Source organism: Pelobates fuscus, chromosome 4, assembly GCF_036172605.1.
Source record: "Pelobates fuscus isolate aPelFus1 chromosome 4, aPelFus1.pri, whole genome shotgun sequence".
NCBI classification, from domain to species: domain Eukaryota; kingdom Metazoa; phylum Chordata; class Amphibia; order Anura; family Pelobatidae; genus Pelobates; species Pelobates fuscus.
In genome coordinates, this window is record NC_086320.1 from 316,063,376 (window position 1) to 316,207,554 (window position 144,179).

Genomic DNA, 144,179 nt, shown 5'->3' on the forward strand with positions numbered 1-144,179 from the left:
GATGGTTGTTGTGCAGTTATGGTTGCAGTGCAGTGATGGTTGTTGTGCAGTTATGGTTGCAGTGCAGTGATGGTTGCTGTGCAGGGATGGATGCTGTGCAGGGATGTGTGATGTGCAGTGACGGTTGCTGTGCAGGGATCGTTGCAGTGCAGTGACGGTTGTTGTGCAGGGATGGTTGGTGTGCAGGGATGGATGCCGTGCATGGATGGTTACAGTGCAGTGACGGTTGTTGTGCAGTGACGGTTGTTGTGCAGTGACGGTTGTTGTGCAGTGATGGTTGCTGTGCAGGGATGGATGCCGTGCAGGGATGTGTGATGTGCAGTGAGGGATGCTGTGCAGGGATGGTTGCAGTGCAGGGATGGTTGCAGTGCAGTGATGGTTGTTGTGCAGTGATGGTTGTTGTGCAGTGATGGTTGCAGTGCAGTGATGGATACCTTGCAGGGATGGATGCCGTGCAGGGATGGATGCTGTGCAGGGATGGATGCTGTGCAGGGATGGATGCTGTGCAGGGATGGATGCTGTGCAGGGATGGTTGTTGTGCAGTGATGGATGCTGTGCAGGGATATATTGTGCAGTGATGTTTGCTTTGCAGTGTAGTGATGGTTGCCGTGCAGGGATATATGCAGTGCATAGCGCAGGCCCTGGCAGGCAGAGGACAGAGGGAGGTACCAGCAGGCGGGCGGAACGGAGGCAGAGTCCCAGTGTCCGTGTCATTCAGATCCGGGGAGCAGGGCCGGGCGGCGGGTGAGTGTGTGAGCTCCGGGGAGATGGTGATGGCTGCAGCATCATCTAGTCCAGGCATAGGCAACCTTCAGCGCGGGGGTCTGCCATCAAACGTCCTAATCTGCCTTTAATTAATTACAATGTATCATCTGTAGGATACCTGTAGACAGACCCTGTATGTAGGATACATATAGACAGATCCTGTATGTCGGATGCATGTAGACAGATCATGCGTGTAGGATGCATCATGCATGTAGACAGATCCTGTGTGTAGGATGTATGTAGACATGACATGCGCACAGTCGATTATTCGGCAGGTGCGCTGTTTACCCCAAACCCCCCAATAACTTACAGACACCGTATTTCTGTTGGAATAAAAAAGTCCACAGCTTTATTTATTATTATAAACAAGATAACAAATTGGGGTCATTGCCACAAAAGTAAATATACCTCCACCCCCCACCGTACATAAATTACCCCCGGCAATGACCCCGCCAATAACAATAAATAACATTATAAATAACCAATTAACACATAACATATGGCCTACCAAAGAGGCCCCATATCCATAACTTTTTAAACTGTAGGGGTGTACCGAGACCCCCCTACACCACCTGGTTCGGAGCCACCGATGAGCTCGAACCCACAAACCATTTCACACTCCAGTTTAATCCAGCCTAACCAATTTATACTCCTCCTACCTTCCAATTACCCAAGCCCTATCCCGCCGCTGTGACCAAACGGGAACTCCAAATAAATAGGGAGGGTGGGAGGGACAATTACCAGGTAAGTGTCAGTTTAGTTAAAATGTCCCTTGGACATAAAATGGCCGCTTAATATACTCCTATAGTCCAACCCCCATTTACCAATAACCACACCCCTTTAACTGGTTACTCCCCTGCCTACTCCTGGCTCTGTCAAGGCCCACTCCCCTGACTGCGCTGTTCCATGGGCTACATGACATGCGCACAGTCGATTATTCGGCAGGTGCGCTGTTTACCCCAAACCCCCCAATAACTTACAGACACCGTATTTCTGTTGGAATAAAAAAGTCCACAGCTTTATTTATTATTATAAACAAGATAACAAATTGGGGTCATTGCCACAAAAGTAAATATACCTCCACCCCCCACCGTACATAAATTACCCCCGGCAATGACCCCGCCAATAACAATAAATAACATTATAAATAACCAATTAACACATAACATATGGCCTACCAAAGAGGCCCCATATCCATAACTTTTTAAACTGTAGGGGTGTACCGAGACCCCCCTACACCACCTGGTTCGGAGCCACCGATGAGCTCGAACCCACAAACCATTTCACACTCCAGTTTAATCCAGCCTAACCAATTTATACTCCTCCTACCTTCCAATTACCCAAGCCCTATCCCGCCATAGCAAGAGACTTGACCCCTTAATGTCTCGAGCGACCCCCACCACACATAAATAGGGCTTTGGAAATACCCTCCTGGAATCCTAAGTTTAGTAGATCACACCCCACATCAGACAGGTGCACACCATCCCTCCTAAAATAACCGGGCAACCCGCCCTCCAATTCCAAGTGCCTCACTGGGACCCCCCCTAGTCTCCTAATATAGACAGACATGGCCTTATTTACTTTACCACGGCAACGTGCCACAGCCGCCGGGTCCCTGGCATGCCTCCAGTTCAACCGCGGCACCATTTCAGACCAAACTATTGTAACTCCAGGGACCAGAGCCCTCACCCTGTCCAGGTCCCTCTTCATTCTCCTGACCAACACCTTCTGGGGGACCAAACCTAAGTCATTGCCCCCACCGTGAATCAACAATATATCCGGGGCAAACCCCTTGGACAACATCCCAAAAATTTCACCACTTATACTCTGCCAGCTGAAACCCCTAAAACCAAACCACCGCAGGTCCACTGTGTCCAGAAGAAAACCCAGTTGTGTGCCTTGTCTCCGAACTGCGGCCCTCTTCTCCGCCCAGTAGACAAACGAGTGACCCACCAGCCAAGCGACCAAGCCTGAAAGGAAACAAATTCAGTTAACCGGCAGAGCACCCTTTTCCCACATCCACAACATTCCATTCACATCAACCTTTCCGGCCTTACATATGCACGGAACCTGATGGATTCCCATCTCCCAATCTGCTTTATCCGCTCCTCCCCCAGCCCAAGCCGCGCCGCCTCAGTCGCAGCCCCGATACGGAAGGAGTGCGTACCAAATTGTCCGGGCTGCAAGCCCAAACTCGTCAACCCCATGCGGAAGACTCGCAAGAACTGAAAGCGTGACAGCGCCTTCCCATCCTCATGAATCAGGAAGCAACCACCAACCTGCGGGCGAACCCGTAAAAACACGTCCCCACACGCAACCGGGCACACCGGGGACCCTGGAAGCGAGGACAGGACAACATTCTTACCTTTTCCGAAGACGTCCGTCTTCGAGCGCCGGAGCCAAATCACAACCTTGTCCTGCTCTATAGCCACATCCTCATACTGGAGGCCCGATGCCCCCGACCTATTGGCGCTCACCAATTCGCCAATACGAAAAGCCCCAAAGAAAGCCCACACGAAAGCCACAGAGAACAAAGTTACTTCAAATGCCGAACTACACAATTCGTTCAACAACCCCACCAACCCTTGAAGGGTGGCAAAGGACACAGGCCTCCTCGTATCCACAGACCTCCTGCCCTTCTTGAAACCCTTCAAAGTTTGCTTTACCAAGAAATGTTTGGTCAGGTCTTCCCACCCGTTAAACTTGAACAGGAAGGCTAACGCAGACATGTAGCGTTCCACCCTAGAAGGGGATGACCCACCTGCCACCAACCTGCAAAGAAGCCACAACAGTGTGTCCAACCTACCCGCTGCAGAATCGCCTGCTCCCGCCTGGGACAACATTTCCTCCCATTCACACCAAACCTTAGTATAAGCGGTCCAAGTCCCCGGCGCCAGTGAGCTCCTTATGTATCGCCCAAGCACAACGTCCCGAGCCGCCACATCTCCTCCGGGCATGCTTGCCCTGTTGCTTGTGCGTCCGGCGCTGCCTCCCGGAACCGCACCCACTGTGAACGAGACAGAGCGTCAGCGACCACATTCAGCAGGCCCGGCACGTGCCGCGCCCGGAAGACAATGTTCCAAGACATACACAATAGCACTAGCTGCCGTAACAACCTAACCACTGGCAGGGACGAAGCCGATAGACTGTTAATTACCTGTACCACTGCCATATTATCAGAGTGAAAGATAACTTTCTTGTCCCTGAGCTCCTCGCCCCATAGTGACACCGCTACTACAACTGGAAAAAGCTCCAAAAAGGCGAGGTTCCGAATCAAGGGGCTCTCGGACCAAGCCTCAGGCCAAACCTCGGCACACCACTTGCCCCCAAGGTAAGCCCCAAAGCCAATGCTCCCCGAGGCGTCCGTAAACAGCCCGGCTTCGCCAGATGCCTTCATCACATCCCTGAAAAACACCCGTCCGTTAAACTCAGTGAGGAAGCGGTCCCATATGTCCAAGTCCTCTCTCATACCTACCGACACCCTGATGTAATGACCCGGCAGACGGACCCCACAGGTGGCCCTAGCCAGCAATCTACAAAAAACTCTTCCCATAGGGATCACCTTACAAGCGAAATTAAGGCTGCCGAGCAAGGACTGCAGTCCCCGCAGCGTAACTTTCCTAGCGCCCTTTATCGCGTGCACCTGCTGGCGGAGCGCCCTCAACTTCTCTTCCGGCAGCCTACATTCCCCCACGACCGAGTCGATTTCCAGCCCTAAAAAACTCAGACACTCGGACGGGCCCACTGTCTTGTCCTCGGCCAGAGGAATCCCAAACTGTTGGGCTAACCTCTGGAACACCCGCAGTATTTGGGCACATCTGTCTGACCCAGCCGGGCCCACACACCGAAAGTCGTCCAAGTAATGGACCACCGTACCCCCGCCCGATTCCCTGCGCACTACCCACTCCAGGAACGTGCTAAACTTTTCAAAATACGCACACGAGATGGAGCAACCCATGGGTAGGCACAGGTCCACGAAAAACTTACCCTCAAAAAGGCACCCTAACAAATGGTGACAGTCTGGGTGGATAGGAAGGAGCCGAAATGCTGCCTCCACATCCACCTTCGCCATCAAAGCCCCTCGCCCTGCTCTCCGAACCAACTCGACAGCATGGTCGAATGATGCATACGATACGGAGCACAGGGCCTCATCGATATCATCATTTACCGACGCCCCTTTCGGGAATGATAAATGATGAATCAACCTAAACTTACCCGCCTCCTTCTTGGGGACTACCCCCAGCGGGGATACCCTCAAGTCAGGCAGCGGCGGAGCCTCGAACGGCCCAGCCATCCTACCCAGTTGCACCTCCTTCAGCAACTTGTCCCTCACAACTCCCGGGTGTTCACCCACCGACTTGAGATTACTGCATAACCTCCCCACATCCCTACTCTGAAACGGTATTGAAAAACCCTCCGTAAAGCCGTGCCATAAGAATTCAGCGTCCTGACGGTTACCGTACTGTTTTAGCCACGGCAGCATCTCGCCTACTTTCACCGGGGTTGCCCCCCGCGGCAGCGGAGGGGGCCGACGCTCCAACGGCTCCCGCTCCTGGTGCAGACTTACCTCGCTTAAAACACCGGCTGGCTCCGTGTGCACCCCCACAACCTGAGCACTCGTGCTTAAACCGGCACGACGCACCCCACTTACATTGGCCCTCGTTAAAGAGCCAACAGAAGCCTTTCTTTTGCCCGGCCGATGCAGGTCCCCCAGGGGCCGCACCGGCCGTCCCTTGAAAGGGCGCAGCCTTTTGCGCCATCATGAGCCGCATCCAGAGGGGAAGGTCCATTTGATCCCACCGCATGCTGGGATTCGCCGCTAACCTCTGGCGAAACTGCTCGTCGTACCGCCACCAGGCGACCCCGCCATAGGTCCGGTACGCTTCCCCAATCCCATCTAGGTAGCAAAACAATTGGGAGCATTTATCCGGCGACTTCTCCCCTATCACACTGGCCAGGACACAGAAGGCCCGCAGCCAGTTCCCAAACGTTTTAGGAATCTTCCGATACCTACGCTTTTTCTCCTCCTCCTCTTTCTTTGCGTCCTTCTTGTCCTCCTCCTTCATGTCTAAGAACTCCTCCAGCGGGAGCAAGGAAAAAACCTCCACAAACTCACCCTTCCAAATTTTTTCCTTGATGTCCATTTTCAGATGACAACCTAATGGGCCCGAAAAAGACACGTGCACGTTTTGCCGCGCAGCGTCGGTAATTTCGCCCCCAATACCTACCTTGTCCCCCGACTCCTTACTAGTTTCAGACCCCGATAACCCCACTTCGCTATCCAGCGTTGGGCCCACGGCCCTACCTTGTAACCCCTGGCCTTTCTCACACGTCCACACTCTCCCAAACTGAGGTGAAGCCATTTCCCCACCCGCCCATGAATCTAAGAAAGATTTTAAGCAATTCAATAGTGTTCCTGCGTGTGGTGTAACAGTCGACTCACCGCCTGAGCCCGAAGCCGCAGAAGGCTGTGGGTTCGTTTCCCTTCCGTCCGCCATGCTTGGCTCCGGAGCATCCAATTGGCGCCGACTCCCGTCCGCCTGGCCCTGCCTCAGGACCGCGGGTGTAGTGCTGCGAGACCTGCAAGGAGAACGACACCTGGGTAGTGTGTCCACATGATCACATACCCGCCCAACATCCTTATGTTCATGCCTGTAGTTCCGCCCTATCTCCCGACTCCCTGCCTGGCCCTCCCGGCCGTAAGCACTGCGCCGCTGACCTGGCGAGCTCCTGCCTGAGGACCCAGACGCACTGCGCCGCTGCCTCCACCTCCGGTCCCTTGAGGCCGATCTCCTTCTGCTTAACCTGCTTGCAGACCTGCTCCTCTCTCTACCCCTCCACCCGTCAGCCTGCCTCCTGTCATGCCTGGCACTGACGCCGTGCTGCTCCCTGCTGCGATGCGGCCTAGGGCTCCGCGAGAGACCCCTCGGTCCCCGGGAGCCGCCCCTGCGGCCCTCCCGCTCTCTCCCAGCCCGTCCTGTCTCCATGCCCTGAGCTGAGTCCTGGGAGCTATCCCGACCTGCTGAACCTGGCCCCTTTTGGGCCGCCTTGCGAACTGGGGATTCCGCCTGTCTATCCTGGCGTTTTCTGTCTGCTAAAGCCGCGGGCCCTGCTGGCCCCAATGTACCTGGCTGAGCGGACCCGCCGTCTGCGTCCCTTGTGCTGAACCTGGCCCCACTAGAGGCCGCCCCCAATGTGTCCCGTTGCCCAGGGGCTCCCCCTGCCATCAGGGGGACCGCCTGATCACTAGAGGCCTCCGCTCTGCCCCCCGCCCGCTGCCCAGCCCCAGCGCCATTCCCTGACTCACCGGGCCGCAACCGCTCACTGCTTCCACCATCCGATCTGCTCTGGGTCCTGGCTCCAGCCGCAACCGTCCCGCCTGCCGCCTCCCGGCGGGGCGCACACCGCGTGGTAGGCCTCGGCCTAGCTGCTGCCCGCGCCCGGCCAGCACCGCGTCGGACCGACGATGCCGGCCGCGGTACATCCACTCCGCTGGGGCCCGCTACCTCATCCAGGGCCCCAACAGACTCCGCTGACGGGCTCCTCCGTCTGCCGACTTCAGGCTCCATGCCCGGGCTCAGCCGCTGGGGCGGTCTCGCCCTCCTCATGGAACGCCGTGCAGCCGCCGCAGGGGTTGTAGGGGGGGGACCCTGAGCCCCCAGTTGCTCGTGAAGCCAGGCCAATCCTCTATCCCGCACAGCAGCTCTCACTCCCTCCAGGATTTCTTCCATTGATGCCATGATCTGCAAGACAAAAGAAAAAACCAACACAGACCTGCCAAAAACAATTACCAGGTAAGTGTCAGTTTAGTTAAAATGTCCCTTGGACATAAAATGGCCGCTTAATATACTCCTATAGTCCAACCCCCATTTACCAATAACCACACCCCTTTAACTGGTTACTCCCCTGCCTACTCCTGGCTCTGTCAAGGCCCACTCCCCTGACTGCGCTGTTCCATGGGCTACATATCCTGTGTGTAGGATGTATGTAGACAGATCCTGTGTGTAGGATGCATGTAGACAGATCATGTATGTAGGATGCATGTAGACAGATCCCGTGTGTAGGATGCATGTAGATAGATCATAAATGTAGGATACATGTAGACAGATCCCGTGTGTAGAATGCATGTAGGCAGATCATGAGTGTAGGATACATGTAGATAGATCCTGTGTGTAGAATGCATGTAGACTGATCCTGCATGTAGGATGCATGTGGATAGATCATGTATATAGGATACATGTAGACAGATCCTGTATGTAGGATGCATGTAGACAGATCCTGAATGTAGGATACATGTAGACAGTTCCTGTATGTAGGATGCATTTAGCTAGATCATGTGTGTAGGATGCATGTAGCACATTCGTGTGTAGAATGTATGTAGACTGATCCTGCATGTAGGATGCATGTGGATAGATCATGTATATAGGATACATGTAGGCAGTTCCTGTATGTAGGATACATGTAGACAGTTCCTGTATATAGGATACATGTAGACAGTACAGTTCCTGTATGTAGGATTCATGTAGACAGATGCTCGGTAATAACTGCTTAACAGATGTGTCCTAAACCCTCGTAACATGTTATTTGTAAATAAAATGAAATAATTGTTCTGTATTTAGTTCCTTCCTGTGACTAGGTTTCATACTATCCCAATGCAGAAGCCACTGCTATCTTACTACAGATTAAAAAAAAAAAAAAAAACACATTACTTTGTAAGTTTGCTACTCCATATATGCAGTAATGGTTGTCAAGTAATATTTTGATACGTATGGTGTCTTCAAGGGTAACCAGTAGACTTTAACATTATTAGGTATATTCATGTGCAACTGGCTTTACATCAAACTGTCCCTTCGACGTGTCACCCAAAACTATAATTATGCAGTGAACGACAAAAGTCAATAGCTGAGGGGGTGAACAAGTAACTGGTTAAAGAAGAAGGGTGAGACACAATTTTTTTTTATTTTTATTAATATTTCAAATATCTTCTCATCTAGAGATGAGGCTTTTAGTGTGCCTCACGAAATTAAACACACCCCAGTACATAGTGAGATTATTTTACATATGTGTATTATATAAATCTTATTAGTTTCCACCACATTCGTTCCAAACTGTAGCTCAAAGCAGAAGGGGGTACTTCCCATAGATAAGAATTGGTTTCGCTTGTGACGACTGCCATGTATGCGATATGTGTCTATGAGAAGCATCTGATTGGACGCAAGTCATCAGTATTGATGACCAAATAGGAGGAGGAGCTGAGCTGCAACAAGGAGCTGGAATAAAGGTACGTTTTATTGATTGTTAGCCCTTTTGATGTGAAACTGACGTCTCAGTATTCTAAATACATTAAGAATCACGTACAATTAAAATATATATATAAAGAACAATATTAAGAAAATGTATCAATCATTTTTAATTGGAGTGTTCCTTTCCGTAAAGCTTATCCAAGCATAAAAACTAAAATTCATATAGTTTATTTTTTGTAACGTTTGTTTTATTCCGGTTGTTGTTTGTTGTTTTTTTTGTAAAAATGTAAAGGAAAAATAAGGGTTTATTCAGTAAACATTAAATTGTGGAGATGGTTCAACCCAGTTGCAATATATAGGAAAAAATAGCAGCACTACTAACATTTTCCATCTCACACCAGGAAAATATAATAGCATTCTTCCATGCAATATTTGGCTGTATTGATTGCATAGACACAGTTGGTAGGAGGTGTTTTGTTCCTTTTCTCTTAAAGGTGCAAAGAAAGTAAATGTTTAAGTGTCTTTTGAATGTATAGCTCTTATAATTGCCAGCACTTTTTTCACAATATTTATTTTTATCAAATTGAGTTGTAGCTGAGGTTGAAACAATAATGTAACATTGGGAAAATGTAAAAGTTTGAAATTATAACGAGGAAGATAAATTCCTTATTATTTCATTGGCAGCAGAGGGGCCAGGTCATGGGTTCTAGGAAACTCCACTTTTTGTCAGATGTCTTGAAAACATTTTTACTGGAGGTACCCAACTATGAAGATCTTTAAAGGAACACTATATGGTCAGGAACACAGACATGTATTCCTGACACTATAGTTTTAAAACCGCCATCTAGCACCTCTAACCCCTTCCCAACCCCCCAAACTTGCTTCCCTAAATGTAGTAAAATCTTACTTGTATTCCAATCTACAGATGCTGTCTCTGCCCTGATCTGCCTGGTTGACTGACATCATCAGAACTGATTCTCTGAGCCAATCACAATGCTTTCCCATAAGATTGTCCGAGACTGTCAAGGAGGCAAATCAGAGGCAGAGCCAGCATAAGCCAAACGCAGCCTTGGCCAATCAGAATCTCATCATAGAGATGCATTAAATCAAGGTATCTCTATAAGGAAAGTTCAGTGTCTGCATGCAGAGGGTGGAGACACTGGATGGCAGTGCTACACAATGTGCAGCACTGCCCCAGGAAGCACCTCTAGCAGCCATCTGAGGAGTGGCCAGTGGAGTTATTACTAGGCTGTAATGTAAACACTGCATTTTCTTTGAAAATACAGCGTTTACTGCAAAAAACCTCAAGAGAATGATTCTACTCACCAGCACAAATACAATAAGCTGTAGTTGTTCTGGTGACTATAGTGTCTCTTTAACGTTTGAACCATAATCATTTTAATAAAAACACTAGTGGTAATGGTGCCTAAAGTGTCCTTTTAAGAAAAGAAAAAACAACAAGATCCACCTGAAAAATTCATGAAATAACAAAAGCTGCCATTATGTAAGAGCTGAATTTCACATTGGTTAACATTTTTTATCAACATATTGTGCTGGTTATGTTTTCATTGAGATCCTGGAGAGTATCCGCAGGACGCTGTTCATGGGTAGAGAGGAGGGAACATAACACAGAGAGGCAGAGACAGGCCATAACATCCGCACCTTACCTGTTACTGCAGAAGGTTTTCTGGAACCTAGCAACTCTGGTCCTAGAACTTCCAAGATCCAGAAACCTGCAGCTACTAGCTTCAATTAAATTTAAAATCCATCCACACCTGCTTGCTAAGGCTTAAAGGGTTACTCCAACCCTCTTTAACTAAGTTCTTAAAAAATAATAATGCCCTATTGAGCATTAAATTAATTGAGAATCTTTCTTAATTCACACTCTTTGCCTTCATTTTGCGGTTCAGTTTTCAATCCACTGCAATTTGTTGTTTAGTGATTATACCCCGTGGTTAACCCCCCCCCCCCCCCCCATCTCCATGACATAATATACATAATGACACTTGTTTGCCAATCCCCGCGCTGTGTATTGACGTGAAGAGTACGCCTAACACACAAATCAAAATTTTTCATGTTGGATTGGCTATTGTGGCCCAGATTGTTCAATTACGGTATATCACAAATCTTTAGTTTAGTGAGCATTTAAATCTATACCCTGTATTTTTTTTATAATCATGTATGTTATTTTTTATTCTTTTTTTTTGTTGTGCCGTTAATTACATGTTATCAGCATTCGCCACAACAGCGTGTTTGAAGATGCACTTAGATTTGATAGTGGCATGAGACAGTGCTCGTTTTTTTTTATAGTTATAACAAACTTGGCTAAACATCGAAATCTTTAGAGTAAAATAAGGTGATCAACGCTTAAAATTGCTAGGTTAACTTTGCTAGTGTAGTTGTAGTGTGGTAGTATAACTAGCAGTATCACAATAGCTGGGTTATGTGTGATGTATATTCAAATTGCGCTACTCTTGTATAGGCTATGATGCAGTATGGAAAGAAAAACACATTACAACGCTAAGGCTTGCCTATCGTACATATGTTAACCTCACTACACAGTCTAACCGTTAATATAAACAGTTATGTTGATGAGTAACTGTACATTGAGCCGTGCTGTGCCGATGAATTGCTGGACATGGGGCCTTTGGGGAGCGCTTTGCGGTATACCCAATGTTGTCACATCGAGTCCGAAATGGCATGGGGGCATAGTCCACAATTGGCCTGTGTTAGACGCCTGAGTCCGGGTATTCCGCTGTAGCGAGAGTTCGTAACAGTCCAGGCCAGAAATACCTGTGAGGCAGCATGGTGGGCAGTTCAGCCTATGCCCAGCGTTGGTAGGTTCTGTCCACTGTGACAGATAGCTTGGTGACTCTGCTTTGTGGGTGGCTCCTGTCGCGCTCCGTGGGGTGAGCGGCCGCTCAGCCACCAGTTTTGCAGCATTGGCTGTAAAGCGTTGGGTCGTGCTGTTAGCGAATGTTGTGCCCATTCACAAGAAAGGTAATAGGGAGGAGTCGGGCAACTATAGGCCAGTAAGCCTTACTTCAGTAGTGGGGAAAGTGATGGAAACCATGTTAAAGGATAGGATTGTTGAACATCTAAAAACACATGGATTTCAAGATCAGAGACAACATGGGTTTACTTCAGGGAGATCATGCCAAACTAATCTTATTGATTTTTTTGATTGGGTAACTAAAATTATAGATCAGGGTGGTGCAGTAGACATTGCTTACCTAGATTTCAGTAAGGCTTTTGACACTGTTGCACATAGAAGGCTTATCAATAAACTACAATCTTTGAGTTTGGATTCCAATATTGTTGAATGGGTAAGGCAGTGGCTGAGTGACAGGCAACAGAGGGTTGTAGTCAATGGAGTATATTCGAAGCTTGGGCTTGTCACCAGTGGGGTACCTCAGGGATCTGTACTTGGACCCATTCTCTTTAATATTTTTATTAGTGATATTGCAGAAGGTCTTGATGGTAAGGTGTGTCTTTTTGCGGATGATACTAAGATATGTAACAGGGTTGATGTTCCAGGAGGGATAAGCCAAATGGAAAACGATTTAGGTAAACTAGAAAAATGGTCAGAGTTGTGGCAACTGACATTTAATGTGGATAAGTGCAAGATAATGCATCTTGGACGTAAAAACCCAAGGGTAGAGTACAAAATATTTGATAGAGTCCTAACCTCAACATCTGAGGAAAGGGATTTAGGGGTGATTATTTCTGATGACTTAAAGGTAGGCAGACAATGTAATAGAGCAGCAGGAAATGCTAGCAGAATGCTTGGTTGTATAGGGAGAGGTATTAGCAGTAGAAAGAGGGAAGTGCTCATGCCATTGTACAGAACACTGGTGAGACCTCACTTGGAGTACTGTACACAGTACTGGAGACCCTATCTTCAGAAGGATATTGATACCTTAGAGAGAGTTCAAAGAAGGGCTACTAAACTGGTTCATGGATTGCAGGATAAAACTTACCAGGAAAGGTTAAAGGATCTTAACATGTATAGCTTGGAGGAAAGACGAGACAGGGGGGATATGATAGAAACATTTAAATACATAAAGGGAATCAACACAGTAAAGGAGGAGACTATATTTAAAAGAAGAAAAACTACCACAACAAGAGGACATAGTCTTAAATTAGAGGGACAAAGGTTTAAAAATAATATCAGGAAGTATTACTTTACTGAGAGGGTAGTGGATGCATGGAATAGCCTTCCAGCTGAAGTGGTAGAGGTTAACACAGTAAAGGAGTTTAAGCATGCGTGGGATAGACATAAGGCTATCCTAACTATAAGATAAGGCCAGGGACTAATGAAAATATTTAGAAAACTGGGCAGACTAGATGGGCCGAATGGTTCTTATCTGCCGTCACATTCTATGTTTCTATGTTTCTGTACTGAATGGTGCAGTTTTGGTCGGGTGAGGTGCTTGTGTGCGTCGCTTGTTTGGTTCCGCTTTTGTTTGTCAGCGAGTGGAAGCGTGCGCCCGGAAAACATGGCGCCCGTTCCCGCCTTGAGGATCTCAGGTACCTGCTCCGCCGCGTGGCCCCCTTGGATGCTTGAGGTACGTGCCTGTGGTATCGGCATCGTGCCGTGGGTCTGATCCATGAGGCCACCGTCCGTTCAGCCTGGAGGTATGTTGCCCCTCTGCTAAGTAATGCATCCCTGAGGTTTGCACACAGCCGGTCAAAAAACCCCAAAGGTGTCGTGGGTGGTTGGATGCGGGCGCTCTGCTTATTAGGACCACGCTGGGCGGCCATATTGGTTTTGAGCTGGTGTCCTGGAGCCCCTGTATGCCTTGCAGCTGGCAAATCTGCTCTTTGGTCGGATCTATGTGTCCAGTGGGGACCGGGATACCCCCCGGTCGGGGGGGGGGTATGCCAAGTTGAAGTCGATTGAGGGCCCTTGCGCCGAGGAGAGCGGCCGCCTCCCCCCGGCTCCAGTCCCAGTAGGCCGCATGTGGTTTTCAGCGCTCCCGGCTCCGACGGGCCCCCGGGTGGTGTCTTTTGGTTCTGGGGGGCACCCCCGACGTGGGTGGTGCACCCCCGAAGGACCTTGGGCTATATAGCCGTCGTTTTTGTCCTGGGTTCCACTCGCCAGGCAGGAGCTCGTGCCAGACATAATAATGTATGTTTTAATGAAGAATAATCCCTTTATATGCAATAGGATTTTTTTTTTATTCCACTTTTATTGATTGATTATACATCAATGCCTGCATTTATTTGTTTTTATAATTATAAGTATTTGTTCTAATGTTTTGAAATCCATTTTTGTTTACATTATCTGGATTTAAAGAAAGAAAAAGTGTGTGCCATTTAGATTTTATATTGCATTCAATTACGTCCAGTTAGCGTCCTTCTGTATTCTGCTCTGGTACATTCCTGACCCATTTCATCTTCCCCACACTGCACACAGGCCTATTGTGGTAGACACAAACACTGTACTGTATGCCTACTTCAGATGTGCCTCTCTTTTTGCAAAATCATGAGAATTTTATATTCAAAGAATACTCAGCGGAATTGCAAAAAGGATGCTGGCAACAATTATATATCCACTAATATTATTTATACGTTATGCATGTGATACTTTATGTTGATATCAGTATCAAAAATAGGCCCTGCACAAGTTGTAAACCTTGCAATTTTGTCAGTCTTCCATATAAGGCATGCCACTTTTATATTCCTTGCCCAATATTCAGTTAGTACTTTTATTTGGTAATACTTGCAGAACCCCTGCCAACTGCCCTGGGACTGGAAGGACAGTCCTGATTGAGAGCTATATGTTTTAACCCCTTAAGGACCAAACTTCTGGAATAAAAGGGAATCATGACATGTCACACATGTCATGTGTCCTTAAGGGGTTAAGGAGAAGTAATAAGTACTGTAATCATGTAACATGTAACATGGAAGTGTGGATACTTGGCAAAGGAATTGCACATTTTCAAGCAAATTATCCAAGATGCAAAAATAATTGAGAATTTGTCTAGTTCACATGTAATTTGCATTTTCTTTATCAATTCTCTACAAATCTCAATTTAGTGAATAAATCCTGTAGTCTAATACATTCACCATTAGTCTTTTTTAAAATGCACAAATATTACTGCATCACTTATTTCTTCTACAATGGGAGATGCAAGTTTATTTCCATTAATCAATTTGTATGGAATATTTTCTGTTAGGTCAATAATCGGAGCTAATGTGAGGGTCTCTAGTTGTAAGATCAGTGGGTGGGAGTGTAGCGCTGGATTTCGCAACTGCTTTGAGGATTAATGGGATGTGGTCCAGTCTGGGGAGAAAGCAGCTTATATGCTTATGAAATGCTTTTCCCAAAATAAACATGAGTTTAAATCAGTGTATCAGGAATTGTGGAGAAGTGACAAGTGAATTGCAAATTTTAGGCAAAAAAAAAAAAAAAAGAACGTTGTACCCCTTTTCATGTGGCACATCAGGGTCAGAAAGAAGGTGAGAGAGATCTGGATTCCAAAAAGTGACATCCATCCTAAATAAGGGCCTGATGGAGTCACGTAAGTGTGGAAGACAGAATTTTCTCCTAGAGCTTAGAGCCAATAGTGATACACAGAAATAGTGTTGTCGCGAACCCGAAATTTTCGGTTCGCGAACGGCGAACGCGAACTTCCGCAAATGTTCGCGAACCGCGCGAACCGCCATTGACTTCAATGGGCAGGCGAATTTTAACAGGGACTCTTTCTGGCCACAAAAGTGATGGAAAAGTTGTTTCAAGGGGACTAACACCTGGACTGTGGCATGCCGGAGGGGGATCCATGGCAAAACTCCCATGGAAAATTGCACAGTTGATGCAGAGTCTGCTTTTAATCCATAAAGGGCAGAAATCACCTAACATTGACACCTGTCCTCAAAGCCCTGCCCTGATACACACTGACACAGAGCAGAATAGAGACTGTTCCCCGTCCTCAGAGACAGGGCCGTCTTTAGCGCGGGGCAAACGGGGCAGCTGCCCCGGGCCCAGTTGCTCCTGGGGGGCCCCAGAGCAGCTGCCCCGTGGGCCCCGCGATTTGAGCAGCCCCCATGTACCCAGCGGTGCGGCTGCACAGAGCCGCACCGGCCCGCCAACTAAGGAGGCCCTCCGGGTGGCCCATGCACTAAGGGCCACCCGGTAAGCATGTTTGAGCAGGGGCCCGGTCGGGCGCTGTGACGCTTAAACAGCGCGACCGGGCCCCTTCCTGTACCGGCTGGGAGGAAGTGAGTGCCGCACGTCACTTCCTCCCACCGGAGAGCACAGCCGCGCGGGAGGAGAATAGCCAGAGGAGAACTCCCATCTGCCTCAGCCTGCCACTGGACCCCAGGGAAACCACCCTCCAGGAAAAGGTAAGAACCTGGAGGGTGGCTAAATGTGTGTGTGTGTGTCAGTATGTTTGTATGTCAGTATGTCTGTGTGTGTATGTCAGTATGTCTGTGTGTGTGTGTGTGTATGTCAGTGTCTATGTGTGTGTGTGTATGTCAGTATGTTTGTGTGTGTGTCAGTATGTCTGTGTGTGTGTGTGTGTGTGTGTGTGTGTGTGTGTGTGTGTGTGTGTGTGAGTATGTCTGTGTGTGTGTCAGTATGTCTGTGTGTGTGTGTCAGTATGTCTGTGTGTGTATGTCAGTATATCTGTGTGTGTGTCAGTATGTCTGTGTATGTCAGTATGTCTGTGTATGTCAGTGTCTGTGTGTGTATGTCAGTATGTCTGTGTGTGTGTGTGTGTCAGTATGTCTGTGTATGTCAGTGTCTGTGTGTGTATGTCAGTATGTCTGTGTGTGTGTGTCATTATGTCTGTGTATGTCAGTGTCTGTGTGTGTATGTCAGTATGTCTGTGTGTGTGTGTCAGTATGTTTGTGTGTGTGTGTGTGTGTGTGTGTGTGTATGTCAGTGTGCGTGTGTGTCAGCATGCTTGTCGGTGTGTATGTTGGTATGCCTGTGTGTGTCAGTATCCCTGTGTGTGTGTCAGAATGTCTGTGTGTGTCAATACATCTGTCAGTGTATGTGTCTTTGTGTGTTTCAGTATATCTGTCAGTGTATGTGTCTGTGTGTGTTTGTATGTATGTGTGTGTGTCAGTATGTCTGAATGTATATATTTGTGTGTCAGTGTATGTGAGTCAGTATGTATCTGCGAATGTTTTAATATATCTTTCTGTGTGTGTATGTGTCAGAAGGTCTGTCAGTGTGATTGGGGGTTGGGCGTAATTGGGGCGGGCGGAAGGGGCAGGGCCTAGGGGGCCCAAGAAAATGCTTTGCCCAGGGTCCTATTCATATTATAGACGGCCCTGCTCAGAGACCATGATACACACTGACACAGAGCAGAATAGAGACTGTTACCCCTACATAGGGTCACTTGGCAGATATGGCGGGGTCGTGGGAGGGGGAGGATGACTTTCACCTCTTCCCCTGTTACATTCCCGTTGTGCTGTGACATCACCCTTATACGCTGTGTAAAGCATACTATTTAATTTGATCAGCATGGCCACTTGAGTTTTTATAGTTTTCACGCTGCTTGTAGTTTATATATGGTTCACAAAAATCAAACAAACGATAAAGTAAACGTGTAAGGATTCAGAATATTCTTTCAAACCCTTACACATTGTGTGTACGTATTTTTTGTCTTAAGTTTGTGGCTTTAAAGAGGTTTACGTTGTTTCTATGATGTGCATAACATGTTCTTGTAAATGTTTGTTAAATTTTTCCTGGAATTGTAATTTTTCAATCTGAATAAAGATAGTCAAATCCCTGATACACACTGACACAGAGCAGAATAGGGACTGTTCCCCCTACATAGGGTCACTTGGCAGATATGGATTGACACCTATCCTAATGATCCCTGATACACACTGACACAGAGCAGAATAGAGACTGTTCCCCCTACATAGGGTCACTTGGCAGATATGGATTGACACCTGTCCTCAAAACCCCTGATACACACTGACACAGAGCAGAATAGGGACTGTTCCCCCTACATAGGGTCACTTGGCAGATATGGATTGACACCTATCCTAATGATCCCTGATACACACTGACACAGAGCAGAATAGAGACTGTTGCCCCTACATAGGGTCACTTGGCAGATATGGATTGACACCTGTCCTCAAAACCCCTGATACACACTGACACAGAGCAGAATAGAGACTGTTCCCTGTCCACAGAGACCATGATACACACTGACACAGAGCAGAATAGAGACTGTTCACCGTCCACAGAGACCATGATACACACTGACACAGAGCAGAATAGGGACTGTTCCCCCTACATAGGGTCACTTGGCAGATATGGATTGACACCTGTCCTCAAAACCCCTGATACACACTGACACAGAGCAGAATAGGGACTGTTCCCCCTACATAGGGTCACTTGGCAGATATGGATTGACACCTATCCTAATGATCCCTGATACACACTGACACAGAGCAGAATAGAGACTGTTCCCCCTACATAGGGTCACTTGGCAGATATGGATTGACACCTGTCCTCAAAACCCCTGATACACACTGACACAGAGCAGAATAGGGACTGTTCCCCCTACATAGGGTCACTTGGCAGATATGGATTGACACCTGTCCTCAAAACCCCTGATACACACTGACACAGAGCAGAATAGGGACTGTTCCCCCTACATAGGGTCACTTGGCAGATATGGATTGACACCTGTCCTCAAAACCCCTGATACACACTGACACAGAGCAGAATAGAGACTGTTCCCTGTCCACAGAGACCATGATACAGACTGACACAGAGCAGAATAGGGACTGTTCCCCCTACATAGGGTCACTTGGAAGATATGGATTGACACCTGTCCTCAAAACCCCTGATACACACTGACACAGAGCAGAATAGAGACTGTTCCCTGTCCACAGAGACCATGATACACACTGACACAGAGCAGAATAGAGACTGTTCACCGTCCACAGAGACCATGATACACACTGACACAGAGCAGAATAGAGACTGTTCACCGTCCACAGAGACCATGATACACACTGACACAGAGCAGAATAGGGACTGTTCCCCCTACATAGGGTCACTTGGCAGATATGGATTGACACCTGTCCTCAAAACCCCTGATACACACTGACACAGAGCAGAATAGAGACTGTTCCCTGTCCACAGAGACCATGATGCACACTGACACAGAACAGAATAGAGACTGTTCACCGTCCACAGAGACCATGATACACACTGACACAGAGCAGAATAGGGACTGTTCCCCCTACATAGGGTCACTTGGCAGATATGGATTGACACCTGTCCTCAAAACCCCTGATACACACTGACACAGAGCAAAATAGGGACTGTTCCCCCTACATAGGGTCACTTGGCAGATATGGATTGACACCTGTCCTCAAAACCCCTGATACACACTGACACAGAGCAGAATAGAGACTGTTCCCTGTCCACAGAGACCATGATACAGACTGACACAGAGCAGAATAGGGACTGTTCCCCCTACATAGGGTCACTTGGAAGATATGGATTGACACCTGTCCTCAAAACCCCTGATACACACTGACACAGAGCAGAATAGAGACTGTTCCCTGTCCACAGAGACCATGATACACACTGACACAGAGCAGAATAGAGACTGTTCACCGTCCACAGAGACCATGATACACACTGACACAGAGCAGAATAGAGACTGTTCACCGTCCACAGAGACCATGATACACACTGACACAGAGCAGAATAGGGACTGTTCCCCCTACATAGGGTCACTTGGCAGATATGGATTGACACCTGTCCTCAAAACCCCTGATACACACTGACACAGAGCAGAATAGAGACTGTTCCCTGTCCACAGAGACCATGATGCACACTGACACAGAACAGAATAGAGACTGTTCACCGTCCACAGAGACCATGATACACACTGACACAGAGCAGAATAGGGACTGTTCCCCCTACATAGGGTCACTTGGCAGATATGGATTGACACCTGTCCTCAAAACCCCTGATACACACTGACACAGAGCAGAATAGGGACTGTTCCTCCTACATAGGGTCACTTGGCAGATATGGATTGACACCTGTCCTCAAAACCCCTGATACACACTGACACAGAGCAGAATAGGGACTGTTCCCCCTACATAGGGTCACTTGGCAGATATGGATTGACACCTGTCCTCAAAACCCCTGATACACACTGACACAGAGACGAATAGGGACTGTTCCCCCTACATAGGGTCACTTGGCAGATATGGATTGACACCTGTCCTCAAAACCCCTGATACACACTGACACAGAGCAGAATAGAGACTGTTCCCTGTCCACAGAGACCATGATACACACTGACACAGAGCAGAATAGAGACTGTTCACCGTCCACAGAGACCATGATACACACTGACACAGAGCAGAATAGGGACTGTTCCCCCTACATAGGGTCACTTGGCAGATATGGATTGACACCTGTCCTCAAAACCCCTGATACACACTGACACAGAGCAGAATAGGGACTGTTCCCCCTACATAGGGTCACTTGGCAGATATGGATTGACACCTGTCCTCAAAACCCCTGATACACACTGACACAGAGCAGAATAGGGACTGTTCCCTGTCCACAGAGTCCATGATACACACTGACACAGAGCAGAATAGAGACTGTTCCCCGTCCACAGAGACCATGATACACACTGACACAGAGCAGAATAGGGACTGTTACCCCTACATAGGGTCACTTGGCAGATATGGATTGACACCTGTCCTCAAAGCCCATGATACACACTGGGGGGGAGCTACTGTCCTCCCCAACCCCTGCGCGGTGGGTGGGGGCCATAAATCACAATGGGGGGGCCTACTTTCCTCCCCCCCGGCCCCCATCCCTGCGCGGTGGGTGGGGGGCATAAATCACAATGGGACGGACCTACTGATAGGAGTGGAGTATTGTTCATATCAGTTTAATACCTTCCGCGTCTATTATCAGTGGACGTGTAAATGGCAGAGATTTTTAATTGTTGAATCACCTCCCCTTTTTAGGCCAAGGTGGGAAGATGCTTAGACCACTGGTATATTGGTGCCATCTTGGAGGATTTTTTTTTGTTTGGTTTTTGAAGCCACAGTGCTGCACCAGTGGGCCTAAAAATTAGGCATGTACACATGCCTGAAAAATTTGGGATTGTAGCAGCGGCCAGAAAAATTGATGTTTGTTTCACAGGCAGAAAGTGCCCTAAAACATGGCGGCTTGAACCCTAGTTGGTGGCGGATAAGTCACGCAAGTCAAACGTCATTCAGAGCTAAAATACAGCAGCGTGTGGACCATTTTTAGCCCAAGGCAGCTCATCTCATCAGGCCTTTTTTAAGCGAATGTATCGCCCAGTGTCAGTCCCTTCGGGATCCATCCCTCATTCATCTTAATAAAGGTGAGGTAATCTAGACTTTTTTGACCTAGGCGACTTCTCTTCTCAGTGACAATACCTCCTGCTGCACTGAAGGTCCTTTCTGACAGGACACTTGAAGCGGGGCAGGCCAGAAGTTCTATCACAAATTGGGATAGCTCAGGCCACAGGTCAAGCCTGCACACCCAGTAGTCAAGGGGTTCATCGCTCCTCAGATTGTCGATATCTGCAGTTAAGGCGAGGTAGTCTGCTACCTGTCGGTCGAGTCGCTCTCTGAGGGTGGATCCCGAAGGGCTGTGGCGATGCATAGGACTTAAAAAGGTCCGCATGTCCTCCATCAACAACACGTCTTTAAAGCGTCCTGTCCTTGCCGGCGTGGTCATGGGAGGAGGAGGATGACTTCCACCTCTCCCCCTGTTAGATTCCCGTTGTGCTGTGACATCACCCTTATACGCTGTGTAAAGCATACTTTTTAATTTATTTTGCAAATGCTGCATCCTTTCCGACTTGTTGTAATTCAGTAACATTTCCGCCACTTTCTGCTTATACCGGGGGTCTAGTAGCGTGGACACCCAGTACAGGTCGTTCTCCTTCAGCCTTTTTATACGAGGGTCCCTCAACAGGCAGGACAGCACGAAAGACCCCATTTGCACAAGGTTGGATGCCGAGCTACTCATTTCCCGTTCCTCCTCCTCACTGATGTCATTGAAGGTATGTTCTTCCCCCCAGCCACGTACAACACCACGGGTACCAGATAGGTGACAACGAGCACCCTGGGATGCCTGTTGTGTTTGGTCTTGCTCCTCCTCCTCCTCCTCCTCAAAGCTACATTCCTTCTCTGACTCCTCTTCCTCACAATCCTCTTCCAGCGTTGCCGCAGGTCCAGCAAGCGATGCTGATAAGGCTGTTTCTGGTGGTGATGGTGACCACAACTCTTCCTCTTCCTCTTCACGCTCATCTACAGCCTGATCCAGCACTCTTCGCAGGGCACGCTCCAGGAAGAAAACAAATGGTATGATGTCGCTGATGGTGCCTTCGTTGCGACTGACTAGGTTTGTCACCTCCTCAAAAGGACGCATGAGCACTTGAGGCGGGATGTGGACTGGGGACAGGGAGCACGTGGCGTCGTTTTGAAAGGGCGCCGTCCTCCGCGTGAAATAGGGCCGTGAGTAATGACGTCACGGGTAGCCTGCCCATAGTATCGCATAGGGTGGAAGAGCTGATAGGACATCTGAAACGTATTGGGATGGAGATGCTTAATTGTTCTCCAAAATGCTTGACACCACCCCATAGTGAATCTCTGCAAACTTTAATACCATCAGAGGAGGAAGAATGTGGCAGCCCACTGGGATTATTCGAAAAATTTCAAATTGATGATTTTCCAGACCCTGGGGTTGACATTAGTCTGATTGACATCTAGTGACCCATGAGGATGTTCCAGGCACTACTTGTGAAATAAAGACAGATAATAAAGTGAATAATCCTTCTCCTTGGGACTTGCACCCTGTCGTTGAAGGTGGAGTAGGCAATGGCAAGAGCATGCTGTGGGTAGTCAGTGCAAACACTCTCTTCCCGGTGAATAATGAGGAGACTAACTATGATGACGTTATTTGCGTTGAAAGTAATGATGCCAGAGATCTTTTGAAACCATATGGAAGGAACGAATTGGTTAAAAGAAAGGCAAGAGACCACCTGCATATAGACAAGAATACGCATAAGAGAAAGAAGAGAACAGGTGAAAAAGAGAAGCTGCAGACTGCCTATCTGCAAATAGTTGAGTTATGTCCTGAAGATGTCCGTGTTACCACAGTGCAGACTCTGTTTGATACACTACTGAGGAGAGTCAGAGAAACCCCAGATCTTCACGTATTGGATGAGTCGGTGCGTGGAGTTGCAGAGAACGTAGAACAAGAAATATTTAAACTTTTCCTGTGTACTGACAGCAGATATAAGAATAAATACCGGATCCTTTTCAATTTGAAGGACCCTAAAAATCAGATCCTGTTCCGTCGTGTGGTCCTTGGTGAAATCACCCCACAGTGTTTGGTTCTAATGAGTGCAACGTAAATGGCTGCACAGGAGCTGGCCAACTGGAGAATTCAAAAGAGAAAACATGCACTGGAACTAATCGAGAAAGAGGAAAGACAGCCATACCAGATTCAGATGACAAAGCTGACACACAAGGGGTTAATTGAAATTGATACCGTGCCCGATCAGAACTTGACCCTAGAGGATCTGTCTGATTCTGTGTGGCAGCCTCAGGATTCTCAGCAGGATTGCATCTCAGAGAAAAGGGACACAACATCCCAACACAAGAGCCACCTTTTAGATCAGGACTGCCTTATATGCAAAGGGCTGATAAACCCCCCAGGTGATGCTGACTTAATCCAATGGGTAATTACCAAGAAACCAGAGAAAATATGGAAACACCATATAACTAATGGCAATCAACATTCTTCATGCATTGAAAAGAAGAACAAGAAATTGTATGATCCAGATACTAGACTCACAGATCCAGCAGACTCAAGTGTGTGGAAGGGATTCCTTCACATGTTCTCTATAAAGCAGTTTAAAGTTACAGCCACGCCAGAGTCTGGTTATAGCAGTCATCTTTGCCAGGATTTACCAAAAGTGTTAACATCCGAAGGATGCATTTTGCAAGAGTCTGTTTGGGAATATGTGGATCGTATCTGGCCAGAGTGCACCAAGGACATGTGTGTGATCCGACTGAATCAAAGAACGTCAAGTGATGCAGTTTCATATGCTCGGCTGTATTCTTATCTTAATCGGAAGCTGAGATATGCAATCATCAGAAGTCATGGCATGGAGGCGTTCCTAGTGCCTCTACCTGCCGGCCAACCCATCCCTCAAAGATTGCGTCCTTTGGGAGGTCCAGGTTTGGAAGACAACCATCCTATTCTGCTTCTGATCTTGCTTCTTCCAAGCCATCCTTCCTGGACAGCTTATCCCAAAAAATCTTCCAAGAAACATAAAGAAGGTTTGGATATCCCAGATGATATTTTCTCTGACATATTAGCAGATGTTGAACGAGAGGAGAGACAAATGGCCGAGCAAGGGCTCCCTCCTCCAGGTTTCCCAAATTTTGAGCAGTGGAATCAGAATTCTGAGGATACAGGAGAGGAAGTTGGCATGCCTGAGATCATGAATATGCTCCAAAATTTGAGCAATGGCCTTCAGTTCCCAGGAGAATTCTCTGTAATTATAGGAGAGAGTCAGGGTGCTAATATTATGCCACCTCTCCATGTGCCAAATACTGTTCCAGCAGTTCTCCCATATCCATCTTTTCCATTGTATCCAGAAGCAGCCTACCCTGGCTGGCATGGTATGTTGCCCCCTACTCATGCAGTAAATCCATTGTCCATTGACCCAGCCAATCTCTTCTCTTACCCGCTTTCACAAATAATACCACCTAACTTCTTATCTGATCAACATTTTACTGCAGGACCTCAACCTTTTGCATAAATGTTGTAGTTTTGTTATATTTACGTTTTTTGTTTTTTTTAACTGTTATGTTTTAGCGAAATATTGAAAAAAATACATGTAATGTGCATCAAAGCTGAAATTTTAATTTGTCTCAGTAAGTTGAAAGCCATACTTTCTATGGGAGTTTCAAATGTTCAATAAGTGTTTTCTGAAGAAAGCATAACTGTCTGTTTTTAGCAAGCAACAACCCCATATTAAGCTGTTTATTCACTGAACATCTATTTGTACTGAATTGAAAACTGAATGACAAAATGTAGGCAAAAAACGAATGATTTGAATATATTCTTCAAATACCAGAATTTTTTAATTTGTTTTTTAGTTCACTACTATTCTGTGTTTAGTAATGTATAAGTGTGCCAGATGTGACAAGTTTACATAGGTTAATTATAGCCACTGTTATATCTGGGCTACAAATACATGCATTTTGGCAAACACCTCAAAGCCCATGTAAGCTTTGTGTTGTTGAATTTCAGTGATTTCTTTTCTGTTGCATGTGTACAGTTGTACTGTAAAATGGGTAAAGCATGGGATATGTTTTTACATTTGTATACTAAAAATTTTAATATACGTTGAAAAAAAAAAAAAAAAAGGACGCATGAGCCTACAGGCATTGCGCATGAGTGTCCAGTAACGTGGCAAAAAAATTCCAAGCTCCCCAGAGGCTGTCCTAGCACTCCGGTCATACAAATATTCATTAACAGCTTTTTTTTGTTGGAGCAGGCAGTCGAACATTAGGAGTGTTGAATTCCAACGTGTAGGGCTGTCGCAAATCAAGCGCCTCACTGGCATGTTGTTTCGCCGCTGGATATCGGCAAAGTGAGCCATGGCCGTGTAGGAACGCCTGAAATGGCCACACACCTTCCTGGCCTGCTTCAGGACGTCCTGTAAGCCTGTGTACTTATGCACAAAGCGTTGTACGATCAGATTACACACATGTGCCATGCACGGCACATGTGTCAACTTGGCCAACTTCAATGCCGCTATCAAATTTTTTCCGTTGTCACACACCACTTTGCCGATATCCAGTTGCTGCGGAGTCAGCCACTTTTCCACCTGTGCGTTCAGGGCAGACAGGAGTGCTTGTCCAGTGTGACTCTCTGCTTTCAAGCAAGTCAAACCCAAGACGGCGTGACACTGCCGTATCCGGGATGTGGAATAGTACCTGGGGAGCTGGGGGGGTGCCGTTGATGTGGAGCAAGACGCAGCAGCACAAGAGGACTCAGCCGAGGAGGTTATGGAAGAGGATGGAGTAGGAGGAGTAGAGGAGGTGGCAGCAGGACTGCCTGCAATTCGTGGCGGTGTCACCAACTCCTCTGCAATGCCACGCATTCCTTGCTTGTCAGCCGTCAGCAGGTTTACCCAATGCGCAGTGTAGGTGATATACCTGCCCTGACCATGCTTTGCAGACCAGGTATCAGTGGTCAGATGGACCCTTGCCCCAACACTGTGTGCCAGACATGCCATGACTTCCTTTTGCACAATCGACCACAAGTTGGGGATTGCCTTTTGTGAAAAGAAATTCCGGCCGGGTACCTTCCACTGCGGTATCCCAATAGCTACACATTTTTTGAACGCCTCAGACTCAACCAGATTGTATGGTAAAAGCTGGCAGGCTAATAGTTCGGACAAGCCAGCTGTCAGACGCTGGGCAAGGGGGTGACTTGGTGACATTTGCTTCTTACGCTCAAACATGTCCTTGACAGACACATGACTGTGGGCAGATGAGCGGGAACTGCTCAAGGCGGGAGACGGAGTGGCGGATGGTTGAGAGGGGGCAAGAAGGACAGCAGTGGTTGACGTGGCTGAAGATGCTAGACCAGGAGGAGGATGGCGACTTAGAGTAGGCGTGCTGCTTGTACTCATGTGTTGATCCCATAGGCGTTTGTGATGTGAGATCATGTGCCTACGCAAAGCAGTTGTACCTAGGTGGGTGTTGGACCTCCCACGACTCAGTTTCCTTTGGCACAGGTTGCAAATGGCATCGCTGTTGTCCGAGGCAGACACACACAAAAAATGCCACACTGCTGAGCTCTGCAATGACGGAATTCTGGTGGTGGACACAGCATGCGTTGATTGGCGTGCTGTCGGGCTGACCCCGGGTGCCAATGCATGCTGTCTGACTGTGCCACTAGCTCATTGCGACGACCCCCCCCTGCTTCCAACTCGTCTCCTCCTCCTCTCTGTCTCCCCATCTGAACTTTCGCCCTGTTCTTCTTCTTGCCGGGCGGGCACCCACGTGACATCCATGGACGCATCGTCATCATCAACCGCTTCGCTTGTATCTGACAACTCACAAAAGGAAGCAGCAGCGGGTACAACATCATCATCATCACACCGTACCTCCATGTGTTTAATGCTGCCTGCCTGAGACATATCCCTGTTATCTACATCCTCTAGCAATAATGGTTGCGCATCACCGCTTGAAGACAAGTAACTGCTATTCAATCTATAACAGTGAAAAATAAATTTTGGTTTTAAAAGCACGCTATAGAGACACCAGATATGATTGGCAATGTGCACTGGAACAGTTCTGCAGAGCACACGCTGAAGGAAGGACTGACACACCCGCTTGAAGACAAGTAACTGCTATTCAATCTATAACAGTGAAAAATAAATTTTGGTTTTAAAAGCACGCTAAAGAGACACCAAATATGATTGGCAACTGTCAAAGCACGCTGGAACAGGTCTACAGAGCACACGCTGAAGTAGGCCTGACACCCAGACGCTTGCAGACAACTAACTGCTCTTCTATTACAGTGAAAAAAAATTATTTCTTTTAAATCTAAAGCTTAAGCTATTGTAAAAACAGATATGAGTGGTGGCACTGGGCAAGAGGGCACAGTATCCACTGTGAACCTCACACAGAAGCTGGCAGGCAGGCAACTGCTCTTCTATTACAGTGAAAAAAAATGATTTCTTTAAAATCTAAAGCTTAAAGGAACACTATAGTCACCTAAATTACTTTAGCTAAATAAAGCAGTTTTCGTGTATAGATCATTCCCCTGCACTTTCACTGCTCAATTCACTGTCATTTAGGAGTTAAATCACTTTGTTTCTGTTTATGCAGCCCTAGCCACATCTCCCCTGGCTATGATTGACAGAGCCTGCATGAAAAAAAAAAAACTGGTTTCACTTTCAAACAGATGTAATTTACCTTAAATAATTGTATCTCAATCTCTAAATTGAACTTTAATCACATACAGGAGGCTCTTGCAGGGTCCAGCAAGCTATTGACTTAGCAGGGGATAAGAAAATATTAATTAAACAGAACTTGCAATAAAGAAAGCCTAAATAGGGCTCTCTTTACAGGAAGTGTTTATGGAAGGCTGTGCAAGTCACATGCAGGGAGGTGTGACTAGGGTTCATAAACAAAGGGATTTAACTCCTAAATGGCAGAGGATTGAGCAGTGAAGCTGCAGGGGCATGTTCTATACACCAAAACTGCTTCATTAAGCTAAAGTTGTTCAGGTGACTATAGTGTCCCTTTAAGCTATTGTTAAAACAGATATGAGTGGTGGCACTGGGCAAGTAGGCACAGTATCCAGTGTGAACCTCACACAGAAGCTGGCAGGCAGGCAACTGCTCTTCTATTACAGTGGAAACAAAATTTTGGTTGTAAAAGCACGCTATAGAGACAACAGATATGAGTGGCAACTGTCAAAGTACGCTGGCAGGGTTGTGCAGGGCACACGCTGAAGGAAGGCCTGACAGAGCCGCTTGAAGGACACTGACTGGCTGCTATTAGCTTACACTGGAAACCTTTTTTCTTTGTAAAAGCACGCTAAAGAGACACCAGATATGATTGGCAACTGTCAAAGCACGCTGGCACAGGTCTGCAGAGCACACGCTGAAGTAGGCCTGACACCCAGACGCTTGCAGACAACTAACTGATCTTCTATTACAGTGAAAAAAAATGATTTCTTTAAAATCTAAAACTTAAGCTATTGTTAAAACAGATATGAGTGGTGGCACTGACTGTGCAAATGGGCAAGGCATCCAACCTGACACAGAAGCTGGCAGGCAGGCAACTGCTCTTCTATTACAGTGAAAAAAAATTATTTCTTTAAAATCTAAAGCTTAAGCTATTGTTAAAACAGATATGAGTGGTGGCACTGGGCAAGTAGGCACAGTATCCAATGTGAACCTCACACAGAAGCTGGCAGGCAGGCAACTGCTCTTCTATTACAATGAAAACAAATTATTTATTTAAAATCTAAAGCTTAACCAATTGTTAAAACAGATATGAGTGGTGGCACTGACTGTGCAAATGGGCAAGGCATCCAACCTGACACAGAAGCTGGCAGGCAGGCAACTGCTCTTCTATTACAGTGAAAACAAATTATTTATTTAAAATCTAATGCTTAAGCTATTGTTAAAACAGATATGAGTGGTGGCACTGACTGTGCAAATGGGCAAGGCATCCAACCTGACACAGAAGCTGGCAGGCAGGCAACTGCTCTTCTATTACAGTGAAAAAAAATGATTTCTTTAAAATCTAATGCTTAAGCTATTGTTAAAACAGATATGAGTGGTGGCACTGACTGTGCAAATGGGCAAGGCATCCAACCTGACACAGAAGCTGGCAGGCAGGCAACTTCTCTTCTATTACAGTGAAAACAAATTATTTATTTAAAATCTAAAGCTTAACCAATTGTTAAAACAGATATGAGTGGTGGCACTGACTGTGCAAATGGGCAAGGCATCCAACCTGACACAGAAGCTGGCAGGCAGGCAACTGCTCTTCTATTACAGTGAAAACAAATTATTTATTTTAACTCTAAAGCTTAACCAATTGTTAAAACAGATATGAGTGGTGGCACTGGGCAAGTGGGCACAGTATCCAATGTGAACCTCACACAGAAGCTGGCAGGCAGGCAACTGCTCTTCTATTACAGTGAAAACAAATTATTTATTTAAAATCTAAAGCTTAACCAATTGTTAAAACAGATATGAGTGGTGGCACTGACTGTGCAAATGGGCAAGGCATCCAACCTGACACAGAAGCTGGCAGGCAGGCAACTGCTCTTCTATTACAGTGAAAACAAATTATTTATTTTAACTCTAAAGCTTAACCAATTGTTAAAACAGATATGAGTGGTGGCACTGGGCAAGTGGGCATAGTATCCAATGTGAACCTCACACAGAAGCTGGCAGGCAGGCAACTGCTCTTCTATTACAGTGAAAAAAAAAATATTTATTTTAAATGTAAAGCTTAACCTATTGTTAAAACAGATATGAGTGGTGGCACTGGGCAAGTAGGCACAGTATCCAATGTGAACCTCACACAGAAGCTGGCAGGCAGGCACCTGCAATTACATTACACAGGAAAAAAAAATAAATAAAAGCAGCCTGATGTTATAGCCCTAAAAAGGGCTTTTTGGGGTGCTGTCCTTACAGCAGAGATCAGATGAGTCCTTCAGGATTGTAGTGGACACTGAATACCCTAGCCTAGCTATCAATTTCCCTATCTAATCAGCAGCAGCTAAACTTTCCCTCCTCTCACTAAGCATGCAGCTTCAGAATGAATCGAAAATGGATGCTGGGAGGGAGGTTGGAGGGTGTGGAAGGGAGGGAGTGCTGCTGATTGGCTGGAATGTGTCTGCTGACCGAGAGGCACAGGGTCAAAGTTTGCCCAATGATGACGAATAGGGGGCGGATCGAACTGCGGAGTGTCCGCCCGCCGTGGCGAACGCGAACACGCTAAGTTCGCCGGGAACTGTTCGCCGGCGGACAGTTCGGTACATCACTACAGAGAAATAATTAAAGCCTCACCAAAGCTGTATGTGCTTGAGGTTTCAATAAATAAGTTATAGAAGGGGCGTGGTTACGGAGCCGACCAAGATGGCCGCATAAAGTAAGAGCTCCGCTCCACCGGACCCGATATAGCCGCATAGCACAGCATTTTCACCTGCTAAATGGGTCGCAACAAGAAACCGGGGCAGCCCCAGACCCCCAGAAACCTCCAGCAAGGTCACCTGGACGGATTCCTGCACCCACAACCGGGCGCTAGCGGGGACGTGGGTAGCCCCAAGATGGCGCCGGCTACCCCTCCGGCGACGGAGGGCACGGCCCTAGATAGGATTGAGGAGAAGCTGATGAGCCTCACGGCCTCCATGGCCACAAAAGACGACCTGCTGTCCCTTACCACGGTCATACAGGACACCCTCAGAGCAGAAATAGTGGGAATCCAATCTGAAGTCACTACCCACGCGGGCCGCATCGCACGTGTTGAGGAAGCGGCTGAAACCCTCTCGGCACGCCAGACATCTGCCGACACCGCAATTACCCGCCAGGGATCGATGCTATTATCTATGAGGAGACACCTCGAAGACCTAGACAACAGAGGTCGGAGGTGCAATATTCGTGTCCGGGGAATCCCTGAAGCCGAGGGTCCGGCCGAAAACGTAGCTAGCATACTCACCGAACTCTTCCAGGCAATACTGCAACCGACTCCCCCGGAACACATAGAGTTCGAGAGAGCGCATAGAGCTGCAAGGCCCAGATCACAGGAAGAGGGCCCTAGAGACATCATCTGTTGCCTCCACTCCTTCCCCGTTAAGGACGCCATCATGAGGAAGGCCAGGGAACGACCGACGTGGCCCTTCCGAGGCGCGCAAATTGCCCTGTACAATGATCTGTCCCCTATTACATTGGAGGCACGGAGAGCTCTACGCCCTGTGACAGCAGCCCTGCGGGAACGAGCTATTCCCTACAAATGGGGGTTCCCATTCGCCCTGATGGCCAGAAACGGCAATGGTTGGATCTCCGTCCGCTGGCCTGAGGACGTCCCGCGGTTCATGGAGGAACTAGGCCTTCCACCGCCACCTGTTCCCAATTGGATCTTAGGCCAGACGGCCCCTGCCACGAGATCGCAACGGGCACCGAGACGGAGAGACGCCCGCTCTCCATCGGCTCGCCCTGTGAGACGGCATAGAAACCCGACGTCCCCGGAGGAGTGAATACACCCCCGTTAACTTGGACGCTCCATCACGGCCTCCTATCCAGGTTGACGACCCTTCGCTGGTTTGCTGATCCCGGACCTACCATGTGTTTGGCCCCGGCTGGGGTAATGGCTACCTACAGGTTTGACGGGACTTCTTTGGGAGGGGCTCGTGGGGGGACTCAGGGGACTGATTCCGGGGTTCTCTGAACTTTCCCCTTTTTATCTTTTTCCCTGAAAGTTCCAGCATTACTGAGTGACGTCTCCTGGCCTAGTCCAGTTGCCACCCGACTCCCAGGTTAAACGGCATCGATGCAGGGGATGGGGTACCTTTGTTTGGGGAGGTGGGGACCACAGGGTGAGAATATGGGCTTCGGTCACATCACTTGCCGCTGCAACACTACAACGCACCCCTTGACTCCATCGGGGCACAGTAACTATATATCTGCTGTTATTTTATTATGGTTGTGCATGCATGTGCCGATGGGCGGGGGGCGGGGGTGGGGTGCACACCTGAGGGAGGCAGTAACGTATAACACTGGCTGTGTCTTTAAACCATATAGGTATGTACTGGGGGTATGGGGGTGGGAACTTAACGTAATAACGCAGAGCCTCTCGCCCTCGGTAATCCCCAGTGGTTATGTCTCCCATTCCCTGTTATGTCTAGGGGAGCTTTACCTACGTATATGTAAGTGCGCGGGGGATGGAGGGGGGCTCACAAGGGGTCGGGGGGAACTGCCTTGATTATGTCTTTGCCCCCAGCATGCATAGGAAAGTCGGGGGTGAGTTACGTGAGGCTACTTAAGTATGATCTTGTATTGCCTAGTAAATTAAACAGTAAGAAGCCTCCCCTACACACCCCGACACCCGAGACCCAGGTGACTGAGAGAGCCTGCTGCACGGACAGGCATTATGAGATGGGAGATGGGTCTCGGTTACTGGTAATATTTAGTTTGATTCTGCCTTGCATGATGTTGTTATACGTTTGGTTACCCTGCAGTATTCTAGTACCCCCTCCCTCTGGTGCTCCCACAAAGCTCCAACCCTGAACTGGTCCAGCCAAAATAGCAAACTTCAGATACCCCCCCCCCCCTTCCCTGCCTCCCTACCCCTCCCCCTCCTCTCCTCCTCCCCCCCCCCCCTCCCTCCCCACACGAACCTCAGGTGCCCGCAAGGACCTGATGGACAGGTGCACAGACGTTACTGCAGGAGGGACGGTCCTCCACTGCCTAAGGTTGTTCTTGAAACACTGCTCAATCCCGTTTTCAACCCTGTTATTGAATATTTTATGTGTCTACATGGTATCAACATTCCCACCCCCGTCCTCCTATACAAGGCTCCAGCCCTGACTCAGTCCCACCAACCGACAACCCCCCCCCCGGGCTGAACAACACACCCTCACCAGCGGGAGGCCCTGGGTTAGCGCTGGTGCCTGAAATTGTGACTCCCCTCCCCCTCTCCACTCCCCCCCCCCCCCTTTTCCTTTTTATTTTTTCTTTTCCTTTTTCTCCCCCCCCCCCCCCTCATAGGCAGATGTTATGGTACGGTAGCTGGGTTTCGGCAACAGTAGGTTGCCTCTGATAAACTGCTTGATTGTGCTTTACTTGATGTTGTTATGTAATTTCTTTATCTGCTTGGTAATGGCACTCACCCACACGAGGGCCTACGTAAAACCTCAACCCAGAGTCAGTCACACCAAACAGTAACCCCGGGAGAGATGCCAGCCCCCCCTGACAAGCTGACACATTGAAATCACAACTGACTCCCTCCCCTCCCCCCCCCTCCCCTCTCCCCTCCCCCCCATTTCCCCCCCCCCTTTCCCCCCCCCTCCTCTCCCCCCCCCTCTCCCCCACCTCACCTCCCCCCTATTTCTCCCTCCCCCCCCCTCCCCGGGACAGCGCTCCTAGACTCGAGGGACTGATGGGGGTCTCGGGGGCCCCAAACATAGGACCGTGACTGACACATGGCCCCTCAACGCTGACACCGGGATCCGCTGCCCAGTAGATGCAGGTACCTAATTATTACAAGCTGACCTTTTGGCCCGTACAAGATAGAAGGGGTTCGGTGGGGCGGACGACTCCACTGTTGGACTAACAGACCCTCTTGGGCGGAGCCTGGCTCGCGCCTCCCACTTTACACACTCGTGCTACGAGTTGGGCAACTGGGCTGTGGTTTTCCTCGCCCTCTGGGCAGGTACCAGGGCGGGGCACCTCTAGCACCAGCTGCAGCACGAGACTCTTTACTAATACTGCCCTGTGCAGAACCACACATACACTTACAACTTCACATCCCCACCACAAACCCTTTCGGACGACCTCCCCCGGGGTCCGGAACCTGGCTTTCGACCTGCGGCACTTCTGATACTTACTTTTCGACTTTCCGCTTCCCCTCCTTCCCTTAGCTCCTCTTCCTCCTCCCCTCCCCCTCCACTGTTGGTCGGTGTCCGGGGGGCGCACTCTGACGGCCGCTCCGCGGGACCGCGGAATATCCGTGTATCGCTGAGACTGTGAGACATACTAACAACACTTCACAAGAATGGCCTACCAAAAGACGCCCATGAGGGTCCTCACACAGAACTGCAGAGGCCTCAACATACCTGAGCGACGGTCTCAACTCCTCAGGGAACTGAAGAGAAAATGCATCATGGTGGCCATGATCCAGGAAACCCATTTCCGAGAAACCTCGGCACCCACACTACGGAATAGACACTACCCAACTAACTTTTTCTCCAACCACCCAACGTCCCACAAAGCTGGCACAGCTATCCTCCTGGCAGCCGAACTAGACTTTAAGGAACTTGAAAGAACGCAGGACTCTCAAGGTCGATACCTCTTTCTCAAGGGGGTCATCGCCGATAAGATATACACCTTGGCCAATATCTACGCCCCTAACCGACGGCAAGCCCCCTTCATTCGAAATGCACTGCACATCCTGGAAGACTTCACAGACGGTATACTAATAGTTGGAGGAGACTTCAACGTACCCCTGGACCCGATAATGGACTCCTCCTCGGGACATAGCTGCATCCCACAGACTAGTATACGTTCCATCCGCAGATCCTTGGAAGATCTGAGACTGGTCGACTGCTGGCGAGCACTCAACCCAACGGCGAAGGATTACACCTATTACTCCGTCCTCCACAACCGATACTCCCGCATTGATTATATATTCATCGTACAAGAGGGACTCACCCGCTTACTCGGAGCTGACATAGATCCTGCCACATGGTCGGACCATGGATCGGTCTGGATAGAGCTGGAATCCCCTCTGTTTCGCCCTTCATCCTGGTCCTGGCGGCTCAACGAGGCATTATTACTGGATCCCGCCACAAAAGACCACATAAATCAGGAGCTAGAACAATACTTCAGGGAAAATGACACACCTGATATCTCCCCAATATCCATATGGGAGGCCCACAAGAGTACCATCCGAGGAGTGCTCATCCGCATTGCATCACAAAAACGTAAGGCAAACATGTTGGAGATGCTCGACCTGCACCAGAAGATAACAACCCTGGAATGTCAACACAAGAGAACACAGTTGAACGAGGTCTACGGGGAGCTCATGGAACACCGGAGAAAACTTAGGGACCTCATCACCCGTAAACACTTCCGCACACTGCAGCGTACAAAAGGATTTTACTACGCCCATGCCAACAAAGGGGGAAAATATTTAGCCAGGCTACTGAAGGGCCCGGCACCCCGCAGGCAGATAAGAAAACTGCGACTAGCTCCGAACGAGATAACCTCCTTTCCACAGAAGATAGCTAACGAATTCCGGACTTTTTACAAGAACCTCTACAATTTGCCTCCACCTCCTCAGGGGACTGGAGCAGACAGTCACAAGTCACGCATAATGGCCTACTTGACCGAAACGGTCTCCAACACGATCGATCAGGACTCAGCGCTCGCACTCGACGCCCCGATTAGTCTGGAGGAGCTGGCAGCGGCCCTCAAAGTTACAAAATCGGGCAAGGCCCCTGGCCCCGATGGCTTCTCAACTGGCTACTATAAGAGCTTCTCCGCTCTTTTACTACCATGGCTAACTAAAGCGCTTAATGCGGTGGGCGAGGGTGGGCGCCTGGGCGCGGAGTCCCTGGCAGCGACCATCACGGTCTTGCCTAAGCCGGGTAAAGACCCGCTGCTTTGCGGGAGTTACCGCCCCATATCCTTGTTGAACGTGGACGCTAAGCTGTTCACCAAGGTTATGGCGAGCAGACTTAACCGCCTTCTGCCGGACCTGATCCACGCGGACCAAACGGGCTTCATCCCGGGACGTGAGGCCAGGGATAGTACACTGCGGGTGTTCTCCATCCAACAACACGCCCGAATAACGAAGACTCGTCTACTACTCTTATCAACCGATGCCGAAAAGGCGTTTGATAGAGTGGATTGGACCTACATGCAAGCAACTCTTCAGAAGATGGGATGCGGGCAGAGGTTCCTCACCTGGATATCGGCCCTATATAGTACGCCGCACGCGACGGTAAGAGTCAATGGGTCAACAACTGCTGATTTCCCGATCAACAATGTCACCCGTAAGGGCTGCCCTCTCTCGCCGATCCTGTTCGCGATGTCCCTCGAACCACTACTCCAAGCAATTCGCTCAAACCCTGATATCCAGGGGTATAACTGGCGAGACACACACCATAAAGTAGCAGCGTACGCCGACGATCTTCTGTTTTTCGTGCAGAACCCAAGAACGACGCTACCGTGCCTCCTCTCAGAATTCGACAAATTTGGACGCATTTCGGGTTTTAAGCTCAACCTTTCAAAATGCGAAGTCCTAAATATCACAACCCCCACGGATGACTACATCTCTCTTGACTCACAATTCCCCTTCCGGTGGTGTCACGGTAAGATGAAGTACCTCGGGATCTGGGTGGCCACAGACCCCGATGACACTTACCGATTTAACTTCACACCCCTTCTGAAGGCAATTGCGACCGACTTGGAGAAGTGGTCGTACCCCCACATTACATGGCACGGCAGAGTGGCGATCATCAAAATGAATGTCCTTCCACGAATCTTATACCTCATGCAGACCATCCCACTAGCCATACCAAATGCCTTCTTCTCATCTCTGAAGACGGCGATTATTAAATTTGTTTGGCGAGGTGGTCGCTCTAGAATTCGACACGACATCCTTTGCCGACCACGGCACTGTGGAGGACTAGCACTCCCAGACATTAAGAAATATCACCAAGCCACGATAATGCAGCGAATACTGGACTGGCACACAGATACCACGTCAAAACAATGGGTTACACTTGACAAAGGATTACTCGGACCCTCCCTCGAAATGGAGATATGGGGAACAGCGAAGAGGCGGATGGGTGGAGGAATTGCAAACGGATCGATACAACAAACACTAATGGGCTGGAGATCACTGAGAAAACATAGCCACGTATCGCCTACTCCCAGCCCCATGATTCCTATCACACACAACACGACTTTAGCAGGAGGTTTATCCTCGAGGGCGTGGCCCGCCGTCAGCGACAGGACGTACATCCCCTTCTACCGGGTCCTTACAGAGGGCAGACTACGCGACTCGACATCGTTGTTGGGTTCTGCCCCTAGGACACCCCTAGATGTTCTCAGATACCTACAACTACAACATTATTACAACTCAATACCGCATAAAGAACGCTTGCATCGGGAACTTACCTGGTTTGAAGACCTATGCGACCGGGGCAGCCCGCTGGACCATACAATCTCGGCACTATATCAGCACTTAATCGCCGGGGATGGAACCCAGCCGCACACCTTCCGCCGACAGTGGGAAACACAACTCGGGAAGACTCTGACTCCAGCACAGTCGGATACAGCTTTACTCTGGCAGCAGAAAAGCTCCATGAGCTCATACTACCAGGAGGTCAACTACAAATTGCTCTCGTTATGGTATAGGACCCCGACCCTGCTGCACAGGATATTCCCATCAATCACACCGATGTGTTGGAGATGCCAGGCAGAACGAGGTACATTGATTCACATTTGGTGGGAGTGCAGAGACATAGTCCCATACTGGGCGATGATAAAAAATGCCATTACCGACATCCTGGGTGACATCCCGGAGTGGAGTGTTGAGCTCGCCTTGTTGCACATCTCGACCCAACCTATCCGAACTTACAAGAGGTCCATACTACGCCATCTGCTGAACGCCGCCAAAGCCAACATACCGGCACATTGGAAAACGCGTGATACACCGACGGAAAAAGAATGGATCAACAGGGTGGAAGACATACACGGAGCGGAAGACATCCATGCCTCCATGACCGGCCGCACAACGAAACATCTGGAGATGTGGCTCCCATGGTTCACATACATCACCCGCTATAGATTAGCGAGAGGTGCTCGCGGCCACCCTAGTGGGGGGACGGCGGCAGTGGGTCCCCCTTGATGCAGACCAACCTTCTTTACCCTCCTCCCCCCCTTCCTCCCACCTTTAATTTCTCCTCTTCTCTCTCTAACTCTGCTGTGGCTCGACTGTTAGGCCTAGGGGTCCCGGGGTTGGAAACCGGGATCGGGGAGATATCGTCCTCCTAAATTATAGGCTCCATACCACTGATGCCTCTGCCCTAGGCCATTATGTGGCGCAGACGACCGCCTACACCATAGCAATTGCGAAATACATTTACCATCTCGCACCTTCACGAAAAATGCCGTGGCGATGGTCAACTCTGGTTCTCTGTCCACGACGAGGTACCACATCGCTTCACACTCCCCCCCCATGACAACACTGACACACACACTACAGTTATAACATAATCTCTCACTCCACACACTTAACTTACCCACGACAACTACAAGGGACCTACACCTGAGACGTTCGCGCCCCGCAGGCCCCGCCGACGGGGATGACGATTTAACTTATGACCACTTACGTCTTTGAACATGACGGAAAGGCCCCTGGGAACGCGAAGTCTTAGCAGGGACAACTTCTCCGACCACCTTGTCCCGAGCGGGAGATCGGACCACAATACACACACTGAAGAGAATAGGTGTCATCCCGGGCACCCTGTAGCAATCTGTGAAAGACACCCATGGCGACCCCGACATCCACGGGTTCACATGACTGATAGACGCCATAGTTACAGATTGGTGCGCCTGACTCGATAAAGGTACATAGAATACCTTCTTTATTTTCTGCCCTGGCATTCCGCCAAAGATTCTAGAGTCCCATACTTACGTATCCTTCCCGTGTCCCAGGCCTAGTTGGAAAAAAAGCTTCTCCCGACGCTAACCACACTTGTCCTTAACGTATTGATGTGCCTTGGGAAACCCTACAGGTTCCCTTTGTTTAGTGCTCCAAGAGATATCCTCATTACATTTACTTAAGTGCCTACTTTATCCATTAAGCACGTACATTATGTTTACTTACCAGGAGACCTGCGCGTCTCCTTATTGAAAATACCGCTGAGATTTGCATGTTTCGTGTTCTGACATATTATTTTAAATACCTGAAACCTGCGTGTTTCCCACTGCTTATTTACTGCGCATTCTATATGTCATGTTAATACCTTAATAAAAAAAAGATTTAAAAAAAAAAAGAAATAAGTTATAAAATGCTGTTTTTGACTTGTACACTGTATAATAATACTTATTTCCATAAATAAGGATTTAAAGGGACACTAAAGGCACCGAGACCACTTCATCTCAATGAAGTGGTCTGGGCGCAGCCCCCAAGGCGTTTTAGCCCTGCAATGTAAAACATTGCCATTTTGTAGAAACAGAAATGTTATGATTGCAGGGTTCTGTTTATGGAAGTTTATGTCATCAAATGCTGTTAATAGGGAAGCTTTGAATTCAGTGCTTCCCTATGTGAAGCAATTGATTGGATGAGCACAGGAAGCAAAGCTTCGAGGATGACATCGCACCAAATGAGTCTCCGTGCTGGAAAAAAGGCAAGTAAGCAGCTTTTTTTTTTTTTTTACTATGTTTTAATTTACGGTAATTGGGGAAGAGGATGCATCTAACTAGTGAGGAATACATGTTTATAGAACTATGACTATAACTCCATAGCACAAATAACGAGATTTGTGTACATTTACCTCTGGTATACATGTGTACATTTACCATGCCTGCAATGTCTTTGTTGATTATAGAGTGTGCTATCTCTTGTGCAAATGTTAGCAATCTCTGTCTTAGATGTATTAAAACGATTTTAAACTGGACCCTGGATCTTTTATAACTAGTTAGGACTTCTCCCTCTCATGTGCTTTTTATTATTGATCTGATACTAATTCCTGATTTTACGCAAAATGATGTCATAAATCAAATATCGATATATTGCTCTGTGTGGGCATATTTAGTGTACCTACAAACATTTAACTTGACTGCTACAAGTCTGCTCATTTGAGGCTGATTATCTCCATTGTTCTACCCGGCCCAGCACTACTTATGCATACACAGTGCCTGTTTGTTTGCCATCATTTATTATATGTTACTGTTTCCTTCTAGGATGGCTGGTGCTCCTTCAAGCTATTGTTTCGTAGCTTTTCCACCTGCAACAAAAAACAGCCAGATATTGTTTGGGAAGAATTCAGCCCGGCCAAGGGATGAGGTTCAAGAAGTACTCTATGTTCCGTCTTGTAATCCTGAACCAGGTAGTAAAGTACAGGTAAATAAATCTCTGTCAATAATTCATTCACAAGAAAGCAGTTAAAGGGTTAAATTAAGATCAGGGTTAAGATGGTATAAAAAGAAATGTGTTCCTTTTTTTTTAGCTACTATTTTTGTTTTACTAAGCATTTTATGCTTTTTCTTGCTATATGATAACAGTGAGTGGGAACAGAAATGCCCTGTAGTGGAGTTTTATTGCTTTTTTTTCTGCTGACAGTAGTTCTGGCACTTACTAGACAATATGAGTTTGAACATTAATGAAACTACTGGCAACTAATCTCTTTGCTTCCTCCCCCAAAAAATAAATACGCAGTGAAGATCCCCATTTATCGCCAGGGTACAGGCATTAGTGCCCTTATAAAAATAAATAAATATAAGCTGTGTTCTATTTGGGGCTAAGCCCAACCCCAAGATCCTTCCATAAAATACTGGTGATCCCCAAACCTCTATTCCATGTGCAATGATTTTATTTTAATAGTGGGTATGTGCTGGTGAATGTCTGTACTTTTCTCCATCTCCTGTATGGTAGGGTGGAGGGTAATGTCTATAGAGTGGTATAGAGGGATTGGGTATTCCTAGAATACGCATGAACGGACTAGGGATGTCCTGCCCCCCTTATTCATGAAGTTAAGGATGTCCAAGCCCCCTAGCAGTAATACAGGGACTCCAACCTTCCATAGCTCAGGATCAGGAATGATAAATCTTTTATATGGATCACCCCAATACCTACATTGACAGTAAAAAAAAAAAATATTGAAATAAAAGTTATGCAGACCCAACATGAATGGCTCTCTTTCTTTATAACTAGCTAATGAAAATGGATAACTGAGTAAGTCTCGCCCATGCAGAGCCTCTCATGCCTTCAAACCAGGGATGTCAAAATGGTAGATTGCTAGATGTTTTTGGAAACTACAGTTTCCATGATGCTTTGTTGTTACAAAGGCATTCTAGAGGCATGCAAAGTATCTACCTATTGGGCACCCCTGCTTTAAACCAATGGTTTCCTCGGTCACACCTCACATTGTACACTATGAGTGGGCTGTGCTTAAATGAATGATAACTGCATATGCTAGAGCTAGATTGCACCGTGGGAGTCCAATATATTTGAATTTATTTTTTATGATGCTACCAGGGGAGGGCTGGTAGCCTTAGGCCTGGGGGGCAAAACCAGTCAAGTGGCCCATTGCGCCACCAAATCAGTTCACCATCCATGCCCACCTTTTTCTGGTTTTATAACGGATATTGATGTTATGCTAATCAGTAGCTCTTTGCCATACCCGCTCCTTCACAGCTCTGACTTTCAATGTTGTCAGAGCACAGGCTGAGAATCTCTGAGCCTGTGCTCTGACTCACTAACTGAGCGCCGGAACCACGAGGGAGAGGATATGATCTGACTGCACCTACTGCTGGTGCGCACCAGTGGACCACCAGCGAATCGTTTAAATTAAATATGCTGGTGTACCCAACTTGTGAGCTGTGTTGGCCGCCGGGCGCCTCTGTTGTCATGGCACCCTGCGTGACCGCACAGCTTGCCCACCCCAACGGCTGGCCCTGCTGACACACATTGATGTTACTACTTAGACATCCCTCAATATTAATACAGAGATGAGAGTAAACACCAATAAACTGTGGAAACAGAGCTGATCCCCCCCAAATTTATAAAGGTTTGCTTAGAGGATTTATTCAAGATTAAATCATGCCTCCTCCTCTCTCCCCCATGCGCTGCTCTGTAGGCTGGGAGGAAGTGAAGAGTAATCACAGTCTCCCAGCACAACGCCACCTGTGGCTGCATGGGGAACAGCTGTTTAGTGTAATGCTTGCAGGACGACCAGCTGCCGCAGAACCTCTTTGTTTCCGTCTCTGCAAAGGGCTCCAGGCACTGCTTGTTGTGAGTGTGAGCCACTGTAAATTAGGGGCAGGGGGCACTTGCACTGCGGTCAAGACGGGTCTGGGCAGGAGGAGAGTGCAGTGCAATCAGTGCACTCCCCTCCTGTGGGTCACCAGTAGACTGGTGCACCTGCCCAGGATCAGAGCCAGTGCAAGGATTTTTGCCGCCCTAGACAAAATATAAATTTGCCGCCCCCCCATGTGACATCACAATGCCCCACCCATATGATCTGCCATATGAAATAACGCCAGTGCTGCACACAGTGTGTGTTTACATTAAAAAGCCTGCAGGGACCAGCTATAGACACCAGAACCACTTCATTAAGCTATAGTGTCCCTTTAATGTGAGGTAAATTATAGATTAGTGTCACTAATAATATACTAGATTGCCTACTTACAATTAGATGAGGATGATGATCAGCTGCAGTTTGGCTCCACTGGTCTGGTGTAGAACAGGACCTCTGGAGGCTGTTTGCAACTGTGGTCACAAAATTCAACGTTCTGGGAGAATTGGAATCAGCTCCATTTTTTGGGGGGCCTCTTACACAGCTCAAGGTCTGGGCCCCAGTGCCTGACGGTGAGTATGCCCATAAGGCCCACTCATAAGTCCACTTATATGTTCCACCCACCCATGAGCTCGCTCACAGGGAGTGGAGTGTGTAGGGGATGTGTTATGTGTGCTTATGGTATGTAGTGTATAGGGATACCAGTTTGTGCAGGTGATGCAGTGTGTTTGTGTGTAGTGGAAGCAGTGTGTATTTGTGTATGAGGGATGCATTGTGTGAATCTGTGTTTGTATGCATAAGGGATGCAAGGTGTGTGTGTCTGTATGTGTGTGCATTGAGTGTAAGAGATGCATTGTGTTTCTGTGTGTATGTAAGAAAAACAGTGTGTGTGTTTGCATGTGTGTGTAAGGGTTTGCATTGTATGTTTCTGTGTATGTGTGCAAATGATGCATTGTCTTTGTGTGTAAGGGTTGCATTGTGTGTGTGTGTGTAATGGATGCATTGTGTGTTTCTGTGTATGTATAGGGATGCATTGTGTGTGTGTGCGTGCGCGTAGTGTTAAAGAGCTCCCTGTCTTGCCCCCTGTCCTATAGAGCTGTCCCTTCTGTCCCTTAGAGCTCTCCCCTGCCCCTTAGTGGTCTCTCCTCTCCCCCACCCTCCCCTAGCGGTCTCTTCTCACACTCACCCACCCTCCCTGTGCTCTTCTCATCCCCCCTCCACCCTCCCTGTGTTCTTCTCACTCCTCCCTCTGTGTGTTCTAACCCCCTGTGTTCTTCTTACCCCCCTCCTCCCTGTGTTCTTCTTACTCCCCCCCCCTTGTTCTTCTTACCCCCTTCTTCTTATTACTCCCCCCTTCTTCTTACCCCCTCCTTCTTCTTCTTACCCCCTCCTTCTTCTTCTTACCCCCTCCTTCTTCTTCTTACCCCTTCCTTCTTCTTCTTACCCCATTCTTCTTCTTACCCCCATTCTTCTTCTTCTTACCCCTTCTTCTTACCCCCTTCTTCTTCTTACTCCCCCCCTTCTTCTTACCCCCTTCTTCTTCTTACCCAATTCTTCTTCTTACCCCCCTCTTCTTCTTACCCCCTTCTTCTAATTACTCCCCACTCTTGTTCTTACTCCCCTTCTTCTTCTTACACCCCTCTTTTTCTTATCTCCCCTCCTTCTTACTTCCCCCTTCTTCTTACTCCCCCCTCTTATTATCCCCCTCCCCTCTTCTTACTCCCCCCTTCTTCTTACTCTCCCCCCTCCCCTCTTCTTACTCTCCCCCCTCCCCTCTTCTTACTCTCCCCCCTTCCCCTCTTCTTACTCTCCCCCCCTCCCCAATTCTTACTCTCCCCCCCTCCCCAATTCTTACTCTCACCCCCTCCCCAATTCTTACTCTCACCCCCTCCCCTCTTCTTACTCTCCCCCTCCCCTCTTCTTACTCTCCCCCCTCCCCTCTTTCCCCTCTTTTTACTCCCCCCCACGCCCCCTCCCCTCTTTTTACTCCCCCCACCACCCCCTCCCCTCTTTTTACTCCCCCCACCACCCCCTCTTTTTACTCCCCCCCCCCCCTTCTTCTTACCCCCTCCCCTGTAGGTGGCCGAGCTGCACTCCAGTCCGCGGTCCCGGCCGGAGTGATAGGAAGGTGCTCAGTGTGCACCTTCCTGTCAGTCCGGCCGGGTACAGGAAACAGAAACTCCTGTTCCGCGCGGAACAGGAGTTTCTGTTTCCTGTACCCGGCCGGACTGACAGGAAGTGCACACTCAGTGTGCACCTTCCTATCACTCCGGCCGGGACTGCGGACCGGAGTGCAGCTCGGCCACCTACAGGGGAGGGGAGGGAGGGAAAACCAGCTGCAGCCGTCTGAGCGCTCTTTACAGAGCGCTCGGCGGCTGCAGCATTTATTAAAGGGCCGGCCCGCCGCGGCCGGTCCTAAAAGAATTTCGGGCGGCCTGGGGGGCAATTGCCTCCCTGCCCCCCGGCCCAGCCCGCCCCTGGATGCTACTGTACCTTTAAAACCAAATTAATCCCATTCCTTACAACCCTTTAAAAAAAAAAAAAAAACTATTTAAAGTACCCGGCTAGTATCAAATGAAAGTTTGCCTTCTTATATCCCTGCTGTCATTGATCTAGAATACCACTGAATATCAAATTAAAATGCCATTCTGGAATTGTGGTGTAGATAACATTCAAGTACACTTAAAAGCACCCAGCGAATGAATGATATGACCACTCACTGACTCATTCCCTGACAGATTATTAATCAATGTTTGCTGGTTTCCTTCCTTTACAAGAGAACTGGGTTTCTTTTTAAATGTTAACCTGCATGCTGTTTGCAGTACATATTCCCTTTAGAATTCATCTGAAAAATACAAGCCTTTCTCTGTAGATGCTTATAGCTTGCAGATGTATCCCATTCATTTGTACTTTATTTTTTGCTTAAAAGGAATGTCATGTGTTTAAGACATTGCCAAGGCAGTGATTGTGGAATATAGTGCCAAGTATTGAAAGTATGAAACAGTTAGTGAATTGGTTTTGTAGAATTGGCATTAAGCATAGAGATCAATGGTGTCTACAGATACAGATCGTGTTTCTTATGATGCTCTGGCCTACTTTTGGTCAAAATGCATGATGACGATCTTGCAAAATGTAGTCCTCAAATTAATACATATGGTTGACATGATGTCTAGTTAAAACAATAGCTTGAATGGGTGACCATTATGAGTGTCAGAGTCCAAGCAGTTGGAATATATAAAGTTCCTTCTGTAGGTGTAATCCTGTTTTTACATTGAAGGACTAGCGGGTTTTCCTGTTAATGCAAACATGTAAGGTGGGCTTGGGCATAGCTCCACTATAGAAACATGATGTTCATTAAGTGATGGTTTGGCAAGTACTATGCACCTACTGGTCCTACACCTATTGAAGATTGTTTGATGCATCTTGGGGCAACTTAGACCCACCATAAATATAACATGAAGCAGAAAAAAATACCGACAAATATAATTTACTGAAAATTTCATCAATATATTTACCTTAACCGCAACTTTTTTCCTAATTAATAATAGTCATAATCTACTAATGTGCAAAAAACACATGTAATATGTCATCCTCCAGGGGTACACGTTTCCTTCCCAACCATTAGTCCTGAGTGGGTCTTTGACATGCACAAGGTGGGCTGGTGAAATTTTAGAGCCATCGTTGTAATTATTGTTACCCATGAGAACGATAGGAGTGAGAGTCCCAGATACCTTTAAATTAAGCAATGACGATCTTCCTCGTTTCCCTATAGAGCAGTAAATTGTTAGGCTCTGGCTGGACACAGTATACACCGTGCGGTATCAACCCTTTTACCTAAATGTGATATTTCTTTTTAATCTGGATCAGGACTGGAGTTAGATGAAAATACAACTATGTATAGCAATATTCAGCTGTGATAACATTCTGCAAGCTTACACTGAAACAGGAATAGAAACCCGATAGCAGTCCTTCTCCAGGTACCTTGTGTGCTAAGATCAATCATCTCTAACCCACCTCCAGCAAGGTATCTTCAATGCGTCTGTTTAATTCCAAGATATTGCTTTGTAGCATCCTCGTAGCTATGGACTCCTCCTTTTGAGTTCCTGGAACTGTAATATGCCCCTGGGGCCATATCTATGCTCTGTGATATTATAGTCAGGAAAACATGGCAACATGGGAAACTGTTCTATAGACATTTAGCCTAGTGCATTGTGTCCTACATGATTCATTTAATAGGAAACCTCTGGGGAGTTGGCTCTAAATTTAGCACATATGTAGGAATGTGTGCGTTCCTGTCTAAATTGCAGAATGAAAGCAGAAATGGACTTTATTGTTATTTTGTTCTTTTATAAAGGACTCCAGATGATGCCCAGATGCGTTGTGTGAATTCAGCTCTGTGCATTATTGTTGATCCATGGTACAATTTGTTCCAGAGCTTGCTGACATTGAAATTTGATATGATTATGATATTATGATATTTTATATTCTATAGTGTATTTAGTTTTTCCTCGTGCTCTTTGCAAGTATAATTCTATTTGTTTTTGTTATCACACTTTGCAGTGCACATACCTTGAAATTGAGCAAGCCCGGAGAACCCACGCTGTCATACTAAGCAAACCTGCCTGGATGTGGGGGGCGGAGATGGGAGCCAATGAACACGGCGTTTGCATTGGAAATGTGGCTGTTACCGCTAGACAGGCTGCTTCTGATAGCAAATTGCTGCTAGGCATGGATCTAGTCAGGTGACTGGTTGATATTCAACATTTTATTGTTAAAATTGTTCTTACTGTTATTAGAAACAGTTGCTACTAAATAAGGCCTTGATTTAAGATCGTTGGATAACCTTTCCAATGGATTTTTGGGTAAACTTTTCAAATAATTTTTTCAACCTGCTAAAATTTCAAGACATGCATCATATAACAAAATAAATATATAGATATATCACGAAATATAAAAATATTACAAAATTTAAATATTATTTATAATATTGAATCATTTATAAAGCTAATCCAAAAATATTGAATATTTGGAAACGTATCCAACAATATTAAAAGGAGTCCTAAGCATCCTCCAATGAGCGTAACTGAACAAAGTCATCCTCATATTGCAGTTTGCATATTTTTTTTACTCTGGTTGCTGTTAAGATCTGGTTAACAGTAAATTCATCTTTGCTCTTTATTAGTTTTGTCTAATTTTGTCATTATATCATACTAGGGATTGACCGATATTGATTTTTTAGAGCCGATACCGATAATCTGTGAACTTTCAGGCCGATAGCTGATAACTTACCGGTAAAGATATTCTGTACATTTACCATTTAAAAAAACTAAACTATTTCTACACAAATTATTTATTTTTTTGCAAATCTTTTTTTATTAAGGTAAATGCACAAAATATATATGCCAGTCAGAATTTGTTATGTTTTCAAGAATATGTGTGTGTAGTGAATGCAGTGAGAGTATTTGATTAGTGAATGCAGTGTATGTTTGTGTAGTGGATACAGAGTGTGTGTTTGTGAAGTGTGTATATAATGAATGCAGAGTGTGTTTGTGTAGTGTGTATAGTAAATGCTGTGTGTGTTTGTGAAGTGTGTATATAGTGAATGCAGTGTGTGTTTGTGTAGTGTGTATATAATGAATGCAGAGTGTGTTTGCGCAGTGTGTATAGTAAATGCTGTGTGTGTTTGTGTAGTGTGTGTATAGTAAATGCAGTGTGTGTTTGTGTAGTGTGTGTATACTGAATGCAGAGTGTGTTTGTGTAGTGTGTGTATAGTGAATGCAAAGTGTGTTTGTGCAGTGTGTGTATAGTGAATGCAGTGTGTTTGTGTAGTGTGTATATAATGGATGCAGAGTGTGTTTGTGTAGTGTGTATAGTGAATGCAGTGTGTGTTTGTGTAGTGTGTATATAATGAATGCAGAGTGTGTTTGTGTAGTGTGTGTATAGTGAATGCAGTGTGTGTTTGTGTAGTGTGTATATAGTGAATGCAGATTGAGTGTTTGAGTAGTGTGTATATAGTAAATGCAGTGTGTATTTGTGCAGTGTGTATAGTGAATGCAGTGTGTGTTTGTGTAGTGTGTGTATAGTGAATGCAGTGTGTGTTTGTGTAGTGTGTACATAGTGAATGCAGTGTGTTTGTGTAGTGTGTGTATAGTGAATGCAGTGTGTGTTTGTGCAGTGTGTGTATAGTGAATGCAGTGTGTGTTTGTGCAGTGTGTGTATAGTGAATGCAGTGTGTGTTTGTGTAGTGTGTATATAATGAATGCAGAGTGTGTTTGTGTATTGTGTATAGTGAATGCAGTGTGTGTTTGTGCAGTGTGTGTATAGTGAATGCAGTGTGTGTTTGTGTGGTGTGTATATAGTGAATGCAGTGTGTTTGTGTAGTGTGTGTATAGTGAATGCAGTGTGTGTTTGTGCAGTGTGTGTATAGTGAGTGCAGTGTGTGTTTGTGTGGTGTGTATATAGTGAATGCAGTGTGTTTGTGTAGTGTGTGTATAGTGAATGCAGTGTGTGTTTGTGCAGTGTGTGTATAGTGAGTGCAGTGTGTGTTTGTGCAGTGTGTGTATAGTGAATGCAGTGTGTGTTTGTGTAGTGTGTATATAGTGAATGCAGTGTGTTTGTGTAGTGTGTGTATAGTGAATGCAGTGTGTGTTTGTGCAGTGTGTGTATAGTGAATGCAGTGTGTGTTTGTGCAGTGTGTGTATAGTGAATGCAGTGTGTGTTTGTGTAGTGTGTATATAGTGAATGCAGTGTGTTTGTGTAGTGTGTGTATAGTGAATGCAGTGTGTGTTTGTGCAGTGTGTGTATAGTGAATGCAGTGTTTGTTTGTGTAGTGTGTGTATAGTGAATGCAGTGTGTTTGTGTAGTGTGTGTGTGTATAGTGAATGCAGTGTGTGTTTGTGCAGTGTGTGTATAGTGAATGCAGTGTGTGTTTGTGCAGTGTGTGTATAGTGAATGCAGTGTGTGTTTGTGTAGTGTGTATATAGTGAATGCAGTGTGTTTGTGTAGTGTGTGTATAGTGAATGCAGTGTGTGTTTGTGTAGTGTGTGTATAGTGAATGCAGTGTATGTTTGTGTAGTGTGTATATAGTGAATGCAGTGTGTTTGTGTAGTGTGTGTATAGTGAATGCAGTGTGTTTGTGTAGTGTGTGTATAGTGAATGCAGTGTGTGTTTGTGCAGTGTGTGTATAGTGAATGCAGTGTGTTTGTGTAGTGTGTGTGTATAGTGAATGCAGTGTGTGTTTGTGCAGTGTGTGTATAGTGAATGCAGTGTGTGTTTGTGCAGGGTGTGTTTGTGTAGTGTGTATATAGTGAATGCAGTGTGTTTGTGTAGTGTGTATAGTGAATGCAGTGTGTGTTTGTGCAGTGTGTGTATAGTGAATGCAGTGTGTGTTTGTGTAGTGTGTATATAGTGAATGCAGTGTGTTTGTGTAGTGTGTGTATAGTGAATGCAGTGTGTTTGTGTAGTGTGTGTATAGTGAATGCAGTGTGTTTGTGTAGTGTGTGTACAGTGAATGCAGTGTGTGTTTGTGCAGTGTGCATATTCCCATATGTATATTAAATAACATTATAACCATGATCCAAAGTCTGTGACACAACCATTGTGGAAACAATACAACTCTAGAACATGGATATATAAAGATTGACACAAATCCATAAAAAGCTCACAGACATTGAATTATTTCTGCATGTTACTATTAAAAAGACAATTTCTACTCCGTCTGTCTAGACTTTATGTAACAAAGTAGGTTGAAATATTTCAATAGATACAGTAGATGCGTACTATTAACGCATATTGTTCCAGGCTTGGTCTAGAACGCGGAACAACTGCAAAAGATTCTTTAGACGTAATAGTATCATTATTAGAAGAACACGGACAAGGTGGAAATCATTTTGAAGATGAAAGCACGGGCCTGGGGTTCCACAGCTCATTTCTCATTGTGGACAGAGTGGAAGCCTGGGTTCTGGAGACAGTCGGGAAGTTCTGGGCAGCTGAAAAAATTACAGGTTAGTTCACAATGGTATTGTTTATTACTTTAAACAACATGAAAATGATTCCTTAGACACAGTTATCATATACTATACTACTAGCAAGCATTTAGTTTTTGGTGCTCACTACAAACTATTTATCTGCTGTATGGGTAGGAATAGGCCACTTAAACATAGAAACATAGAATGTGACGGCAGATAAGAACCATTCGGCCCATCTAGTTAGCCCAATTTTCTAAATACTTTCATTAGTCCCTGGCCTTATCTTATAGTTAGGATAGCCTTATGCCTATCCCACGCATGCTTAGAAGTGGGAAGCTTTAAGTTGAATCAAAATGTGCAAATTCATGGAAGCAAGTTATTTGGGTAAGCACTCCCTGATTGTAGCTTGTGATTGGAGGGACAGTGAAGTTCCAATGGGGTTTGAGCAATGTTCACTTGGTGACTGTGTTAAGTATGATAAATGAAACATGTGGCTTGCTGCATTGTTCAGGATAAGATGGCTGCTTGGATCAGTGCTCCGTCTCCAGAAATGGTGCGCCTAGCACGTTGTGACCACCCTGAGACATCCCAACCTTCAACTACTCTCCGCACAATAAACCAAAGGGGGTAAACTGTCCCTATGAAGGCCTAGAGCTTAGGTTAAACAAAAAAAAAATGATATAATCCTAAATCAATAACATTTCTAAAATATAAAAATATCCACTGCTCTACTAGAATGATTTTTCTAAATGCTGATAAATATACCTTTATGTAAAATGTAGTTTGGAATAGTCACAGTTAAATCTTCTTAATTTCTTCTTGTCTTCAGTTGATTGATATATATACGTCTTTTGTATATATAGTCTTGGGCCAAATGCTCGCCACAATAATATATGTCTATATTATTGAAAAGTAATAATACGCAATCTGACTTACGGTTTCTTCAGGTTTATTCTTAGTTACTGATACATAATAAAACAACAAAGGATGTTACAGGATAATGGATGTTCAACAGCAGATGGTAATTGCTGGACTTCTTTACACCCTTACATCTTTACATCGAGAGAGAACCAGAGAGAGCTCAGAGAGCCAAGAGCGAAGAGAGCGAGACCTCGTGTCCCTCTGTTACTATATAAAAGTGCCCATACTGACGTCAGAGCATACTCTTGCCATATAAGGACAAGACCCCCAAATCCACATTCCAGAGCTCTCAGACAAAGAAACCCTTGTGACTTATTGATACCATCTGTTACTTATGTCAATCCACACATCCATATATATAATCAATAGAAATATAGAATATGCAATATTCTACACTTTAAGAACTACAAGATGAAAGCAACTATTAAATCACATTATTCAAATACACAACAAATGACTATATGTTTTAGCTATGTATTTGTGTCAGTTATGTTGTTAAATGCAGAATTTTCATAACACATCTCCATAAATGATTTTTACCGCTATAAATATCCTGAATAATGAATAATGTTCCTATTTACCATAAAATAAACGTGTCTTAACAATATTGTTAATTTCAAACAATGGTTTGTTCTCTTTTATTAGGCAATGTTGGTCTCATAAACACTTCTTGGCTTGTAATAAAGATTGTTACTAAATTAATTCCCCAGGCTGTAGCTCTAAGACAAATGTAATCGTACAGCCCCGTTCAGCCCGTTATGTAATTCTGTCAGCAGGAGTGGTAATGTTGTAGAGTTTTAGAGAAAAAGTAGGTGCCATCTTTAATAAAAAAAAATGTTTTTATATGAATTGAATGTCCTGTTCACAATGTAAAGAATATCCAAATCCTTGAGGTTATTTCTCTGAATTGGGGTTTATTAGTTTACTCACTACGCTATGAAACAGGACCATTTGAAACAGGACCCACCATTGTAAAAAGCTAAAAGAACTAAACTGGCTGTCGCTGGAATCCAGACGCACCCTTCATCTTTCCAGCCTTGTGTTTAAGAGCTTTTCTGGGAAACTCCCACCCTACCTGAACGCAATGCTTTCCCCGGCTGTTCCCACTTCCTATAACCTCCGATCCAGTACCAACACTAGTCTACCTCAATACAAAAAGAAAGCAGCCCGATCCTCCTTCTCCTACAGAGCACCGCATTTGTGGAACGACCTCCCGCACAAATTAAAATCTTCCCTAAGCTTAAAGTCCTTTAAGAGATCCCTCTCTACATACCTCAAAACAGAATGCACCTGTCATGGTTGATTATATATTTCCTACCTGTTCTATGTTAAATTTTGTATATATTGTATATTAATATTGTTTTTGTATTTTATTGTACGCTAACTGTAACAATGCAATGATTTGTGGACCCAGGACATACTTGAAAACGAGAGAAATCTCAATGTATGTTTCCTGGTAAAATATTTTATAAATAAATAAATAAATATCAGGGAACTAGAATAAGAGCTGAAAATTCAGACCAAACTAGATAATCTGGAAAACGTCTCCTGTTTACCTGTACTCACCTAGATTTTTCTTTATTTAGTTAATTCACTACAATTCAAAAGCATTTAGTGAATAACACCTTCAGTAAATACACTCACTATATTAGGAAAACAATCTAACTGTAAATCTAAGGGGTGAAAATGTTTAACCCATACATTATATACCCATAAGAAATTACATTTTGCTGTTCTGCTATTTTTGCCATCAGCACACCTCCATGTATAGGGATTTCCTGTTCAATTATTTTGTCTTCAATTGTCATTCCAAATGTATACAGGTATTCTTTAATCTAAGCAAAACTTAAAAAAATGTATTGCCTTTATTTGATGTTTTATGTTAATTCTAATAACCTCCTCTTTGTATTTTGATTTGAGTTTTTATCCGGTCACGGGGTCACAGTTGCTGGTCCTTATATCTTTTATTTTCTTCACTGTATTGACTATTAATGTTTATATTGATGAAAACATTATATTCTATTCAATCAGATGATAAAATGGCTGCTGTTAGTGGTACCCACCATTTTATGCCTTCCTACTTTAGTGTGGGGCATGCAGACTGTCCTAAAGTTAGTCTTCACAGTTATTTACTGCATTAAAAATCCCAATTTTTTTTGTTTACTTTGTTACATATTAGTGGACTAATTCATTTCAATCTAAATATAGCAGTTTGAGGGATGTTGTGTATTAGTTACAATATGACATAGTATGATACTATGAAGTTACAGTCATTTATCAATTCAACTCCTGGCAGGTTTCTTCCTGGGCCATTGATCAACTTAGTCATCTCACAGTACGTCTGAGTTTTTTTTTCTCATCCATTGTTATTTTCTATAAATACTGCCTCACAATTTTCCTTCTTTTAATTCTCTTTCCATTTGACATAGACGGAGTGAAATGCCTTTGCAATCATTTATCCCTGAAAACAAAGATCGATATGGAACACCCAGAACTACGGAGCTGCGCACAGAGTCAGGGCTGGTGGAATGAAGATAAAGAATTTAATTTTTCTGAAGTTTTTTCAGAAGGTGGACATGGTCATGATTGTCCAGAAAAGGCCTCTGAAATTCCTGGAGGTAAGTTATTGTTTTTTTTGTTTTTTTATTTAGGAAGAGTCAACATTGCATGCAGTTAGAGACATTAGGCAAATATCATGTGATGCACCGATGGAGAATGGGTCAGAGTTGTTACGGTTTACAATTAATAATGATGACTTATACAAATGCAAATGCCAGTGCTGTGTTGGTTACTAAAACATGGATAAAACTAGTGTTTTATAACTATTTATCATAATTGTGTGATATCAAAATGAAAATCTGACATTCCTACTTGAGAGAGATCTGTGTACGTACAAGCACAGACTAATTAATTCCTTTCTGCTCATATCCAGATAACCTTTTTAACCTCATAGGAAGGACTCCCAGACAGAAGGATGATGGTCAGGAAGTTCTACTATCTCTGGCTTCCCTGACATGGCTGTCTGTGATCTCAAATGAATCCCAGACTTTAGATGAACTGTGGAAGTAAATTATTGGAGTCTCATGTAGGAAGCAGCATATACCTCTAGAGGTCCTCGATATCATGATCATCAAGAACCACCAGACCGTACCAGAGTAGCAAGGGGAAGAAACTGCTACTAGCCAGTGTAAACTAAAATATGTACTATTTGGGGAGAACCTCTAATCTATTCAGCCATCCCTCTGTCCTGTCTGTTCAAACCCCAATGTCTGTTGCTAACTGATAATTATAGCAAGCAATCCACAATGACATAAGCAGCCATTTTTGTCAGAATCATTGGGGGAGTTTTATCAAAGTGTTCTGATCTAAAAAGTTTTCGAAAGTTCTGAAAGTCATACATTCACCATGGAAATCGGTGGAACCAACAGGCACATTCCATTAGTGACTCCTCCCCTACTACATTTGTGCACCACTTTTTAGACGACTTATTAACTCTCTCCCACTGCGTCCATTTGTTATACCTTTATATGGTTGGTTAACCCCTTCCTGACTGCAGACGTACCAGGTACGTCCGACAAAAAACGGTCGTTAACGACCTCTGACGTACCTGGTACGTCCGCGGCAAAAATGACCCCTGTACTCACCTGGACTGGCGATACCGGTCGGGGGGACTGCCAGAGACCCCAGCAGCTCCGGGCCACCACGGCCCTCCAGGGCCATGTGATCACCATGATCCCATGGCCTCAATAGGAGTCTATGGAGCTGCCAGCAGGGGCACTGCCTGAGCTGTCAGGCGGTCCCCCTGACACCTAAAATGTAAATAATAATACAAATTATAATAAAATAAATATATTGTACATATATTAAATATGTAAAATAAATTACACTTATAATGTAATATTATATATGTATAATATATTGTAAAATGCTTTAATTATTTTATAATATACATATATAGGAAATAAAAGTGTGTGTGTGTATCTATATAGATATATAGATACACACACACATGTAGTATATATATATATAATATAAATAAAAACAAATTTATGTATTTTTTATATATATATATATATATATATATATACACATACACATTCTACATATATATTTAACTATTAACTACATAATTATTTGATTTTATTAGTTATAATTTGAGGGACCTGCCTGAGAACGCAGGCTGACAGTCCAGAGAATTTAATTGGCAAGCCCTATATTTAACCGCGTAACTTTCCAAATCGCCATAAAACCTGTACATGGGGGATATTGTTATACTCGGGAGACTTCGCTGAACACAAATATGAGTGTTTAAAACAGTAAAACCTATCACGACGATGAAATCACCAGGAAAAGTGCAGTTTCTGTGTAACAAAAATGCAAAAAACAAATATGAACGCTAACTTTGGCAAGCGTTTGTGGCTAAGTGGCTATTACAAAAGACTGGATATATACCCCATTTTGAATACCCTGGGTTGTTTACATTTGAAAATGGTATGACATGGTGGGGTTAATTTTCATTTCTGGGCTGCCATACCGTCTCAAAGGCAATATTGCCAATCTGGCAAATAGCAATTTACAAAAAGAGAAATTAGCAAATCTTATGTTTGACCCTGTAACTTTAGGGATGCACCAAAATGAAAATTCTGTCCGAAACCGAAAATTCAGGATGCCCTTGGCCGAAAACCGAAACCGAAAATGACTTTTTTCTTTAGTGAATAACCCTGTATATTTCAACAGGATTTGCAACTAGTAAATATGAGAATTTGTTTTTGGTATTTTTTTAACAAATTTTGTTAACCTGCACTGCATTTGGTCCTTAGTAAATAGCAAACTGAGAAGTGAATGACACTAAAATAGCCAAGCTTACTTTTGCTTACTAGGATTTATATTTATTATTCCTTTATCTAATGATTTGTTTGTGCTATATAGATTCCTATTCACTTTAGATTGCATTAAATGATGATGATTTCCTATTAAATTTATTTAATTCCGGTTAATCTGTGTAAATGACAGATACCATATGTCACTGATGGTATACATTCAGTACACACTGTGAGGAGCACACTGTCCGGCCAGCTGATGGGGGATTGAAGGGGAATACTGATTAATAATAAACCCCCAGGAAGTGGCAGAATATAACAAGTTATGAGCTGTCCGGCCAGCAGTTGACATATCCGGATTACAACGCAGACCAGGCTGCGGGTGGCATGACTCCCGGTGACTGCCTGTCACAGTAACTCACCTGTACAATGCCCAGCTCCACCAGCACCACTTACAGCCACAGGGTGTCCCACAGCTCTCACGTCACTTCTGGATACAAAGTAGCAGAGCGGCGGTGCGCGGCCCTGTCACAGACACGTGACCCGGCTGCAAGATGGCAGCGCCCAGGAGCAGAGCGCAGGACTCCGACTTTGATAGCGGCAGTGATGATTTCCAGCCGTTCTGGGAGACGGCTTGGGAGCTACCGGGTGTCACGTATTCATCCGCTTATAAAAATGTGGTTAATGACATTTACTGTCCACACAGGAAAAGTTGTGCCGAGCAGCAACCTAATCCACAGAAGGGTTAATGCTGAGCAGCAATTATGCAAATGAAATCTGGTAACTGACTTTGCGGTCAAAGGCCGGTTACAGCCTATCAGATCTAGAGAAGGGGTATTTAGGCCCAGTTCTCATCCTGCTCAGTGCCCTGTCGTGGTTTCCCTTGTGGTTGTCCGAGAGCGCGTTCCTGTTTATAGTTTTCTACCTGGTTTTTGACTTTGGCTTTGTTTATTGACTTCTCTATATTCTGGTATCCTGACTCCTGGCTTTCCTTATCGCTTCGTCCCTTTCTGTGTTCCCTGACCTCGGCTAGTATTCTAACTATTCTATGTACGTTAAATCCGGCCATTCTAAGGACCGGTAAAACGTTACTTATTTGTCATCCGTGCTATACAGTTCTACGTGCTGGATCATACAGTAATCCTGACACGGGGTGAGGGAACTGATAGGGTTTTAGCTAGGCGTGCTGGGGTTTAAATGTTACAGCACAGTCTGCAGCTCACACACTGCAGTAAAATGTATTATACTGATAATATCATCTGTGAAATGGCAGTTTATGTGAAAAATGAAAAAAAAACTAATATAAACGATAATTTTGGCCAGGGCTTGTGACTAAGTGGCTACTAAAAAAGTCTGGACATACCTCATTTTGAATACCGTGGGTTGTCTACTTTTACAAATGGTATGCCATGATGGGGTTAATTTTCATCCTGAGCTGCCATACAGTCCCAAAGTCAACATAGGCCCAGCAAACCAATCTGGCAAATTTCAATGTGCAAACATGGAAAAGGGGAAAGCCCTTTATTTGACCCCTGTAACTTTGCAAAAACCCATAAAACCTGTACATTGGGGGCACTGTTGTACTCGGGAGATGTTGCTGAACACATATTGGGGTGTCAGCAACACATAACAGGAACTGAGAATCCATGCCTAAAGTACAATGTGAGAGAAAAATAACACAAAAAAACGACTACCCAAAAGTTTGACAAAGGCTGGCGGTAGAATTAATGCATGGAAAGTGTTAGAATACCACCATTTGAAACGTAGACACCCTAGGTTATTTCGCATTCCAGTTTTCCAACTTGGAATTTTCAAAACTGGTCATCATGCACCCATGTCCTATTTAGGACATTTTTGATGCTGACCAATGTAATTTACCCCCATTAAACCATATTTTTTTTTAAACATAGACATAACTTTAACCCTTAAAGTTCTCAGTACATGTATTGCTAAATTGCTATGTATGTAAAAATATATATATATATATTTTTTTTTAATTTGGCATAGATTGGTGGTAAAATGGTTGCATGAAAAGAGTCAAAATACCCTAAGTTTAATACCTTAGGTGGTCTTCTTTTAAAAATTATATACATTCCTGACAGATATCAGTGTTACAATCTAACTTTCATTAATTTTGAAAAAGAATGGTTTGAAAATAGCAAAGTGCTACTTGTACTTATTGCCCTAAAACTTGCAAAAAAAAAAATACTAAGAACATGTTAACATTGGGTATTTCTAAACTGAGGACAACATTTTGAAATTAATTACCATGGGTGTTTTTTGGCGGTTGTAGATGCGTAACAGATTTTGGGGGTCAAAGTTAGAAAAGGTGTGTTTTTTTAAATAGTTTCATCATATTTTATTAAAAAAAATTTTATAGTAAATTATATGATTTGATAAAAATAATGGTATATTTAGAAAGACCATTTAATGGCGACAAAAACTGCATGTAATATGTGTGGGTACAGTAAAAGTGTAAGAGGAAAATTACAGCTAAACACAAACACCGCAGAAATGTAAAAACAGCACTGGTCCTTAACAGTAAGAAAATTGAAAAATGGTCTAGTCACTAAGGGGTTAACAAAAGCATAGCAGGCCATTTTACAAGACCATGTCATGTATGGTGAAAACACTGTTCCCTCATGAGAGTCCAGTATAGTAATGTCCCATAACCACTGCTAAACAAGTGAATCAGTCTAACTCCAAGCCATTAGATTTAAACTCGGTTGAACCTTCATGAGAAGTTCTGGAGCTCAAAATGTGAAGTACATCTGCATCTATTTCACACATAGAACTGGAGTATTTTCTTCTTAAAGAAACAACTTCAAGCACCATAAACATTATAGACCGCTCCAACCCTTTTGTTTTCTTGTTTGGCCCCCGTAGTTGGCTGGGGACGGTTTCATTGGCTTACAAATCATTAGTTGGCCAGTTGTCTGAAAATTATTGTGTCATTTCCAACTGTGTCTGCAACTGTAGAAGATAATATGGACATTTTGTACAGCTTAGCGGGTTATTTTTATTATGGAGCTTTAAATATAGTGTGCTTAGTGATTCATGGCTGCCAAATGTTTAATGTATTGGCTGTTTCAGCTGAAATGCAGGGCTCATTGTCTCCTTAAGCAGGTTTAAAGTTCAATCTGAGACTACATTGAATTCGCAAGTGACAGCTTTTACAAGCTTCTAAAACAATTGCTTATATTTTATTTACTTATTTTTAGAAATGCTGACTGCAGAAACAATGATAAATATTCTTCGAGAGAAATACAGCGGTGTTCAGTCTGAGGCCTACATCACTACAGCAAGTGCGGTGTCAGTCTTACCTCAGAATGAGAACTCTCCTTGTATACACTTTTTCACTGGAACCCCAGATCCCTCAAGGTAATAATTTGTGTGATGGAAATATAATTTTGCCTATATTTACATGAAATGTTAGATTCCACCTTGAATATGTCGTGCAATTTTCAGAACCTGTTCTCAAGAAGGATATAATAGAACTTCAGATAGGCAGCAAGATTAAAGAGGGGAATAGAAAATCTTAGAAACTTGGGGAAGAGTAGAACAGTTGGGGAAACAAATGTCTCAGAAGGATTGTGATAACATACAACTATACATAGTGACAGTACAATCAGCTCTCTTGTGACCTGTTAGTTAACAGGATCATACAAAGGAGGAGAGCTCTTGAGACTTGAAGAGAGGAGATTTTGTCCAGAGGAAATGATTATTGCATTATTTTTTTATTCTTTATTTTTGCATTGACAAAGACTGCAGTACATCAACAACATAAGGCTTGTGCACAAGCCATTTCGTCGAATATATAGCATTGCATATATGATACAGAAAGATAGGTAAATACCGTTAAAACATGCATTACATCAAACAATGGTAACTGGCTTGCTCAGTCTGTGAAGGTTTTTCTTCCTTACAGCGTTATAGAAACGTGACAAACGTCCAGTATACCGGGTACATATTATTGTAACTGCGCTATAGACTTGTAATATACATAACTTCCTTCTTGTAATGTTATAGCAGTGATCCCACCTGTCGGGACCCCAGGGTCTCCAGATCCGGATGTGTCGCGGTTGAATCTGATACTGGGGTAAGCGGTGTTGGGACCTAAATATCAACCACAGGTTGTACAGGCTGTATCTGGAGTATTGTTAGTGTATACTTTGCCTGAGGAGTGTTTCAGAGTCCCTTTCTTGGCTTAGTGTTGCCGTTGAGTGAAGAGGAAATGATTTTTAAGATCAACATCGTTTTGAAGTTCTCTGCCTAGAATGGTTGTTTTATCAGACGATATAGACGATATCTCATTTTTTTTGTTTTTTTTTGTTAAGGAGGGTTAGATAATAAACAGGTTAGAATAGATAATATATAATGTTGGTCCAAGTTGAAATTTGAGCTTAGATAAGTTTATCTTCAAAGACTAATGAGCAAAGCGGTATGCAGAGCTACCTAGTAAGAAAAACGTCAACATGGACAAACTTTTTTTGTAGTAAAACATGTCATGGGTCAAAACTAGAGAATGTATAACATAGTGCTGTATAACAATGATGTTCTATAGTTTGTTCAATAGCTTTTACTACATTGAGGTAAAATGGAGCTATCAGCAATCTGAGACAGTTCCTATATAATAGTTAAAGGAACACTATAGGATCACGAACACAAACATGTGTTCCTGACCGTATAGTGTTCAACCCACCATTTAGGTGGCTTGCCCACCCTTAGAAAATGTTAAAACTCACCTTTTTTCCAGCACCGCGCAGGTCCGCCGACGCTGGCCCGCCCCCGATCTGCCTTTTTTGATGACATCATAAGAATTTCGATTTTTAGCTTACCCAATGCTTTCCCATAGAGAAAGCATTGAATTGGCTGAAATTGGCATGGGGGTGGGGCAAAACACATTTTGGCCAATCAGCACCTCCTCATAGAGATGCATTGAATCAATGCATCTCTATGAGGAAAATTTATATATATATATATATATATATATATATATATATATATATATATATATATATTTGGGCACAAATGAATCCTGATAGCCCGTGGCACTTATACAGTCGGATGTGAGATGTTCTCTACCCCAGGGTTTTTCATTACTAGTTTCTAAGCTGGTGCACTTAGCAAACAGTGTAGGTGTGTATGCCTGTTCTATTGTTCATGCTCTTTCAGGGATGCAACTGAGGTGGTCAAGTCATTCTCTATAAATGCTCCTCAGGCATTATAGGATGTTTACTCTTACAGGCTATTGTTATGACTCATTTGGTTTCATTACACAATGTGAAGAGTGATATTAATCTTAAAGGGACATGCATCACTTTGATACAACTCAAAGCTTTAGTTTTGAATTACATAGTTTTCTCATTCTCAAGGCTGAAAAATCAGGTAAACGTGGATTTTTTCTCATAGTTGCCTGATTCTTCTTTTTTGCGTTTTCCATGCCTATCTCCATGGGGACACTCATCTAATCATTCAGTGTCCGATCCCTAAGAATGCTGCAAAAACACATTGTTCCTACACAACAGAGTCTCATGTGCAGTTGGATGATCTTGCATGTTATCAGTGGTGTTATAAGACCCTTAGTACGAGTGACGGCCGTGAATGCTCAGAACTGCAGTTCCCGGCTGGCAGTGCCGAGGACAACAAGCAATTAGAAGTGAGAAACATACTATTTGTAAGCAAACTGCTTGCTTTGCATGGACTTTGCAGGAAGCTCTGGGTGCTGTTTAATGAGTTCATATAATACAAATTTAGCATTTACAGTGAATAATACAGTATCGAAGACATAGTTTAGGAAAACATACACAGGAAACTGTACATTTCTGCTCTTTCACAATGCACACTTAAAGGAACACTCTTATCACCATAAGTACTTAATCTACAAGAAGTTGTTATGGTGCCAGGAGGCCCCAAGCGCTTTATTACCTAAAGGGATTAAACCGTTTTCAAACTATTTAACCCCAAAGGCTGCCTCTATTGCTGGATCTGCAGGCAGCATCAGGCTTCTGAAATTGAGTTTCAGAAAGAGCAGAGTAGGGGCACCAGTGATTGGCTAGAGCAGTCAGCTGACACTCTAAAACAATCAGTAGCTCCTTATTCATAAAAAAGGTACGCATCTTTTTTATGAATGGGTAGCTACTGTTTTGCTGAACGTTCCTTTACCTACAAATGGATACATAATGGTGAACTGTGTGCTATAAGGAAATAATACAATTGAGGATTCTGGATAATAAACCACAATACCCAAAGTTGTTTATAAATGTCTACAAAACTCTGATACATTATAAACACATAATGCACAATTACTCAATTCACCATAATGTGTTATTTACATTACACTGTGTGTTGGGGTAGGGACAATGTGTTTAGTGTACATTTTACAGATGTTATTCACTAAACAACTCATTTTGTCTGGATGGACAAATTTCTGTGAAAACTGAACTATGTCAACTAGATATGTAAATGGCAAATCTAGTAAAGCTTGGTCAATACCGTTTAGTATATCGTTTAAAATTAGCTATTTGACATGCAAGTCCTATATAAGATTTGCATATTTATCGAACACTGAGTTTGAACTGAATTTCAACCAGACCTTGACTATAAACAGGCAAATCTGCTAAATAAATTCACTTACTTTTTCGAAGCACATTTACAAACATTTTGACTATTTGTCTGCTGGCAGTTCAAGGGTTAAAGGACCACTCCAGGCACCCAGACCACTCCAGCTCAATGAAGTGGTCTGGGTGCCAGGTCCCCCTAGTTCTAACCCTGCAGCTGAAAACATAGCAGTTTCAGAGAAACTGCTATGTTTCACTGAGGGTTAATCCAGCCTCTAGTGGCTGTCTCATTGACAGCCGCTAGAGGTGCTTCCGCGATTCTCACTGTGAAAATCACAGTGAGAAGACGCTGGATGTCCATAGGAAAGCATTGAGTAATGCTTTCATATGGGCTGTTTGAATGCGCACATGGCTCCTGCCGCCCGTGCGCATTCAGATCTGACGCATTCAGATATAACCCCTTTTTCATAAAAAGCGGGAGGGGGGCCCTGAGGGTGGCGAGGACCTAATGACCCTATAGTGCCAGGAAAATAAGTTTGTTTTCCTGGCACTATAGTGGTCCTTTAAGTGTGTGGCCAAAAAAAATAAAAAATCTTATAGAGGTTACTATGATCCCCATGTAAGTATAGGTAGAATTAAATCTTCTTCTTATGCTTCCACCAAATCTGCCCATGTGGGAGCATATCTACTAAAAGGTGAGCTCAAATGATAGTACCCTATACACTAGGCACGGGGATATGGGCGACTGTTTCTTGAAGAGTAATACATGTTTTAACAACATTTCAACTTTTTGACCTCATTGCATGTATGCAAGGTGTTTGTCTTATCTCACTATACACACTTTATTTAAATCAACACATTGATGGCTCTTTAGGTAAGGATGTTTGGGAAAAAAGGTAAGGGTATAATGTGATAATAATAACCCATCAATGTTCTCTAGCAATGTAACAATTTACAGTGTAATTTTATACACAATTATCAGGACACTAGAATTATTTGCTGTAAAAGAACTTTTGTTGCATGTATCTACATACCCATCTCATATACCTTCATACCCATTTCATATATCTACATACCCGTTACATATATCTACATACCCATCTCATATATCTTCATACCCATTTCATGTCTACATATCCGTTTCATATATCTACATACCCATCTCATATATATTCATACCCATCTCATATATCTTCATACCCATTTCATATATCTACATGCCCAATTCATATATCTACATGCCCAATTCATATATCTTCATACCCGTTACATATATCTACATACCCGTTACATGTATCTACATACCTATTGCATATATCTACATACCCATTTCATATATTTTCATACCCGTTGCAGATATCTAAATACCAGTTGCTACCTATTTTTTTTCCATTCTCTTCAAGGTCTGTTTTTAAACCTTTTATCTTTGTGGAAGACGTGACAGCGGTACCCAAAACTCACTCATCGACCCTGAGAGATGAAGCAAGCGATGACGGACAGACAAAGTGGAAACACGAACTGTACAAAAGCCATGAGCAGGCCTTGTCTTTAATAGAAAAAGATCCAGTAAGTGATTGAGGTCCAATGTCTGATTGCCATCATAGCTTATAGTTCTAATCCATTCTACTCACTATATCCCCTCACATTTTTGTAAATATTTTATTATATCTTTTCATGTGACAACACTGAAGAAATTACTCTCTGTTACAACGTAAAGTAGTAAGTGTACAGCCTGTATAACAGTGTAAATTTGCTGTCCCCTCAAAATAACTCAAGACACAGCCATTAATGTCTAAACCGTTGGCAACAAAAGTGAGTACATTTAACATATTCTTCCTCACCTTGCGGTATCTGCACCCAGCGGATCCACTGCAAAATATACCCCCACGTCTGCTCACGTGATTGACGATGTCGGCGTGCAGGTGACCTCACACATGTGCTTTGCGCGCATGTTTTTGGGTCAAAGAACAATTTCAGCCAATCGGAAGGGTAAAGCAGGTATTTAAACATAGAGATACCCTTACTCTTTGCCCTGTCGTGGTTTCCCTAGTGGTTTTCCGAGAGCGCGTTATTTATTCAGTTTTTTCTGGTTATTGACTTTGGCTTTGACTTCCCTGTTTTCTGATATCCCTGACCTCTGGCTTTCATTTATCATTGTGTCCCCTGGCCTCGGCTATTTCTCTCACTATTCTTTGGATGTTAGAGATCTGCTGCTCCCCCACCTTCCGTTTGAGGATACCCCACAGATGCTCAATAGGGTTTAGGTCTGGAGACATGCTTTGCCAGTCAATCATCTTTACCTTCAACTTCTTTAGCAAGGCAGTGGTTGTCTTGGAGGTGTGTTTGAGGTCGTTATCATGTTGGAATACTGCCCTGTGGCCCAGTCTCTGAAGGGAGGGGATCATGCTCTGCTTCAGTATGTCACAGTACATGTTGGCATTCATGGTTACCTCAATGAACTGTAGCTCCCCAGTTCCGGCAGCACTCATGCAGGCCCAGACAATGACACTCCCACCACCATGCTTGACTGTAGGCAAGAAACACTTGTCTTTGTACGCCTCACCTGGTTGCCTTGACGTCATCTGAACCAAATAAGTTTGTCTTAGTCTCAACGGACCACAGGACATGGTTCCAGTAATCCATGTCCTTAGTCTGCTTGTCTTCAGCAAACTGTTTGCGGGCTTCTTGTGCATTATCTTTAGAAGAGGCTTCCTTCTGGGACGATAGCCATGCAGACCAATTTGATGCAGTGATTCGGCGCATGGTCTGAGCACTGACAGGCTGTACCTTTAACCTCTGCAGCAATGCTGGCAGCACTCATACGTCTATTTCCCAAAGACAATCTCTGGATATGACGCTGAGCACGTGCACTCAACTTCTTTGGTCGGCCATGGCGAGGCCTGTTCTGAGTGGAACTTGTCCTGTGAAACCGCTCTATGGTCTTGCCCACAGTGCTGCAGCTCAGTTTCAAGGTCTTGGCAATCTTCTTATAGCCTAGGCCATCTTTATATAGAGGAACAATTCTTTTTTTCAGATCCTCAGAGAGTTGTTTGATCCTCAGAGAGAGTGTGAGAGCGATAACACCAAATTTAACACACCTGCTCCCTATTTACATCTGAGACCTTGTAAAACTAACGAGTCACATGACACCGGGGTGGGAAAATGGCTACTTAGGTCCAATTTGGACATTTCCATTTAGGGGTGTACTCACTTTTGTTGCCAACGGTTTAGACCAGGCTTCCCCAAACTCCAGCCCTCCAGATGTTGCTGAACTACAACTCCCATGATTCTATGAATAAAATAGATAAGCTGAGAATCATGGGAGTTGTAGTTCAGCAACATCTGGAGGGCCGGAGTTTGGGGAAACCTGGTTTAGACATTAATGGCTGTGTGTTGAGTTATTTTGAGGGGACAGCAAATTCACACTGTTATACAGGCTGTACACTTACTACTTTACATTGAAGCAGAATGTCATTTCTTCAGTGTTGTCACATGAAAAGATATAATAAAATATTTAAAAAAAATGTGAGGGTTGTATTCCCTTTTGTGAGACACTGTATATAGATATATATTGTGCTAAGTATAGATTCTCAGTGTTCTCATTAGGGTTAAGTTGTATTACAAAAAGGAACAAATGTGACAGAATAAAGGCTAAGTGATTGGTTGACTGTTTTGTGATGATTTGTTGATTGATGATATTCATTAATTCATCAATTATTTTAAATCGTATATGTAAAAAGGGCTCCCTTGAATACTGAGATTTGTGACTATTGTTTTACTCAATAATCTACACTTACACCAGTGACTTAAAATATAATATATTTACTTAACAATAGAATGCATGTACATGGTGGTAAGAGAATCTGACACGCAAGGCTATTCAGTCTATCTAATCTATTTTATTAGCGGTATGTGTGCGTAGTAAGAATCCATGTTCTCTCGATGTTGTCCTGTCTTTTTAAACTGCTTTCTATACAACACATACGGTATATGCAGGGCCAGATTAAGAGCCCAGTGGGCCTGGAGCTGACAATTATGATGGGCCTAATTACCGAATCTTATCGACCAAAAACACTGAAACAACCATACCTCTCAAGCGTCATGTATCTGTTGGAGGGAAAGGATGCAGCTATACAAAAACACATACGCTATGCTAATCACTCTCTAATTTATGCTTTCATGTTTCAAGTATATCCATACACCCTAACAGCAGTGTCCAGTGAAGCAGGAAGTCAATGGGCAGGGTAAAAAGGTGTGCCACTGACGCGAATCATGTGACCAGACCTGCCAAAAGGGGTGAACATGCCCAAAAAGGGGGTATGTTTGTCCAAAGAATTGGAAGGCCAGCCTGGCATGAATGCATGTCAGGCTGCCTGCCAATCGTACAGGCTGTCCAACTAAGGGCATACTATGCAGGCAGCACCCTAAACTTGGCATACATGCATCAAATTATGCTCCTACTCCACGCTTTCTAAGGACTGTGCTCTAGCACTCACATGTCCACTTTTCTCATTATTGTCTTACTAGCAGGCAGAAGTTCCTGGTATACAGTCTCGGACAGAGTAAAGGTGTATGTAGTGAATGTAGTGAGTGTAGAAGAAAGGGGACATGCCACAGTGTTAGAGAAACCAAAGTTTGCATTACCTAAACTCATTTTATTGTCAGCCAGTCCGCACAGGTTTTGTTGCCATACATCCCTCTTAAGCTTCCAAACTTAAAGGGACACTATAGTCCCCAGAACAACTACAGCTTATTGTATTTGTTCTGGTAAGTAGAATCATTCCCTTCAGACATTTTGCAGTAAACACTGTCTTTTCAGAGAAAATAACTCCACTGGCCACTCATTAGATGGCTGCTAGAGGTGCTTCCTGGGGCAGTACTGCCTAGTGTGCAGCACTGCCATTCAGTGTCTCCACCCTCTGCATGCAGACATTGAACTTTCCTCATAGAGATGCATTGATTCAATTTATCTCTATAAGGAGATGCTGATTGGCCAGGGCTATGTTTGACTTGTGCTGGCTCTGCCGCTGATCTGCCTAGTTGACAGTCTCAGCCAATCCTATGGAGAGCATTGTAAGACCACCACTTCAGATTAGGTCAGCAGACAGTCAGTTCAGAGGCAGAGCCAGCAGCTGCAGACTTGAATACAGGTAAGATTTTACTATATTTAGGGGGGCTAGAAGGTGTTTTTTACATAATAGGGTCAGAAATACATGATTGTGTTCCTGACCCTATAGTGTTCCTTTAACCCCTTAAGGACCAAACTTCTGGAATAAAAGGGAATCATGACATGTCACACATGTCATGTGTCCTTAAGGGGTTAAGCAAGAGTATGTGAAGAGTAGTTAGGGTTGTCAACTTTCTTGGAAAAAATACTAGCCTTTGTATAATTAGTTATGAGTGACATCACATGATGTAAATCACAAGGAGTGACATAAGAGAAAATTCTGTAAAATCACCTACAAACTACTCACAGTTTGATTCTGCTGTATAGATGAATTGCTCCCAGTGTCTCAGTCTCTCAAGTCTCCCCATTTCTCCCAGTGTCCCCATGTCTCGGTGTGTCCCCATGTATCACAGTGTCAGTGTCCCCATGTCGCCCAGTCCCCATGCCTCCTAGTGTCCTCATTTCTCCCAGTGTCCCCATGTCACTAGGATACTAGGGAACAAAGTGAGACATGGGGACACTGGGAGACATGGGGACACAGACACTGCGAGACTTGGGGACACTGGTAGACATGGGGACACTGAGGACACTGGCTGGGAGACATGGGGACATAGACACTGGGAGACTTGGGGACACTGGGAGACATGGGGACACTGAGGACACTGGCTGGGAGACATGGGGACACTGGGAGACATGGGGACTCTGAGTCACTAGGGACACTAGTGTCTGTGTCCCCATGTGTCCCCTAGTGTCTGTGTTCACATGTCTCCCTGCTGCCTTTCCCCCCATCCCTCACTTACCTGAGCTGTAGAGCTGCTGTCTGGACTCTCTGTGCTGTGTAGCTGCTCCCCCACGGATCAGTGAGTAGTAGAGAGAGGCAGGGATATGTTGTAACTTCCTATTCCTGCCTCTCTCCACACACAGTGACCCCTACTGGCCGGTGATGGTATTGCAGAGTAATCTCCGTTTATACTGAGAAAAATACCTGCATTTGTATTGCCGTTATTACTGCAATACTGGCATGGCCAGGCAGCCTCAAATACCAGCTGTGCCAGTAAAATACCAGTCAGGTGGCAAACCTAAGAGTAGTGTGTAAAAATAAAATAAAAATGGGCCTATTCCATGGGCCTGGGCCTGGAGCTGCAGCTCCATCAGCCCCTATGTAAATTCGGCCCTGGGTATATGCAAAACTGCCACCGTCCTGACTTTGTGTCCAGTCACCTTTGGGTAGGAAAAAATCCAGAATCTGCATTAGTTACCTCTAGGTGTCCATAATGTCCACAGTTTGACATCAGTGGCGGCTCTAGACTTTATGAGGCCTTAGGCGAAACTAACACCCAAAGTAAAAAACATAAAATAATAGGGGTTGCATTGTGTGCATAAGGTGCTGTAGTTGTATTGAAGGACAAGCTTGCAGCGCTGGATACAGAGAGCTAGTCTCTGTATTCATTGTTCAGAGGCTTGCAGTGTCGCGGCTCCCTGTGCCGTGGCATTGTGATCTCTCTGACTGTAGTTATAGCATAATATGCAAACGAACTTAATTTGCAATAAACAAATTTAATTAGCAAGTATGCCAATCGTTAATACACAACTGAGGGGTATGGTTACATAGCCTTGCATTCGTGTATACATCAGTGCCAGTGTGTGTATTTCTGAGTGTATCTGGCTTTATCTACCTGTGTGTGACAGGGTTTGCATTGAGTGTTGCACAGTTGGAGGACAGGATTGTAAGGGTTTATGTGGTAGGGTGAGTGTGGCAGGGTGAAGGGGGTGAGTGGGACAGACTGATAAAGGACGAGTATGACAGGGTTGGGGGGTGAGTGTGACAGTGCAAGAGAAGGTGAGTCTGACAGGATTGGGGGGGGGGGTTAATGTTATAGGGTAAGTGTGTCAAAGCAAGGGCAGGTGAGTTTGGTATAGTTGGAGTGGATGAGAGTGACAGGATTAGGAGGGGTTATGTAAGTTTGGCTGGGTGTAGGGGGTGACAGTGTGTGGGGACTGAAAGTGTTTGTGAATGGTAATAGTGTATGTGTAGGGGTTGACAATGTGTGTAGGGGGTGTCAGTGCATGTGATAATGTCATGATAGGGTATGGATGGGCAATGACAAGGTGTGCGGAGGAAGGCTGTGACAACGCGTGTGTGTGTGTGCTGGGGGCTGTGTCAAGGGGTGTGTGTGTGGGAAGGCTGTGATAGGGTGGGTGTCGGGTGACAGGGTGTGGTGGGGCTGTGACATAGCAGTGGGAGCTGTGAGAGGGTGGGGGCTGTGAGAGGGCAGTGGTGGTAGGAGTAGTGTTACAGGGCAGGTGGTGGTAGGGGGGCTTTGACAGGGAAGTTGGCTGTGAAAGGGTAGGAGATGGCAGACTGTGACAGGGTAGGGGTGGTGGGGCGGCTGTGACAGGGTTGGGGTGGTAGGGGGGCTGGGGCAAAGGGCGATGGGGGCTGGAGCAGGTGGTGGTAGGAGGGCAGTGACAGGGTAGGGGTTGGTAGGGGGGCAGAGGTTGGTAAGGTGGCTGTGGCAGGGGGTCTGTGACATGACAGGGGTGGTAGGAGGGCAGAGGGTGACTGGGGTAGAGGGTGGTAGGAGGGCAGAGACAGTGTAGGGGGGCAGAAGGTGGCTAGGGTGGTAGGGGTCCTGTGACAGAGCAGGGGGTGGTAGGAGGGCAGTGACAGAGTAGGGGATGGTAGGGGGCAGAGGGTGGTAAGGTGGCTGTGGCAAGGGGTGGTTGGGGCAGAGGGCGGTAAGGTGGCTGTGGTAGGGGGTGGTAGGAGGGCAGTGGGTGGTATGGTGGCAGAGGGTGGTAAGGTGGATTGGGCAGGTGGTGGTAGGAGGGCAGTGATAGGGTAGGTGGGCAGAGGGTGGTAAAGTGGCTGTGGCAAGGGGTGGTAAGTTGGCAGAGGGTGGTAAGGTGGCTGGGGCAGGGAGTGGTAGGGGGCAGAGGGTGGTAAGGTGGCTGTGGCAGAGGGTGGTAGGAGGGCAGTGATAGGGTAGGTGGGTAGAGGGTGGTAGGAGGGCAGTGATGGGGTAGGTGGGCAGGGGATGGTAAGGTGGCTGTGGCAAGGGGTGGTAGGGGGCAAAGGGTGGTAGGAGGGCAGTTATAGGGTAGGTGGGCAGAGGGTGGTAAGCTGGTTGTGGCAAGGGGTGGTAGGGGCAGAGGGTGGTAAGGTGGCAGAGGGTGGTATGGTGGCTGTGGCAGAGGGTGGTAGGGGGCAGAGGGTGGTAGGAGGGCAGTGATGGGGTAGGTGGGCAGAGGATGGTAAGGTGGCTGTGGCAAGGGGTAGTAGGGGGCAGAGGGTGGTAGGAGGGCAGTGATAGGGTAGGTGGGCAGAGGGTGGTAAGGTGGCTGTGGCAAGGGATGGTAAGGTGGCAGAGGGTGGTAATGGCAGAGGGTGGTAATGGCAGAGGATGGTAGGGGCAGAGGGTGGTAGGGGCAGAGGGTGGTAAGGTGGCTGTGGCAAGGGGTGGTAGGGGGCAGAGGGTGGTAAGGTGGCTGTGGCAGGGGGTGGTAGGGGGCAGAGGGTGGTAAGGTGGCAGAAGGGCAGTAATAGGGTAGGTGGGCAGAGGGTGGTAAGGTGGCTGTGGCAAGGGATGGTAAGGTGGCAGAGGGTGGTAAGGTGGTAGGGGGCAGAGGGTGGTAATGGCAGAGGGTGGTAGGGGCAGAGGGTTGTAAGGGGGCAGAGGGTGGTAATGGCAGAGGGTGGTAAGGGGGCAGAGGGTGGTAAGGTGGCTGTGGCAAGGGGTGGTAGGGGGCAGAGGGTGGTAAGGTGGCTGTGGCAGGGGGCAGAGGGTGGTAAGGTGGTAGGGGGCAGAGGTTGGTAATGGCAGAGGGTGGTAGGGGCAGCAGAGGGTTGTAAGGGGGCAGAGGGTGGTAATGGCAGAGGGTGGTAAGGGGGCAGAGGGTGGTAAGGTGGCTGTGGCAAGGGGTGGTAGGGGGCAGAGGGTGGTAAGGTGGCTGTGGCAGGGGGCAGAGGGTGGTAAGGTGGTAGGGGGCAGAGGTTGGTAATGGCAGAGGGTTGTAAGGGGGCAGAGGGTTGTAAGGGGGCAGAGGGTGGTAAGGGGGCAGAGGGTGGTAAGGTGGCTGTGGCAAGGGGTGGTAGGGGGCAGAGGGTGGTAAGGTGGCTGTGGCAGGGGGCAGAGGGTGGTAAGGTGGTAGGGGGCAGAGGTTGGTAATGGCAGAGGGTGGTAGCGGCAGAGGGTTGTAAGGGGGCAGAGGGTGGTAAGGGGGCAGCGGTGGTAATGGCAGAGGGTGGTAAGGGGGCAGAGGGTGGTAGGGGGCAGAGGGGGGTAAGGTGGTAGGGGGCAGAGGTTGGTAGGAGGGCAGTGATAGGGTAGGTGGGCAGATGGTGGTAAGGTGGCTGTGGCAAGGGATGGTAAGGTGGCAGAGGGTGGTAAGGTGGTAGGGGGCAGAGGGTGGTAATGGCAGAGGGTGGTAGGGGCAGAGGGTTGTAAGGGGGCAGAGGGTGGTAAGGGGGCAGAGGGTGGTAGGGGGCAGAGGGGGGTAAGGTGGTAGGGGGCAGAGGTTGGTAGGAGGGCAGTGATAGGGTAGGTGGGCAGATGGTGGTAAGGTGGCTGTGGCAAGGGATGGTAAGGTGGCAGAGGGTGGTAAGGTGGTAGGGGGCAGAGGGTGGTAAGGTGGCTGTGCAGGGGTCACAAATACCTTGATAATAAATGTATTCCCTGGTGGTCCGGTGGGTACGCTGTATCCCGATTCCCTGGTGGTCTGGTGGGCTCCCTTCATGGTCTGCAGCTCCGCCGGGTGCAGAGCTGTAGACCACGTGGTTAGTCTAGTCTCGCGATCGCAGCCAATCAGAGCGTTGCCGTGGTAACTCGGCGGAGCTGCAGACAGGCTGGCTCTCTCCCGGGCAGGCATAGGAGGGGCCTCGCACCCGGCGGCATTAAGGGCAAGCCGCCGGTCCCCCTCCTTTGTCGGGTCCTCGGTCCCTGACCGAGGATCCGACATGTCACTGCCCTATGGCGATTTAGGCGGCCGCGAGGCCCCCATCAGTGCGAGGCCTTAGGCGGCCGCCTAAATTGCCTAATTAGAGAGCCGCCTCTGTTTGACATGTCCCAGCTTCATCTGACCTTCAGGGCAATAAATGGATGAATCTCTGAAAATGCTTCTCCAGTTGAGATATTATCTCCTGCATACTTTAATTGCCGTTATTTCAGGAGAAATCCATGTACCAGTCTGTGGTTCACCATTGTTTTCTGTCATTAGGAAAGATAACATCTCAGGCCTCTCCTGCTATTGTGCAGAGGGGGCTTTAATAAAGGTGTTGGGGGCCATCCTTGGAATGTTAAGTTTGGGTGTGATATCCATCAGGACTGGTTTAATCAGGAGACATCTAGCAACAGAAGACCAATTATTTTGCATCTTAAACCCTTCATTTGCCATCAGCTAGACTTGGTACAACTGATACAACTGGAGTGTTGTACGTTCATAACATTAGGTCTGCATATGTCTTTGTTGTTTTTTTCTCCTCTCAAACTGACTGTTTCTGGTTCCATATATCTATTGTTTTTTGTTTTTTTTGCAAGGAAACCACATGAAAAGGTCATATTTTTCTCTTAGCAGTAGTACATTGTACGTATAGGGTTCCTGTAGATATTTGTTCCATATTGTGAGCTATTCAGGGTCATTAAAGGGGCATTCCAGACTGGAGTGAACACATTTAAAATACATTTTATTGAAGTCCAAAATATTAAAAGATTTTTAAAAGATGGTTAGATTTGAAGTTGCTGAATTGCTACAATACTTTCCCAGCACATGATAAGGGTTGCCCTGTATCCTGCAGAATATGCATTAAACATACTGTAGGGCAACCCTTTTCATGCGTTTTCATAAATATGACAAAATTATATGTGTCAATGGTGGATGTCCATGGTGAATATGGAAACCCCAACTATATGCATTGGCTGTTAATGAGCAGGCGCTAGCGTCGCTGACTTCTCACACGAGACAGTTAGATAAACATGTGCAAGAAAATCCCAGATTCTTATCTGTCATGAGGATAAAGCAGAACTTCAAGGTTTTGTTTTCTTCTATTTTTAGGAACAAGGAGAAAAGCTGATGAACACTATGCATGATCTGGAGAAACAAGGCTTGGAAGCCATGGAAGATATACTTAATAGTGCGGGGCCTTTAGACCCGGCAGAAGTAGTGGATCTTTTTTATGACTGTGTTGACACAGAAATCAAGTTCTATAAGTGAAGTAAGTTTTTCAGTGCAAGTTAGTATTCCACTAGGAGTGTAATTAACCTATTTCATTTCTCTCTCTAACAAACGATTTCAGCCACTAGCTGGAGAATGGAGCACTTTCACATTTTGGTTTTATGGCTGTTGGTTTTCAGTTTACATATCCACAACCAGACAGTTCTCTATCAGACAACTCAGCAAAATCATTAAGGTTTCCATCCTGAAAGCTACGGTTAGTAGTTTAACTGTGGTGGTCACAGCACTTCTACCTCTTTGGCCAATTACCTCTTGGTTGACTAAAATGAGGGAAATCACTTGTGCACACACGTTAAGGAATCCCTTTTCATTCCTAGATAAAATCAAATCAAACATATTTAATTCACCATTTAGGGATTGAAATCAATCAGTTTCCATGTTATATGTTTGGTAAAAAAAATTGTCCAGCCACCGCTCACTCTGAGCTACCTCCGGCAAAGTGTGAAAACTGCCGCGATCCATGCGTTTGTCAAGATCCTGTTTCACCACTTTGCATGGCATAGCTCAGAGTGGATGGTGGCTGGACAATTTATTTACCAAGCATGTAATATGGAAATTGACATTAATCCTTCAGAGGTGAATATATTTGATTTGATTTCACCATCTGCCTTGAATGTTGAATGAAAGGGATTCTTGTTGGGAATTGCCCTGATTACTGGGATCTGCTGTTGTTTACCATAGAATTTTTTTTACATCCTGTGATTGTGATAATCTGGGTAACTCCCACAACATTTGTTTTTTGACTGGAATAAGGGCCATATATTAGTCTTTGCTAAACTTTAACAAGGAGCAGTATATAGACCTGTGCCATCCAATGCATATAACGTCCATCTAGTTACCAGGAACTTAATGTCCTCACATTGATGCTTTGTCTGCCTCAAATTTGGCAATGAATTGTGGTTGTTGTTTAACAACAGCTGGTGTTCTAGGGTTTGGCCAACCCTGTCTCAAAGTACGCATAGGTTTCCCCACCACACTGTGAATACAGTACGGTGCTTTAAAGGGCCAGTTTATGCATTATACACCACTACACTGTTTTCAAGCTGTTTGAAAAAAACAGGGGTTACCAAGAAAGCATGGCTCCCTAAATTAGAGTTCCTTATTGCTTTCAGTCACATTGTAAGAAGGACTACCTTAAAGGAACACTTTAGTGTTAAAAATACAAAGGTGTATTCTTAACACTATAGTGTCCCTCTGCCCCCACATCCCATGTCCAAGAAAGGTTTAAAAAAACAAAAACATTTCTTTCATTTACCCGATTCCAGTGTCAGTGTCCCTTGGCGCTGGGTCGCGCTCCTCCTCTGAGGAGGACATCAGCCAGTGGGGAGAACCTAATACCTAATTCACATACACACGCATATTAGGCTTTCCTATGGGGTTTTCTCTGACGCTGAAAGTCCTCATGCAAACTGTGAGGACGTTCAGCAAAGTTTTGCGGAGTTAAACTCTGTGAAACTGCAGGAAGCGCCTTTAGCAACTGTCTAGTAGACAGTCTTAGCACTGCAATGTTTCTATAAAACAGCAAAGTGTTACATTGCAGGGTTAAGGGAGCAGGGATACGACACCCAAACCACTTTAATGAGATAATGTGATACACGAGAGTCTGTATGGGTTCCCTTCCAGACAAAAGGGGCACAAACAAAAACAACAGTGTAAGTGCTGTACTTGCATATAAAAAGAAAAAAAAGATTAGATAAGAAAGATGACAACCTCACAACTTCAAAAGGAGAGGAGGTAATATGGCCTAACATTACATCATTTTAATTGCAAGCGTTAGCTACATTTAATTATTGAAAATATTTTTTAGTGACAAAGCCACTTTAGGGTTTAATGATTAATGACCAGTGACGCATCAGGTGAATTACGGTACATAGTTTGCACATGCTGCGACTACCATTTAAAGGAACACTATAACATATAGGAATACAAACCAGTATTTCTAACAGTACAGTGTCCTTGTCACAGTTTCAGCCACCCCCCTCTGTTATTCATAAAAAAAAATATATTTTATAGAAGCATTTTACTTACATCTCCACCTCCTGTGATGTGATCAAGGAGACGTAACTTCCTCCATCCCTGGTCCACACCAGTCCACCTTATAGAGGAGCATTGGTTACTTGATGCGCATGTGTGACAAGGATCCAATGCTTCTCATTGGAAAGCAATGAATTCGATACTTTTTACTTGGTCAGTGCAATGGAAACGCATCCAGTGTCTGTCTGGAAGACAGCCACTAGAGATATGTTTAACCCTGCCGTGTAAATATTGCAGTTTCTCTAAAACTGCAGTGTTTTATATTAAAGGGTTAAACTGATAGGAGCACTGCACCCAGTCCACGTGATTGAGATTAAGTGATCTGCGTGATTTTAGTGGCCCTTCAACTAACCTTTATTTTAATACTAGTTTTACATTTTCCTTTATTTTATACTGGTTACTGTTTAACTCACTTTTATTTCAGTATTTTTTGGTAATTTGGGTGAAATAAGTACATTTTCTAAATGGAATGTTTATCGACGGAAGGTTAAATGGCGCACAAGGAGGAAAATATATGTATAGCGAGCATACACCATATAAATCGAAACAAATAGCTGCAACTCACTGGGAGTCCTGGTGAGATCTCCTAAGTGCTAAATAGGTAATAAGGAATAGTGAGTGCGCTTACAATAAATAAAATACAGTGTTAATCACACCTAAAAAATCTGAAGGGCATATAACACATTTGATTACAATGCAATAATACCAAAGTGCTATAGTGCTTTAAGAAATTTACACAATATGTGGAGTGCCAAAGTGCATATATGTGCAGACAAGGGATATCCAATATAAATAAAAAAAGGACTGATATACTTGCAGAGCTTCTGGAACAAATAATACACGGCTCTGTAATACAAATAATACAACACCTAGTGCAATATGTTTGTACAGTGCAAAATTAACAATAAATAAATAGGTATCTCACTCACAATGGTGGAGTGGTTGAAGTACCACCCCAAACTATCAGGCTCCAGGGAGGATCAGCCCCCAGTGATCGTGGGATCCACTCAGTGTAGAAAGAACGTGGGCCAATCCGGATATGTGTAAACCAAGAATTTCTTTATTACCAATGCATAAAAAGATATAAAACACCAGTCTCCTGCAACCTGCTACCGATAGTCCGAGAAAGAGAGAGAAGGTCTATAATCAGAGTGTCCTCCTCGCAGCTCAATCCTCATGGATACACGGATACACGGTGTAGGTGCAAAAACTTCCGGATTGTTCAGATGCAATGCATTTCTCCCCTCCCACGGGGCTTTTTCAAGCATGCTTCTCTCTCTTTCTCGGACTATCGGTAGCAGGTTGCAGGAGACTGGTGTTTTATATCTTTTTATGCATTGGTAATAAAGAAATTCTTGGTTTACACATATCCGGATTGGCCCACGTTCTTTCTACACTGAGTGGATCCCACGATCACTGGGGGCTGATCCTCCCTGGAGCCTGATAGTTTGGGGTGGTACTTCAACCACTCCACCATTGTGAGTGAGATACCTATTTATTTATTGTTAATTTTGCACTGTACAAACATATTGCACTAGGTGTTGTATTATTTGTATTACAGAGCCGTGTATTATTTGTTCCAGAAGCTCTGCAAGTATATCAGTCCTTTTTTTATTTATATTGGATATCCCTTGTCTGCACATATATGCACTTTGGCACTCCACATATTGTGTAAATTTCTTAAAGCACTATAGCACTTTGGTATTATTGCATTGTAATCAAATGTGTTATATGCCCTTCAGATTTTTTAGGTGTGATTAACACTGTATTTTATTTATTGTAAGCGCACTCACTATTCCTTATTACCTAAATGGAATGTTTGTAGCACAGGTGGGTTGGTACTTTATAATATTTGTGCAGTGTGATAATTTAAAAAAATAGCAATAGATCTGCGTCATTTGGGCTGAAACTTACTTATTGTGGCATCTGTTTTTAATTTAATGTATATATTTATTTTAGAAAACATGGACAAAACCCACCTTTATGCTAGAAGAAAGAGATAATTTATTGGCCAGCTCCAATGGGTGATTTTCTTCTATATCTTTCATTCCACCATGTTGTTCTGTGTTTCTAGAGTGAAGAGAATGGGCTTCCGATGATAGGTTTGTGCATGTAGATTAATGAATGTTAGCGTGTTCTGTGTATGCCTTTTATTGTTTGGAAAGATAATACCATATTAAATAATAATACCCTGAGGACTTATTTGATTGCCTCCTATTAAAGCTATTTTTCACCATTCACTGAACTCTGATCCCATACAACACGACTGAGTGACATGTTTGTTCCATAACTGTTACTGGACCAATGCTTCTGTCACCTTCAGCCAGGTTCATAAAGGAAAATACAATCAGACAAGAAAGAGCCAGAGTGCGCGTCCCTGGAATCTGCCGTACATGATGTGAAAAGGCCTTTATTCCTCAAATTTGCTTCTGGAATACCTTTGTCATTTCTGCCTTTCTAATTAGATGAATTCATAACTTAATCATGACATGTGTATACTGTTATTTGTGTCTAAATGCCTTACCTAGAGTACTAAGCCATAGGCCCTTTTTTTTCATTCACTTGGTGACTTATTTCCTGAAGTGAGAATTAAAAGGTAAATGTGACAACTGACCAGACCTTTGCTGTGTCGTAGAATTTAAAGCTTTGAAGAAGATTAAGGAACCGAACACCCAAAACCAGATTGTGACCTTTCTATTCTACATTATTTACTACGCAGGTTACTACATGTGGTCATCCAAGCCACGTTCACAAATCTCCTGGATGTAACTTACCCCATCAAGTGGATAAAGTCTATAAGTCTATTTAATTGATACACAAAACAATGATCTATTATGATAGTGTGCAGCCCTGGCGTTCAGCGTCTCCACCCTCGGCATGGAGACACTGAACGCTCCCCATAGAAGTACATTAATTCAATAGATCTGTATGAGGAGATGCTGATTGGTGCAGCACAGCATTTTGCTGCGCACGTGCAATGCTTTCCTATGGGAAGCATTGAATTGGCTGAGGTCATCATGTTTGATAATCTAAGCCAAGAAGGTGGAGCAGGGTGTGGAAAGACATGAGAAGACCAGCATGGCCTGGATTAGATGAGTAAATTACCTTTTTAACAGTAAATGGCACTTCATATTACAGAGTCATACTTACTGCTAAATATGCTGCACCTGCAATTATATGCTGATTGGACATTTCACATAGTTCTGCCCATCACCAATGCACCTTCAGTTGGATAAGCCTAGACTTTAAAAGGTCTTTCCTTGGGCATTCTGTACTGATGCTATACTTACAGCACTTGTGCTTTTGTTTAGATGTTGTATTATGGACAAACCGTTTCTCATAAGTTAGAAGTAGTGCATATCCTTTTCTAATCTAAAACCATATTAATAATAAGATCCATACTGCCTGGAGCCTAACCTTTCGATGTCACGGAAATATGACATAAATGTCTACTTGTCCACTGACAATATGAGCTTTGTTTATACAACTAGCAAGCCTAGCTGCTGAATTATACCGGGACATCAGTAAAATGCAGGTGTAAATCATAGTTTGCCATATTGCTAGAAGCAATGCCAACTTAAATTCATACTGACGTCAATCAAGCCTCTGCACTCCTAACTTGATTCTTGTGGCCCAATGTGTGCGTAGTCATTAATGTTTCGTTCTCCGATTAATTTTTTGGGCAGATTAGCTCTAAAGGTTTCTGAGACTGTCATAGCAGCTTTCTTGTAGCTCCTGAGACAAACCAGCTTGATCTTCTCAAAGCAAGTTTAGTTTTGCAAATGGGGTTATTCTCAAAAACAGAAATCGCAGAGAAATGACAAGAAGAACTGCAAATTATAATCCAAAATAGTCAAAGTGGAGCAATTCAACTCAGATGACCTACAATATGCAATTCCCCTGTCAGTTCTAGTGTACAGGGTTATTAAATTAAAGGAAATCTCCGGTCACCATAATAACTTTATCTGAATAAAGTTGTTATGGAGGCCCCAGGATACACTTATACCTTAAGGGGTTTAAACCTTTCTCGTACGGTATAACCCCAAAGGTTGCCTCCAGCACCGATCTCCAGGTCCCCCAGGAGACATCTGGCTTCTGAATCTCAGCTACAGGAAGTGTGGAGTGCCGCCGAGCTGGGGTGCTGCTGATTGGCTAGAACGGTCAGCTGATGTTCTACGCCAATCAGCAGTTCAACATCGATAAAGGTAAGAGTGCGCAATTTAGTTTAGATGAAGTTGCTATGGTGACCAGAGTGTCCCTTCAAGTGAATTAATAATGAATTTCAAACTTAACATCAAAATATTAACATGAAGTGGTCCTTTAAATTTTAAATTCACGTTGAATTCTTACTTTAGTGAATAAACATGGCAGTTGATAAAAACCCATGATAATTCCTAGCCATGTATATAATAGAGAAAAGTCTGTAAAATAAAAATAGGCAAAGCACAAAAAAAATCTTTAAAACAAACCTTTCAAAGAATACATTTCAAGTATAAGAAATCAATTCCAGTTTTAAAACAAATAAGTGACACCAGTTTATTTATCAATGTATTTATTATGAGAGTGTCTAAGCCCTGGCTACAGCTCTTACACTCTGTTTTCAATAATGCCCCCAGCTTCATTCTGACATAGAATTATGGTAATTATAGTCAGAACACAGCTGATGGGCCACATTTCTCTGCATGTGACAACAAATTTAACAAAACAGGACAAGGCAATTGGTGCTGAAAAATACACACACATACAAATAGATAATTACAGCCCTTTTCCAAAGAGCTCCATTCTAGCAGGAGATTATTGGTGGTTGAAATTGTTTTTTTCAAAACGCAGCAGCAAGTATTTCCCACTACTTTTCTCATACTGTGATGGAGGCAACAACTGATGTATTAAGAACAGAGGTTAATTAATAAAATTTCAGCTTTTTTTTTTTGTTGTTGCTTTTTTAAAATTTCAGTAAAATAATCACAGCCAAATACTTGACAGTGTTCTTTGTGGCCTCTAAATGCCAAAAAAAAAAAAATATATAGGTATTTAAATATTCAGTTTAGTTTATGGGTCCCAAGCCATTTGCTAAGTCACCTACCAATTACATAGATTCATAGACTACACATTATTTACTTCTTTGTGTATTATCTCTTGACTTGCGTTACTCATCTCCAATGATCTCAAAATGTTAGTATGTTCATGCTGTGACTGGAATAATTAAGACGGTTGGTCATAGAGTATAGTGCTCCATTTCTGTAGACAAATCTAGCAAATATAAGAGGCATTTGGAGAGCTACAGAGAATATAACTCAATTTTTGTAGACTAAGCTAACAAATATAGGAGGTTTTTTTTCTTGGGGTACAATTTCCAATTAAATGGAAAAAAGTGCTCCTTCAGCAAATTATTATTTGTACCACGATAATAGCATTCCTGGGATTCAGAATCCTGACTGTAATACCCATACTAAGTGAGTTTTCCTGACAGTATAAATATGTCCGTATTCTGCTATACACACACATTTAGAGGCAACACAGCTTAGTGTGATCAGACAATACGACAATAACTTAGAAAAAAGCCACTAACAAGCACATTAGATAAAAGATTTGCTTATCCTGGGCTTCAGTTCTTGAAGGCTCATCTCATCTGGTATCTCACTGGAGGTGGAAGTGGAGGTGGTGCAGTAACTAAAAAAAAAACAACATAGTATACAAGTATATTTTTAACTAAAGGGACTCTCAAATAATCTAGCCTCGTTACATTGTAGATTATGGTGCTTGGGTCCCCATCAATGCTGTTGCCTGCCCTTTGCTGCCTATGACTAGAGATTTGTTAACAAAAAACAGCTGCAGCCAAAAACCCACTCCTTTGCTTGATGACATCACAGGAGAGGATATGCTTACCATCTGCCCTGTAAATCTACTTGTATTGTAAAAGTACTTCTACATACGCAAACCTTGCGAGCCCAGACTGTGTTTTACATGCTTGCTCATGGTTTTAACTCTGTGATATGTGCAGCCACAAAAAGATAGCAGTAAAACCAGTACAAACAGGCAGGTAAAAGGGCTAGCTGGCATCTAAAATCTTATATTATATAAACAACTTCCAGATGAGTAAAAATAACATTGAACAATTATGGTAGCTGTAGATAAGTACACTGTTATCTTTGTTAGTAGATTTGGGTAAATTATTTTACTCCACAGATCCTCAATACAAGAAACCACCAAGTATTCTGGAACCATTACATCAATTTGTTTGTACTGTTTTATCTTCCATCTAGGCATGTATATGTTGTTTTGGTTGGAATTTTATAAGAGTGAAAAAGAAGCCAGCTTACCATTTGGGCACTTGCTGGGATAGACACGTTCAAAGGGTTCATATACTTCTGGAGGCGGCAATTCATCCAGTGAATGGAAAGTAAATTTAGATTCAAAATCATCTACGAAGACAACAAACAATGATACAGGCGTAGTTTAAAAATCTATATGGTGTGATTTTTTTGAAATGTAAAGTGTGGATATTGCATTAAGCTGCTATCTGACATTGTTTTACACTAAGTAACACGTTACAGTATCATCAAATAACAAAAAGGGGTTTATACGATAATTCATTGAGATCTGGTACTTCTATACATCTTTGCTACCATAAAATGTGCACTATAACTCACTGAAGTGGTTATAGTGCCTGGAGCCCTCTGGTGCCTAGTTAAAAAAAACGGGGGGTCCAGCAACCTTGGTATAGCTAGCAGGAAGAGTACCTGCCTTAGCCATACTCTCAGGAGAGCAGGGTTGTGTGGGCGGATTTGCACCATTAATCGGTGTTAAAGTATTTGAAAATGGTTTAACACTAAACAGAAGGACAGCACCAAGCACTATACTAACATAAATGGAATTAAGAGTGACCTTTTGAAGACAGACCGACATCATAGAGCGTCATTGGTCATTAAGGTTTTATGCCTCCTGCTCATATATTGTTTTATTCCCTAAATTATGGTTTATGATTTCTCTGGGCTTCATTTGGGGTGGTTAACTTGGTAAATCTGTGCTCTCATTTGTTTGGGCTTGGAGTCAGTGTGACCAAAGTGACGTAAGCTAATAGTGGAGACAATCTGGGCGTAAGCAGCATTGGACATGTGGTCTATGCTGTGACTGAAAGAAGTCTAGTGAGTAGAGCTGATATCTGCATCATGAAATGTGAGCTCCTCAGCAGCAATAAACTTGTGCATTGTAGAATAATACGATCACCACTATACTGACAACTACCTAACCCACCACCCACCAAAAAACAACAACGTATAAACATATATATATATAGATTTTGTTACCTAGGGGGTGACTTGGCTGAGCTGAAGTCCGGTTTGACGTATTCTGAGTAGGTTGCTGCCTGCTGGACAGTTCTGTAAAGGGAGATCTTGCTGGTGGTGGTGGTGGAGGCTTTCCACCAGGAAATGCTGTAAGATAGCAAAAGACGAAGAAAATGTAGTAGGTGAAATTCTGCTCTCTATCCATAGTTAGTTGCTCTGAATACATTTTCTGCAATAAGGCCTGATTGTCCCAACCAAGGAAAGAGAAGGCCCTTCTAAAAACATATTTAAATAGACACTATAGTCACCAAACCAACTTTAACTTAATGAAGCAGGTTTTGGTGTATAGATCATGCCCATGGAGTCTCATTTCTCAATTCTCTGACATTTAGGAGATAAATAACAGCCCTAGTCACACCCCCCTGCATGTGGCTTTCACAGCCTTCCAACACACTTCCTGTAAAGAGTCATCTAATGTTTAAACTTCCTTTATTGCAAATTCTGTTTAATTTAGAATTTCTCATCTCCCGCTCTAATAGCTTTCTAGAACCTGCAGGAGCCTCCTGTGTGTGATTAAACTTCAATAAAATAGCAGGAAATAAAAACTTTTAAAGTAAGTTACATCTGATTGAAAATGAAACCATTTTTTCCATGCCGGCTGTGTCAGTCACAGCCAGGGGAGGTGTGGCTAGGGCTGCCTAAACAGAAACAAAAATGGATAAATCTTACTGAGGTTGGCTTCCATCATCTCAAGATACAAATAAAAGCTGTATTATGAATATGATCACACCTCCCAGCAGATTTAATCACTGATTGTAGGATAAATTATATTCTTTACACCACATAGAAACATAGAATGTGACAGCAGATAAGAACCATTCGGCCCATCTAGTCTGCCCAATTTTCTAAAATACTTTCATTAGTCTCTTATATCTAAGATAGCCTTATATGTATCCCATGCATGCTTAACCCCTTAAGGACCAAACTTCTGGAATAAAAGGGAATCATGACATGTCACATGTTAAACTCCTTCACTGTATTAACCTCTACCACTTCAGCTGGAAGGCTATTCTATGCATCCACTACCCTCTCAGTAAAGTAATACTTCCTGATATTTTTTTAAACCTTTGCCCCTCTAATTTAAGACTATGTCCTCTTGTTGTGTTAGTTTTTCTTCTTTTAAATATGGTGTCCTCCTTTACTGTGTTGATTCCCTTTATGTATTTAAAAGTTTCTATCATATCCCCCCGTCTCGTCTTTCCTCCAAGCTATACATGTTAAGATCCTTTAACCTTTCCTGGTAAGTTTTATCCTGCAATCCATGAACCAGTTTAGTAGCCCTTCTCTGAACTCTCTCTAAAGTATCAATATCCTTCTGAAGATACGGTCTCCAGTACTGCGTACAATACTCCAAGTGAGGTCTCACCAGTGTTCTGTACAATGGCATGAGCACTTCCCTCTTTCTACTGCTAATGCCTCTCCCTATACAACCAAGCATTCTGCTAGCATTTTCTGCTGCTCTATTACATTGTCTGCCTACCTTAAAGTCATCAGAAATAATCACCCCTAAATCCCTTTCCTCAGATGTTGAGGTTAGGACTCTATCAAATATTCTGTACTCTGCCCATGGGTTTTTACGTCCAAGATGCATTATCTTGCACTTATCCATATTAAATGTCAGTTGCCACAACTCTGATCATTTTTCTAGTTTACCTAAATCATTAGCCATTTGGCTTATCCCTCCTGGGACATCAAACCTGTTACATATCTTAATATCATCAGCAAAAAGACATACCTTACCATCAAGACCTTCTGCAATATCACTAATAAAAATATTAAAGAGAATGGGTCCAAGTACAGATCCCTGAGGTACCCCACTGGTGACAAGCCCAAGCTTCGAATATATTCCATTGACTACAACCCTCTGTTGCCTGTCACTCAGCCACTGCCTTACCCATTCAACAATATTGGAATCCAAACTTAAAGATTGCAATTTATTGATAAGCATTCTATGTGCAATAGTGTCAAACGCCTTACTGAAATCTAGGTAAACAATGTCTACTGCACCACCCTGATCTGTTATTTTATTTACCCAATCAAAAAAATCAATAAGATTAGTTTGGCATGATCTCCCTGAAGTAAACCCATGCTGTCTCTGATCTTGAAATCAATTACTTTCCCCACTACTGAAGTAAGGCTTACTGGCCTATAGTTGCCCGACTCCTCCCTACTACCTTTCTTGTGAATGGGCACAACATTCGCTAACTTCCAATCTTCTGGGACTACTCCTGTTAACAATGATTGGTTAAATAAATCTGTTAATGGTTTTGCTAGTACACCACTAAGCTCTTTTAATAACTTTGTGTGTATTCCATCAGGTCCCATTGACTTATTTGTCTTTACTTTTGACATGTGTAATAAATGACTTATTTGTCCTTTTTCCTATCTGAGGTCCCTTTCCTTCATTTTCCTTCATTTTCCTCTGTAAATACTGAACAAAATATTCATTGAGGCAGTCAGCTAGACCTTTATCATCATCTACATACCTTCCTTCTTTTGATTTTAATCTACCGTAATTAATCCTTGTTTTACTTTCCTTTTCTCATTTATGTATCTAAAAAATGTTTTTTTTTACTGACTGTGCTATTTTCTCTTCTGTGTGAGATTTGGAAGCTCTTATAACCTGCTTAGCCTCTTTCTGCCTAATCTTATAGAGCATTCTGTCTTCCTCACTCTGTTTTTTTTTATAATTACTAAATGCTAACATTTAGTTTTTTACTATTTTGGCTACATCTGTGGAGTACCACAGTGGTTTCTCAATTTTTTTGCTTTTACTGACAAGCCTAATGCAATTCTCTGTTGCCTTCAGCAGTGCAACTTTTAAATAATCCCATTTCTCTTGGACTCCATTTAAATTGCTCCAATCTGATAATGACTCCTTTACACATATTCTAATTTTATAAAAAAAAAAATCTGTTTTTTTAAAGTCTAAAACTTTTGTTTTTGTGTGGTGTGACTCAGTCACTGTTCTTATATTAAACCACACTGGCTGATGATCACTGGATCCTAAACTTTCACCTACAGTAATATCTGATACCAAATCTCCATTTGTTAACACTAAATCTAGTAAGGCCTTTACGAGTGGGCTTCTCAATGACTTGTTTTAGAGACAATCCTAGTAGGGAGTTTAGAATATGTGTGCTCCTGGCACAAGCAGCTAATTTTGTTTTCCAATTCACATCAGGAAGATTAACCCCTTAAGGACACATGACGTGTGTGACACGTCATGATTCCCTTTTATTCCAGAAGTTTGGTCCTTAAGGGGTTAAAGTCACCCATGATGAAAACTTCCCCCTTCATTGTCATTTTAGCTATTTCCTCAACTAGTGGATTATCTAACTCTTCTATTTGTCCTGGGGGCCTATAAATCACACCCATGCGAGTTACTGTGTGATTACCAAATTCTAACGTAACCCAAATGGACTCTATGTTCACCTCACTAACTTTTATTAGGCTAGATTTTATGCTATCCTTCACATACAGGGCTACCCCTCCTCCTTTCTTGCCATCCCTATCTTTTCTATATAAAGAGTACCCTGGTGTTGCTATGTCCCAGTCATTTTTCTCATTATACCATGTCTCAGTAACAGCGACAAAACCTCTGAACTGCTCACTGAGAACATTTGTTCCCTTTTGAGAAAGATGCAAACCATCTTTTTTGTAGTTTATTTCCATTCCAAACAGAGCTACCATGAGAAATAAAGCCAAATCCTTGCTCCTGACACCATTCACCAAGCCAACAGTTAAAGTCCCTAATACGCATCCGCCTGTCGCTCTGAGTGTTACGCACAGGCAGAACTTCAGAGAATGACAGTGTGGAAGCAACCTGCCATATATCATTGGCAAAAACACTAAAAACTTCCTTAACCTCTGAAACCTCAATGCAAGCCAAGTCATTTATCCCTAGATGGACAAGTACATCCAATTCCCCTTCCTGCTTTGCTCGCTTAACAATATTACAAATACGTCTCCTGTCTCTGTGAGCAGTAGCTCAGGGAAGACATCTCACAAGACCACCATTGTCCATCTCCACACCTCTTATGATGGAATCCCCCAACAACAACTGCTTTCTATTAGGCCTTACCATAGTCTCCAAGCCTGTCTCCACAACACCACTACCCTCAGTGCCTGAGCCTGTCTCCACAACACCACTACCCTCAGTGCCTGAGCTTGTCTCCACAACACCATACCTTGGGGTTATGGCCCCTCTATTCTGCCAAGGAAAGCACTGAATACATTCTGTATTATCGTCCTGGGTGTGATGACTCCTAATGTGAAGACCATTGAAAATCAATGGCCTTCAATGAGAAAGCCTCTGTCAGTGTGATGGACCACTAGAGGAATGGTTTAGGCAAAACTTAAAGATTGCCGTTTCTTAAAAAGACAATGTTTTTTCGTTTCCAAAGAAAAGGGACAGGGTTTTTGAACCAAAAACACTGCATTAAGTATGGTGGGAAATGCCTGTTACATCATAACTAGGAAAACAAAGAAGGAAGTTTAATTAAATAATGCTGTTTTATAATGTTTTTTTCAGGCTAATTATTTTATTATTACAATACAATAGCAAACTTGAACAAGTTTTATACCTGGAGGTTTGTGTATCCTTGGAACAGTACCATGATAAGGAGGCACAGAATGTTTCACAGCAGGAGATTTTGGTGGTTTCAGTGGCACACCCTGGTCAGCGGCACAAGGTGGTGGCGGTGGAAAAGGCTCTGACAATCTGCGCCTAGCGGACTGAGATAATGGGGGAGGTGGTGGCGGAGGATATGATGGGTACTCAAGGACATCTGGTGGTGGAGGGAAAGAGTCTGGGACCTCGTAAACTTTGCTTGGTTGTCCAGATGGCAGAACCTCCAAATATACACAAGGGTCAGGTGGTGGAGGGGAAGGGCTTGAGTACTCTTCTATCCTGGAAGAATATAAAGAGGGTGGTGCTGGAGGAGGGTGAAGAGGAGGTGGCGGAGGTGGTGGTGGGAAAGACTGTGAATGAGGCCTTTGGAACTTTGGAGACTTGTTAGTTTGAGACTGCAGAGGTGGTGGTAGTGGTGGTGGAGGAGGAGGAGCTGCGTTGGGATTTACTGTACATTTTGCAGGCCTTTCTTTATATGGAGGGGGAAGGGCAGCAGGAGCAGCTGGCAACTGTAGTTGTGGTTTACTACTGGCTGGTGGGGCTGGAGGTGGAGCTGGCGGTGGAGCTGGAGGCACGGTGCCTAAAACAGTTGGTCGTGGTGGCGGGGTTCTCAATGCAATACTTGGTGGTGCAGAAGAAGGTGGTGGTCTTGGTAAATCAGGTGACCTCTGAGCATTTTTCGTGTTAGCAGATATTTGGTCGTGGGGCTTTGATGCACTGTTTTTCATTCCTGGAAGCTGTATGGCCGGTTTGGGTCCTGCAAACAGAATAGTCAAATGTGTAACCAATAACCACATTCCCTAATGTTAGAGGTGAATATTTATGGTGCCATAATACTAGTAATAATAACTATTTTGCACCTAATGCTCTTTAGTATATGGACATAACAAAGCAGCACAATAGAAAAGCCATCTAGTTGGTGTGCCTCCAGCTTCAGGGCTGTAACAGGTTGAATGCAGTGCTTCAAATCTGTTTTTAACCCCTTAAGGACCAAGCTTCTGGAATAAAATGGAATCATGACATGTCACACACGTCATGTGTCCTTAAGGGGTTAATAACTGTCAGCATTACAATTGAGATTCCCATCTGGCACTTAATTAAAAGCAATAAGTTTATTTGGCCAGAAATATGCATATCTGTAGTGAAGCTTCAAGTAAATGTGAAATTTAGAATTACCGGTAGTTGATGGAAGAAAAAGGACATTTTCTCTCATTAAAGTATGCCTCGCTCCAGAAAAGGTTGGGGAACCATGGCTTAGGGGAGGCCATGAATGCTATTTCATGGCTTGCCTCATACTTTTTTATTTAGATGCATGCAGGTACCAACTGATAGCCTAGTCAGACCTACGCACAAAATCTACAGCTGTACCTTACGTAATCAAAATAATTTCAATGCAATTCAGATATGGTTGAATAAAAATGTTCACCACATCATGCAAGATATGAAATACAATCTATATGTTGTGTTGGCTGAGGGTGGGGTCATTTCTGTGCTTCAACTTGAAATTCTGAGACGTATCCATGTACTTACCTGCGGAATCTCTCTGACCTGGAGGTTTCAATACGGGAAATCCTCCGGCAAATAATCCCCCGGAGGGAGGCGCCATTGCTGCTCTTCCATTCCCAGAACTGTTGTTCTTTTTTGAATCTGTACAAGAAATGGAAAATATAATAAGCAGATTCTACTATGCTTAATCTGTAATTTCTTCAGCAATATCGTCTGAGAAGCAATCCAAAATGTGAATGGAATTTACTTTATAATTTAAGATACCAATCATAAACCATGGGAGAAAATGGATTTGTACTTGGAAATTGGTTAAAAGATATATCTTAAGATCTGCATTAACGTGGATTATTTGCTATATAGAAAGTTCACTTATCCCTTGTTGCCGTAACTGTATATTTGCAGTGAATGCAATATATTGACTGACAACAATGTCCTGTCCTGATACTTTGACAGCCTGTGAAAAGCTCAGTGAGCATCATTGATAGTTTAGTACTACTTTAATACTCATCTGACGACCCCTCTTTCCTGCTTGCCCTCTACAGTACAACGGCCCCTGCTTGGCAGTACTGTCACGATTACTATATGACCCAACACGCAAAGCTTTGTAATAGATAATTATACAGAAAATGAACAAGGACAACGTATACCGTGCCTTAGAATGGCCGGACTTAACGTAAAAGAGAATGGTCAAAATACAAGCCGAGGTCAGGGACACAGAAAGAGACAGATCAAGGAAACTAGCCAACGGTCAAGGAGGTAAGTCAAAATGCAAGCCAAAGTCAAATACCAAAAAATAATCAAGAGCAAGAACGCACTTTCTGACAATCAACTAGTGGAAACCACAGCAGGGCACTGATAAAATAAAAACTATTAAGGGTTTATATATGCCTCTCTAATCACTAATAGGCCGGATCGTGACCTATGACCCCAAAACATGTTTGCACTTTGATGACGTGATGTCACACGCAGGTTGGCACCATCTTTGTGTTTGGAGGGAGGTATGTATGTTATTTATACAGGAACCGCAGTGGGCAGCGTCCCTTAGAACGCCACACTGGCTGGGGACCTGAACACGAGAGGTTGACCGCACTGAGCATGTGCGGTCACACCGATACGAAAATTCCCCCAGCAAGGCGCAAGATGCACATGCCGGAGTAACATCACAGCAACTACAGTAAATGTGCTTTAACCACTGTGACACAGAGCAGGATATTCACCTGGAACAGGATTCTCTTGCTCTCCCATGTCACTTAACAGGATAGACCACTGTGCTATTGTTACAGAGATCTATGCTGGTAACTGACAGGTGAGGGAAATAGACATATTTTTTTTTTAAAGATTTTTACTGACGTTTATACATATGCTAGCTATTCTGAACAAGGTATAGATGGAATGTTCTGACATTCTAATGCAATTTATTTACTACATGTTAGCCATGCTTCTCTTTTGTACTTTGTCTTTGCTTTCATCTGTTGTTCTTCCTTATCTGATCCCTATTTATCTCCATATTGCCACAAAGTATGTGAAAGTATGCCACTAAAGTAATGATCTCTGCTTCTCCTGTTATTAATCTCATTATCCAGAACATCTATTCAGTTACATGAAAAATTATTATATTTTTAGTAGCAAACTTCACAGACACTGCACTATATATGACAATTCACAATACATAAATTAAACAAAAAATAAATTAAATCTAAAAAAAAAAATACACACACTTTACTTTGCCGGATGTAGGTGCTATATGAGGAATATTACATAAAAAAACGTATGAAACCACTTTGTCCAGCTACTGGGGTGGTCATTGAGATGGAACCTTTCACATTATTTAGGTTTTACTGGGGACATAGTTACAGTGCATAGAACAAGGACAACATGCATCTTCCATTGGGTTCTGGTCATCAAACAAGTGCTACAAAAAGTGTTGGGAAACATTGTTGTAGACCAGTGGTTTTCATCCAGTGTGAGTCAAGGTGTTTCACAAACACATGGACCTCAGGGTTGAAATAGACTTAATGCAGTCCTTAAAAACTAATATTTATTAAGTGTCAGCATTAAGATTCGGCAATTAATTAAAACTAAAAGCTCAGTTTGGCCAGGAGTATGTACATCTCTCAGGAAATCCTTTGGTCAAATGTAACATATATAATCTTCTGATGAATGTCACAGTAGGCCACCTAAATGTTTCTCTCTTTGGGGTACAACTTCGTCTAAAACAGTTTGGAAACCACTGTTCTAGTACCTGTGTCCTGCGTTGACAAATACCATCCATTCATAAAACAAGGTCTTCTTCATCAGGAAATGTCACACATCGGATAAACTTGACCACGTATAATGTATGGTAAACGTGTTAATGCAATACAGCAACATTATCCTTCACATTGTTCAGCTACATAAACTCACCTTCAATCTGGGGAGCACTTCGATCATTGACTTGTGTGACTTTCTTCAGACGAGCCCCTTTGTGTATGTCTGACAATAATGCTGATCTGCCCTCCGAACCTTCCTGTTTAGGTTTTAAAGGTCCAGCTCTGTTCTGTTAATAGAAACAATAAGACATGGAATGATAACGTGCTTTAGATCTAATAGTCAGAAAGTAAGACACAGTGCAAACACATGCAAGAAAAATCACAACTGAAAAATAGATTGCTGGAGGCAAATAAAGACTCACACTAAAGGTTGGAGCCGATCCTGCATTTCCCTCTGTATGCCCCAGCCAGCCCTGGTGTTAAAGGGACAGTATAGTCACCAGAACAATTACAGCTTAATGTATTTGTTCTGGTGTTCTTTTCAGAGAAAATGCAATGTTTACATTACAGCCTAGGGATACCTCCACTGACAACTCCTCAGATTGCTACTAGAGGTGCTTCCTGGGGCAGTGCTGGACTGAAATTCAGTTTATCCACCCTCTGCATGGAGACACTGAAGTTTCCTCATATAGATGCACTGGTTCAATACATCTCTATGAGGAGATGCTGATTGGCCAGGGCTGTGTTTGACTTGTGCTGGCTCCGCTCCTGATTTGCCTCTTTGACAGTCTCAGCCAATCCTATGCGAAAGCATTATGACTGGCTCAAGATAATCACTTCTTATGACCTCAGACAAGCAGGCAGATCAGGGCAGAGGCAGCAGCAGAGTGGAATAAAAGGTAAGATTTTGCTATATTTTTGGAGGCAAGGTGGGACAAGAGGGGCTAGATGGTGGTTTTAACACTATAGTGTCAGGAACACATGTTTGTGTTCCTTACCCTATAGTGTTTCTTTGACTTTATTTTAATAAATGTTACTTTTCCCCTTTTTTCTTTGTTGTTGATTGAGGGAGAGAGGAGGAAACCTGGCAGTTGAGCCTAACTTCATGTGCAAGAAAAATACTTCTGGGAATTCCATGTAATCCAAAATGTATTTTACAATAAGCGATCGAACATGACAAAACAGTATATATATCGCTATAGCATGATTTATAAAGAGTTGATTATTTAAAAAAATATTTTTACTAGCTTAGGTCCTTGCTCACTACCAAATTATGCTTTCTTTGTTGTAATATGTCTTACATAGGTTCTGTAAGTACATAGAGATTTTCTGGCGTTTCTCCACTTTAGCACCAGGACAAACAGTTAAATTGACATGCGACACTTGACATTTTTTAAAACCAGCAACCAAACACTTTTCAACAAATATACAAACCAAACAAGAAAACAAGAAGAAAAAAAACCTTGTAAAGTATGTAATAATAGGTTTATAAACTTATTATGAACTTGGTCAGATTGTATTATTTGGCACACCTCTTAGCTAGGGGAGTTTCTTCAGCCCCACACCTGTTCTCACCCACTAATGCAGTCTACTAAAGACAGAAAAAGTATATCAAAGTGCAGCAGCAGCAAGCTACCTTATAAGCCCACATGCAGTGAAACGCGGCCACCGGCTGGGGAGGCAGTAGAGGACCCGGAGGAGCTCTATCTTGCAGCCCCGCCGGGTTCCTCTCGCTGGATCCACAGCGTTGCCATGGCAACGCACCGGGTCTCGCAAGAGTGAACTCTGGCCCCAGAGGCTAGAGTTCACTTACCATTAGGACCACCAAGGATGTCTGCACGGTCCCCCCTCCCAGGCTAAAGGTAAGAAGGGAGGGGGGATACAATGCGTGCTTTTTTTTTTTATTAAAAAAAAAAAAAGAAATACATATATTAACATTAACCTGGCTCCCCCCAACACACAATCCCTCCAAACATTCACACACACACACACAACACTCTCACACACACACACACACACAGCACTCTCTCTCACACACAGACACACACACCACTCTCTCACACACACACAGCATCCTTACTCCCACACACACAGCATCCTCTCACACACAGCATCCTCACACACACTGCACCCCTCACACACACTGCAACCCCCACTTACACACAGCACCCTCACTCACACACACATCACCCTCACACACACTGCACTCCTCACACACAATGCACACCTCACTCACACAGCACCCTCACTCACACACACACACTGCACCCCTCACTTCACCCTTTACACACACACACACAATACTTCCAAACATATACGTATATATATTACAGAACCCCTCACGCACTCGCTGCACCCGTCACGCACTCGCTACACCCCATAAACACATTACATTCCAGACATACATTAGATCCTATACCCAACTCTGAATCCTCTACACACACACACTCACTAGATCTCCTATACACACTCTGGGTCCTTCAAACACACACTAGATCCCCCCCACACACACACTGCACCACCTAAACACACACTACATTTCTGACATACACACTCTGGATCCCCTATGTATACACTAGATTCCTTGTAAGCAAATACATACTACATTCCCCCAAAACACACTCTCTACAACCCCTACACACACTACATCACCCCTACATCACCCACACACACACACAACAGCCCATTTGCACACAGATGCTACATTCCCTATACACATTATGCCGCCTGTACACACACTCTCTACAGAACCTAGACACACATACATTAAATCACACCACAAACACAACACAACTGAAACCAACCTATTAACACAATACCACACCACAATCAGCTCACTCTACACACACGCAATCCCACAAGCAGGCTCCAAACACATGCACAATATTTTTTGCTGGTATTTTTGTCTCCTGGTATCCCATTTATGGGGACACCAGAGAGAAATTTTAAGCAAACACAGTGCAAGCATGTTATTAAATTTGCTTGCGCTGTGCAGAACATATACAGGGCCTTTGTCTCATGCTAGAGCTCTGCGCATGATCTGCCCTGGAAAAGCATTGATCCAACATGCTCACTTTGAGATAAGGCGTGCTTGTCATTGGTGATGACAAAACACACCCTATCTGGCCCCGCCCCTTCTCAGTGAGCCGCTGTGATAAAAAAATGCCCAGGCTGAATTTTTTTCCCAGTGCAACCCTGGTCTAAACTAAATTGGCGCAACGTTTTCAGAAAGCTTGACAGACTCCCGTACTGTATAACATCTTCTTAAACTGGAAAAGCCAAAGGGTGATGTAGGCATTCATTCATTCGCTGAGAGAGGCAGCTGAGCGCTCTCATCCAATGAATGAGTCAAACGAGTTCTTCTACGGAACAGTAATGACATCCAGCAAGCATCAAAACATGCTAAAACTATTTCACGGATTATGCTGGAGCAGCATCATGGCATTCCTAGCACCATAACCACTACAGTCGGCTGTGTTCATTATGGTGCTTAGAGTGTTTCTTTAATGGTTAATAAGGGTAGTGTAGGGGTTGATGTTTAGTGACAGCATAGTATAAAAGTTAATATGTAGTGTTATGTTTTTTGATAATAATGTAGAGGTTAAGTAGAAGACTTTAAAGTGGACTTGATACAAATAACACTGAATTATGTATGGATCTCATTTCACTTACAGTCTCTGTAATTTAGCTGTTCTATAATATTTTGGGGCACGCACCTGGCCTCTCAGTCCTGATTTCAGCTATGATTTGCATTGTTTTTAAAATACTGAACATTGCTTGCGGAGGTTCATATTTAAGGGACATGCTAAGCTCCATAACCACATCTTAATGTAGAGGTTTTTGAGCACAGATGCTGTCCGAGAAATTTACGATATATTGGAAAGTTTAAGTTTGTACCGTTCGTAGACAGTCACTAGAGGCACTACCTCAAGAGATTTCCAATGGTCTTCATATTCAAAGCCATCGCACAGAGAATGATGAGGCTGAATGCATCTAATACCTCTCATTGAGAAGCACTGGTTTGATGCGTATTTGTTGTAGGCGCACCAGAGATCGTGATGATCTCATAGAAGGTGAATTGGCTACAAATTACAGATTCGTTTCAATTGGTTTACTAAAAAGTTTAGCTGCTTTCTTAAACTTAATACTTTTTTTGTGTGACAGGGGGCAGTATTGTAAACATACTAAAGAACACACTAACATTAAAAATGTATATATTTATTTTTAACACCAGAGTGTTCCATTTAGTGTTATATATAAGAGTGCATTGGAGAGATCCATAGCAATAACACCCATTATAGTCCAGTATGAATTTGTCCACATCAATGACACAGAGTGTGTGTGTACGTGTGTGGGGGGTGTTGCTCAAACACATAATTTGTTAACTAGATGATGCATGCATGCTCATTAACTATCGTTTCATAGGAAGCAATATTGATCTCTATGCATTATTGGAAGCTTTGAAAGCACAATGCACAAATTAAATGTACACGTACAAAGCTAACCTTCAGATCAATATATTTTTTTATGAATGATTAAAGTATCTTTCAAATTTGAATATTATAGAAAAAAAGTTGATCAACAAGGACCCTTTGGCCAGTAGATGGCAAAATGTTGCTCCTCGCGACAAAATAAATCACAGATACGCTTTCAGCTAGCTATTGTAAAAAGCAGATTTGCATGATCATTACAAACGCAGGTGCAAAATATTTTTACTGTGACACAAGTTAAACAAAAACAAAATATCTTGGCTGCATAAGTAGTCACTCTTGTAATATATTGTAGATTGTAAACTCGTTCAAGCAGGGTCCTCACCAACCTATTGAGTCTCTCAAAATTTTTAATATTTTAATGTGTTTTTAAACTCCCCCCTTTATAATATTGTAAAGCTATGTGATATAAGTGGGCACTCAATAATAATAATGTTAATAATAATAGTTTCTGTTTGTACTGCGCAACACCTTTTAAAGTACCGTATATACTCGAGTATAAGCCGACCCGAATATAAGCCGAGGCCCCTAATTTTTCCCCAAAAAACTGGGAAAACTTATTGACTCGAGTATAAGACTAGGGTGGGAAATGCAGCAGCTACTGGTAAATTTCTAAATAAAATTAGATCCTAAAAAAAATATATTAATTGAATATTTATTTACAGTGTGTGTATAATGAATGCAGTGTGTGCGTATGAGTGCAGCGTGTGTGTATGAGTGCAGTGTGTGTGTGTATGAGTGCAGCGTGTGTATGAGTGCAGTGTGTGTGTGTATGAGTGCAGTGTGTGTGTGTATGAATGCAGTGTGTGTGTATGAATGCAGTGTGTGTGTGTGTATGAGTGCAGTGTGTGTGTGTATGAGTGCAGTGTGTGTGTGTATGAGTGCAGTGTATGAATGCAGTGTGTGCAGGGCCGGTGCAAGGATATTTGCCCCCCCCCCCCCATATGTCCTGACCTCCCCTCCTCCTCCCTCAGTGGTCCTTACCTCCCCACCCCCGTGTTCCTTCACCCCCCTCCCCCAGTGGTCCTTACCCTCCCCTCCCCTAGTGGTCCTTACTTCCCCCTCCCCTCCCCTAGTGGTCCTTACTTCCCCCTCCCCTCCCCTAGTGGTCCTTACTTCCCCCTCCCCTCCCCTAGTGGTCCTTATCCCCCCCTCCCTCCCATAGTGGTCCTTATCCCCCTCCCTCCCATAGTGGTCCTTATCCCCCCCTCCCTCCCATAGTGTTCCTTTTCTCCCCCCCCCCCCTCCCTCCCATAGTGGTCCTTATCCCCCTCCCTCCCATAGTGGTCCTTATCCCCCCCCCTCCCTCCCATAGTGGTCCTTATCCCCCCCTCCCTCCCATAGTGTTCCTTTTCTCCCCCCCCCCCTCCCTCCCATAGTGGTCCTTATCCCACCCCCTCCCTCCCATAGTGGTCCTTATACCCCCCCCCCTCCCACAGTGGTCCTTAGACCCCCTTTTTTTATTATTATTTTTTTTTATTATTATTATTATTATTATTTATTATTATTTCTTATTTTATTTATATTTGTATTTATTTTTCGTCCCCCCTCCCTGCTTGATACATGGCAGGGAGGGGGGCTCTCCTTCCCTGGTGGTCCAGTGGCAGTTCAGTGGGGGGAGAGGGGGGCTGGCAGAGCTGTAACTTACCTGTTCTGCAGCTCCTGTCAGCTCTCTCCTCCTCTGCGCCGTCCGTGCAGCTCCTTCTATCAGCTCACACTGTAAGTCTCGCGAGAGCCGCGGCTCTCGCGAGATTTACACTGGGAGCTGACCGAGGTGCTGAACGGACGGCGCGGAGGAGGAGAGAGCTGACAGGAGCTGCAGAACAGGTAAGTTACAGCTCTGCCAGCCCCCCTCTCCCCCCAGTCTGTATTATGGCAATGCAAATTGGCATAATACAGACTCTGACTCGAGTATAAGCCGAGTTGGGGTTTTTCAGCCCAAAAAAATGGGCTGAAAAACTCGGCTTATACTCGAGTATATACGGGTAAGTCGTTTGAAGTACGTTTCTATCACCCACTTTACAAACTTGGATACTGTAATTTCTGACCATATTTCTTAGCACGGTCATTTCCACCCTAGTATTAACAACCCCCTCTCCCTTTAAGAGGGCATTGCTCTGGGGCGCGTGCTAAAAGGAGGCTGGTCCTCCCCGAGTTTCCAAACATCCAACTAGCCGATGTGAAGGGGACTCTCTCTTCCGGATCGCATGCCGTGAACATTACGCGGCACCACTTTAGATGGGGAGAAAGCGACCCGACACCTGTCCGTGGTTGTGAACAGGTCAAGCAATGAGAGCAGAGAAATGTGTGTCAGCATGGCGCCTCCAGGAAGAGAGGGGAAGACGCGACGAGGAAGCAGGAGGTAAGGAAGTGGAAAAGCAGGGGCCTGGCACAGACAGATACACACACTGACAAACATACACAAACATGATGACCACCATGCACATGGGGTTTTATCCACCCTCCTCTTTACCTACCATCTGCCAGGATGGTAGGTGGTTTCCTTGTGGTTTTGCAGAGGTCTGGCACCGGCCACAAGTAGGCTTGCCTATCTAGTATTTTACCAACATAGTCAGTATTTGACTGTCTGGCTGGTGCCAGTAGGGTAAAAAATACGAGAAATGCAAAGGCCGGTATTTTTCACTGACCAGACTCCTTTTCTGTGCTTGCTCCATTTTCTGGCATGCTCTCTGTGCGTGCTTACGCCATGCTGTATGCATGCTCCCTGTGCTTCTCCACGTGTACATACTACCTCGTCTCTGGGTGCTCCCCGTCCCTCCATATGTACTTACTTTCTGCTCTGTGCATGCTCATTGTGCCTCCCCATGTGTGCTTCCTCCCTGCACTATGCATGCTCCCTCTGCCCCATGTGTGCTTGCTCTGTACATGATCCCTTTGTCCCATATGTACACGCACAGTCAGACATAGTACACACATTGTAAGAGTAAGAGTTATTTTAGAGAGTTTTTCTCTTATGTCACTGTGTTCGGTAACATCTAGTGACCCTGATGTGTGGATAATTTATTATGCAAATTAGTATGGTCAGTTCTTTCCAATAAAGGTGGCAATCCTAGCTGCGAGCTGTGCAGAGTGGGCTGTTCCTTCCTCTGAACACTGGGGGAAAGTGAACAGGCATTACTCTCCCAATACAGCTGTACTCGAGATAAATGGGGAGAGGTTATACTTGTAAGGGTCCAGTACCTCCCTGGAAATCTTAAGGAAGGGAGGACATGACTGCTGGCAGGGATAAGGGGTTGGGTCATAAGGGGATACATTGTGGCACATGGGGGACATCTAAGGATGCGCCCTTGGCTCGCCCGGTAACATAGGGGTCGCGATGCGCAGACATTGTTCAACGGTTTTCAGGTAGGTTTCTGGATCCCCTTTGTTCCCTCTTCCTTGCCTCAGTTTGCGGACAATCTCCGCTCGGTTAGGGCAAGGAAGAGATTTTGCAAGAAAAGTTGCAGGTTGAGGTGAAGGCGGGACGTATGGCTGGCCCATTTACTGCGCCACCTTTTTCTAACTTACGTGTCTCCCCTCTGGGCCTGGTTCCCAAACAAAAAGGAACCAGGTTCCTTTTGTTTGATCCAGCACCTGTCCTATCCATCGGGTGAGTCGGTAAATGATGATATTGGTAAGGACATTTGTCGCGTGCGATATGCATCACTTGATAGGGCTTTGGAGTTGGTTCGTCAGGCCGGTCAAGGTGCGTTGTTGGCGAAATCCAATGGCTGGGCTTGGATGTGATGCGCAATCTGACGTTTTTAGAGCTGTTTACCATCATGGTCTCCTTGGAGCTCTGGGGGGAGGCTCTTGGCAACAGGACAGTGGTTTTTCACACGGACAACATGAGTGTTGTCCATGTGATAAACCGTTCCACCGCCAGTTCCCCTCCGGTGCTTGCGCTGCTGCGCTGGTTGGTCCTTCTTTCCTTAAAATTTAATGTTTGGATTAAAGCATGTCATGTCCCGGGTGTTCATAACGTGGTAGCTGACTCTCTTTCTCGGTTTCAGTGGGACCGTTTTCGGGAGTCGGCGCCAGCTGCGGAGGCAGTGGGTATCAGATGTCCGGATTCCTTATGGGAGATCGATTTGGAGGATTGAGAAGCTTGGTGTCGGACTCCTTAGCTGACTCGTCGTGGAAGGCATATCAAGCCGTCTGGCGGACATGGCTGTCCTCGTTCTCACAGGGCCTGGTGCTGAGGTCGGAGTCCGGGCAATTGGTCCTGTTCTGCGGCCGAGAAGTCATTGACCGCTCTATCTTTTCTGTGTCGGTCTATGGGTTGACAAGACGTTTCTCGGTGGTTTGGTATCCAGCGAGTTATCCGGGGTTGTAGACTTAGTAGGGCCCCAGACCGCCGCCGCCCAGTGTCAGCCAACTTGCTGGGATGGATTCAGTCGGCTCTGGGGGCGGTTTGTTTCTCAGACTACGAAGCCTCATTATTTCGGGTTTCCTTTGCATTCAGTTTTTTCTGAGATTTTAGGGTGGGCGAATTGGTTGCACGCAACCGTAGGGCGGTCGGGCCGCTGTTTCTGGCAGATATCCGGTGGTCCGAGGACTATGTAGAGGTTTTCATCAGGCGTTCCAAGACGGACCAGGTAGGTAGGGGTTCATGGGTACGTATCGGCGCCACGGATGGCAGGTTTTGTCCAGTCTGTCTTTTCTTGGATTATTTGCAGATTAGGCTGGTGTGGTGTCTCTCCTTTCTGGTTCATAGGGATGGGTCCCCCCTCACACGCTAACAGTTCTCAGCCAGGTTCCGTGCTGCTCTGGCTGAATGCGGGGAAAATCCTTGCCAGTACTTGGCTCATTTTTTTCGGATAGGGGCTGCCACCCAGGCTAGTTTGTGGGGTTTCTCGGACGCAGCGATTCAGCGCTTGGGTAGATGGGGTTCACACCGCTACAGGTCCTATGTCAGACCGCATTTACTATGACGCATTTTTTCCGTAGGTCCTCGGCCCCGCTGCATTTGGATACTGGGACATTCATACGTGTATTGGGCAGCGTGACGAGCTGAGGAGCGTCCCTATGGGAGAAATTTGGGTTTTCCCTACGAGATAGCCAGGGTAAGGTGGAGGGGTATTAGGGGTATGTTATGGCAGCAGATGTATTCCGAGTGCGTATCCCTTCGTAGGTACGTGTCGGGGCCAGTGACTCTAGTTATTCACGCAGGGGGAAATGACCTAGGGCGAAGCAGGTCAGTGGACCTCTTGCATGCAATTAGGCATGATCTGGCTCGGTGTATGGCCCTTTTCCCCGAATTGACCCTTATTTGGTCGGACATAGTGTCCAGGCCGTGTTGGCATTTGCTGCCTCACGCAAAGGGCGTGGAGCGTAGTAGGCGCAAGCTAAATGTGGCCATTGGAAAATGTATCCGCCGGATCGGCGGTTTTGTCATTAGGCACAAAGAACTGGAAGGGGACAATTCAGACTTGATGCGTAAGGATGGGGTACACCTCTCCCTCATAGGGTTGGATATCCTAAATGCAGGACTACAGTCTGGTATTGAGGAGGCGCTGGCTGCGGGCGGGCGCGGTCCCTCCCAGGGGAGTAGGTAGGGAGGAACCGCGGTGGCGGTAGTCCTGGCCAGCGAAGAGGTTTGGAAGAAAGTGCCCAAGCGGAGAGCTGATGGCGGGGGCTTGCTGCTCCGGACTCGTGGGTCATTTGATAGAGCTGTCTGTTGGTAATCCCCCAACAGCTGACAGGTTGTGGACGCTGGTAATCTATTAATAAAGCTTTGGCCGTTGCCCTTACCCATACAAAAGGTGTTGTGTATTTATTGGGCAACGGGTGGTGGGGGTTTTGGTCCGGGGTCAGCAGTCAAGTACCTCCCTGGAAATCTTAAGGAAGGGAGGACATGACTGCTGGCAGGGAAAGGGGGTTGGGTCATAAGGGGATACATTGAGGCACATGGGGGACATTAAGATGGGGAGAAAGGGGATGGTACTCACCAGTTCCCGGGCAGTTGTGGGGCTGTCTGCGTTCTCCGCCATCTTGGGCGCCACTCCGCAATACTGCCAGAGAGGCACTGGGTGTAGTGGTGGAGAGATTCCTGGGACCGGGATGATCCCCCCGGTCCAAAGGGGGGGGAGGAGGCAGATGTCCGCTGTGGTTAGTAAGAGTCAGCGTCGGAGAGCGGCTGTCTCTTCGGCGCCCGTTGCGCTTGTAGGCCGCAGTAGGTTGAGGGCTGGTAATCCAGACCTGAAAGGTTCCGAGTGTGGTGTCAGTCGGATCACCGCGGTTCCCTCTCTTCAGCCCGTGAGTTTTCCGGTAGCATCCGCTGCCTGCAGGTACGTGTCCTTTTTAGCTTATTGAGCTCAGGAGCTCGTGCAATGTGCGTCTGTTCGGCTAGCCAGTCAGGCCCCGCCCCCTCCCCCCGCCCCCCGCTCTCCTGTGTAAAGTAGTTTTAAAGGGACACTGTAGGCACCCGCCATAATGAATTCATCTTATTGAAGTGGTTATAGTGTCTTGAGTCTCCTGGTGCTGTCCTTGTATTAAACCCGTATTTAATGTTTTAATGCAAAACAAGAGTCCACAGCAGCCCTTCCCCTCGAATGAGGAAGCATTAGCCTAAGCAGCAACAGGCAGCTGTGATTGGTTGAGAGTGTTAGCTGACAGCATTCAGCCAATCACAGCACCCATTGCAGGTATGAATTGTTATGCCTACAAGGAAGTGTGTAATTCCTGTTATAGCTAGACCTTGGGCTGAAATTGCTGAAAATCGTTTAACACTAAATGGAGGGACAGTGCCAGCGGATTGCAGGCACTTACCAATTTAATAAGATTAATATGGCTAGACTGTAAAGTTTTAGGTAAAGGAGAATCAAAACCTGTAAAAACATCTTAATTTATTTCATCTTCCAATGTGTTAAACATAATATAGTATTGGTATAGAGTCTTTAAAGGGTTATTCAAATCACAATGACCACTATTGCTTTTAGAAGTGTTCGTGGTGGTAAGAGTCTGTATGTACAGCATTTCTGCTGAAATTTCTGCACATACAAAGAAATCTGCACATGACTTCGGGAGCCCTGACCTCTGTCCTACCTCCCCTCGCAATCCTGGGGTGCGGGCATGCTCTCTAAGACGGTGAAAGACCCTTTATGAGAAGCATTTGATTGGACCATGGACAACAAATAGGGCATGGTAATAAAGCGAGGATGACCTTAGCCGGAACTGAATTTGAGGTAAGTTTTAAAACTATTTACTTGAGATGTTTTATTAAACAAGGGGGTTGACGATATGGTGTGCAACAAGGCATAAGAAAGCTACACAAATATTGCCAAGAAAAGGGTTATACTAACCGTTTACCTGGAAACGGTCTTCTGCAAACACAAAGTTTGGTCACCATAAACCAAATGGCATATATTGTATGAAACGGTAATGTCAAAGTGTTTCATAAGACTATCTACGAGTGTATGACTAAAAGTAGAGTCAGGAGTATTTCTGAACAGTACGTAAATGTGTCATACGTCATTGAAAGATCTCTGGAGTTTAGCGTTACCAGTCTTGCTTTCACTTTTTGCGGAGATGAAGGGAAATTACAGAGATTTTATTAGAGGGAAGAACCCAAAGGAAAATACTTTTTACTTCCCCCTTCAACATAGTGACTGTGCTGCTAAGAGGAACGTATCACGAAGTGGGGGAGTATGTAAGAAATGCCAAAGTGACATGTGACATGTCAGTGCAGGAGCCCAGCTGTAAGAATACACTGTCTGCACAATGAGAAAACATTTCTTCTAAATAAATGATGCATGGTATCTGCTAAGCAACTGTTTACTTATTATCTCACAATGCTTTGGCCTATTTCTCAGGGGCTTTATCAAGGTTACCTGAGCTGCAGAATATTTCTATATCAACGATCCTGGCCTATTATTTGTGAATCGTCTGTCAGTTCAGAACTATTTAGTGAATAAACCCCAACCATATTCTTAAAGGAACACTATAGGCACCCACACCACTCAAGCTTAGTTCCCCTGAAGAGAAACTTCAATAATTACCTGTCAGGGTTAACTTCACCTCTAGTGGTTGTCTACCAGACAGCCACTAAAGGCACTTCCAGGTATGCTAATAGGCACCCGTTATTACCTTGTCTCGCTACATCTTCTCCCTCATGCAGTCCAAGTCATCGAATCGTGTAATAAATAGCTAATTACTCTCTGAACGCATCTAGTAACCGATCTTCCCTAGCTCCATATAACAAAATTCTGATCTACGGGGTTTAACCTGGGTAAAATATCTTCTCCACTTTAAGCTGCGACCATCTACTCCCGTCTCCACTCGTTTACGGCTTAGTGGAGATAGAAAAAGCGTACAAGTAGCTATTCGAAATGCTTATACCAGAGACAAGAAGAAGACGAAAACTTACAGAAGTAGAAAAGAGAAAGAAGAAGGAAGGGAAAGGGAGAAAAAAAGAGGGGGGATTGAGGGGAAAGGGGCAGGAGAGTAGAGCTCATGCTCCAACCCCCCTCCTTGACTTGTCGAATTTCCTCAACTCTATGGAGCAAGTCCAAAGTGCCGGAAACAACGACTGCCGTGAGTAAATGCCGAGAGACTGTTTTCTTATACTTCGACCCTGGTATTGCGGACCTGTTAAACAGAATGTCAGCTGGGTAAAAAGCCACCCACTCGTCAGCCACCTTTAGGAGCGCCTCATGGACCTTCTTCCGGTAAGGTGCAATGCGGGGACACTCCCTGAAAATGTGAAGGACAGACCCCACACCTGCCTCGCACCGCCAACAAATTTTCGACACCTCTGTATTTTCTGCTGCATGTCATACCAATGGGTAAGTATCGTATAATTAATTTCATGGTATTTTGTACATCAAGAGCTAAGGTGCGTAAATGTCGCCATTTTATCCCAGTCCTGGGTTGTAAATGATATATGTAAGGCGTCTTCCCACAGCAATTGAGAGGAGCATTGGGGACCTAATGCGTATGTGTGGCAAGCACCACGCGCACATTCAAGCATTGAATCAATGCTTACCTATGGGGCTTCCGCATCACCGGATTGTGTTTTTATTAGTCTGTGCTGCGGATGCACCTCTAATGGCTGCCAGTATGTTTTACACTGCAGGGTTAAAGGAAACCAAAACTATATTTCTAATGCTATAGGGTCACAAGGCTCTGATCATCAAATTCCCTCCAGGCACAAGTACATTATTAGGCAACAGGAAAGCTGGAGGCTGAAGGCCCAAGTGGTGACAGATGCCGGGTGGTAGGTATATGTCGACTGAGACCCATGTGCCGTGAGGACCACAACAGCACCGAGAAGTTGCTGACTGCCAGATTGATCCAAACTCATGGTCTCCCGACCTGAGGGAAAAAATGGTATGGGAGGCGGACTCTCCATTTTAGCTGGAGAAGTAGTTGCCAACATTGCCAAGATCTGGAGAAGTTTCAATGAGTGCTGTCTCATGGGCATAATCACCCACTGAACGTGAGACACTCAGAGGTGGAGGTAGAGTATCGTTATGCTTACTCTGATGGTGCCCTGTATGTTGCTCATTGAGGCATTCACCAGGTCAATATATATTTAGTGAGTATACTGCAGCGGGGGGGAGGGGATAGTAGGAGTTCTACTGAAGTTTCAAGGAAGTTTCACGAGGGAAAGATCAGCCTCCTCGCAGTCGGCACGCCACCACCTAGGTCACAGAACTGCCCAACAGCCAAAAGTGCTTAGAGAAACTCTGCACCCACGAGATCACTAAAGCATAAGATAAGTATAAAGCCCAGGGAGCAAATAAATGTAAAAAAAGCTTTAAAGTCAGCTGTTTGCTAGGAGCTCAGGCTTGATGGGACTTCTCTGCATGGCAGTCAGGCTCCACCCCCTCCTAGGGGATTTTGAAGATGTTGGACAGTTTCTCTGAAATTGCAATGTTTTACATTGTAGGGCTCAGAGGACATGGACACTGCACCCAGACCACTTCTATAATATGAAGTGGTCTGGGTGCAAATAGTGTCCCTTTAAGGAGACAGGAAGATGGAACCCAGACCACTTCATCGAGATGAAGCTGCCTATGTGACTATAGTGACCTTTAATGATACACAAGGAGTCACAGTTTGACAGATCCACATAAGCAAGCAAGTAAAGTGCAGTATAATAATATAGCATAGTATAGAATAATATAGTATAGATAAACAATCCGTTAGTACAAACCACAGAGACTAACAAATACTGTCATTTTGAAGCACTGTTGAACACATAAGTACCGTATTACTAAAAATAAGATGAACAGAACAAAAAGAGGCTGTGCAAATAGTTGCTGTGAACACAAACCAAGGTGCTACTGATATTTATAAAAATAAGATGTTACGCAATTAGTGTAATTTATTTCCTTAATTCATCAAATGCATATATAAGTTATACTTGAAGAAACGCCTTTCACATATATCTAGGCTATAAAGGGCTTGGTTTTATGAGTTTAAGAACAAACATATAATTACAGGCTTCTTTAGTGCCGATGCAACATAAAATCATTAGCAGCTGGTCCTGTTGGTCCAGTCAAGTTCTTGCTTGGCGTCATACACGGCAGATCTGGTATGGAGGTATTTTACTATTGCAACATAACTGATTTCTGTGATTCAAGTATTCATAGAGAAAGTGGAACATAGGTTCTGGTAGAACAGTAAAAATGGTCCATATAGACCCAAAACGCTCTATCAATTGTCTACGGAAAAGGTGAACTTTGTCAAAATATTGGTGTATAAAAGGAATAGCTTCAATACCAGGCAGCTAATAGTGAACTTCAATAGGTAAGAAGTTGATCAAAATTTTCTGATATTGCAAAAATAAATAAGGCGACAAATATTTTATCCTCTATTGAGAAGTTTCTCATGGATTCCTGCCTTCTAAATTGCTGTAGCTTCATAAAGTGGGCAAAACTAGAGCCTCTGACAAAGTTTCCATCAAGGATGAAATATGCTAAGTTACAATCTTTGAAAAAATTCTTACAAGAGGACAATTCATCTCTGCCACTGGAGTGCACACTTTTTCTATGTTAAATCTACAGTCTTCTATTGAATAGTACTGGTATTTTCGGTTTCCTCCCGACAATTCCAGCCTTGAGTTATTCCACACTCACTTTATCGGGATTCATGACACTGCACATTGTGAAATTGTATTGTGTGTGGGTTAAGCTTCATTCTCAATGATAGCCCCGCGTTCACAGCCGTGACTGCTGTCCATGTTGATATTAATAATGTGGAAGTGTAAATTCAGGTTTGCTGAATAGGGGACATTTTTTGTCAAAGATCCCAATTGTTTTTTACTATAAACAGGGTGCAGAATGGAGAGCTGGGGATAAAGGTAAGCACATTTATTATTTTAACTTATGTGAAGCAGCTAGTATTTGGAGGGTAAAGGAAATCTTCAAACGTTAAAAATGCTCTACACCCTATGTGTTCATAAGCAACACTTGATGGCAAAGTTGAGTCATTTACCAGGATTTATACTTATCTATTACTCTTTTTCAACAATGTATCCATGAATGTGGTCATAGACACTGAATGCGATATATAACATTAAACTGACCACAAAATGCAAGGATTGATGTGTGCTACAAAACGCAAGGATTGATGTGTGCTACAAAACGCAAGGATTGATGTGTGCTACAAAACGCAAGGGTTGATGTGTATCGTAATTTGAAAAATGTTTTCAATAAAAAACAAATATATCATGATTAATATTGGAATGTTCCTTTAAAGGAGCACTTTAGTCACCCAGGCCACTTCATCTCAATGTATGGATGTAGTGTCCCTGTCCCCTAAACCCTGCAATGTAAAAGAGTTTGGTTTTAAAGAAAAAAACTATGTTTACATAGCAGGGTTAAGACCTTCTCTAGTGGCTGTCATACTCATATCTCGTTTCTTCTTCCGAGCAAAACTCATTCAAGCTGAAAGCCCATAGGAAAGCATTTATTGCATGCATGGCACTCGCCACGCATGCACATTAGATGCCCAATGCTCCTCTACGAGCTGAGGGAGCTTAGGCGCAGGGAACAAGGCGTTTTAACCCTTTTCAGTGCCAGAAGGGGGGTGAGGGGGAGAACCTAATAATACTAGGAAGAAGAACACACACTGACATTAGGAATACAGGGTTTTTATTTCTAACGTTATAGTGTTCATTTAAGGGTTTAGTATTATAGACAGCCAGTGATCTTTTATTTTTATTTTCTTAAATCACTGTACTCCACATTGAAAACCCATAACAGAATATTTTTTTGTTGTTGTTGAATATTTCCTCAGTATGATCAGTCCTGAATCATCATAACCACTATTGTTATTTGCAGTCACATTAATGCAAAAAAATTTTTTACAGAGTGGCTAAGCCTGTGGCTTAGAGCAGTTGCTGCTCAGCTGAATATTTGGGATTTTTATTTTTCTCAATTAAGTACTGTGTTGTTTTTTTTCTCTGTCATAACACAGATTGGCCTTTTCTTTACATGAAACATTATTTTCCGTGGCTGGACTTCTTGTAAGAGATATGGTTATACACCCTTCCTGTAGATCATATTACAAGAGAATATCACAAAGGAAAGATATGCAACACAACAGCAAATGTAGCAAACGAAGGATCATTGTAAGATAATGAAAGTAAACAAATGACAGAAGGGCAACGCAATCACATACGAGTTGTACCACATACATTAAAGGGACATTCAAAGCACCAAAACCACTACATCTTAATGTAATGCTTTTGGTGCGAATATTCTGTCAGTCTAACAAATATAAATATTGCTATTTCTCAGAAATGCTTACACTTGTCAGAAAACACACAAAATGCACTCCCTCACTGAAGGGCACCACAGGTACCCAGACCAATTCATATTAATGGAAGTGGTCTGGGTGCAGTGTCCCCTTAACCATGTTGCAAGAGAAGGAGACCTAGCCAGTGCCAAGGAAGCCTCAGCGCTGGAATTAAGGTAAGTAAAAAAAAAAAAAAAAAGTTTTTTTTAACCCTTTACTCACCAATGGGGAAGGGCAACCAAAATAAATAGGACGTGATTACTATAGCATTAGTAATACAGGTTTGTATTCCTAACGTGAAAGTATTCCTTTAACAGATTAAACAAATTAAGGTCTTGACATTCACTATGAGAAGTATCCATTTAGTGGGGTATGGCGATTTCAGTGCATGTGCTGAAGGTCCCCAATACTTCTCTATGAAAAGCATTGGGTTGCACCCGATATCATCAGAATGATAATCTCACAGCAGGGTGGGGAAGCAAATACCACGACTGGCTAAAAGATTAGTTTTCTTAATTTTTTTATATATCTAAAGTAAGAACCCTGAATCTAAACGTTAAAAGAACATACGTAAATATGTTTGCTTAGTGTACAAATACTTCACATACTTGAATGTTGTAAATAACTATATTTACTTTCATTTATGAAATGATTTGCTGTAGCTCACCTAGTAGCTTTGTTTAAAATGTGTATGTTGATTGTTAAATATTAAATGTCGTCAGTTTGCATTTGGAAGGTTAAGAAATGCTCCGAAGTACAAAGAAATAAGAAATTGGAGAATATCATCACATACTTGATCTAACACAGCTGTAATATAAGGTGTGTGCTAATACTGCATCATTTCTTCTTGTAAGCCTATTCCATGCTTCCCAACATACCTGATTTAGATGGGAACGTGCAGATTTCAGGGTCCTGTCTTTGTTCCCTGGTATCCTGATTTTGGGGACACCAGCGACCTGCCCACAAAAAGTGTTGTGTAGCACATCATTAGACGCGCTCACACTACACTCCAGGCACTGGGACCCTGTGGAGAGCATTGAATCCTTGCACCCTGCCCTCAGTAGGCTGGCATGCTTGATTTGGGCAGACCTGCTACCTTTGGGCAGCAGGATCACTATGCCCCCTTCAACCTCCCTCCCATCGACGTCCAGCTTCTCGGGATGCCAATGTTGGGGGTTATGTTTCTCAAAGAGACCAATTAAAAATGAAGTGTCTGTTAATTTACATATTTTTTCTGTTGCCCTTTATTCCATTATCAGTGGAGGCTGACATTATTACCCTCTGACTTAGGCTAAAAGAATGATGGGACCTGTAGTGAAGAAAACTATTTCTCCTCGAAGTGCTGACCATCAAAGGAGAGGAACGGATAGAACGTGTGGCTTTATTAATTTAGTTTTGGTTTGCATTACAGTGTAAAACAAGCTGAAACCAAGCTCCTGTTTTATTATCATAATCAATGCACACTTGGCGGTCTGTTACTTTCAATCTGTCCTGTAATAGAAAGTCTGCAAGGGTAACATTTCTATTTTTGTCATTAACCCATTCCTATCAGCCTATCATACCCATTAATGAGTAAAGCAAAGTAAAATGTTTATTGAAAATGGATCACGAGCATTGGATTGCGATTGATTAGGTAACTGTCAGGCGATATTAGACGAAAGTCAAAAAAACCTTATTGATCGGATATCAACATCAGACTATAATATTGGTCTTTATCTGATATAGATGCAATACGTTCAATGTACAATGTAAAAAGAAGACACAGTGCTTCACTGCCTTTAATAGGTAATGGCATTATTTTTAATTGACCTTTTCCACCTTAGAGTTTCCCTTTTCCTCTAATTACTGCTCAGCTATAGTTTACATTATCATGCTGCCAGGCCATGTCTCTTCCGTTTCCCCTGCTGTTTCCAGAGATAAGCTCTACGTCTACCAGGGGAAAGCAGAATAGGTTATTGCCAGGAGAACCTGGACAGAATCAGCATTTGTGCTTTTATAACAGATAAAGTAGCAGAATGAACAATAATAATGAAGAAACGAAAAGAGTGCGCATGCCCACAAAATTCTTCATCTTCGTTATTTTCAAAGTTTGTGAATTTAGGTCTAATATCAGCACATCCCATGTCAACTGCGCACATGTTCCAGTTTAGAGAATAAATACCATTTGAAATTGTTTTGCAGTAGCCAGAATTTGTGACATGCACAGATTTAAGATTTTTTTTCGCACAATCCACGTCTTATATACGCAAACTGATAGAGGCCCTACTGACGCTTCAGCTGAGTTATAAACTCCCAGCATGCAAATCAGCAGAACGCAGTAACTGAAAATCATTAGTGCGCGTTGTGTGAACGCAAACCACTGTTAACATTTGCATTTTGTTTGCTTGAAAAACTCAAAAATGTAAATACAAAGCATTAAACAGGAAGGAGGGGGAAAATAATCAGAAGAGGCGAAAAAAAGAAACAAGAAGAGCCTTGCAGACAATGCAGATCGTCTGAAGGTTTTATCAGGTCTAGTCAGAGACCCACTGTGTACAAAGCGATAAGACAAAATAAGGCAGCTGAATACAGGGGTCACAGCAACAAATGTAGGTCAAATGTTAAACAATTAGTTTCTGCATCTGGTACACTAATTATTTAAAATCTATTTGGTGGCCATACTTACAAATAGTCACAAGATGTTTTAAATTTAGATCTGGCATTCAATTGTGCCTTTTACCTGATATATTGTTCCACAAAACAAAGTCACAAAACTAAAACAAAACTAACTGAGAATAAAAGGCCAAATCTATACATGCATTCCTCTACATTTTATGTCTCCAGAGATCAAAAAATTATATTGATTTGTTCATAGAGGGTCTTACCCAAAGAGTGCACTTTTTCTTCTCAGATATGTGCCAGAGAACATGTGCAATACATTACAGGAGCAGAAAACATAACTAACCTGCCCTCTCAGCCAGCCAATGCTTTTCAAGTAAAATGACACTGATACTGGTAATACAGAAATGTTAAAGGATCACTATAGGCACCAAGACCACTTCAGCTTAATGAAGTGGTCTGGGTGCCAGGTCCCTCTAGGATTAACCCTTTTTTCTATAAACATAGCAGTTTCAGAGAAACTGCTATGTTTACATTAGGGTTAATCCAGCCTCTAGTGGCTGTCTCATTGACAGCCGCTAGAGGCGCTTTCCCGCTTTTCACTGTGATTTTCACAGTGAGAAGACACCAGTGTCCATAGGAAAGCATTGAGAGTGCTTTCCTATGGACTGACTGAATGCGTGTGCGGCTCTTGCCGCGCATGCACATTCAGCCGATGACGTCGGAAGAGGGAGGAGAGTCCCCAGCGCCGAGGGACCCCGGCGCCGGAGAAAGGTAAGTGTTTATCCCCCTTCCTCCCCCTTCAGCCCGGCGGAATTGGGACCCTGAGAGTGGGGGCACCCTTAGGGCACTATAGTGCCAGGGAAACGAGTTTGTTTTCCTGGCACTATAGTGGTCCTTTAATTCTGTGTTACGTTTGATGGGGAAAAAAGTCACGTTCAGCTGTCCCCCTCCCACTTTATGAAACAGAGTAATTAGTGATATCACTACGTGGTATTTATTTAGTATCTATAAACATTTATTTATGCATTATATAGTGAATATAATAAAACCTAGCACCTGTACCTGTAGCAAAATAGAACTGATTATATTAAAGTGACTCTAAGCACTACAACCATTTCATCTTATTGAATTGGTTTTATTCAATTATAAACCATTTTTAAACAGTTGAACTGTTAATAAGGGTCCCTGGGCACTCACAGCCCAGCCCTCTACTAGAGGTATGGCTAAGGCAAAGGTTAAACGCTTCCTTCTAACCATACCGATTCTACTAGAAATGGGTGGCTGTGCTAGGCTGAAAGCAGTCAGCTGTATTCTCAGCCAATCACCAACACCCACGGCTGCTCAGGCGTATTCTTCCTCATTGGCACTAGCAGCACAGAGAGGATGTGCTGCTCGGGACTTGTTTACGGTTAAACCATTCAAATATGATTTAACACTGAACCGAAGAACAGCACCGAAAAACTCCAGACACTATAACCACTTCACTGAGATGAAGCGGTTACAGTTCCTACAGTGTCCCTTTAAGAAATACTGCAAACTACCCACATGATTTCCACAGAGGGGCACAAGGTTTGCACATAACTTTGTTGTCATATGTGTGAATAAACAGTGGTACTTTCAGTGCTACTGTCTTTGATATAGCCTTGGTGAGCAACATCTTTGGAGAAAGTTGTTGTTTTTTTCAATGTCTTTATTCAGAGACAGGAAACAAACACAGTTCACAAGACATGTGCAAAGGCAAATGCAGTGGTACATATGTAAAATCAAATTTTCAATACAACATTAACATATAGTAGTGCAAAATTTTACATTATCTATATATAGCATAATGCTGGTGGCATGTCAAGGCTGCCAAACTTTTGAAAGATGCTAGGAAGCCCATTAACAAGGCCAAGCTTTTTTGCGGATGGTGAATTCTAGTAAAAAAAAAAATGCAGATTAAGTATACGAAAGATGAACCTTCCTCTGCAGGATTCCATACCCAACAGCAAAAGCGTTACTACATTTGCTGTAATAAAAATTAAACCTGTTTCACATGTGCTAAGACAGCTGCCTATTCTCTCAGCTTGAGAATTTAAAGCATTGACTATTTTTGCACCTGTACTACATGTGATACAGTAAACAGCAGATCTGCAAGGAGATATCTATTCCCGTCACTAGCCACCACGACAACTGTAACAGCAACAAATGGAGCCACCTGTTACATGCCATTGTTATTTGATAGGTGAATTAGAGCTGCAGAAGAAGTATGGTTTATATCAGTGAACATGATGCTGTAAGGGTTTTGTTGGAATGAGAACCTCAGGCACCCTAAGAGGACACATATAAAGAGGAATTAGAGACACTCCATGAACCATAACCACTACCGATTATTGTAGTTGCTATGGAGCAGGGAGGCTGTGAAAGTGGTGTCTCTCTAGGTTTTATCAAACTATTTTGCAGTAACAAGTAATTTTTAGTCTTTTGTAGTATGCTGGACATGACATTCCGATCCCTAGTGACAGAAAGAATTGAATGATAGAATAGGATTAACCTGATTGCAGGCTGCATCATTACCCTGGTTTGTTTTGTAATCTAACTGGGCGTGCAGCAGGTACCTAATAACAGGTGTGTGGGGGCATGACGGGTTGGCGCATCATGGAACACGTTGTTTTTCCCAGCTGGCTAGCCATTCAGGACTGCCCATTCACCAAGTATTGTTTTAGCACTCATACATTGGCTTAAAATGCTTTGAAATTAAAGAGACATTACAGTCACCAAAACAACTTTAGCTTAATGAAGCAGTTTTGATGTATAGATTGGTGTATAGAAGATCCCCATGCAATCCCACTACTCAATTCTTGTTTATGCAGCCCTAGGCAAACCTCACTGCATGTGACTTACACTGCCTCCCCAAACACTTCCTGTAAAGTGAGATCTAATGTTTACACTTCCTTTATTGCAAATTCTGTTTAATATAGAATTTTGCATCTCCTGTTCTATTAATCTGTTAATAGCTTGCTAGACCCTACACTATGTAATTAAAGTTTAATTTACAGGACAGGAGATAAAAACACTTTAAATTAAGTTGTACCTGAGTGAAAATGAAACTATTTTGATTTCATGCAGGCTGTGTGAGTCACAGCCAGGGAAGGTGTAGCAAGGGCTGCATAAAAAGAAACAAAAGTGATTTAACTCCTAAGTTGCAGAGAATTGAGCAATGAGACTTCAGAGGCATGGTCTATACACAAAAACTGCTTCATTAATCTAAAGTTGTTTTGGTGACTATAGTGTCCCTTTAACTGTAAGTGCTCCTCGAACACAGTTAAATAGGTACACACAGTTAAATAGCTACACACAGTGCACTTTCCCTCACCGGATGACAGGGTAGGGCAGATGGTTGACCAGGAACAAAAATCGTGTATCAGCTCCATCTGATTTGACAGGTCCAGAGAAATTGGTGAAGCAAGCTCATCAGAAACGCTACAGGCTAAGGTCTTTTTGTAAGCTGTGTAGACCTCACAAATCACTTAATTTTATGCAAAGTCTCCAGCAAGGATAGAAGGAAACCAGAGAATTGTTTGTAGGTTAACATTCTAAAGATATCATTGGGCTGGTGGGCACAAGGTTAGGACAAGAAAACTAGAAAATAGATCACTGTGGGTGGGTTACATTAAGTAGGCTATCTAATACACTCATTATGATAAAGAAAGGAGACCAGAGAGCTTTGTTTATGGATAATAGGTTTGAGCTAAGGTCACATTCTGATAAAATCCAGTCGGACATGATGAATGAATGCTCATGGTTTTACGAAGGGCAGATCACAGAAAATTAACAAAATGTGTTCTGGGAAGATTAGGATGTGCCAGTGGATATTATCAATGGAGGGTGTGCTAAGGCATTTGATATAATTCCTTACAAAAGGTTACTGTGCTCATTTTAGTAAGAAATATAGATAGAAGCCGTGGCAATATGTGGCATTCCCTAGAAATTCAATACACAAGATGAGATTGAATCATTGTGAAAAGAAGGCTGGAAAGATATTTGGAAATATAAAAAAGGAGATCTGGATCTCAACGTGCACAATATGTAAAAAAAATACCCTTTAGCATTCAGCACAATATAAGTGACAATGACTCTTTGTGTTTTGTCTTGTAACATGAGATGGGCATACCTGAGAAAATGCAGGTGGAGGGGGCGGTGGAGGACCCCCATATGCAGGTGGTGGGGGCGCAGGTGGAGGAGGCGGAACTGGCATAATTCTTCTTTCTTCTCACAAACCTGAAACATAACAGAAGGACATGAGAAGCGATTTCTAATTTAATACATAAGAAAACTGCAGTAATCTGTCCAGCCTGATGCCAGATTTTATTTATTTATTTATAAAATATTTTACCAGGAACGATACATAAAGATTTCCCTTGTTAATAAGTGAAACATTATACTTTCAGTTCTGAGACTCCCAACAAAGAGTATCAGAGTATAACACCTATATAAATAATACAATAATAATAATACCCAGCCCCATACATGAATAGGTTGCAAAATAGCTGATAAAAAGTGAAATCCAATATAATGTCAGCAGTAAAATAGTGCTTCCACATAGATTTCTATTCTGTATGTTGTGAATTTTTATGAATACCCCTAATTTTACCCCAAAAAACTGGAAAAACGTATTGACTCGAGTATAAGACTAGGGTGGGAAATGCAGCAGCTACTGGTAAATTTCTAAATAAAATTAGATCCTAAAAAATATATATTAATTGAGCAGTGTGTGTATATAATGAATGCAGTGTGTGTATGAATGCAGTGTGTGTGTATGAATGCAGTGTGTGTATGAGTGCAGTGTGTGCATGAGTGCAGGGTGTGTGTATGAATGAAGTGTGTGTATGAGTGCAGTGTGTTCATGAGTGCAGGGTGTGTATGAGTGCAGCGTGTGTGTATGAGTGCAGCGTGTGTATATGAGTGCAGCGTGTGTATATGAGTGCAGTGTGTGTATGAATGCAGTGTGTGTATGAATGCAGTGTTTGTGTATATGAGTGCAGTGTGTGTGTATATGAGTGCAGTGTGTGTGTGTATGAATGCAGTGTGTGTGTATGAATGCAGTGTGTGTATGAGTGCAGTGTGTGTGTATATGAGTGCAGTGTGTGTGTGTATGAATGCAGTGTGTGTGTGTATATGAGTGCAGTGTGTGTATGAGTGCAGTGTGTGTGTATGAGTGCAGTGTGTGTATGAGTGCAGTGTGTGTGTGTGTGTTGCAGAGCCTTGGTGGGGGGTGGGCAATTTTATTATTATTATTTTTTATTATTTTAATAATTTTTTTATTATTATTTTTTATTTTATTTAATTATTATTTTTTAGTATTATTTTTTATTTTATTTTATTATTATTTAATTTTTTTTCGTCCCCCCCTCCCTGCTTGATACATGGCAGGGAGGGGGGCTCTCACTCCCTGGTGGTCCAGTGGATGGGCACTGTGTAGGAGGGGGCTGGCAGAGCTCTTACTTACCTCTCCTGGTAAGTGTCAGCTCCCTCCTCCTCCGCGCCGGTCCGGTCAGCTCCCTCTGCCAGCTCACACTGTAAGTCTCGCGGCCGCACTATGACCCCGCGGTCTCGCGAGACTTACACTGGGAGCTGACAGAGGTGCTGAACGGACCGCCGCGGAGGCGGAGGGAGCTGACAGGAGCTGCAGGAGAGGGAAATAAACGCTCTGCAGCCCCCACAGCCACATTGTCTGTATTATGGCAATGTAAATTGCCAAAATACAGACAATTTACTCGAGTATAAGCCGAGTTGGGGTTTTTCAGCACACAAAATGTGCTGAAAAACTCGGCTTATACCCGAGTATATACGGTAATCCAAAACTGGAGCAGGCTGCGTCATATCAATAAAGGCCTCTGTGTAGGCCGAAACATTGCAGTTTTTGTTACAATAAACCTGCCTTCCTGCAGCAATCCTGGGTGCCTGGACCTAATTTATTTTATCTACCAAACTGGGTTTTGCCAACCCTGACCCTGATAAGCACCTGGATTCCTAAGTGTTAGTGCGCTATCCTCTGTTTGTGAATTACAAACTCCCTTATTCCCAATAAATATATTTACTTCAGTGGACATTTATCTCCGTAATGCACAGTTTGACTGACGTGCAGGGGGCCCTAATCTTGTGATTAGTGATGTCCCGAACAGTTCGCCGGGAACCGTTCGCCGGCGATCATAGCGTGTTCGCGGTCGCGAACACGCGCGATGTTCGGTCCGCCCCCTATTCGTCATCATTGAGTAAACTTTGACCCTGTACCTCACAGTCAGCAGACACATTCCAGCCAATCAGCAGCAGACCCTCCCTCCCAGACCCTCCCACCTCCATGATGATTAGGGGACGGACCGAACATCGCGCGTTCCCGGCGAACTGTTCGGGACATCACTACTTGTGATACCTTAACAGCACTGGCTTTGCACTTTATCATCTCACCCGTTACTTACATACCAGCATAGGAGAACTAAGAGAAAGCTATGGGCTTTTGTTTGTTTTGTTTTGGGTTTTGTAATGCTGACTTAAAACAAATTGGCAAATCTTAGTGAAAAGGCAGCTTTGTACATGATTGTTGTGATCTTAGTTGTGATCATTAGTTTTCTTTGGTTCAAGAATTTTGTTTTGCTTGGTTGGAGCTTTGTGGGGAAAGAATTAAATTTGAGTTGGAAAAACAGAGACAACGGGGTTTATTTATTAAACATTGAACTGCATTGAACTAAAAACAGATTTCAATTTCATTAAGCCATGATAGATGATTTGAAAAGATTCTACAACCCAGCCATAGTTATACCTTGGATACTGTAGCCTATATTTTGCGGTACGACTTTAGGTTCACTAGAATGTAGTCCGCATTTTCTGAAGCTGCCATCTTTAATCCCATCCCTCTCCTCTTACTTGCATGCCAGGTTGTGGACACAGCATGCTGCTCTTCCCAACAACTTGCTCAACTTATTAGTCAGGGTAAAGTGACAGAATTAACGATGCTGAAACCTGGAGTGTAACATCCATCTAAGACAGTCATGACATGCATGTCCTGATGCAGCACTAATATTCGGGGACCTTGTGGGTCACTGCAATTTTCAACTTTCTATTATATTTTAAATGCACATTGTGACATCACAGTGTACAACATGTAGTTTGAAAACATGATCTGCCAATTGATAAAAGAGGCAGATAAGGCAATATTTATATAACTTTTCATCTGGATTTAATTAAAATGACATTTTTCCTTTACATCTAATACAAACATATGAGCCCGATGAGCACATCCAATAGTTAGTGGTTCTTAGACTCTGGGAGAAATGTGATGAAATATTGAAGCGCTTCCATGATAATCTGCAGCAGGGGGTTCAAAAAGCTTTACAGAAATGTATTTCTGATGATACCATTATTTTCTTATATTCCAGGGAATAGAGGAGTCTACAAAGTTCTGTATTGGTGCTGGGCAGATGCCAACATTAATATTTTAAGAGCCACGACTCCCTGACTCTTGGGGCTTGCCCTTCCCTGTTTTGTCACCAATCCATCAGTTTAGAATGAGTAAAAAGAAAGAAAAACATGTGACTTGCTTCGACTTTTCATCCCGTTAAATAATTTTGCGGAACCCATAAGTGACCAATGAATGTCTAAGTCATGACATAACTGTAGACCTTACTCCAACATGAATACGCTAGTGAAATTATTATAGGAAGGCTCTAAACTGCTGACGATGATAAATAATCAAGAAGACATTTCAAGGCTGGAGTATGATCCGCGCAAGCCAGATTGTCATCACAAGCAGGAACACTAATGGTCCTTAGTCGCTTAATGTAAGTGAGAATTACAATATATTCAACAAGTGGGTGTCTATCAATTTATACATAATCCAAAGGATTAAAATTAAACCTTTAATAACTAGTTAAATCATTAATATACTGGAGTTATAGGTTACTTTTAAGTTATGTCAAGGCAAGTTGTATATAAATTATCCTGCTCCCAGTAATTAGGTTAATTATATGCTTTCACGTATTCCCTTTTCATTCTAGTGCAGTAAAGATCCACTTATGAAATATTCACAGAAGCTGCTATAGTAATGGTTTATTTAAGTTTCCGAATTCAATGTATCTAAACATTCTTTTGCACAATTTTTACAGTATTTTCACAAAATTAATGTATACCGTCTTATGTTGTATTTCTTTAAGTGTTACTATAACCACCATGACCACTTCTGCTTTTAGTAGTGGTCATGGTGGTAGGAGTCAGTATATGCAGCTTTTCGGCTTGAAATGCTGCACATACAAAGATATTTACACTTTTTTGCTGGGTGCTATTTGCACCCCCGGCACTTGTGGCACTAGGTTCCAGGCTGCCAATCAGTAGCACCCGTTGATAAAAAAGTACATGCCTTTTTTTTTTATAAATGGGGAGCTACTGATTGGCTTACAGTATCAGCTGACCACTTTAAACCAATCAGTGGCACCACTGCTCGATACTGCGACAGCAAATACAAACTTTGGGGTTAAACTGTGTATGAGACATATAACCCCTAAGGGTACCTTCTGGCACCATAACAACTACATTTTGATTAAGTTGTAATGGTGCCCAAAATGGCCCTTTACCCTTTAGTTAGTCATCAGGTTGTGCAAAAATCTGACATACAACAGTTCTGCTTTAATTATCAAAATTCAAAGACCAGTCATTTTAAATAATTTAGATCAAATGGACACTATAATCACCAAAACAACTTTAGCTTAATGGAGTGACGGTGTATAGATCACGACCCTTGCCGTCTCACTGCTCAATTTTATGTCATTTGGAAGTTAAATCACTTTATTTACGCAGCCCTAGTCACACCTCCCTGCATGTATCCTACAGTCTCTATACACAGTTAATGTAAACTGAAATTCCCAGATTTTACTAGTAACATGACGTAAAGTCATGATTTTATTAAAGACACGGAGGCGAGTATTATGCATAACTCTTTCTTTATTTCCTCAGCAGCAAAGATAGAGGAATATAAATATTATCGAAATTGAAAGTAAAAAACTGTACAGGCATAACAGGCAGCCAATCACATAATAGAGGAAGTAGCTATATAAGTCCTGTGTCTCCCACAATCCCCCTCTTTCTTGCGAAACCGAAGACCAGGTAAGATGAACGATGCTCCATTAGATCCAAACAGGAAACGGGAAACAATGCGAAAACTTCAAGCTACAAAAAATAGAAAAATATGGTAATTTCCAAACTCAAAACTGTAGACTTACCAAACATAACCGTGAGGAGCCACACATAACACTGGATTCTGAAATATAAAATATATAGAATTAGAAATTAGCAAAAGCGTCCAAAATCATCCAAAAACATGATAAAATACATGAAACAAATACATGATCTAAACACATGATAGAAATACAGACCTGATTGAAAACATACCTGAATAGTATCGAAGCATCTCTTATCCCAAATCCACACCGGGAGGGTGGGAGGGAATAATACTCGCCTCCGTGTCTTTAATAAAATCATGACTTTACGTCATGTTACTAGTAAAATTTGGGAATTTTATTAAAGACACGGAGGCTCATATTATGCAAGTTCAAAGCTGTGCCACCACTCGAGATGCGATGTGTTCAATAGGTCTGAAATAGAAGTCTCGGAAGGTCGATTCCCGGGACCAATCTGCCGCTCGTATAATATCTTCCAGACGGCATCCGACTGAGGAAGCTTTCGAAGCCATTGCGCCTCGCACAGAATGAGGCGTAAATACAGAGGTGTCTATACCCGCAGAGGTTAACAGCCAACGCACCCAACGTGCCAGAGTGGGTGTCGAAAACTGGCAGATGAGGAGACTTAAAAGATACAAAAGTAACACCCTCTGGGGTGAATGCAACGGCGTCCCAATCCAGGGCCCTGACGTCAGAGACCCTCTTGCAAGAGATCAAACATAGTAGCATTACCAACTTGGATGACAATCGTTTTAAAGTCAGTTCTTGGTTAGGGTACCATGATGAGAGGAACTGCAACATCACGTTGACATCCCAAAAGGCCGATAAACGAGGCCGAGGTGGACGAGCAAGGCGAATACCCTTTAGAAGACGACATACAAAAGGATATCTGCTTACAGGGAAACCATCCAAACCCTTGTGGCCGGCCGAAATAGCCGAGCAGGAAAGATTGATCGTGCGGTATGCCTTGCCCGAGTCAAACAGGGACGTGAGGAATTCCAGGATCAAACACAGAGGGGCAGATACGGGATCCACTGCCCGTTCCATGCACCAACCAGACCACGATCTCCATGAAACTCGATAGGCTGTACGGGTGCCTGGGGCCCAGGCGTTATCGAGGAGCAGGAGAGTTGCCTGCGGAACGTCTGGGACAGTCCAAGGTCCCCTGAAAGGAACCACGCTATCAGGGGTAGCTGGTGTTGCAACACCAGCTCGTGTGAGTTCCCATCCGGATCCAGAAGGAGGTCCTGGAAGACAGGTATCAGCCGAGGGTAATCTATCGATAACTCCATCAAGCGAGGGAACCATGGTCGAGATCTCCATAGAGGGGTGATCAACGCTAAACGACAGTCGTGGCGAACCATCTTCGAGATCGTGCGCGCGATCATGTTGAACGGGGGAAAAGCGTACAGATGACCCCGTGGCCATTCCTGGAGAAAGGCATCTGTCGCTACCGCTGCAGGGTCCGGCCTCCAGCTGTAGAACTGCGAACAGATCCATCTGGAACCTTCCCCACAGCATGTCCAGGCTCTGGAACACCGAAGCGTGTAAACGCCAATCCCCAGAGTCTCTTAAGTGTCTGGAATTCCAATCCGCTCCCGAATTGTCCAGACCCGGAATGTGTTCCGCTGTTACCGAAACATTGTTGTAGAGGCAGAACTGCCAGAAATCTTTTGCCAGAATCGCCAACATCTTGGACTTCGTACCCCCCAGGTGATTTATGTAGCGGACCGCCGACACGTTGTCCATCTTGAGGAGAACGCAGCAATTCGCCCGTCCTGGGGTAAGGCTGCGGATCGCGAACGCCCCTGCCAGGAGTTCCAAGCAGTTGATGTGTAACGACTTCTCCATGTCGGACCATCTGCCTCCTGTGGAAACGTCGCCACAACGAGCACCCCAGCCGTGCAAGCTGGCATCGGACTCGATCACTACGTCTGGGATGGAGCCGAAATTTGCTCTCCCGTTCCATGCTTCCATGTGTGCCAACCACCACACCAATTCGTCTCTGGACTCCGCGTCCAAACGTATCCGAGACTCGTAGGAGTGACCTGACCGAAGGTGTGACCCTTTGAGCCGCTGGAGGGCCCGGTAATGTAGCGGGCCTGGGAAGATCGCTTGAATAGAGGCCGCGAGAAGGCCAATTATTCTCGCCAGTTGTCTGACGGATAAATCTGAGACACGAAGAGCCCTTCGAATTTCCTGCTGGATGGCTCTCACCTTTGAACACGGTAGGAACGGAATCCACTCTGAAGCCCAGGAACTCTATGGACTGGGCGGGAACTAGGACCGACTTGTCCCAGTTGATCAGAAAACCCAGCTTCTGTAGCAGGCTGGTAGTCCACTCCAGATGTCGGAGGAGGTCCTCCTTTGATTGGGACAAAATCAAAATGTCGTCCAGGTAAATAATGAGGCGAACCCCGCGGGTTCGAAGGAACGACACTACAGGCTTCATGAGCTTGGTGAAGCACCAGGGAGCCGAGTAGAGACCGAAAGACAGGCAAGTGAAGCGCCAACGACGCCCGTGCCATGTGAAATGGAGGTAGTCTCTGAACTCCAAAGCAATGGGTACCGTGAAGTAAGCGTCCTTCAGATCCAGTTTGGCTAGCCAGTCTGACTGGCGTAGAAGGTCTCTGAGGCAGTGTATACCTTCCATCTGGAAGTGTTGGTAACGTAGGAAGGTGTTGAGGGGGCGAAGATTTATCACAGGGCGAACTCCGCCCCCTTTCTTGGGCACCAGGAACAGATTGCTCGTAAAGCCTACGGCGGCGAACGGCAATTCCTCTATAGCGCCCTTGGACAACATTTCCACGACTTCCGTGGAAATCATCTCGTCCTGATCCGGTGGAAGAGACAGTTCTCTGGGGAAACAAAACTGGACAGGCATGGAAACAAACTCTAGGCGATACCCCTTCACACATTGCAGAACCCAAGCATCCGAGGTGATATTTTCCCACTCTCGGTAAAATAAAGCCAGCCTCCCCGCCACTTGAACGGGAGGGAAAGAAAGGGTACCCACCGTAAGGTCGTCTGCCGGGGGTACCACCGCGGGGGTATCTGGAGCCCCAAGCCCGACCTCTGGCTGGGAAGAAGGGAGGGGTTCTCTGATCCTGAAATCCCCGGGAGGGAAAAAAGGAACCTCTGGTTGCGCGGAATGCGCCTCGGAAACCACGGCCGGGTGGACGGTTCCTGCTACGCCCGGCCCCTCCGAAAACCTTAGGTGCGAACACGCGCTTCATGTTCGCCTGTGCCTTGTCAATAGCAGTGAAGGTCTTGACATACGACCCCATGTCCTTAACAAAGGAGGAGCCGAACAGCCAACCCTCATCGGTCGGCTCAGGCTCCGCCACATCCATGGTGACCAGCTTAGGGTCGATCTTTAAGAGAATAGCTTTACGCCTCTCTGTAGACATCGCCGTATTGGCGTTCCCCAGTAAGCATATGGCCCGTTGGACCCAACCTACGGCCACATCAATATCTAAGACCGAGTCGCCGGTCTTGGCAGAATCGAGAAGCTCGTATAGCTTCGAGAGGGGTCCTAGCGTATCCAGGATCTTGTCCTGGCACCCCTTCAGGGAATGGTCGAGGCCCTTCTTGGGCTTCCAGCCCGACTTATTCAAGAACTGGGCAATCTGCGGGTCAATGTCTGGAGTCTTACAGGCAGCGCCTGGGAGGGTGGGGCGTGGGCATTCGGCGCGCAGTTTATTGTGGCCTTCTCTAGAAAGGGGCGTGCGGATGCGTTTAGCCACGTACTGGGCAATATGGTCCGGGGGGACCCATTCAGCGGACCTGGGGTGACGCAGGTCATCTGGATCAAACAGGGGGTTACCCTGCGGGTCAAGGATTGTTTTGTCATCCCCAATGGGGCCTAATATCTGACCCCGGGCCTTGGCAGAGGACCCCGAGGGGTTCACGCCCGTAAGGGGCAAATCCTCTCCAGAATCAATATCGTCAAAGGAGTCATACTCCATGATGTCGGATTCGTCCTCCACACTCCGGTCGGAATCCGACCCATCATCAAGGGCCTTAGCCCATTTCCACAATCTAGCCTTTTTAGCCCGGCCAGGGGCTCTTTTGCGCGTGGGGTGCGCGCCATCTGTGACCGCCTCTAGCGTGTCAGTCATGGCAGGCAGAGCCTGCATCGAGGAGTGGGAGCCGACATTTTTGGACTTGGCCCTAGCCTTATGGGCCCCAGGCACAGTCTGGGCAGGTGAAGGGGACCCCCCACCCTGGGGAGCCGGGATGGCCATTGCAGGTAAAACCATGGAATGCAGGGAGTGGGTAAATGAGGAGGAGACGGCCCCCATGGCTGAGGCAATAGCCTTCTGCAGTGAAGAAGCCATAGTGGCCTCTAGCAAGGCTTGAAATTCCTGAGAGGCCATAGCACTCTCAGTAGTCTCCATGTTAAAGTCCCCAGAGGGACCTGAAGGCCCATCATCCCTATCCTGCATAATGGCAGTAATTAGAAAACGTAAAAATGCAAACTAATGAGCAGGAGAACTAAAGGGTTGAGTAACCCACAGAGAAGAACAAAAATACAACAATATTCAATAGTCAGACCGTTAGTGTGCCCAGGAGAGATCGAGGCGACCGACTGCACGGCAAAAGGAAGCAGACCGCATGGAGGTCCGTCCAAGATGGCCGCAGCACGCGAGGGGAGTGCTCGCGGCCGTGCGCCCGTCGGGGGAAGGGGCGCGTGCACTCTGCCCGCTCGGGGAGCCCGTGAGCGGGCAGGGGAGTGCATGCAGCCGCGGCCGTGAGGAAAAGAACGGCCGCGGCAGAAAAAACGCCGCCGGCACCCGCGAGAGACGCGGGGAGCAAGGGAGGGCAGGGAGATAATCTCCCGGTAAAGGGGAAAAAAAAAAAAAAAAACCCCAGGGATCTCTAAGGTGTGAACACGTAAATAAAACAATGAATACAGATAAATAAAACAATGAATACAGATAAATAAATACAGATGAATACAGATAAAACACAGATACATAAAACAATTAAAGCAATATAACAATAATCACAGAACAAATAAAGGCAATGAGTAAGAGAGCTAAACATGGATACTTAGCTGTCTGAGGAAGCAGCAAAGAAAGAGGGGGATTGTGGGAGACACAGGACTTATATAGCTACTTCCTCTATTATGTGATTGGCTGCCTGTTATGCCTGTACAGTTTTTTACTTTCAATTTCGATAATATTTATATTCCTCTATCTTTGCTGCTGAGGAAATAAAGAAAGAGTTATGCATAATATGAGCCTCCGTGTCTTTAATAAAATCTAATGTTTAAATTACCTCTATTGCAGTCTGTTTTGTATAGAATTTTGTTCTCTCTTTAATTAATAGAGCATGAGATAGAAACTTTGAAAGTAAACACACTGCACTGTCACATATGATTGAAGATAAAACCATTTTTCTCATGCAGGCTGTGTGTTAGTCAAAGCCAGTTGAGGTGTGTGGAAGAGTGGCCAAGGCTGCAAAAACAGAAACAAAAGTGATATAACAGAAAATTGAGCAGTGAGACTGCATGGACATGATCTATACACGAAAACTGTGTAAAAAAAAAAAAAAAAAAAAGTTGGTTTAGTGTTTAGAGTATCTCCCTTTAATAAAAAAATTGCTTTTGAATATTTTTCATAATTTTCAAGATGATATCTTGCCTTTCTCTATGGATACATATGTGGAACAAATACTATAAAGGTAGAACGTTTCCCTGTCCATGTATCATTTCTAATCTTCTAATACATAATCTTCTAAAAGAAGTGTAGTCACTGCATAGAGTTTCAGAAATGACCAGTTTATAGTCCTTGGAATATATACATAATTTCTTTGGAGAATCGTGGGAATGTTGCTGGAGTACAAAAAGTTAGTACTGGCCGTACCGTAATTTAAGTTATTGAAGCACAATCACAGACCAGAACTTGTGGGCATTCTGCATAATGCCACATATTTATATTTATAGCATACTTTTGGTTACAAAGTCCACTGATTCAGAGATGTCAGATGTGTAAGGGACATAAAACCCGTTACCAGTAAATAATGGAACTGTTTTCTCTCTATTAAATAGCACTATCATAATGACTGTTACTGGACAAAGTACAAAGATTGTGGCTAGCAAAAATACATGTTTGTAACTGAAAACAGTCAATAGTAACTATAAAAAACAATTAGTGAGATATAGCTTTCTCATATTAGAAGTACAATTAAATAATTGATTTAATAAAGCTGTTCTGTACACACGTGTTGTTAAAGGGGCACTCAGGGTCTATCTTGTAAATTTCAGAGAAACATTTACAGCATCCTGCAGTAAGCCCTGCACAGACTAGCTGTGATCTATCAGACAATGCCAGCCATTGCATTATTTTCTATAGGAGCGCTGAGCATATGGCATGAATCCCCGATATGTTATTCAGCACATGGGAGTAGACAAAAATTCTTCGGATCACCTGTCCAGACATCCCAACATGCAAAAATGCATTTCAGGGAGGTGGCCTCACCAGGTACTTCACCACCCCCCTCCTCCCACACACACACAGCCACCAAACATGTATGGACACCTAGACACAAAGATACACACACTGGCACATACACACACACACACACACAATGGTGCATACACACACACACAGATACACACTGACACACAGATACACACACACTGGTACATACACACTGACACACAGATACACACTGACACACACACTCAGATGCACGCACTGACATACTACACACTGGCACATACACACACTTAAATACAAAAAATAGATATCAGGTGTATTGAATAACAAATATTTGGGACTGGCAACTACATACATATACAAGCGTCTAAAAATGAGTGGTAGCTCAAAAAGGTAAAAAAAGTATGTGCGCTCAGAAATGAATATATCAATAAAGGACTAATGTATATACTATGATTTAGCACTTGTATACACTTAAATACACACTGACACACACACTGGCACATACACACACTGACATACAGATAGTCCTCACTTTACGACTGACCTGTTTAATGACGACTCTGACTTACTACCAGTTCTCTAGAGCGGGAATTCAAGGTATTCCCCACATTAGAAAGCTGGTCTATACATAGCAAAGAACATAGGCAAGTGCACCAGAGCAGGAAATCCCTCAAATCTATGTTCGGGGAACATTCCCCGAAAATAGATTAGAGGGATTCCCTGCTTTGGTGCTTTTGTCTATATTCAGGGAAATGTCCCCGGACAAAGACTTGAGGGATTCCCTGCTCTGGTGCACTTGTCTATGTTCGGTGCAATTTCCCTGAACATAGACCTGCACTGGTGCGCATGCTCTGTATCGCATTCTTACTTACCGACCAATTTGTTTTATGACTGTTAAGTGAGGAGCGTCTTTATACAAAGATACACGCACGCAATCTGACTCACATAAACACATACATGTCATACTTTATATATTTGTAGCCAACCTCCTGACATACATTGTATGTCAGATTGTGTGTGTGATTTCCAGGATGTTGTATATGATTTGCGGGTGTCAGGGTGCCGCATTAAAAATGTGGGAGACTCTCAGAACCTCCGGGAGACTTGGGATGTCTGATTGTAAGACTGATGTTGGGATGAGCAATGTTAAGTGCAGCACAAGCACATATTTAAATGCAATTGCCCTGCATTTGATATTAATATCACAGCAATGAGAGTGCTTCAGTGAAACACATTGACACGTCCCATTACAGCAAGACACTTTATCTCCTTTCCCTAAGAAGAAGATATACTTAGCTTCAACTCTGCCCCAAACTCTAGGCAGCTTGCAAAGCACTAGTGTACTCTCCTACATGTGAGAACAAAATGGGGGTCTATGAGGATTTCATAACACCACAAGGTCCTTTACAGATTATTTTACTCACGCACAATGAAACGCCATTCGCGCATGCTGCTTGCAACGTCTAATGATAAACAGCAAAATGTGCATACGAAGGCTGCTCTGAAATGTTAAGAATCTGCACAATATGTTATGTATATCTTCATTACGTAAATTACATTTTAACAGATTCTATCATCTCTATCATTTTATAACACTGTAAGCCCGTTCCTCATCTCTAAATATCCCTATCTATAATTATCAAGGGCTGCGGAATACTAATACTAAAAATATTTAAAAAAGGAACAAAAAACACTCTGCAAATGATAGCATCTCTTTAACATGCTCACTTACTTGGACATTTAGAAGAACCTGCAGCCAAGTTACATGAAAAGCACCAGAAGACAACGATGACTAATGTCTAAATGTACAATCCATTTTACAGATATCACATCCCTGCTTAATTTTGAACAGAAAATACGTCCATCTTCCTGAAAACACTTCGCATCTACTGAACAAACTCTTTAACGTGGCAGATTTATGTTACCCTTCCCCCTTAATGTGAAAGAACAAGCCCCACTTACAACCTATCTATGCCATTACAGAGATACCCTTTATCTCAAATTGATTCCAAACTAGGATGAGTAATACAATCAAAGCATTCCTCGGTACTTAATGATACATTGATGGTTCATGTTTACATTAATAATTTACTAATGCTAATAGTTTTAAAATTAAATATACACAAGGCTATACAGGAATATGTATTTGTGCTTGTATACTATTTATAGGAATATTCCATATAACTGGTGAAAAAAAATGCTGCTCAATGATAGTCACGTGCTATTACTTACTTATTGCTAAAATATTTGTGCCATATTTACTTTGATTACAATAAATGTTTTGTACCAAATCCATGCATTTAAAATAATGTGGCGATTTCTGTCTAGCCTGTTTACCCCTCTCCTGCTCTCATGTTGATGGCACAATGCAGTAATTATTATTTCAATGCATATTTTATAATGGATTCTATTGGATCTAGAGAAATGTGAACCAGAAAAACTGTAGCCAGGGCTTCCCAAATGGTAGATCCCTAGATGTTGTAGAACTACATCTCCCATGATGCTTTGGCATTCTAATATAATTCTAAAGGCATGCAAAGCATCGTGGGAGTTGTAGTTCTAAAACATCTGGGGATCTACCTATTGGGCAGCCCTGATCTAAGCCGTCGAAGAGGTGAATGCCCATAGCCTAGCACAGGGGTGCCCAAAAGGTAGATCCCCAGATGTTTTAAAACTGCAGCTTCCATGAAGCTTTGTCATTCTAAAAGCATGCAACACGTCATAGGTAGTTGTAGCTCTGCAACATCTGAGGATCTACCTTTTGGGTACCACTGGCCTAGCATATATGCAGTTTAGGATGTATGGATGGGTGTGGAGGACTGGGGTGTATGAAAGCTTAGACATATCGGTACCTTCTGCCTTCTCTGGCCTCTGCCCTACTATGCTTCCCAGCTCTCAATGTCCCTTCACCTTATGCCCTCTATGATCCTACCTTCTTGCTCACTATGTCCTTGCCCTCCTTCATCTGTATGACACTTTGTTCCTCTTGTGCCTGTCACTTGCACCCTTAGGTCCCTGTTGTGACTGTTTGCAGGGAGTATAGTGCTGACTCTTCCAGAGCCACCATCTTCTCCACTCATAAGCTGCATTTGGTACTTAAACACCCCCCATGTGAGCTCAGCTTCCAGTCACCAATGGTGAGAAGCCTTATGCAAAATGTAACGCTTGGTAGGTAAACCCATTACAAAAGACACAATAGAGAAATTGCATAAAAGTGTCTCCAGAAGAAAAGTGGAACATGGAACCTTGGAGAACCAAAGGATTTGCTATAAAAAGTTAAGTGATGTAGTCCCTGGTGTAGTGACTGCTCAATGAAGAAGCTGCAAAGACAGAGGTTTAATTTATTATTTTTTTGTAAATTTTAAATGCACAGTCTGCATTAACAAATAAAGATTTCCACCTGTAGTTCCCCTTTAATTCAGCTTCATCACATAGAAGTGGCACGTTTGATAAGGTGTACCTGTGCACTGATGAGAAGGTAAGCCATATTAGCTCACTTTGTGAAAGAATGGAACAGGCTAAGAGCATAGTGTTCATATATTTACTACACTGCTTTTATGAGGTCTTGTTACATTAAAATACATATACTTCCTGATGCACAAACAATCCTGAAATGTGAAATAGTGTTTTGCAGGAATATTTCAAAGTGAAGGGAAGTAGAATTGATATATTTATATGTACCGTGTTTACCTTCAGAATTGGCCTTTTTACGAGTTTCCAGGTTTTCGGTTTTGAGAAGTAATTAAAGTGGTGCTGTCAGGTTTGTGTTTTTCTATAAAGATAGAATATATATAAAGATAAAGTAAAAAAAACTCACAAAGACTGCATTGGAATTTCATTTCATTTCCAAGGTATTCAGAAAACAAACTACAAAGTAGGGCCCTGCTTTGCCTGATGTAAGTTCCCTTAGTCGAGTTAATTTCAAGAAAGTTCACGTAGTCCTACGTTATCTTTGATACCCCTGTTACTGTTTCACTTTTGGAAACACACCAATGATGGCAGATAAAGCTTCCAGGAGTTGAAGGCCGAGCTGTGGAAGAAAATGGCGGTGCTAAGAGGCAGAGGTTTAGGTAAGTACCTTTCCCCCTCCACAATTACATCACCATGTAAGCAAAGATATCACCTTGGTGGATGGGGTGAGTCTCCTCTGCAAAACAAAACAAAAAACAGAAGATGCAGTTCTAGTTTAAAGGGACATTCTACAGAGACCAGGAAGTAAGTGAGATTTACCCACCACTTCTATGCCTCCTGTTGCCTTTAATGAGATCCATCACAAAGATGGAAATGTATCTTTTAGATATTTTCAATGCATTATGCATATTATATATGCAAGCCTGAATTGTCCCTTTTAATTAATCATTAAACTATTATTTAATTATTCATTTTCCTTCTTTTTTTTTTTCCTTCTTCTTCCACCCCTAACCTTTTCTATTTTCTAGATAAAGGAAATAAGTTCACAAAAGCAAGAAAGATAGACCAGATGAAATGAGCTGTTGAGTCAGGGATAATTGTAAGAAATGCATGAAGAAGTTACAATGTAATCTGTATTTTGAACATTATATTATAAAATGTGTCTGAGTATGATGTATGTATTCAATTGTGAACTATTAAAAATATTATAATAAAAAAAGAGAAAAGAAAAATAAAGAAAACAATGAATTCATTAATCATTAACATGGCATACTATTAAAAAATCACCAGAGTTGAACGTAATTGTTCCTGCTGGCTTGACTGAATAAGAAAATACATGTTTATAGGCCAGGCCCACTACAATGTACCCAGGTATTGTTTCACATGACTGCACAGTGCACATTATTAAAAAAGTTTTTGTGTTACAGCGGATCTATCATGAAAAAAACTTGCGTGAGTGTCTCTGTTCAAACATACGGTACTGGCGTGTGGGTCGGATTTATAGGAAATTCCAGTGTAATGTTTTAAATTGTGCAACCTGGTAGCATTATTTAATACACAGTACAGGTGTAATTACAGCATGCAGTAAGTTAGATTGACCCGTGCCCTAGAATTTACCATGATGTCATTAAATGAGGCATCGCTGCCTATACTATAAGGCAAAGTTCCAAAGGTTAGAGAGTCTGTTCTCTGTTCTACAGAAGGGTTGGGAGGAAAGGAGATACTGTGTGAGTCTGTGTATGAATGTCAACATAACTCTGTGTCTGAGTGTCAGTGTGTATATGTAAATGCGCGTTGGTGTGAGTTTGTGTATGAGTGTCAGTGCATATCTGTGTATGCAACAAAGTCTGTATAGGAGTGTCAGTGTGTGTCTGTGCATGTACGTTTGTGTGACTATGCATGTATATTCATGTGTGTTTATGATTGCATTTCAGTGTCGGCTTATGCATGAGGATCAGTGTGTGTGTATGTACGTAGGTGTGGGCCCGTAAATGCCTGTTAATATCTATGTGTTAGTGGATATCTATAGTCCTGTGTATGCATCTTAGAGTGTGTCTGTGTGAGAAAGTTGTATGTTAGTGTGTATCTATGTATGAATGTTAGTATGTATCTTTGTATACATGTTAGAGTGGTGTCTGTGCGTGTGTATGATGGCAATTAGTTTGGGGGGTGTGACAAGGCGTGAGTGGCTAGTTATGTATGTGTATGTGTCTGATTACATTTACGTGGATAGCAAAACTATATGGATGCCTAATTAAATGAATTTAAGTGAATAAGTATATATGTAAAGCTAATCTATACGTGTTTGTGTAAATGATAGAGGTCAGCACCCCAAACATTTTTCTCACCCAGGGCCACACAAATGGTAATAAATGTAACCTCCCCATGAAGACAGACTGCTCTCTAAGAAAAACTGTGTTAGATAATAATATTCCACGGAATGTGTCAACACATAAAAAAACCACAGCTGCATTCACGTAAAACGATTAATCTTCACCTGTAATAAGCGTCAATTAAATCCTTATATAAACTAAATGTGTAATCCCAAATACTGATCAACTATCCAAGGTATTCTGTTTCAAGAATCTCAAGGTTTTGTTACTGCTAGCAACAGAACATTTTTAGTTTCCTTCCTGCATCCATATTTGGAGCAGAGATTCATAACAAAAGCACTGTAGCGTTGAATATATTGGTGCTTTATAAATATTACAAATAATGCAGGCTATCCTACTTGGCTGACGTATGTACAATATTTATACCGTTTATACCTAATTAAATGGTTGCTCCACCCATCTTGACCAATTCTGCTTTTAGAAGTGGTTATGGTTGTAGGAGTCTACATGTGCCTAACATTCCTGCCTGAAATGCTGCACATACTGAAATATTTGCATTTGTGTGCCAGGCTAGTGGCACCCATGGAACACGTGATTTTGGCAGCCTGGTACTCTGTTCCAGAAAATACATCCTTCGTCAGCGCACACTGCATGCTGGTAACAGGCGTTATTAGCTTCTCTGTTGTAGGCAAAGCCTGCAAGGGGAAACATTTGTCTCCTCCCCCCCCCCCCTCCCCTCCTTTGTTCCGTTAAGTCCTCCACACTTCTCTATACCCTCAGTTATTTTTATTTTATTTATTTTATTTTTTTAAATTCTTTATTTTGGATGGGCATGAGAGTTAGACAATGAACAAAAGACATTTGTACATTAGTCAGTTATTGAGGTATACATAGCTTAGACATGTCTTGCAGCGGCAAAATTTCATCAGGGATCTGTAATATACAGAGCTAACATATTAAACGTAGAGCAAACAGGTTAAGAAGAACCCTGTAACGAATAACATCATCATGTCAACATGGATGGTATATGGTTGGTTAACATGCCTAACGGTGTTTGACATATATCAGCTTATAAAGTAGTGTTAGTTTCTAATCTGGGATATGCTGCATTGTTGGGGTGGTCAATGCGTGTGGACAGCCCAGTCTACACAGGCTGCGTGCTGGTGGGCCAGTTGAGCCAGAAGATGGGCTGTGATGCTAAGAGAGAATGCAGGTGAGTGCAGAGCCCCTAACAAAGGGGGCAGCGGGGGGGGGGAGGGGGGATGTGGTGTTGTTGACGCCTTAGTGTAGCGCTCCATGTGGTGTCTGGGATGGGATTTTGCCTATAATCAATCTAAAAGTACTGAACAGCTTTTAACGACAACTTATAAAAGTAATCATAACAACATAAATATTTCTAGGTGCTAGGTTCCCTTTTATACCAGTGTCCCTTCTGATTAGCTATGGACCGGAGTCTCCAGAAGTTAGGAGCGCTGTGGAGCCTTGGTTGTCTGCTTTCGCCATCACGGCACTGGCACTGATGTCCCTCTGGCACGTTTGACAAAGGGAGTGATGTTGGCCGGATCCCGGCCACTCTAAGGTAGTATTGAAGTCTCAGTTGGCGTGGGCAGTCCCAATTTCCTCAGAAAAGGAGTTGTGTCAGCCATGGTGCGGAGAACTTGAGTGGTTCCGGCTTGTGTGACCGGCTTGTGTGCCGTACGTAGTTGAGAGGTTACCGGTGCATAGGTTTTCCTCCATAATAGTGTTGCCTTTGTGAGGTCTTGAAAAAAGTTTAAGTTGGCAGTCTCAAAGGGGAAAGGAGTTTTGCCTTTTACAGCCGTCATTATGTGTATTTTGTCCTGTACTGAGTGGCAGTGCAGGATGGTATTAATGTTGGTTGTGTTGGGGATGCGGTATAGGCCATCCACTGTTACTTTGCGTGCCAATGTGGGAGGCAGTATAGAGGCTCAAAAGGCGTCTTATATAATGGGGTAATTCCTCCACGGATACCGTTGCAGGGATGCCCCTAATTTTGATGTTTGCGCGGCGTTGTCTGTCCTCCATGGTTGTGAGCTTTGCGGTCAGGATACTCTGGTGTGTTTGCAGTTGGTGGATAGAGTCCTGCATAGCATGCACGGTAGATTGGGTGTCCACTATATCATCCTCGGTGGCTCTGACTCTGTCTGTAACGGCTTGCAGCTCTGTTTTGAATATGGCTGAGTCCGCCGCCAGTAGCTTGTGGATGTCTGCTAGGAGGACCTTCAAGTATCTTTTGGTCGTCGGGGCCGAGTCATCCGAGGAGTCCGCTGGCGTGGTAAGTACCGCCTGAGGGTGTTGCGGTACCTCCGTTTCTTGGCATTCCGGTTCGGGTTCCGTTTCCCGTCGGTCTCCGGTAGGGGTTTGTCTGGGCCTCTGCAGCATTGCCCCAATGTCTCTGTTGTCCGGCCCTGTGGAGGGTTTCTGTGACTTGCGGCCCATGGTCAGCGTACTGGGTGATGTTTGCGGTGAGGCCTCCCCTGGGCGATCCACAAAGTCTCCGCAGAGGAGTGACTCGAGGCTGGGGATCTGCAGGGAGTGGTAGGCCTCAAATTTGCGCCGCCATTTGGGCTGCTTTTGTGGCTGGAAAAAGGGCATCTATTGATGCAGCTCAGGCAGCAGAGTCCGATTTTGTTGTTTATTAGGCTGGATGGGTCCCTGGTATGTTGATATCAGGCGGATTGTAATTTTGTTTGGAGAAGCTCCAGAAAATGGTGTCTGGCTTGGTCTACAAGCTGGCCCCCCTCAGTTATTTTTATTTTTTTAAAGCTCCCTCCCCTTGCCAATCAGAGATTGCACGCATGTGCTCTGTGCCGGTTAAACGATTGCTGCCATGATGTCGGACAGGGAGTGTAATAACGCACAGGCTGTGTCATCCAAAGGAATCAATGTAGAATGAAACCAAAATGTGTGGTGCACATGTTTTATAAACAATATGCACATCGCTTATCTAGCACGCTATGTTTTCTTCTGTAAAAGCCATTGGGTTACATTTTAACACATAGTGATCAACAGGATTGGCCATTTGTGAGGCGTAGAGATTATATAATACATACCAGGGTCCCCATGGCTGTCAAATTACCATATGGGAGCCACAGGCTTTGGATATGAACTCAGAATTACCATGGGGATATTTAAGAAGTGATAACTTTTGGTGTAATCCGAGCCATCACATTGTTCAGTACAAGCAGAAAGAAAAAGCACAAACAAGCTGACCCAGTGCTACACAATCTGTGGCATGTCTGTATATGGCTACATGGCTTAATGTCTAAAAACCCTAACCCGTAGGCTACATTTTCCATGATGCCTATCCAGACCTAGCCATTGGGCTACAGTGTGGAACTTTGAAATAGCAAGTTGAAATATTTGGAGCGAAGTAGATTATGCATCAATGTCCTAGTCTATTTTGGGGAAATTATTACAGTTTAACAATGCATATTTTTAAATCATTCTGGTTGCAGGGTTGTCTGCTCCAGCTACATATCAGGAAAGACTACCAACAGATAATAGACACGTTGCATTTCATCATTTGCCAACATGTTCTCTTAAAAGTAAACACGATGAAAAAAACATTCAACTCTGTAAACATGAAAATTCCTTTAAATTAATTATTTCTACTTCCAAGAAATGTCCAGTTAGTAAGATAAATAACTTATGTCCTTGTCCAATTTATTTTGCTACCTCCTGTTGGCTGCAGTGATGTCAGGAAGTGTTTAACTGCCCACATAAACAGTGTTAGGACAGGTGGGAACGTAAAGCAGCTTAGCTCAGAAACAAAACATGATACATGGAAACCTTCCAGTTTAGCTAGAAAATGGATAATTAACAATATATTCGGAAAAGGTTATACTTCTCTGTTTTCATTTAGAAAACACTCAAGTATCAACAAAATTGGAACTTGTAGTTTGTTTTGCTAAAAATAATTGAAGTTGGTTTCAAGAAATTGTACATATTACAAAAATTATTTACAAGAAACTTTGTTCCATATTTGTGTTGTTTCAATTTTTATTTGAGAATGCTTGCTCTCAAAGTGCTTCCTTTTTGGAGGGATAACCACTCTATCTTATAAAAAAAAAAAAATGGTTCTTTTCTACCCTTGTATCTCTTTTTAGGAGCTCCAAAAAGCACCGTAGTATTAAAAATACAGATAGGGTTATTCACTAATAGTGAATTGTTGAGAATGCAAAATGAATACATTTTTTTTTTCTTCTAAATTTAGAAATTTACACATAATAGAATTGTTTTACACAATAATAGAAACATCTAGGGCACAAAATCACCTAAAACCCCACTAGAATATTTCCATGACTACACCTCTCTAAAATGCAAGTGTCCTCTTCAGCTATTTTAAATGAGGCATGCTGGTATGAATTTAAAGGGACATGCATCACCTTGAGGCAACTGTCTCATTCAAAAGGTTTAGCTTTGGATGAGAAAGTTTCCTCATTCTGCAGGGTGAAAAAAGTATTTTGATTTCTTTTTCCATCTTTACCAACTTCTTCTTTCTTATGCTTTCCACACCCACAACAGGAGGACACTGATCTAACCAATCAATATCCTATCCCTAAGAATGCTGGAAGTGCATTGGGCATGCCTGACAGATTAACACATGCGCAGCTGGAATATATTTTCACCTTGTAACATTCTGACTGAGGAGAAGAAAGGAAGTATCATCATTGGGATCACACACAGCAGGCTCTGGTGAGGGTTTCTCTCGCATGATGTTTCTGTCATTAGTTAATGATGTTTCTGTCATAACTGGTCTGAAACTGAGGTTAGTTAATAAGAGAGGTAGGGGCTGAACAAACTCCCATAGCTGAAACGTGTACCTAATAATGCAGTTTAAGTGACATGAGGTGTCCACTTGATTTTCTGAGTTGCAGCACACACGCACGTTTATATAAATTATTTACTTGTAATTGGGTTGCATGCTGTTCACAGCCTAGAAAATACTTTGGAAATCCACCACGGCTATCTAGTTGTATCTACACAGTTCTGCCTGAGTTTGAATCAAACTGACCTAAAGCTGGACTAAAATCAGAAGCTTAGGAAATGTTTTCAGACATCAGTTCCCTAGCCAGTAATTTACAGTAAGGTGTGGTGACGGATTTAAATATGTAGGCCATAACTAAGAGGAAAAAGATCTTTAACAGGATTAATTTGGTGATTTTTGTGAGATTTGGAATTTTTGACTTTAACCCCTTAAGGACCAAACTTCTGAAATAAAAGGGAATCATGACATGTCACACATGTCATGTGTCCTTAAGGGGTTAAAGGGACACTCTAGGAACTGTAACAATTTCATCTTATTGAAGTGGTTATAGTGCCTGCAGTCCCTCTATTCGGGTTTAAACTGGTTTAGAACAGTTTAACACTGAATCAGGGTCGCTGGCTGCCTAAAGCCCAGCCCCCAATGGAGGTACGGTTAACACAGATTACACTCTGCATTAGCCATACCAATTCATACCAGGAAAGGTTGACTGTGATAGGTTGACAGCAGTGCGCTGACAATCTTTAGCCCAAGCAGCACAGAGGGGTTGTGCTTCTGGGGACCATCGTATATCATTAAACGCTTAACAAATGGTTTAACAATGAAGAGAGGGAGAAGCATAGAGAAGCATTGGGTTTGCAATGTGCCACGCTCGTCCAATAAAATGCTTTTCATAGTGTAACACTGAATTCAGTGCTTCCCTGAGATCAGCACCTGATGACGTTTACGTCACAGAACCAAGTCAAACTTGTTCTCAACACAGAAGCGCTTCTAGTGGCTGTCAGGAAGAAACTCACTAGATGTTTAGCCCTGCATTCATAACATTTCAATATCTATTAAACGGCTTTGAGATTTAGAAAAGTTTTTTAGATTTTTTTTAGATTTAGAAAAGTTTAATCCATTCTGTATACAACCTGTATTCTTTTCACTTGAAGTTCATTATCTGTTACATCCTTGTTTCTCAACCAGTGGTATGCTGGCTGTGCACTAAGGCAGAGTAGGCAACTACTTACCTGCATAGCAGTTACCTACTCTGCCCAATACAGTGTCCGGGGGAGAATGGAAGTGGAGGCAGCGAGGGAGCTCTAATCTTCACAACGTCAATCTGGCCCTGGTATACTAAACAGTGCATGAGGGAGCAGTGCTGAAAAAGCATGACGATTACAAAAACCTCACACTAGATTTCAGGGAAAGTATCCACTCCATCTCTCACAAAGGTAGGGAGCATTGATGGACTTAAATAAAAAATAGTCAAAAAACAATAATCTGTAAGTGTGTGGGAGAGAATGTGTATCTCTCTGTCAGTGAATGTGTATTTTTCTGTCAGTGTGTGTAAAGACGTGAGTGTGTGTCAGTGAATATTTGTCAGTGTTTGTCAAATCAGTGAGTGTGTCTGTCAGGGATTGTATGTGTTTCAGTTTGTGTGTGTATGTGTGTGTGTGTGTGTGTGTGTGTCAGTGTCCTCTGTGTGTAAATGTGGGTGTCAGTGTTGTGTGTGTGTGTGTGTGTGTGTGTGTGTGTGTGTGTGTGTGTGTGTGTGTGTGTGTGTGTGTGTGTGTGTGTCAGTAAGTGTGTTTGTGAGTGTGTGTCCTCTGTGTGTAAGTGTGTGTCAGTTTACCCTGTGTGTAAATGTGTGTGTCAGTGTCCTCTATGTGTAAATGTCTGCCAGCATCCTCTGTGTGTAACTATTAGATTATATTTTCATTTTGTGACTATTATACTTCAGATTAATAGTTTATGTACTCCACCTACACACACAATATTCACATCATGTCATAATCAGACATATTCTCTAATATGGGATTCATTTAAACATCAGTGTCTACACGGTTTCATTTGGAATTTAAATCAATAGAAATTACTTTCTGGAGGCAGGGATACTTGGGAGTATTTTTAAGACATGTAGAATACTTCTTTGTTAAAGGTTGAAAACACTGTGTGTGTCATCACTGTAAACATTGCACCGGTCTAATGTTGAAAGGGTTAACCGCCCTGCACATATATTTTACAGTTGCCTATGATTCAAAAGTATATATTTTACTCTGCAATTTATTATGAAGGCAATGTTTCATAAAGCAGCCATGAATACAAGATACGTTTCAGAAAAATGCAGGCTTTTCAAATTAACTTTTTAACAGCTGGTGTGGTAATTACATGGTAGGAACATTGATCACTTATGCAGACCAGCATTCACAGAGTTAAATGAAAAACCAGAAAAACATCCCTACAGAGAGTGTGAAACTGCCTTGATTTGAGATCTATCACCTGCAGTGTTTTTATTTTAGAACCCTCCCATTTGTTCTGGTATTTATGATATTAATACATTCTGTGATACTGTTATTGTCTCACAAATCATGTGCTATTCAGTGCTCCTGTGTGTTAATATACAGTCACACTGAGTGCAGACTTGTGCTTTTCAAAACCTTAACTGCTGGAAGTACTGGCATTGTGTACATAAAGGGTGCAAGCACTAAGTACATTTAAAAATGCATGTCGATATACATTGCAATTCCATGCACATGTGTTTAGCTGGAGAATGTATCCACATTCTTGCCTGTTACACACCCTGTGCCATTTGACACTATTGATTACCAGTATTCATAATTAGTGGGCATTCACACGTATAGACTTACATAAGTCAAGTAAACACACTAATATACCCCAGTCCCCATAACAGGACATTGGGATTTACAGAGCATCACATGGGTTTTCCATAGAGTGTCAGAGGAGGGCATGTATCTCTCTTTCTGATCACAGTTACCATTACTTCCCATCTTTTGTCAATATCTTTTCTTGATTTTTCCAACATGACAATATCCTTATATTCTGTCCTAGTTAGGTTTTGGAAAGTCTCCAAACAGAGAGGCTCCTGCCCCTACTTTCAATCCAGGTCATCAGACTCAAAAGATTGGTTAAATGCTCAATTCTGGTCACACACACACACACACACAAACACACACAGATAGAACTCAAGGCACATAAGTATGTCATGCACATAAAAAAATTCTAAAGTACTTGAAAAATAAACTTTCTCTTAACTTTGTACATACATCATTATAGAGTCTATCTTTACTCTGCGCTACAGACTATGTTGGCGCCCTTCATTGATATATTATATCTTATCTTCTGCCTAGTAGTGGTGAATTTCTCTGACCAATATATAAAAGAGAGGAGGGCAGTTTAAAGTTCGGGAGCTTGACTCATGTCACTATTTTGAGCCTGTTTGTGCCTATCACAGCCCTGTGCTAGGAACTACTTTGAACTTTGCACCTGTGCGCCCTGGTAGTGGTCTGCCATTGACTTGCATGGGGGGCGCCCAGTACTCACCGTCCCTGGCTCAGGCTGGGCTCTATGAGGGTTAGGTCCCAGGCCGCTGTCCACTAGTGCGGTTATGGAATCCTGCAGGCAGTGCGAGTCCCGGGGCGGCGCTGGGAAACGGCCACAGGACTGGGGCGGAGAGTAGAGCAAAGGGCAGAGCCTGCCATGGGATGGGGACAGCCCTCCTGATACCTGTGTCACTGTCACTCACTGGGGCCTCACGTGATGTGTGTGACATTACTCCACGGCAGCTGGAACAACCCTCCCTCCTGTCCAAACCTGTATATCCGCTGTGCAGACATAATGAGCTCTGACCCACATGGAGAGCAGGGAATGTTTTGGTTTTGTAAACCAGCAACATGGGTGTAGGAAGAGGAAAGTTAGAAGGGAAAGGACACTGACCCTCCTATATAGTTCATAAAGTTTTGTTGTTTGTTTGTTTTTGGGAGGAGGGGGTGTATGGACTAAGATCACCCAGTGATTATGGTGTAGCTTGGGGGAGAGAGTATAAAATGCTTGTTAACCCCTTAACCCCTTCAGGACCGGCCTGTATTTGCGATGTTTGTACGTTAAGGACCAGAGCAGTTTTAACACTTTTGTGGTGTTTGTGTTTAGTTGTAATTTTCCGCTCTCTCATTTACGGTTCCCATACAAGTTACATATTGTTTTTTTCACGACAAGAAGGGCTTTCTTTACATACCAGTATTTATATTATGTCATATATTGTATTTAAAAAAAATAATAAAATATGGTGAAAAATATAAAAAAAAACATGTTTTTGGACTTTTACTTGAAAAATCTTTTACTTATCTACAAAAGCTAATGAAAAAAACTGCTAAATAGATTAAAAATGTTGTCCCGAGTTTAAAAACACCCAGTGTTTACATGCTTTATTGCTTTTTTTTGCAAGTTATAGGCCTATAAATACAAGTAGGAAATTGCGGTTTCAATATATATATATTTTAAATGTATCAATAGTGACATTGTTACACCGTTATCTGTCATAAATCCCCGAAACACACCTAACATGTACATATTTTTTAAAGTAGACAACCCAGTGTATTCAAAATGGGGTATGTCCAGTCTTTTTTAGTAGCCACCTAGTCACAAACACTGGCCAAAGTTAGCATTTATATTTGTTTGTGTGTTAAAAATGCAAAAAACGCTAACTTTGGCCGGTGTTTGTGACTAAGTGGCTACTAAAAAAGGCTGAACATACCTCATTTGCAATACCTTGGGTTGTCTTCTTTTGCAAATGGTATGCCATCATGGGGCTAATTCTCATTCCTTGGCTACCATACGCTCTCAAAGGCAACCTAACCAATCTGATAAATTTCAATAAAAAAAAAAAAGTAAAATCAAGCCTTATATTTGACCCTGTAACTTTCACAAACACTATAAAACCTCTACATGTGGGGTACTGTTATACTCAGTAAACTTCGCTGAACACAAATATTAGTGTATCAGAACAGTAAAATATATCACAGCAATAATATCCTCAGTGAAAGAGCTGTTTGTGTGTGAAAAATGCAAAAAACGTCACTTTCACTGACAATATCATCGCTGTGATATGTTTTACTGTTTTGAAACACTAATATTTGTGTTCAGCGAAGTCTCCCGAGTAAAACAGTACCCCCATGTACAGGATTTAGGGTGTCATAGAAAGTTACAGGGTTAAACACAGTGCTAGCAAATTAAATTATCTGGAATTTTGGCCTGGGTTGGCAGGCAGGTCCCTCAAATTGCAATCATTAAAATTACTTAATTAGGTAAAAATATTACATAAATATGCACGTAGAATTTTAATATATATACATATTTATATATTTGACGTCTACGTGTATATTTATGAAATTATTTATGTAATTATGTATGTGGACATATGTATATTTCGTATTATTTTTATTTATTTATTTATACATAGATATATATATCATTACATTCTAAGTGTATTTTGATATAAATATATATATATCAATATCAAAATATTGTTAGAATAAAATTGCATATATATATATAATTTTTTTTTAATTATTAAAAATTATTTTTATTTTTTGTTATTTATTTTTATTAACATATTATTTGTATTTTACAATAATATATATATACCATATATATAGTTATTATATATATTGTATATATTCGTGTGTAATATAAATATAAGTGTATTTTTATATTAATATACGTATATATAAATATAAAAATACACTTAGTATGACATTATATATATGATATATATACATATATTATATATAGGTATATATAGATATAATACATGTATATATATCATATATATATACACATATTATAATTTTTTTTACACTGATTGTTTTTTTTTTACACTTTATTTTGGATTTTACACTTGCAGGGAGACTGCCTGTCAGCACAGACAGTCCCCCTGCAGGCAGACACATGGACACCTATTGCGGTCATGTGATCGAGTGATCACATGGCCGTGGGGTCCTGATCTGCCGAGGGGGGACTGCCCGGGCAGACAGGCAGTCCCCCTGGACCGGGAGGAGCACTGATCGCCGCCGTGGGACAGACGGCGATCAGGTAAGTAGCCCCTGACCGTTATGACGGTTCAGGACCGTCAGCGGTCCAAACGCACATTTTACCGCTGACGGTCCTGAACCGTCAGCGGTCCTTAAGGGGTTAAGACCGCAGCCAAATGTACAAGTTGTGATCCAAAAAAACGTAAACAAAACCTGGCATTTGCGCTATATGTCTGTCCAACCATAATTCACCTCTTTCATATTAAATGCACCCCCCATTATTATATGTCATTTTATTCAGGGGAAACGGGGCTTTCGTTTAACATCAAATATTTAGGTATGGAACATAATTTAATATGAAAAAAATATTTTAAAAATGGG

At 43.6% G+C, this 144,179-nt stretch overlaps 2 protein-coding genes across 4 annotated transcripts; one reads left to right on the forward strand and one right to left on the reverse strand.

The window, feature by feature from the left end:
• The first annotated feature begins 645 nt into the window (after positions 1-645).
• Positions 646-78,201, forward strand: SCRN1 (secernin 1). Of its 2 annotated transcripts, XM_063452329.1 has the most exons (9): positions 646-744; positions 40,253-40,412; positions 46,867-47,048; positions 50,107-50,309; positions 53,624-53,812; positions 59,236-59,395; positions 63,978-64,140; positions 73,793-73,952; positions 77,966-78,201. In XM_063452329.1, the coding sequence occupies exons 2-8, from the start codon at positions 40,254-40,256 to the stop codon at positions 73,949-73,951; spliced, it is 1,215 nt and encodes a 404-aa protein (XP_063308399.1). In that variant the 5' UTR covers positions 646-744; position 40,253; the 3' UTR covers position 73,952; positions 77,966-78,201. The 2 variants fall into 2 exon arrangements, with proteins under 2 accessions (XP_063308399.1, XP_063308400.1); XM_063452330.1 differs by lacking the exon at positions 646-744 and having other exon boundaries at positions 40,259-40,398.
• A 2,340-nt stretch (positions 78,202-80,541) lies between these two features.
• WIPF3 (WAS/WASL interacting protein family member 3) lies at positions 80,542-141,490 on the reverse strand. 2 transcript variants are annotated; one of them, XM_063452327.1, is made up of 8 exons: positions 141,313-141,490; positions 115,732-115,838; positions 91,895-92,027; positions 89,516-89,632; positions 87,939-88,742; positions 83,314-83,439; positions 82,327-82,428; positions 80,542-81,676 (listed from the first exon to the last, which is right to left on the reverse strand). In XM_063452327.1, exons 2-8 carry the CDS (start codon positions 115,813-115,815, stop codon positions 81,627-81,629), a joined length of 1,416 nt encoding a protein of 471 aa, XP_063308397.1. In that variant the 5' UTR covers positions 115,816-115,838; positions 141,313-141,490; the 3' UTR covers positions 80,542-81,626. The 2 variants fall into 2 exon arrangements, with proteins under 2 accessions (XP_063308397.1, XP_063308396.1); XM_063452326.1 differs by having other exon boundaries at positions 91,895-92,030.
• Between the last annotated feature and the right edge of the window lie 2,689 nt (positions 141,491-144,179).

Bases quoted from the DNA above. Each gene is read 5' to 3' on its own strand.
- SCRN1 (XM_063452329.1), top strand. From the start codon at position 40,254: ATGGCTGGTGCTCCTTCAAGCTATTGTTTCGTAGCTTTTCCACCTGCA. The intron at 50,310-53,623 runs GTTAGTTCACAA...CATTTGACATAG, and splicing joins GGCAGCTGAAAAAATTACAG to ACGGAGTGAAATGCCTTTGC. The intron at 64,141-73,792 runs GTAAGTGATTGA...TTCTATTTTTAG, and splicing joins CTTTAATAGAAAAAGATCCA to GAACAAGGAGAAAAGCTGAT.
- WIPF3 (XM_063452326.1), bottom strand. From the start codon at position 115,815: ATGCCAGTTCCGCCTCCTCCACCTGCGCCCCCACCACCTGCATATGGG. The intron at 83,440-87,938 runs GTATAAAACTTG...GCTATCTTACAG, and splicing joins AAGGATACACAAACCTCCAG to CATTTCCTGGTGGAAAGCCT. The intron at 81,677-82,326 runs GTAAGCTGGCTT...TTTTTTTTTTAG, and splicing joins TCCCAGCAAGTGCCCAAATG to TTACTGCACCACCTCCACTT.